The sequence below is a fragment of the Esox lucius genome, chromosome 7, assembly GCF_011004845.1.
Source record: "Esox lucius isolate fEsoLuc1 chromosome 7, fEsoLuc1.pri, whole genome shotgun sequence".
NCBI lineage: Eukaryota > Metazoa > Chordata > Actinopteri > Esociformes > Esocidae > Esox > Esox lucius.
The window spans coordinates 4,049,984-4,174,271 of record NC_047575.1 but is presented as its reverse complement, the minus strand read 5'-3'; the positions used below and the strand labels follow the sequence as shown (position 1 = coordinate 4,174,271).

At 41.7% G+C, this 124,288-nt stretch overlaps 3 protein-coding genes and 1 long non-coding RNA gene across 7 annotated transcripts; 2 read left to right on the top strand and 2 right to left on the bottom strand.

Moving 5' to 3' along the window:
- Positions 1–48,984: 48,984 nt before the first annotated feature.
- LOC105010792 (fission, mitochondrial 1) lies at positions 48,985–58,547 on the bottom strand. The gene is given in 5 exon segments (NM_001303887.1): positions 48,985–50,281; positions 52,692–52,797; positions 53,295–53,371; positions 56,302–56,434; positions 58,482–58,547. Coding segments are annotated over 5 exon segments (468 nt in total). The 5' UTR covers positions 58,527–58,547; the 3' UTR covers positions 48,985–50,174.
- Positions 58,548–58,693: 146 nt separating this feature from the next.
- Positions 58,694–71,923, top strand: LOC105010789. Of its 2 annotated transcripts, none has more exons than XM_010870390.5 (19): positions 58,694–58,711; positions 59,206–59,258; positions 59,351–59,440; positions 59,732–59,856; positions 59,979–60,122; positions 60,284–60,352; positions 61,787–61,987; positions 62,221–62,317; positions 62,501–62,718; positions 63,040–63,193; positions 64,533–64,741; positions 65,187–65,304; positions 65,496–65,701; positions 65,887–66,004; positions 70,272–70,441; positions 70,716–70,813; positions 70,920–71,065; positions 71,474–71,519; positions 71,833–71,923. In XM_010870390.5, the coding sequence occupies exons 2-18, from the start codon at positions 59,249–59,251 to the stop codon at positions 71,506–71,508; spliced, it is 2,208 nt and encodes a 735-aa protein (XP_010868692.4). In that variant the 5' UTR covers positions 58,694–58,711; positions 59,206–59,248; the 3' UTR covers positions 71,509–71,519; positions 71,833–71,923. The 2 variants fall into 2 exon arrangements, with proteins under 2 accessions (XP_010868692.4, XP_010868693.2); XM_010870391.5 differs by lacking the exon at positions 58,694–58,711 and adding an exon at positions 58,859–59,027.
- A 420-nt stretch (positions 71,924–72,343) lies between these two features.
- On the bottom strand, positions 72,344–108,284 carry arhgef15 (Rho guanine nucleotide exchange factor (GEF) 15). Of its 3 annotated transcripts, XM_010870392.4 has the most exons (17): positions 108,201–108,283; positions 107,365–107,951; positions 105,728–106,750; positions 100,808–100,859; positions 99,548–99,612; positions 99,234–99,403; positions 99,004–99,087; positions 98,104–98,264; positions 96,537–96,689; positions 95,067–95,196; positions 94,890–94,964; positions 92,805–92,897; positions 92,112–92,266; positions 84,093–84,275; positions 83,905–83,987; positions 83,545–83,649; positions 72,344–72,489 (listed from the first exon to the last, which is right to left on the bottom strand). In XM_010870392.4, the coding sequence occupies exons 2-17, from the start codon at positions 107,840–107,842 to the stop codon at positions 72,359–72,361; spliced, it is 3,141 nt and encodes a 1,046-aa protein (XP_010868694.2). In that variant the 5' UTR covers positions 107,843–107,951; positions 108,201–108,283; the 3' UTR covers positions 72,344–72,358. The 3 variants fall into 3 exon arrangements, with proteins under 3 accessions (XP_010868694.2, XP_019904060.2, XP_012989766.1); XM_020048501.3 differs by lacking the exon at positions 92,805–92,897 and having other exon boundaries at positions 108,201–108,284; XM_013134312.3 differs by lacking the exons at positions 105,728–106,750; positions 107,365–107,951; positions 108,201–108,283 and adding an exon at positions 104,952–105,010.
- LOC105010791 lies at positions 105,950–118,403 on the top strand. The gene is made up of 3 exons (XR_828035.3): positions 105,950–106,015; positions 117,228–117,289; positions 117,940–118,403. It is a non-coding gene; the product is annotated as an uncharacterized LOC105010791 (long non-coding RNA).
- The last annotated feature ends 5,885 nt before the right edge of the window (positions 118,404–124,288 follow it).

Sequence of the window (124,288 nt, the reverse complement as noted above, 5' to 3'; positions counted from 1 at the left end):
AAAATGTAGTAGGCTGGGACGTTCCTAAGCTTGTACTTCCTTGAAGGTGTGTGAAGTGAAGGCCAATGAAAAGCTTTGTTTGGGTTCATGTAACCTACACTGAACGCTCCAGAAACTAAAATATATGGAAGTAACGCAAGCATAAGACAAACAAGGGTAACATTTTTCATTTGATGGCGAGAGCTGAAATTTGTGTGAGCAGTGGTGCAGAGTTAGCTACCTTTCTACTTGACAAATAGGTTACGTCACCTCATTTAGCTAGTTGGCTAGATAGTCAAGAAATCTATGGTTAAGTTACTATATTGATGTTGATGGAGAACAATTATACATAGGACACTATTTGATGTTCTTATTTTATTCTGTTTGTATGAGCGCAGATATGTTTTAACAAGGGTTTTCCAAAGTTTTGGTCAGAAATAAACTAACAAGCTAAGTTGTGTCTGAGCAGACACTCATTGATTCCATTTCTTGCTGGAAAATAAAGATACCACCTGTTGTTCTCTGCAAAATCTTAAGAACAATGAACATGCATTGTGGTTGTTTGACTAACCCAGTGAGCAATCGATGGCTGCGCGCCAGTGTTTGCTGCTGCGGGCCGCCGGAGGCTATAATGTCCAACAGCCAGCGGGCCACCAGCTTTTGACACTTTTCTCCTGATCTCAATTTGCATGAGCTAATTGCATCTCTGGTGGCTTTCCACCCGACTGCTTTACACTGGCGGCTAGCCAGTGAGTGCGTGCACTGTGATGTGCCTAGCTCGTGTGTAGTCTTGCCATTTTCTTCCAGCAGAGATGCCATTACCCCTCTTATTCTTTTATTTGTATTAACTTTATTATAAAATAGTTTAAATGTTAGTGTACAGAATGTTGGTCAACATTGGTAGTTTAAGTAAAATAGAATCAGAACAAGAATAATACGGGTAATGGCATCTCTGCTGGAAGAAAATGGCAAGGCTACACACAAGCTAGTCTATTGCTTGTGTAAATGACCTTTGTGTAGACATGTACAGTAAACACATTCATGAACCACAATAGCTGGTTTTTGGTTAGTCTAGATGCTTGAAATAATCTCTGTGGTAAACACAAGCTTAAGAGATTTTCACGTTTTGTTCTATGACACACTGTTTAGAAACAGCCGTTTTTTGCCATTGCTTACCAAAAATTATTTCACCTAAACTAATGTCTCTTTCCACTGCATGGTACCAGCTCAACTCTACTTGCCTATCCTCGACTAATTGCATCATGGGGGGATAGTTCTTTACTGTGTTTAAACACTGACGTGTCCGTAGATAGCGCTGTAGAGAATATGAATTGCAAGCAAGTCACAATACAACTTTGCTCACACCGACAAGAATGCTAGCTAGCTAGGAATCCCACGCTTCAAAGTAGTGATGTGAAAACTGGATCATTTTAGTGACTTGGTTCTTTAAGTTTTGTTTGGGAAAATGTAACCCTTTTTCAAAGGGTGTAAGGTATAAGCTATATGCTCTGAATTGGACAATACAACATGTAGATTATGACATTGTTTTACTACAATTTGATGAACTCCAAAAACAGACGAAAATCAAGATCAAATCGACTGAAAATGATTGAACGCAGGGTCACTAACTACAGATGCGTTCTGTCTGCGTTATTACAAATAATTAACGTTAAGTGTTTGTTAGGCTGCTGAGTAAGAATGTCATGTTTTGCATTAAACAATGGACTGTTACAATATTCTATTAAGATTTGAATTCTTTAGTCAAGTCACTAGTAGCTGACCGGACGTTATAAACCAAAGGCGGTAAAAACAAGTAGTAGAAAGTGAGCTTGGTGAATAAAGTGGAGGAAAAAAATGTGTTGGCCTGTGATGAAATACCTAACTCTTGTGTTTCTTCGTTTGTCCACAAGTTTGGTAGCTTACTATTTTGTGTTTCTTTATTTATCCTCAAGTTTGGATGTTTTGGACTTCTTGGCATATCAACAGTTATTGTAATGTTAGCAGGTTTGGTAACGTTAGCTAACTTAGCTAAATATGAAATAATATATGTTTCATGGAGTATCAACAACAGTATCAACAATAATACATGTTTCATAGAGTATCAACAAGTTAGAATATGTTGTGCTTATTCCTCATATGCTATATCAACTGGTACGTAACGTTAGCTAAATTGTGTTTCTTTGTGTAACGTTATCCACATGTGCGATAGCTAACCCTTGGCAGTAACATTGTCTGTTGTTAGCTAGAATAACTAAACCTGCACTTGCTACAATTCCGTTATTGAGGTGTCTTGTGTGTGTGTCCTTGTGTACTCACAGTGCTCCTTTGCTAGCCTGTGTGTTATGCTGCTGTAACACTTTAACTGGCTGTTTTTCTAAAACTCTTTTCTAACATTGCTTTTAGATCATTACGTTTTTCTGTAGTTTTGTTCCCGGGGGAGGACCACTGTATGGCAGTAGTTCCATGCCTGTGGCTGAAAGGGGGACTTTGCTACTGGCCGCCACACAGCATCACCAGCAGGAAGTCCTTCAGCCATGACAAGTTTGCCAGAACTTTAGACACCTGGGAGACTGTCCCTTATTAACTCATAAAAAAATGTAAACATTTGAAACTTGGGATGAAAAGTTCTGTGTACAACAGATGGTCAAAAACCAGTGGGTGGTACATTTCATGTTTTATGATGCCATAGGTGGCTGGCATGGTCTGTGTATTTAAACCACACAGACCCCAGGTGTTGGTCATTCAGACTAGCCTGAGTAAACTGTTGAGAACATGATTTTGGGGTGTCTCATACCCCCTCATTCTTAAAAAAGCCTAATCAATGGGTATGTAATTTCAACATTGTATACCTTGATTGTTGCCCCCGAGCGTTTATGCAAAGCGTCTGGCCAGCGGGCTGCCGGCAGCAGCCGTTTTTTTTTAATAGCGCATGTCGCAGTCGGGCGGTGGGCCACTTTCATGACAATGCCTTCTAACAATACCCTGATCAGCGGGTCTCCAGCGGCCCGACGGCGGCTAGCCGCTTTTATGCAATAAACCCAGTGGGATGCCTCACGCCCCAATATTAGGTTTTATTTAGAATAATCCTTTGTAATAATTTTGGTCATATAACAAATGACAATGAACTGAATAAAATCTAAACAATTTCATTCAAATAGTGCAAGATTCATACAAAAAAACTTGCATTATACAGCAAGCATACAAAATAAACATGTGCAAATGAATTGAAATAAATATTTTACAAAATCAAATAGTGCAAGAAAACGTGTCCAGCAACAGAACCCGAAACAGCCGATCTTTAAGTGGAACTTAATCGTGATTACTGTCATGGTGCGGTGAGCAGCAGCGCCACCGTGCCATAGTTTCTCAGTTCCCATACCTCACAAACACATCCCGGACTGTCACATGTTTCCAATCTTCCACACCAGGTCCCAATTTGTATCGTTTGTATGTGTATATGTTTCCCCTCTGCTCCCCACATTGTGGATCATTGTTGCTGTCGCTGTCATTGTTTTTGCTGTTTGTTTGTTAATCGGTGAGTGTTGTTTAATGTACTGTTTGAATGTTAATTGTTAAGACGCATGTTGCGCACTTTTATTTCATTCAGTCATTAGTATTGTTTCCGTTCGTGTTTGTTTTTTTTGTTGTTTAATAAAACCAACGAACGTGATATCTGCCTGCGCCTGGTTCCCTCCAACACTACACCACGACGAGTCGTTACAATTACACACATTGATTACACACAAGTTCCAACAATCCCCTGATCAGCGGCCCGGCAGTGAATTGAAATAATGAATTATGCAAATTAATTGAAATATATATATTTTTTAAATCAAATAGTGCAGGAAAACATGTCCAACAAAAGATATAGTCAAATTACAGTATTTGAATCAGAAAGTACAAAATAAACATAATACAATAAAAAATAAACAAGGGCTAGAATGGCAGTAATATGACATATGTTTGGCAGCAATGGAAATTGTTATTGAATATCATAGATACATCAGTGCAATAAGCTTATGAATGGTGCCACAACAATACAACTACAGTAAGAATTAAGAACATTCACACAGAGCTATAAATATATTAAAAGGATAATGCAATCATATATATATATAACACTGTACGTAGCAGCAGAAAAAAAAAAGAAGAAATACAGTACTGCAGCTTAGCAGCAATATTGGTTGTGCTGGAGATGTCATTCAAATTCACGGCAGGTCCCTTGTACCGCCGCGACATCTCCCTTTCTCGTACCTGGGGACCTGGTTCTGGACAGCCTCATCAGTGGCATCCCGGTTGGAAAGATTCTTCCTTATCGCTCCTGTAATACAGTAATCAGATATTGTACTTAAATGGTCTGAAATGATTTTGAGAATTGCATGACATTCAAGACAAATGACATGTTTCATGAAGACAACATCCTAGCGCAACTATAGTCTTGTTTTTACCTGATTGTTGAGCCAGCTGTGCCCTCGGCTTGACATTCTTTTCAGTCAGACGTTCATCAGAAGCTAAAAAGCACAATGAAATGTCAATAGCGTAATAGTGAAATAAACCAAACTGCCATATACATGTCATTTCAGAAAGGCTGTACAGTATTGCATTTCAGTAAAGGGCACACGTTCAGACAAATGCAGTTTCATTAAGACAAGATGCTAGCATAACTATAGTCTTGTTTTTACCTGATTGTAGAGCCAGCTGTGCCCTCAGCTCGACCTTCTCTTCAGTCAGCCACTTGATCTTCTCCAAATGTTCTGAAAGTAAAGACAGACAGTTAATTATTCAGTCCTAAATATCTGGTAATTTTACAATCAGAACTCAAATCACAGTGTCTGCCAAAATGTTCATTCTTACCTTCATGTGCAGAGCTAAAACTTCCCCTTACCTCTGCCTTCTTGCCCTTAAAAATAAATAGAAAAATTGGAAGCAACAGGCTTTAATAACAAGTTAAGCATCTGGGTTAAGTGAATGAACCCCACACTTACCTATGTGGCCATCCTCTACATGGTGGTGTGGAGTACCTCTCTTGGTGACGACGAGACCAAGTCGCCAAAATTAATGTTCCTTCTAGTTTTCACGGTACTACAGCGTGGGATCCAAATGGCGATTGTCTGCCTTAACATGTGCAATTCGTTATAGCGCCATCTACGGACACGGCGGTGTATAAACACAGTAAAGAACTGTCCCCCATGAAGCATTAAAGTCGAGGCTATAGACTAGTAGTTGAGCCGGTACTATGCAGTGGAAAATTGCCATTATTTCGGGAAAATATTATGGTAAGCAATGGCGAGATGTGTTTACTGTACATGTCTACACACAAGCAATAGTGCAATAGTCAAAGTCTATTTTATTTATAAACTACCAATGTTGACCAAAATTCTGTACACTAAGATTTAACAATATTAAAATAAATCAAATAATCAGTACAAGAATAAAAGATGTACAGAAGCATCTCTGCTGGAAGAAAATGGCAACACAAGCAGATACAGCAGACTAAAGCGCACGCCCTCTTTTCGGCGGCTAGCCGCCAGCGAAACGCAGTCGAGCCGCTGGTGGAAAGCTGCCTGAGATGCAAATTAGCTTATGCAAATTGAGATCAGGAGAAAAGCGGCATAAGCTGGTGGCCCGCTGGCTGTATGACATTATAGCCGCCACCGGCCCGCCAGCGATTGCTCACTGGGATATTACTTCCTGCAGCACAATACTGTCCATTTATCCTCAGAGTGTGTAATAATACAGTCTGTTCCAATACTACATTTATACAGACAGAGGCTTTGTAAGTAACCAACATATGTTGGGACACCTGTAGGAATTGTTAGCATCAACTTTTAAGGATTTTCTAAATTCCATTGATGCAGAACGGCAGGTAGTTGTTAATATATTACTTGCACCCTGAAAAAGGCCTTGTTTATAACTATGAAATGTGCATTATTTTTAGGTTTTTGATACCCAAAACTTTTTTTAACCTCTGGGAGTTTATTGCTTACCTTTGTAGAATTACAGGTTATTCACTGGACTTAAATTTGAACTGATTACATTTCAATAAAAACTGGAAAAATTGGGGTGTTCTAAAACTTTTGACCTACAGTATAGCACCACAGAACAACTCGGCACAACTGTCTTTGTTACAGCAACAGTCTTATTTGCAAGCGACAACCCTGACACTAGACAAAATGCAGCTAGAAGCTGCCGCTTGAAGAAGTGAAGTGGCCTAAATACTCAGCGGGCCAAAGCACATCCAAAATCATCAACTTCACCAATATTTTGGATATTTACAGACTGTCGCATTTTATGTTGGTGGTAAGCTGTTCTTTCCCTTATTTAGATTATGTGCAGACTCTGAAAATCAAGTGACTGATTGTTCACATACTGATTCAGAGCTTTAACTGGTACCAGGGTTTCTATTGAGCTGGTTAAGGCTGTTGAGAATGGTTATCCCATTGTGAAAATATTTGCCGCTGACCTGGTCAAACAGAGTTATTGTTGATTTAATGTAGACATTTATAGGTTTTATTATATTTTAACTATAAAAAATATCCAAGATGGCAGACATGATAGGTTCTCGATGCAGTTTTGTAAATCCTAGGGAATGAGGCATGTACACAAAGAATCAGCAATCTAGGTCAGTCAGGATGGAAATTGCATATTTGTGGGGAAAATCCATTAAGGCGTGGCCTATGGCACCCCTTGTTGAGGAATTGGGTCAGGTATCTGTGTGGATAATATACCTGGTCTGTATTTTCATTATGCCATAATGTAATGCACACATGAAGTGTATGCATCCATAAGTATTACACTTGTCAGTCATTTTGTCCGTAATAATATATCTCTTTGCCCTTACCACCCTATTTGGAGATATGTATAAGACATTGGTATGTCGTTTGCCAGGTGAATCAGAGTTATTGTTGATTTTAAATACATTTTTATAGGTTTCATAAAATGTTCACTGTACAAAATATCCAAGATGTTCTTGATGCAGTGTTGCAGCTCCTGGGGAATGAGGCATGTAGACAAAGAATCAGCATTCTAGTCCAATCAAGGTGGAAATTGTGTCATTGTGAATTTAATTAATTAGGACGTGGCCTGTGGTGCCCCCTGTGGAGAAATAGGGTCCAGTGTCTTTGTGGTAGGTATACATGGTCTATATTTTAATTGTGCCATAATGTAATACACTCAAATTTTTTGAATGCATTTGTTTTACACTGGTCAGCCATTCTCTCCGCCATCTTGTATTTTTTTCTTAACTGTGAGCACTGTTGAAGTCTAACACTTCCCCGAGTTGGTTTATTGGAAAGGAGAATAACACACCAGGAGTCAGGTCAATTACCGTACCGCATATTCCGTTTATTACAAAAGCTTTTGGAGACAAGTGTCGCCGCACAATGTCTGAAAAGGAACAGTCACATCAGCATTATTTATACTTCAAATACGCCTAAAAAGTGGAGGCGTTAAGTTAGCCAAGCAAGTGTGCCATTGGTCCAATTTATGTTCTATACCTTATATGTGTAAATGCAGCACAAGCGTCATCTTGCCCTTTGTGGTTTCTGTCTATTCTTAATTCCCCCTGCCCAAAATATGTGTGTGTGTTGTTAATCTGTCCCCCTCTGTTTCCTGTAGTCTGACACACAGGCTCAGTCTGCTCTCCTAAGATTTCCTGTTTTCTACTTGCAACATTCAGTTTCAGCTTATGATACAGACATTTAATATGTTGCCTGAATGCTCACAACAGTTTAACAACTTATTCAATCAATATATCCACAGCACTCTATAGGGAGACATGTATAAGACACAAGTTTGCCGATTGTCAGGTAAATCCAAGTTATTTTAGATTTTATGTAGATTTTAATTGGTTTCATGAAATGTTGAGTGTACAAAATATCCAAGATTGCAGACCTGATAAGTCCTTGAGGCATATTTGCATCTCCTGGGGAATGAGGCATGTACATAAAGAATCAGCAATCTAGGGCAATCGGGGTGGAAATGGCATAACTGTGGAAGAAATGCATTATGTGGCCTGTGGAGGAACCGGGTTGGGTGTCTGTGTGGATGTACCTGATCTGTATTTTCATTGTGCCATTATGTAATGCACACATGAAGTGTATGTTTCGATACGTTTTCTACTGGTCAGCCATTATGTCCAACATCATGTAATATATCTCTTATTCCTTACAACCCTATAGGGAGGCACATATGAGACACCTGTTCACCAACAGTCAGGTTAATCGGATTACCGGTTGATATTAAGGAAATGTTCATAGTGGTCATTAGAGTTAGCATAAAGGGCTAACTTCGTGAAGACATTGTTCAGTCGACTTTTGACATAACAACTAGTTTCATTACCAGCCCTGTTCAGAAGTATGGCCTAGAGTCTGAAAATGTACTGGCAAGTAAATCTGATGTATGTTTCAGGAGAAGAAGAGTTGCAAATGCATTTATTAGCATTAGCATTAGCTTGTGTTGAAAACAGTCAGATTTCTGGCAGCTACCGTTTCGCAGTCCTTAGAGATATCAGCAAACAAATTCACTTGGTGTTTTCTGGGGGTGGTGTCAGAAGGCACATTGAATATGAAGTGCATAGGTTATTGTTTCAATAAAGAATTGCACACATACACATTGTGCATACATATATTATACAGTATTCAGCCATTTTGTCCGCCATTTTATCCTGAAAAAAATGAAGGGAGGCACGTATAAGACATGTATGCCAAAGGACAAGTCAATTGGATTTACGGTTCATGAGAAGATTTTTGTAATTCTGGACACATTTTAACTGTACATAAAAATCCATCATGGTGAACTTCATGGGTTCTTGAGGCTTTTTTTGTTCATCGTGAGAATTGAGGCAGGTACACAAAAAAAATCTGCATTGTAGGACAAACGGGGTGGAAATAGCATCATTTAGAAATAAGCAAATGTAATTATGTACTATAGCACCCCTGGTGGAGGAATCAGGGCTGGGGTCTGTATGGTTGTTACATGTGGACTATTTTAACAGTAAGTTTACAACATTTTCTACCGTGGACTTTTTGAGTTGTTAAGCATTTTAGACACCAATAATAATAACAATAATAAAAATACTAACAATAACAACAGGGTTTCTCCTACTGGAGAACCCCTAAGTACAGATCTGGAAGAGTTTAGCCACTACCTTTTTTCCAGTGAAATAGAAGTTAATAAATTCTCTTTCATCTCAGACACAGTTGCGATTGTACAGTGGCGTTGCACAATGCAGACACAAATCAAACCACGTAACGGCAATATTTTTATTGCTACTTTCACAACTGATTATGCTAGACTCAAGTTGTATTCACTCTTGGAGAAGTTGGATAGACGTGTACTCTACATAGACACTGATTCAGTAATCTTTGTCACACGCCATGGAGATTGGGTGCCCCTTCTTGGCCTGTCCTTGGGTGACTTGACAGATGAGTTACCAGATGGTAACAACATCGCACAATGTTTAGTGGTGGCCCAAAGACATACGGTTACAAACCGTTAAAAGTCTGACCTGTCTCAAAGCAGAAGGCATTCCGCTCAACAGCTACCACTTGGGTATTGTAAATTTGGAGATGCTAACAAGACTGGTTGATAACTTTGTACAAGGTAAAGGTGGTGCTGTTAATCATGTCCTTGTTAATGCAGACACAATTGCTAGAGATAAAAGAGCGTTCACATTGAAAAACAGCAGTGTCCAAGCGCTTCAGAACAAGCGTGTACTGCTCCCCAATTAGAGCCCAAGAATTCACGGATACATTCTAGGATGGATAGTGACCATAGCGTGTTTGACCCATGACTACAACACCCATTCAGCTGTATCATTAGCGGACCCAGTAAAACTTATTTTGTGAAGATGTTGCGGGATAATGCAGATGTTGCTTTCTCCAAAGAAATTCAGAATATAGCCTGGATTTATATGTCTTGGCAACTGTTGTATGATGAAATGTTGAAGTTGAGAGAAATCACTTTAATAGGTTTACCAGCATTGTTGTCTGATGACAATCTGTTACCAATTCAGAAAAACAACCTTTAAATTATTGACGATATAATAAAAAGTCAGAGAGTTTGGAGATGGAGAGAGTTTTCACACAATATTTACACCACTGTAATCTGAGTGCCATCTACCTTGTCCAAAACATGTTTGTTAAAGCCAAATCTAGAAGAACTATTAACTTGATAACAAATTCTCATCTTGTTTAAAAACCCATGTGACAATCAGCAGATTAGTATTTTAGGAAGACAAATATACCCCGGCCTCGGTTCTTCGTGGAGAGTTTTAAAGATGGTTAAAGATGGTTATTAACTTAGAGACTTTAAGGCTAAAACACCAGAAGACTATCGTCTGATAATAGGATTGTTTTCCGGGGATTGGCCTGTTGTGTACATTCCTAAGAAAGTTTGATCATGTCTAAACCCATTCGTAGAAATCTACCACTTTCGAAGATACTATTTAAGGCACCGCTGAGTCAACAAAATAAGTTATTTTAGAAACCACTTACACAGACCTCATTCAATCACTCTGTGAAATTGCTCTTAATCTAAGGCACGGAAATATACCCTTGACAGAATCACAGCTGCATAAAGTGAAGAGAGAAAAATCCAACATTATATACAGTGGGGAGAATTTTTTTAATCATAGGTACACTTCAACTGTGAGAGACGGAATCTAAAACAAAAATCCAGAAAATCACATTGTATGATATTTAAATAATTAATTTGCATTTTATTGCATGACATAAGTACTTGAGCACCTACCAACCAGTAAGAATTCTGGCTCTCACAGACCTGTTCTTTTTCTTTAAGAAGCCCTCCTGCTCTCCACTCATTAACTGTATTAACTGAACCTGTTTGAACTCGTTACCTGTATATAAGACACGTGTCCATACACTCATTCAAACAGACTCCAACCTCTCCATAATGGCCAAGACCAGTGAGCTGTGTAAGGACATCAGGGATACAATTGTAGACCTGCACAAGGCTGGGATGGGCTACAGGACAATAGGCAAGCAGCTTGGTGAGAAGGTAACAACTGTTGGCGCAATTATTAGAAAATGGAATAAGTTCAAGATGACGGTCAATCTCCCTCAGTCTGGGGCTCCATGCAAGATCTCACCTCGTGGATGAAGTGAGCTGGGACCACAGTCTCAAAGAAAATCTTTAGTAACACACTACGCCGTCATGGATTAAAATCCTGCAGCACACGCAAGGTCCCCCTGCTCAAGCCAACGCATGTCCAGGCCCGTCTGAAGTTGGCCAATGACCATCTGGATGATCCAGAGGAGGAATGGGAGAAGGTCATGTGTTCTGATGAGACAAAAATAGAGCTTTTTGGTCTAAACTTCACTTGCCGTGTTTGGAGGAAGAAGAAGGATGAGTACAACCCCAAGAACACCATCCCAACCGTGAAGCATGGCGGTGGAAACATCATTCTTTGGGGATTTTTTTCTGCAAATGGGACAGGACGACTGCACCATATTGAGGGGAGGATGGATGGGGCCATGTATCTCGAGATCTTGGCCAACAACCTCCTTCCCTCAGTAAGAGCATTGAAGATGGGTTGTGGCTGGGTTTTCCACCATGACAACGACCTGAAATACACAGCCAGGGCAACTAAGGAGTGGCTCCGTAAAAAGCATCTCAAGGTCCTGGAGTGGCCTAGCCAGTCTCCAGACCTGAACCCAATAGAAAATATTGCCCAGCGACAGCCCCGAAACCTGAAGGATCTGGAGAAGGTCTGTATGGAGGAGTGGGCCAAAATCCCTGCTGCAGTGTGGGCAAACCTGGTCAAGAACTACAGGAAACGTATTATCTCTGTAATTGCAAACAAAGGTTTCTGTACCAAATATTAAGTTCTGCTTTTCTGATGTATCAAATACTTATGTCATGCAATAAAATGCAAATTAATTACTTAAAAATCATACAATGTGATTTTCTGGATTTTTGTTTTAGATTCTGTCACTCAGAGTTGAAGAGTACCTATGTTAAAAATTACAGACCTCTACATGCTTTGTAAGTGGGAAAACCTGCAAAATTGGCAGTGTATCAAATACTTGTTCTCCCCACTGTACATGTTTAGGTACAACACTTCAGTCGCAAAGAAAAGAAAAAACATTGCATGACATAAGTACTTGAGCACCTACCAACCAGTAAGAATTCCGGCTCTCACAGACCTGTTCTTTTTCTTTAAGAAGCCCTCCTGCTCTCCACTCATTACTTTAAAAAAGAAAATGACAAGTCATACAGGTTTAGTATTAAAATAAAACGAACTAACAATGATAATATGGTACAAGAAAACGAATGTGGTGACATCGTTTTTGTAAGTAAAGATTCATTTTGGAATCTGAAAAATCTCTCGGAAACACGAAAGTGTGCTACGTGAACACGCTGGGAAGACAGCAAAAGGTTAGCAAATTGAATACTTGTAACAAAGTTTAAATTAAATATAGTGTAATATTCAAACAAATTCGTTTTGTCATTCAAGTAGGCCTAATTGTTCGTGTTATTTAATTTGTGTCGTCCGTGAATTTGTATTTAATAGAGCGAGTTGAGGAATTCAAAAGTTTCTTCACTGTACGCAAAGGCCCAACAATAACAAAGGAGAGAAAAGGAGAGCTGGATGTAGCATTTTTTAAAAGGGTTGTGGTCTGAGCTAAAAGTGAAATCTACATGTAGATTTTTTCCTTTTTTGGTGCGAGTGGGGGGCGATTTGAGTGGAGCGCGAAGCAAATGCGTTGAGCGCTGAGCGATAATGAGCGGAGTGGCCTGATGTGGCTTTGAGCGGGAGAGCGGAGGGGTGAACAGTTCCGTGAGCGATGAGCTGAGATTCTCACCGCTCCACTCTGCTCATGTGCTCTGATATGTACAGTTCTCAACTCTTTGATAATCAATTATATCTGTGTAGATTTATAGTGTGTTTAAACAGAGGTCTCAAACCGGTTCCACGGAGGGCCATGTGTCTGCAGGTCTTTGGGTTTTCCCAATTGGTTCCCAGTTCACACCTAAACAACCAGGTGGGGGTAGAAACGAACCAATTAGTGACCTAATTAGTCAGTTAAGTACAAGGTGAGAGCGAAAACCTGCAGACACTCAGCCCTCCGTGGAACCGGTTTGAGACCTCTGTGTTAAACCCTGCGGAATATCTGCAGGGAATGGGGCGTACCACGGGGCGTACCATTTGCCTGGTTTTAAGCTAAAAACTAAAATAGGGCTTGCCTTTTAGAAACATTCTATTTTTAAGATTCATCATACCCCGCCCATACGTCATATGGTTTAAAAAATATCTATTATCTCTGCCACTAGTGTTCCTATGCCAATGTTATAACCGGTGGAGAGTTCATATTATACGTTTTGTCGTGTTTCGAATCATGTATATTAAATGCGTTTTCACCCCATGAGAAAAAGTATTGGAATTCTATCAAAGACACTTCGCAATCACCTTTCAAATCTCTACCTTTGGCAAATTTTGCGGTACAATTGAATTTGGATAGATATGCCTCGATGAGTTACTAGAGTTAGGGATTTAGGGTTTTTCCTAGCCACTGAAATTCAACACTACTGTGGTTTGCTCCTTGGGGTTTAAGGCCGTGTGTCTCTGTAAAAGCACTTTGTGACAACTGCTGTTGTAAAAAGGGCTTTATAAATACATTTGATTGATTTGATTGATTGACTAGGCAGTGTTATGTAGAAACCGCCGTCACCCATGCTGATCGCAGTCGCTGTAAATGACGCGGTCCAGCAAATCCTAGTGCTTTTATCCTGTTTGTAGGTCAAGGATTTGCTCCGATGCTATCCAACTGTTGAATTTCTCAGGCCAACCAAGCTATTTCACCAAACAAATGTTTTTCCCTTTCTGTACTTTCTCGTCCAGAACTGCCTCCACTTTAAAAGTTATATCCTTCATCTTAATAGACCGATGGTAGCTATGGTTGTAACCACGAACGAAATCTTGAATCACATCAACATAACGATGTGTGTTGGCTGATACAATTATTTTGTACCCTTCTCCTGACTGATATCTTTAAAAAATGATATCCCTCTGATGCTTTGGAAACTCTGCTGACCATGGCTTTTGCTCTGAGATGCAACTAAGAAAATGTCAGGAAAATCCTACTAGAACAGCTGAACTTTATTTGTGATTAATCAGAGCCAATTTAAATGATGGCAGGTGTGTAAGAACTTTGAATGTTTGAATGTGTTTGAATGTGATTGGTTAAGTTGAGTTTAAATTTTTTATTATTCCCCCTCAAAGATTTCAGTTTGTTTTTCAATTGAATTGTTCACATTATAGGTCACATTAAAGGTGGAAAAAGTTCTGACATGATTTATCTTTGTCACATTCTTTTACATCACAAGAACCTGGCATTTTAACAGGGGTGTGTAGACTTTATATCCACTGTATGTCACACCGGATGTCCAACCCCCGAGCATATGTCCCACCCCCGAGGAAGTCCCACCCCTGCATAAGTCACACAGGAAGACCCACCTACCAAACTGGAAGTCCCACCCCCAAACCGGATGTATACCTGTCAATCAATCATACAAAAGTGACAGAAGCCATCCTATATTAACTACTCACAAGGCCATATCTGGTTATTGTATTACAGGAGAAGTTAGGTAGAATCCTTCCACCTGGAATGCTGCTGATAAAGCTGTCCAGAACCAGATCACCAGGTAGCTGAAAGGAGTAACTGACCGTGAAGGTGGGAGAAGACGTCGGAGGTACAAGGAAGCTGATGTGAATATGAATGACACAGCTCCAGCACAAAGCCACAACATTTGTACCTAATATTGGGGCATGGGGCATCCCGATGAGTTTAGTGCAAAACAAGCAGTTAGCTGCTGTTGTAATGCAAGTGGCCTACCGTTGGCGGCCCGCTGGCCAGACGATTTGCAGAAAAGCTTTGCGGTTGCAGCGTCAAAAAACTAGTGCGCCACTGGTGACCTGCTAGGTGCATTGCTTGCTGGGAAACCTTATGCATAATATTGCTCGGAAGAAACAATTATATTGCCTTTTAGCAATATTTTACCTAGTTCATGTGCACATCGAATATTTCCAGCCAGGGCTAGCTGGAACGATTATGGTTTCATGTTCGCTAGATAGCCATCAACGAGTCTCTGAAATATGGCAATGCATCTAATGCAATAGATAGCCCTGAATACGTTTTGATTGGTTTAGCTGTTTACTTTGCTTATTCTGTGTTCTGTAGTTATGGAAAGAGCCCATAAACTTTAACCCCATTTGAAATGAAAGTCTGTGTTCATTGTACCAGCATCGATATTTGGAGTTGACACTGCTTCAAACCGGTCAGTATGCTCATAGTGAGTAATGACAATGTCAGATCCTAATGTAGTTATAGAACCGATATACAACTCACTGCCGATAGATGGTGTTAAGTTGCATAGGGCACCTTTAAAGTGGAACTGAAACGATTTATGAAGTATGGCCCCTATTATTAATGTAATATGATCACAAAACTTAACCTGGCAACTAAAAGAGCAAAATTGTGCATTTGTAAATAAAAACGTGTTCCATTTACTACTAAACTATAGGGTGCGGCCATCGTAGAAATCGCCACGTCAGTGACGTAACGAGCATGGTTACTTCTCACTGACAGCTAGCAGGCATTATTAAACACAAGATTAAATGATTGATAACCAGTTGTTAAAAATGGCTTCAAACAAAGCGGATAAAAGAGATGCAAAGGGGGATCATATTGTATAGCCCCAGGTTGTACAAATAAATTTTACACAACAGAAGGTGTACACTACCATGTCCTACCTCTCAAGCGGCAACCAGTGTTGCAAAAATGGCTTGTAGCTATGAAGCACCAAAGCCGGCCTGTTGCCCCCGGGTTTGCAGTGAACACTTCATAGCAGAAGATTATATTTATAAACCTGTGTTCAATGCCTCAGGGATGCTAACTAAGTTAAAGACCAACCAGCTTAAAGCCAGATCCTATACCTTCAGCCTTCAACTTCACAGGATACAGTGTGGGAAACACTGACAGACCCGCAACGAAGACGAGCCACTCGTTTCAGCGTGAAGAGAGAGCGCAAAGACACGCTAGATGACTAGAGGAGGTATGGTCTGTAGCTGCTAGGCATAGTGTAGATATGTATATAGTCTAAGATATATAGACTGTAGCAAAATAATTGGTGGTTCCGATACGTATTTTCATGCATACTGCTAATTTCAAAATGATGTAGCTGGCTCATCAAACACAGATGTTCTGCAGTGTGGTACGCAATTAGCTAACATCTGTTTGGCTTAGGCTGGCAATGCTTAGCCCAACTATCCATTATAGCTAGACCATTACTGTAAGGTTTACAGTACTAGCACCCGATCTGTGTTTTAAACCTACATTTCACGACTGCTGTATCCTAGTTGGATTACAAGTAGTTTTAGATCAGTTAGTCAATAAATAATTGTTAAATAATTATTGTACCAACTAGGCAACCACTTTCACACACTCTTTAACCTCACATCACACATCTTCTTCCGCTTCATCCGGGGCCGGGTCGCGGGGGCAGCAGTCTAAGCAGAGATGCCCAGACTTCCCTCTCCCCAGACACTTCCTCCAGCTCTTCCAGGGGGGACACCGAGGCGTTCCCAGGCCAGCCGGGAGACATAGTCCCTCCAGCGTGTCCTAGGTCTTCCCCGGGGTCTCCTCCCGGTGGGACGGGACCGGAATACCTTCCCAGGAAGGGACATCCGAAACAGATGCCCAAGCCACCTCAGCTGACCCCTCTCGATGTGGAGGAGCAGCGGCTCTACTCTGAGCTCCTCCCGGGTGACCGAGCTTCTCACCCTATCTCTAAGGGATCGCCCAGCCACCCTGCAGAGAAAGCTCATTTCGGCTGCCTGTATCCGGGATCTTGTCCTTTCGGTCATGACCCAAAGCTCATGACCATAGGTGAGAGTAGGAACGTAGATTGACCGATAAATTGAGAGCTTCGCCTTGCGGCTCAGTTCTTTCTTCACCACGACAGACCGATACATCGACCGCATTACTGCAGAAGCTGCACCGATCCGTCTGTCAATCTCCCGTTCCATCCTTCCCTCACTGTGAACAAGACCCCTAGATACTTAAACTCCTCCACTTGAGGCAGGCACTCTCCACCAACCTGAAGTGGGCAAGCCACCCTTTTCCGACTGAGGACCATGGCCTCGGATTTGGAGGTACTGATTCTCATCCCCACCGCTTCACACTCGGCTGCAAACCGTCCCAGTGCATGCTGAAGGTCCTGGTTTGAAGGGGCCAACATGACAACATCATCCGCAAAGAGCAGAGACGAAATTGTGTGGTCCCCAAACCTGACACCCTCCGGCCCCTGGCTGCGCCTAGAAATTCTGGGCAGTAAGTTAGACTCTTTAACCTAATTTTGCATAATTTGATCATCACAATTGTTTTGCTGTTGAATAACCCCAATTTCTTTCCCCATACCGCAACTGCCTGAGATACAACATCTGACTGTATGAGGCTTGTGAAGCCACTAACCCAACTTGCTTAGAGCCATCATGATGGTTACAAATGTAACCCGTTACGGCTTTATGCTGAAACATGTTCTGTACTTTATAACTAATAAAGACGGTTTTAAAATTTCCAAATAAGCTTTGTGACTTGACCTTGGATTCCTCAGAGCTTTGTTATTGGGCTCATTTAGCAGTCCTATAAGAACAGTGTAAATTGTTTCCTGAAAGACCTATTTCAAAGCAAATCTGCATTAGGTGAAGTACATTTCATGTTTTTGCTTGTGTTTATGTAAACTTCGTAAAACCTACGAAAGTAACCATTGTTCTATATTGTGAAGCTTTGCCCATAGGGGCTTCGCTCCTATTGGTTTAGGGCAAAGCGAGCGAGCCCAAGATGTACTCCCTGCCTGTCACCCACCTCACCAAAGAGATAAGTGCCAAACAGGACGGCCCAGGCGTGGAAACCACGACACAGAACCACTTCCATCCTGCACACACTAAGCACATACGGTTGCACACTGATCACAGCCCCCAAACGAATGTACACACAGCACCAACCCAACCGGTACCTCCTCAATCAGCCTCGACTGAATCGGAGCGTCCGAGGCCAGCCCATAGAACATGCCGAGACCCGGACTCGGCGCACAAGGAGACGCTCCAGCACACAAAATGCGAGCGTCACACAACAAAGCGCCCAGGTACCCTGGAGCAGCGGACGGACCCACGTCAATGGTGCCATCCCAGCAGCTCAACGGACCTAACTCACACCCCAGACTCAGCCACAATGAGCACAGAGTGAGCCAACGTGCCTGTGGCCATGTCACGCAAGTAAAATCGGACAAACGGCGACGGTGTCCCCCAAGACGCGGCAGCACAAATGTCCCCCACGCCCCTAAACAGTGTGGCTGAGGCCGCCACCCCACGTGTGGAGTGGGCCCCCGAATCCACTAGGCGTAGGAACACCACGTGACGTGTAGGCAAGATCAATCGCCTCACACAACCAGTGAGACAGACGCTGTTTCGACAACGGCTGGCCCACCTTGGGGCCACCGTGACACACAAAGAGCTGGGGCCCGGGCCGCACCGCGGCCGTGCGCTGCACATGCTGTGCCAAAGCGCGGACCGGACACAAACGATGCAACTGCTCCTCCCTCGCACCCGCATGGGGAGGGTGAGAAAACGCCCACAACACCATCTTCATGGAACGAAAAGACACCTTGACCACCTTGGGCAGAAAGGCAGGGTTAGGGAGCAACACGGCCCTGCTGCCATCACCATTAATGGTGAGACAACCAGGCTACATCGACAGCGCACACAGGTCACTGACCCTCTTAGCAGAGGTCAGAGCCAACAAAAGCGCAGTTTTAAGGGACAGCATCCACAACGGTATTTGATCAAGTGGTTCGAACGGCGTGTCACACAGCACCTCCAGAACCAAAGCCAAATCCCACTGAGGCAACGTCCGCCTGGCCACCGGCCGTAAACGGCGGGACCCCAACAGAAACCGTTTAACCAAGGGGTGGCTAAACACAGACACTCCATTGAAACCCTCATGACACGCCGAGATCGCACAAGCGTACACCTTGAGCGTGCCAGGGGACCTTTGCTGCTCAAAAAGACTCTGCAGGAACGACAGGACACTGCCCACGTCGCAACAGAGGGGGTAAACCCCCGTGCCCTCTCACCAGTGGGCAAAGATACCCCAGCGGCTAGAATAGCTAGCCACCGTCGAGGCTGCCCTCACGCCCTGAATGGTTGCGACCACTTCTGCAGTCAGTCCCTGACGCCGCAGCCTGGCCCTCTCAGGAGCCAAGCCCACAGCGGCTGACCCAGTACAGGGAATGCCCCAATCGAGCCGTTCGCCTGCGACAACGCCCTGTGGCGGTATGGGATCGGCCACGGCGTCCCCACCGCCATCTGGGCCGCCTCTGCAAACCACAGGGCACCCGGGCGAAAGGGGGCGATCAGTATGACAGGGACGCGTCCATAAACACGGGGACTCGAACCAACACTCTGCCCATGGGAACCCCACGAAGCAGAGTGCACGGGTTCCTCCAGAAAGTAAAATCCCGCTCCAACGAGACCGGGATCTTGGCTAACCGTCACCGGTGGCCTACCAGATCCAAACGGAGGCGGGCAAACCAGCGTTGAAGGCCTCTCATGTGTAGCAGACCCAGCGGGACCACCGCATGGGCCGACGACATCAGGCCCAGGAGAGACATGACTGCCTACACCGACACCGTGCGTGACAGCCGGACATGAGCCAAGACCCGTAGAGTGGCCTCCCTCCGCACCTCGGATATCCGAGCCCTCATAGAGACTGTGGATAACTGGAGCCCCAGAAATAACCCAGTTGACTGGGCTGGGGGGCACTCTTTTTCCAGTTCACAGCAAAGCCCTGTTTCGCTGAATGCGCCAGAACCAACAGGTCGTCCAGGTAGGCCAGAACCCTGACCCCCTGGCACCTCAGCAGTCCAAACGATGCCTTTACGCACTTGGTGAAAATGAGGGGGGCAAACACGTACCCGAACGGAATTCTCGTGTACTCGTATGCTTGACCCTGAAAGGCAAACCGCAGGAACTTCCTGTGGCGCGGCAGAACAGGAACATGAAAGTAAGCATCCTTCAGATCAATGCTGACGCAAAAATCCCCGGGATGCACACACTCCAGGAGATGCCTCGTCGTGAGCATGCGAAACGGCCGTTTTGACACGCATTTGTTCAAAATGCGCAAATCCAGAATCGGCCGCATGTCCCCCGTCTTTTTGGGCACCAGGAAGTAAGGGGAGTACAGCCCCTTCTCCCTCTTTCCCAACGGGACGAGGGACACAGCCCCCTTTTCCAGAAGGTCCGCAATCTCCCCCTGTAGGGCAGCGACCTTCACAGGAGACGTCATGACGGTCTCCACGACCCCCAAGAACAGTAAATGCATTGTTAGTCACAATGTCTAGTTACTGGGCCAAAAGGAAAATAATATTGAAAAGAGTTGAGAGGGAGAAACAGGACATTCACTTGAATGCTACAGAAGTTGCATCGATTCCAGAAAACCAGGAAAATGTTGAGCCATCTGTAGACTTCAGAGCTGGTATGTAAAATGTATTGCTGTGATGCTTAATTTGTGATCCTGTAACTAAACTCTACACTTTGTTAGATTTTCAAATTTCTGTTCCCTCTTTCTCAGAACCAGGTTTCTCCCCAGTAATCCAGACTCCACTTCACAGAGCCAAGAGTTTGAGTACAAGTAAGTGATGTTAGTTGTGACGTTTTTTGTCTTGGAAACTATCGCTTCTATTTAAAATTAGAAATCCTTTTATCCATAATCTGTTTTTCATTAGGGCACTTGACTTTCTGGATAAAAGGTGTTGAGGTGTGTTGTACATATCATTAGCTTTGCACAGTTCAATTATTGTTTCATTACTGAATATGCAATCTCTGCAGTGAAATTAAAGCTGTTATGTTTGTTCCCCAAGCTCGTCAAGTACTAAGCTTTACACCACCAGCAGCAAATTTACCCTGGCAGCATATGGGTGAAAACGCTGGAGGTATGTAATACGTTGCGCTAAACTAAGTTTTACATTTAAGTCCAATTCATTAAATGTGTGCAATTACTTGAAACATATTTTTACGTCAATGATTATCAATAGGAGAAAGTCATCGCTTTGTTATTGGCCCTTGGCATCTCGTGTACAGCACAAAGTTTTCAGCTATGAAGGTATATTCTAGGCCTATGTCTTATTGTCCAGTGTTTTAACAGTATTGAAAATATTGCCTTTAGTAGTTTTTTTATTTATTTTTATTTATGTAGATTTACAGAGACTCCAGAATGAAAATCAAGCTCTGAGGGAGGAGAACCAAGCCCTGAGGGAATGCAATGCACAAGCAGGTGAGAACGTGCACTGTTTCTTAAATTTTACTTTTTTGTGTGTTATGTAGGTTCAGAATTACCATATGCCTTTCATTTTGTAGCTTCGGATGACAGCGGCTCACTTCAAGAGCAGGTGAAACAAGTAGGGACAATGTTGTAGACGTTTGCTCTAACTGGGCAATCAGGTACAACTTGCAAACAACACCTGTGGTTGTTAATTTAATACCTGTACATGTAGTAGACCTAGATAGAAATGTCGTAGTTTAGTATTTGAGGGACCAGGACTGACTACTTTATTCTTTTATTCTGGGAACCCCTGTAGATGCGTTACCTGAAAGGAGCATCTGACCGTGAAGGCAGAAAAAGGGGCCGCACAGCTGAGAAGGACCCACAGCCGACCCCTTAAACCGTTAGTTACCTATTGTAACTCCGGTTATATGAGTGGAGCGGAGCCCCCTAGAGGGGCTTTAGCTCCTAGTGGTTTACCCGTGCCGAGTTAGCGGCCGTACTGAAAACTCATTATGCAAGATGCCTCAGCCAATCAGGGCACGCCTGCCCCTATATATGACCCGTGAGCCCAGAGAACGTCCTCCCGAGATTTTTCAGCATAACTCAGGGCAACAGGTCTAGGGGGCTCCGCTCCACTCATATAACAGGAGTTACAATAGGTAACTAACGTTAAATGTCGTGGAGCTCCGCCCAATAGAGGGGCTTTAGCTCCTAGTGGTTCACGGCGGAGCGAGCGAGTCAAAAATGTACTCCCTGCCGGAACACCAGTAAGCTCACAGGATCAGTAAAAACCGACCATAATTACTCCAAGACGAAACATCCCCGACAGCTGACAATGTCAGAAAGAGATGCTTGAATGCGTATGAAGGAATCCCCCAGCATAGGCTTATGAACATAAGCCACGCAAGGAGGAGGGATGTTCAACTCAAGCGAGAGGGAAATGTATCCGTTCAGCACAAGCACAACAAAAATGTCCATGCACCACACATCACGAGATGAGGGGCATGAAGATATAGAAAAAAAACGAAATTATAAGTAGGCCCAGAAGGGAGATGAACCCACACCATTCATATTGGTAGGCAGTGACAATACTCATGAGCTAACAAATCTCTGGGTAGACACTGAAAATGAGAGGATAAATCAAGACAAGCGCGTGATTATGTAGTAAGTTCAGAGGTCCCGGGCAGCCGCCCCAAGGAAAGAATGAATGAGGGAAGACGGAGACACGTCTAGCAAATAGAAACGCCGAAGGCGACGACCACGACGGCGCGGCGCAAATGTCATCCACTCTGACCCCGTGGAAAAGGAAAGGAAGAGGCAGCAACACCCCGCGCGGAGTGTGCACGGAGACCCTCCGGAACAACGGAGCCCGACGCTCCATAGTTACAAAGCCAATGGGACAGACGCTGTTTGGAAAGCGGACGACCCCAACAGGAGTCCGAATAGCAAACAAACAACTGGGGAGTCAATCTGATAGACCTGGTGTGTTCCACGAATAGGGCGAGAGCGCGCACCGGGCACAAACAGTGAAGCCCTCTCGTCCTCCTCACGGACGTGCGGAGGAGGGAAGAAGGCCTGTAAATCAATGGTCTCGACCGAAAATAACTTGTGATAATTTTCGGTATGAAGGACGGATTAGGTCTCAACGTAGCACAACCCAAGTCCTCTCTGATGGCCAAGCACCCGGGGCGCACAGAGAGCACGCGGAGATCACTCACCCGTTTCGCAGAGCACAGAGCGATAAGCAGGGCCGTCTTAAGGGAGAGCAACTTGAGAGAGCACTGCTGTAAGGGCTCGAATGGAGGTGCGCAGAGAGCGCCTAGCACCTTAGCAAGGTCCCATTGAGGAGCGCCCAGTCTGGCCGTCGGGAACAGACGGCGCGTCCCTGAAAGCAAACGGCGAAGGAGAGGATGGCTGAAAACCGTGTTTCCAGCAAAACCCTCATGACATGCAGAGATGGCAGATGCGTAACCGCGGATGGTCGAAGGAGATCTATCAATATCGAAGAGATACTGTAGAAATGACAGAATCTCCTCCACAGGACAACACGAAGGGTCCAAGGACCTCTGCGTGCACCACGATACAAACATATTCCAGCAAGAGGAATATAATTTGAATGTAGACGATGCCCTAGCGCCCTGGATGGTGCGCACCACGGCAGCGGACAAACCCCTGTCCAAAGCCTGACCCGCTCAGGTGCCAGACCTTGAGAGCTCCCTGAGAGCACTGGAGGATGTAGAATCAAGCTCTCCGCCTTGGGACAGTGCATCCTGCCTGGGCGGAATCGACCACGGACGGTCCACCAGCAGCTGGATCATTTCCGGATACTAGATAGCTGTGGGGCGGTCGGGTGCTACCAGGATGACCCCGAAGTCCCTCCATCCTGATCTGAGCCAGCAGACGCGCTATGCAGCGTTGTGGAGGGAATCTGCACAAGGGGCCCTGAGGCCAGGGGTGGTTGCGCGAAGCGTTCCACCCCCAGAGGGGGGCGATCTGTCTGGGACAGGGAGAACCACAGGCAACAGTGTGCGTTACGTCTGGACGCAAACAGGTCCACCTGAGCTTCCCCAACCTCAGCCAGATGAGGGAGACGATATCTGGGTGGAGACGCCATTCGTCGTGATGAAGGCCGCTCCGAGTGTTGTGGAAATTTCTTTATACAATGTATTCTCACTGAGTAAAGGACTGAGTCCCACTGTTAAGATAGGTAGAGGAATGTGGGGGATCTGGTATTTGCACAGGGGGCATCTATTGTCTGTCCAGATGCAGATCAATGGGTTTTAGGACGGGATAGGAGAAGATACACAACAGGGGGAGTAAGGTCAGTTGGCCCCTTTGGGTAAACACAACAGTAAACATTATGGCAGGAAGGATAAGGTGGGGGAGGATAGCATTTGACTTGTGTGATAGAACAAAGGGAATGTGTTGATTGGACATGAGACAGATGGCAGCATCTTACCACACCCCTTTTTCCTATGTATAAATACTGTCGAAATGATGTTTTTATTCAGAGACTATCCACTGTTACCTTGTAACCTGTATACTTTCTCCTTGCAAGTAAAATTAAAACTGTTTATTGCGCAATTGATTTCTCCTGTCTTACCTACCATTTTCATAGAACTAGTGTGAGAGCGATAACACCAAATTTAACACACCTGCTCCCTATTTACACCTGAGACCTTGTAACACTAATGAGTCACATGACACCGGGGAGGGAAAATGCGTAATGGGGCCCAATTTGGACATTTTCACTTAGGTGTGTGCTCACTGTTGTTGCCAGCAGTTTAGACATTAATGGCAGTGTGTTGATTTATTTTGAGGGGAAAGCACATGTACACTGTTATACAAGCTGTACACTCATTGTAGCAAAGTGTCATTTCTCAGTGTAGTCACATTATAAAGATATAATCAAATATTTCCTTCTGGTGTATGCCTCGTTGGTCAGAGGTTCATCCTACAGCAAGACAATGACCCAAAACATACCTCTAGACTATGTCAGAACTACCTTAGAAGAAAAGAACAAGATGGTAGGCTTCAAATCAAGGTATGGCCATTGTGAATTTCAATAAAAACTGGAAAATTGAGGTGTCCTAAAACATTTGACCAGTAGTATACGTATGAAAGGTTTGGACACCAACTCATTCAAGGGTGTCTTTATTTTTTAATCTTCATTGACTACAAAACAACATCCGTTGAAGGAACTGGATTTTGATTAGGATTAATTCCAAATAGGATTAAGATTAATTCCAAATAGTCAATTAATTAATGTAACCAATTAATTTAATATATAAAGAGAGTATTACAATTACAGTACACTTATCAAAAACAAAAGTTCTCTGGAGATTGAAGATGCAGGCTGGAGTTAGGAAAATGCAAGAGAGCTTTCCCAAACTCCACTCTGGTTTATATCCCCTAACCAAAGGTGTGGGAGTTGGTTTACTGACCTAAGGATAACAAAAACTAGTCCTGAAGAATAGACCCCTTATCAATTAGGGACACATTATAATCTGAAAAATCTGGAAAGTTTGTTTATGGAGTAAGAATCAGAGATCACCAATGGGATATCATCAAATTGTTACAAAAATTAATTGAAATAGTCAATACAATATGTTGTTACTTGATACACCTATTACGATGCTCTTGCACAACTTATAGAAATTTTAACTGTTGGTAGGAATGGATTGGCTGGTCATTCAGTGCTCGTGTAAACACAGGTAATGAATGTTTTTAGGTCATCCAGTCCTTGTCCAGTCATGCTCCTGATTTCCCTTTTAGTTGAATATTGGCTGAATAGTATTTGGTTACGCTTTCATTCATAGAGCATTATGGAACACTATTCCTAAGAGATTTTGTAGACTCAACATCGACAACAATCGGAAATACAACCTAACTCTTCTATCTTGGAGATGGAAGCATTTGTGAGAACCATGAATAGGCTGGTAATAGAAGAGGACCTGAAAGGTAAACAGGGTGTGGTTCACAACCTGGTTTTGTACACTTCCTTAAATGTTTAATACAACAGTCTGCTGCAATGTTTGCAATAACTAAACTGCATAATAATGATGACTCTCTGACTTAGATCTAGAATAGACACAAAGACACTGGTGTTACACATACCCCAGTATACTAAACAAAAATATAAAGATAGTGGCTTCACAGGACCTCCACATCTGGTTTCTTCACCCGTGGTATTGTTTGAGACCAGCTATCCAGACAACTGATTAAACTGGGTTTGCATAACCCAATAATGTCAGCAAAAACTGTCAGCTTAAAATTTTGGCACATTCTTCTGGGCACATTTACTTCATGTTGTTCGAGTTGTCTGACAATATTTGTGGACAGGAATTTTCAAATAGTGCCATATATTCTCAACACAATTGAGATTGTGCAGTATTCACAAAATATCTTAAGGCTGAAAGTAGCTACTAACTTGCTTATTTAGGAGTAACTCCAAAAAAAATGGGCGTCCTAAATTTAGGACTCCTACATTTTTGGTCTAAGAGTATTTCACAAAGCGTTTTAGCACTAAAACCAGCTCCTGAATCTGGGAAAACTTAATCAGAGTAATCAAGTGGACTGCTAAGTCACTAAGGCCAAGTAACAAACAATCCTAAAAGGGCTGCTTGACGGCTGCCCACCTCATAATCAGGTAGACGTTTTAGAAACATTTATTGATACTGAGCTTATGACAAAGTATCTCCTTAATCGTGAGGGTATTATGGTCATAGTAGAGCTAGCCAGGGATACAGTCACTTCACCAACAAACAGAAACAACCCCATAACATCGTACATCAAGGTTGTGACAACTTTAGGCTACTTGGCCACAGGGAAAATGCAGCTACAAAGTTCAGACGTACTACATAAATCTCAGTCATCTGTCAGTAGAATATTACATCAAACAATAAACGCCCTCCCCAGACCCCATGTCATACGACAAATCATTCGGTTTGTTCATGATGTTCGACAATTTCAAAGAATCAAAGCCGATTTCATGGCCATAGCTCGACCACCCAGTGTAGTTGGTGGTACAGGGGCGGAGCTTAGCTTTCTCTAGCCCCCCCCCTGCCGCTAAAATCTTACTACTGCTATCAGATTTCCCAACTGAAAGATGGAAGCAGATAATATTAATATTGAATACTCCCAAAAATATGTACGTTTCATGTACCATGATGAACAGACTTAATAGGCTACAACAAAACCTACCTGCAGTTACAAAACTTTGGTGCTAGTTGCTGTTGGACCTGGATCATAACTAGCTGCTCCCTTCATTGTAAAGTCAGATCTATCCATCTTCTCATGCATCTGCTGCTCAACAACTTTGCTAAATACTTTTTTCAAGGGCACATATCATTATATTATTATCTTATCATGTAATGCTTTTCTTTTCTCTGAGTGGCAGACATATATCTAAGTTCCATTTTTATGTTTTTTTACTTTAGCAATCTTCTACAGTTCAAATCTTTAGCAAATGAGCCGACAAGTTCCAACGTTACACCTAGGGTTGCCATATATCACTGACATTATGCCCAATCACCCTGTGGATTCCACATAAAAACTGAACAAACGCTATTTCTTCTATGCAACAATCTGGAAACCTCTGCATTTGGCAACACTGGTTACAGCCCCACTGTCACATGTTGGTCATCATACAAATGCATTATGGAATAACAAAAAAAATAGAGATGTTCATCACTTCAGTGTCACCTGAAGTGTATCTAGCAAAAGATCATAATATAATTTTATTTTGCTTGCAATATTTTTTTTAAACCATCATGTAAACTTCTTGTGGGACTTCTTGCCCCAAACCCATCGCACCCATTTAAGCTCCGCCTCTGTGGTGGTGAGACACAATTGCATGAATTATTGCACCCACAAAGATTAACTCGCATTTCGTCATGAGCTGCCAGACATGTAAGAGACTGACAATTAGCTGAACATATCTTAACTAGTCAGTATATCATTCTTGGTTTCATGTTTTATTAGTGACACATTTTCAGTGCCTACATTTTAATTTTAATATCTTTATTTCAATATTATGGCAACATGACACATTCTTCTACAATATTGCTGTGATGAATTCACTGACAAAGACACCTCCCCTCAGCCAATCACTGTGGGCATAGTAACTAAGCTTGCTCGTGGAACACATCCTTAGCAACGGGGTCAACCCCACCCTTTCTTTTAGCTTAAGACTTCTCCCCATTCCTTAGTAAAAGTTGATCTTAGCACCTTTGTGAATAGGAAACTCTTAGCAGGGAACTTTTAGTCCTCCTAGTGGTAAGATAAAATGTTTTGTGAATGCGTCCCCAGGACTTTAGCTGGCCCACTGTTAGAAATTCACCTTTTTTCTTTAGAGACACTACAATTTTGCCTTGGCCTCGTTCTTGGGATCATTCACCTTTTTAGTTTTGAGACACTACAATTTTGCTTTGGCCTTGTGCTTGTGTAAATTTCCTACCAAGCATATTTTTTTTACTGAAGCAGGTTGTCTTGCAGTATTCTCTTGTATTTTGCGCCATCCATTCTTTATTTAGTTTTAACAAGATTCCCAGTCCCTGCTAAGGAGAAGAATACTCTTGACAATAGGGGTGGTTTTGGTTGAGGCGTTTTCCTTCAGATTACCAGTCTGACCAGTCTGGCAACTTTAAGGGCAATGGTAACGTGTCCTCATTAGGACAATTTCTTTCATCTGTGTAAACTAGGTGCTGCAGTAACACATTTCTGTTTTTATTATTATTATTATTAATATATCCCAACATACAGTGCACTGCGAAAGGATTCAGACCCCTTTATCCACACTATATCATGCTACAGCCTTTTTCTAAAATGTATTTCAATGAGTTTTTTCCTCATCAATCTAATCAAAATCAGGTTTTTAGACCGTTTAGCAAATTTATAAAACATACACCCAGAAATATCCCATTTACATAAATATTCAGAACCCTTTACTCAGTACTTGGTATGGAGCACCTTTAGCAGCAATTACAGCCTTGAGTCTTCTTGGGTATGATGCTACAAGTTTGGTACCTTTATTTGGGGAGTTTCTCCTAATTTTTGCAGATCCTTTCAAGCTCTGTCAGGTTGGATTGGGAATGCTGCTGAACATCTGTTTTCAGGTCTCTCCAGATGTGTTTGATCAGTCCAGACCAATCAAGAACATTCACAGGCATATCCTGAAGCCACTCCTGCATTGTCTTGGCTGTGTGGTTAGGGTTGTTTTACTGTAAGGATGGTTTTGGTCAGGTAATGAGCGGTGCCTGTTGCCTGTCATTCAGGCCAAAGAGTCCAATCTTGGTTTCATCAGATCCAGAGATGGTTGTCCTTCTGGAACATTCTCCCATCTCCACACAGGACCTCTGGAGCCAAGGTGACCATCTGGTTCTGGGTTATCTTTTTGACCAGAGCCCTTATCCTCTGATTGCTCTGTTTTGCCAGGCAGCCAGCTCTAGAAAGATGTTTGGAGGTCCTTATCTTTTTCCATTTGAAAATGATGGTGATCACTGTGTTCTTGGGGACCTTCAATGATCCACAAATGTCTTTGTACATGACAAAGATCTATGCCTCGACATAATCCTGTCTCAGATCTCTTCGGACAATTCATTCAACCTCATGGCTTGATACTTTGTCTGACATGCACTGTCAGCTGTGGGAGCTTATTTAGACAGGTGTGAGCCAATCCAAATAATGTCCAATTAACTGAATTTAAGTGGCCTCCAATCAAGTTGTAGAAACATCTCAATGGAAACAGGATGAATGTGAGCTTATTTTTATTTATATCTATTGTAACAATTTGCAGGCTTACAAGTTGTTAGGGTTAGACTAATAATTAACTTCAATTGGGGCCTCCTGTTCTAGTCATTATTTTTCCATGCATTTGTTTATCCGATAAGTGGGACCCAGGTGGAAACATTTGAAAAAGTGGACCCAGGTATTATAGCTTTGTGTTTCTATTCATTCTGGGGATTACCTTCCTGTGTACCTATCACAGCTTAGCATGAAATTCGAGAACATCCGTTGTACAAATTGTGCCTTTGGCAAGTGTTTTGCTCTGCTCCATCTGTACTGCAACTCCTCTAATAGCATGCTTTCTAGCTGTGTTTTTAGGTTGTGATTGTTCGGATAATGGGGGTATTTCAGAAAGCAGGGTTAACATACTTTAAGTTGAAACTACAACTCTAGGTTGACTGACTCTGAGCTGTCAAACTCAGTTGACGGTTTCAGAACAGGTGGTAACAATTAGTTCAGTTAACTCTGAGTTAAGTTAACCCTGAGTAAAGAACGTGCACGAGGAGATAAAGAAGCCCCCATCAATGGAACGCAGATAACGTGATTCATCATGGAAACAGGAGAAAAAGCTCAAGGACCCTGTACTTCTCCCCAGTGGAGTTGGATATATTCATAAATGCACATGCAGAATATGTGTATATATTTAAGAAAAAAGCTATACAGTATCAGTAGCAAAAGAATGTTTGTTAGCGTGAAAGAAAATGAGACAATGCGTGAGTATTAATTGAAAAAAAATAGAAAGTCACATCTTGAGTGTTCTACTCAATAAACCTTTATATAATGTGTGCGTGTGGGTGTAATATCAAGTTCAGAGTTTATTTATCAAATGCACCGAATAACACCGTCATTCTGAACAGTGATGTTTTTGTGACATGGTACACATCTACATACAGTAGTAAGAAATAAGAAATACATAAAGCAAAAATATAGCATTAATATACATTTCATGAGGGAAGAAAACAGTGTCTGGAAGTGCGTGCTCCAATGCTCCGGTAGTGTCAACATCTTTGAGGATGTTCAGTGCTTTCCTAAGGCATACTGTGTGGTAGATGCCTTGCCCGGAGGGTGGATGGCAGCTGATGACGCGCTCCGCAGACTTCACCACCCACTGGAGGGACTTGCGATCGGAGCAGCTGCCGTACCAGGCAGTAATGCAGCCTGATAGGATGCTCTCAAGGGTGCACCTGTAGAAGTTGGTGAAAGTTTTTATAAACATGCCAAACTTCTTGAGTCTCCTCAGGAAGTATATTTGCTTTTGGGCTGTTCTCACTGCGATTTACAGGTGCTGGTCATATAATTATCATCATAAAGTTAATTGATGTCAGTAATTCCATTCAAAAAGTGAAACTTGTATATTATATTCATTCATTACACACAGACTGATATATTTCAAATGTTTATTTATTTTAATTGTGATGATTATAACGGACAACTAATAAAAATCCCAAATTCAGTATCTCAGAAAATTCGAATATTACTTAAGACCAATACAAAAAAATTTTTTTTGAAATGTTGGCCAACTGAAAAGTATGAACATGAAAAGTATGAGCATGTACAGCACTCAATACTTAGTTGGGGCTCCTTTTGCCTGATTTACTGCAGCAATGCGGCGTGGCATGGAGCTGATCAGTCTGTGGCACTGCTCAGGTGTTATGAGAGCCCAGGTTGCTCTGATAGTGGCCTTCAGCTCTTCTGCATTGTTGGGTCTGGCGTATCTGTGGAATGAATGTATACATTATACAAGTTTTACTTTTTGAATGGAATTACTGACATCAATCAACTTTATGATGATATTCTAATTATATGACCAGCATCTGTATATTGAAGGACACCTACTACGGTCGGCCTATAGGGGGCAGTTTGACGTGGTCGTGTTGCGTTGGGACTGTTAATGATCAAAACACCTGCGCGTTCTCATAACTCTTCAAGGAAAAACCATGTCTTTCTCATCATTTATCCTGTTTTCCTGGTCGGTAAAGTACAAAAGTACACTGGACCTTTCGATACATTTTGATAACTTGCCTGTTAAAGTGTATGTAGAGGGTTGGAAAAGTGTGGTAATTGTATAACTATGACAAAGACACTCATGTCTATGTAAAATACCGTGACGGTGGTGCAATCCTTTGAAAAAAACTAATTTATTACTGTACTGTACTGATAAAAAAATAAATAATCTAAAACAACTCTTGACAATATCCCTAGGATTAATATAATTACATTTTGGGACTGTATTGTTTAGGAACTTTGCAATCGTTGCACTGTAAGAGTGATTATATTATGAACAGTTTATATTACTTAGGCTATTGTTCATGCAAAGAACTAGGTACCGTACATTAATGGATGTCCTGTATCAACCTTAACAAATTACAGTATTAACTGTGTTCTTGCAAAAAACGACATGAGTTTACATCCTGTGTCAACATGAACAAATCACACTACACTCTGTTAATGCATTTGTAAATCATTAATAAAGTAAGGGTTATCATTGTTAATCGTTTGTTCATGTCTTGTTCGTCATTGTTCATCAATGTTCGTTCAAGGTAACTACTGCATTTGTTAATGGTTGTTGAAGTACCCTTATCGGAAAGTGTTACCAAAGTAGGATTGTTGAAAGTAGTTTTTTTTTTTAGGAAACATTTGTTGTGCAAAAACAATAAACTAAATGTATTGCTTTTGTTATGGTATTTAAAAGCATTTGACAGTCTTAATTACATCTTTTTGACAGTAATTGACAAACTTAATGACATCTTTATGACAAGTGCAAATTAAACCACTGTACTTGAGGTCAAGAAAAATATTCATGACACTGTTATGAATGCATTTGACAGTGTTACAACATGTCATGACAACTTTATGACAAGACCAAATTGTACCACTGTACTTGAGGTCATGAAAAATATTCATGACACTGTTATGAATGCATTTGACAGTGTTACAACATGTCATGACAACTTTATGACAAGACCAAATTGTACCACTGTACTTGAGGTCATGAAAAATGTTCATGACACTGTTATGAATGCATTGACAGTGTTACAACATGTCATGACAACTTTATGACAAGACCAAATTGTACCACTGTACTTGAGGTCATGAAAAATGTTCATGACACTGTTATGAATGCATTTGACAGTGTTACAACATGTCATACAACTTTATGACAAGACCAAATTGTACCACTGTCCTTGAGGTCATGAAAAATATTCATGACACTTTTATGAATGCATTTGACAGTGTTATAACACGTCAATACATCTTAATGACAAGTCCAAATTAGGCCACTTTACTTGAGGTCAACAAAAATATTAATGACACAATTATAAGGGTCTCATGACAACCAATGTTAAAACCATCCACATATGACAGTTGCTATGACATGTTTATGACAAACTGTGCCACAGCATGGTTTGGCGTGTGCTCCGTAGCCAACTAGAAGGCCCTGCAATGGCTGGTGGAAACCGCCCAGCACATCACTGGTACCCAGCTCCCAGCCATCGTAGACCTCCAGCACAAGTAGTGTCTGCACAAGGTGTGTGGCATCATCAGGGACCCTTCACATCCATGCCACAAACTTCCCTCCTTCAATCAGGCAGGTGGTACAGGTCTCTTTGTTCCCGCACCAGCAGGCTCAGGATCACTTTCTTTTCATCTGCTGTATCCCTGCTGAACACTGTGACCCAACACTAACCATATCCACCCTTTGTACTACTGGACTCTGACACTGCCTTGCAAAGTCTGACGTTTTCAGTTGTTACAGGAACATGTCTACCTCTGGAACCTCATTGCTGCTGTCCCTGCATTTCAGTTGCACATGCTACCCTACTTCTTCAATTTCATTGTACTGTACTTCAAATACAATAAAGTTGAATCTAATCTAATGTTGTCGTGGTTAATGTCAAGTTGTCATAAAAAAGAAGTATGGTGACCAGACTGCTCTCTTTACTTCAAGCTGCAGTATATTTTCAGAACTAAGTGTTAGCTTCTGTTCACTTTTGATCCATGAGCAGAATCGTAAAACAAACAAGCCAGGGGAGAATCTTTATTTATTTGCATGAGTCAAAGATCAGTGGTCAGTGTTCAAAGCCAACCATTACACAGATTATTATGAGAAAGGTTTATCCTACAAAATACCCTTGTATGGCCCTCCTATTCCGACCTATGACCCAAGGGTCTATTCATAGAGTCCTATGACAGTCACATACACAGTTCCTAGCAGGTGGTATGGACATTAATGGGGCATCATATGTCCTACCTAGTGTCCTTCATACAGAGATAGTTAGTACTCTCAAACATTGTGTCAAGATTAATTCAATTACTTTCCATGCCCATTATCGCTCATAAGAGATAAAACAAGATATCAGGGGTTGGTTGCATCCTCTTCAAATTGTTAAAGTTGCTCCACATACCCAGGAGCATTGTAAAACAGACTGATGGCATTACTGCCATTCTTAAACCTACACTTTTTTCTCCAGAAGACTGAGCTATAGCTATGTGCCCCAGCCTTTCACATCTTCCACTAACATTTTGCCACTGGAGACCAAACAGTGCAAATATAATTTTTTGGAATATAGGACCATCCTGAAAGTCTTAAATAAAAAAAAGAAAAGACAACTAAAAAAACATCAGTGTGTCGTAGTCGGGTTTGGGTTTTGGTTGCTGGGGTTCAGCCATGACTGCTGCAGCTGAATGTGTGACATCACAGGCTTTGGCTTTCTCTTTATAGACCAGATCCCATTGACAGGCAACTCACAACACAGAGGACCCCCAAATCCCTAGTTGAGGCAGGATGAGACCATAGAAATAGAATCTGTAGATGGGAAATAGCCCCTCAGACTACAGCAATTGTACTGTTCCCTCATGCATGTCAGGAATTATATCTATAGAGACCCCTTGCTGCCTGCTGAAAAAAAGACGTGTGCAGCACTTACAAGGTGCTTCCAAAATACAGAGGGAAGAAGGTCAGCTGTATCAGGAAATGAGGACTGATGGATGCTTAGGATGATAAAAAAAATACAGTATTTGGAGACAATGTTTTGGTTTTAGTTTTAAATTACATTTTTTGTTTTGTTTTTTTATCAAATATAATATTACTATTGGTTTAAATTGCAGACTGAAAGCTTTTTTAAAGGGATTTTTTGTAATCAGAATCAGATGATAGCTTATGATCAGCTTATAGCTCCCCAGCTCTGCTGCCATGTGTTGGAGTTTACCCCGGTGAATGAGAGGGTCGTTTCCCTGCGCCTACGGGTCGGGGATAGGTCTCTCACTGTTGTTTGTGCCTACGGGCCGAACGGCAGTGCAGAGTACCCGACCTTCTTGGAGTCTCTGGGAGGGGTGCTGGAAAGTGCTCCAACTGGGGACTCTATCGTTCTACTGGGGGACTTCAACGCCCACGTGGGCAACGACAGTGACACCTGGAGGGGTGTGATTGGGAGGACCGGCCCCCCTGATCTGAACCCGAGTGGTGTTCAGTTATTGGACTTCTGTGCTAGTCACAGTTTGTCCATAACGAACACCATGTTCAAGCATAAGGGTGTCCATCAGTGCACATGGCACCAGGACACCCTAGGCCGCAGGTCGATGATCGACTTTGTTGTCGTTTCATCTGACCTGCGGCCGTATGTCTTGGACACTCGGGTGAAGAGAGGGGCGGAGCTGTCAGCTGATCACCACCTGGTGGTGAGTTGGATCCGATGGCGGGGGAGGAAGCTGGACAGACTAAGCGTACTGTAAGGGTCTGCTGGGAACGTCTGGCCGAGTCTCCTGTCAGAGAGATCTTTAACTCCCACCTCCGGCAGAGCTTCGACTGGATCCCGAGGGAGGCTGGAGATATTGAGTCCGAGTGGACCATGTTCTCCACCGCCATTGTCGAAACGGCCGTTCGGAGCTGTGGCCGTAAGGTCTCCGGTGCCTGTCGAGGCGGCAATCCCCGAACCCGGTGGTGGACATCGGAAGTAAGGGATGCCGTCAAGCTGAAGAAGGAGTCCTATCAGGCCTGGTTGGCTTGTGGGACTCCTGAGGCAGCTGACGGGTACCGACAGGCCAAGCGGACTGCAGCCCGGGTGGTTGTGGAGGCAAAAACTCGGGCCTGGGAGGAGTTCGGTGAGGCCATAGAGAAGGACTTTCGGCTTGCCTCGAAGAGATTCTGGCAAACCATCCGGCGCCTCAGGAGAGGGAAACAGTGACCTACCAACGCTGTTTACAGTAGAGGTGGGCAGCTGTTGACCTCAACTGGGGATGTCGTCGGGCGGTGGAAGGAGTACTTCAAGGATCTCCTCAATCCCGCCGTCACGTCTTCCATTGAGGAAGCAGAGGATGAGGGCTCAGAGGTGGACTCGTCCATCACCCGGACTGAAGTCACTGAGGTGGTCAAGAAACTCCTCGGTGGCAAGGCACAGGGGGTGGATGAGATCCACCCTGAGTACCTCAAGTCTCTGGATGTTGTGGGGCTGTCTTGGTTGACATGCCTGTGCAACATCGCGTGGCGGTCGGGGACAGTGCCTTTGGGATGGCAGACCGGGGTGGTGGTCCCTCTTTTTAAGAAGGGGGACCGGAGGGTGTGTTCCAACTATAGGGGGATCACACTTCTCAGTCTCCTCGGGAAAGTCTATGCCAGGGTTCTGGAGAGGAGAATACAACCGATAGTAGAACCTCAGATTCAGGAGGAACAGTGTGGTTTTCGTCCGGGCCGTGGAACACTGGACCAGCTCTATACCCTCTACAGGGTGTTGGAGGGTTCATGGGAGTTTGCCCAACCAATCCACATGTGTTTTGTGGATTTGGAGAAGGCATTCGACTATGTCCCTCGTGGCATCCTGTGGAGAGTGCTTCGGGAATATGGGGTCCTGGGTCCTTTGCTAAGGGCTGTCGGGTCCCTGTACAACCGAAGCAGGAGCTTGGTCCGCATTGCCGGCAGTAAGTCAGACTTGTTCCCAGTGCATGTTGGACTCCGGCAGGGCTGCCCTTTGTCGCCGGTTCTGTTCATAATTTTTATGGACAGAATTTCTAGGCGCAGCCAGGGGCCGGAGGGTGTCAGGTTTGGGGACCACACGATTTCGTCTCTGCTCTTTGCGGATGATGTTGTCGTGTTGGCCCCTTCAAACCAGTACCTTCAGCATGCACTGGGACGGTTTGCAGCCGAGTGTGAAGCGGTGGGGATGAGAATCAGTACCTCCAAATCTGAGGCCATGGTCCTCAGTCGGAAAAGGGTGGCTTGCCCACTTCAGGTTGGTGGAGAGTGCCTGCCTCAAGTGGAGGAGTTTAAGTATCTAGGGGTCTTGTTCACGAGTGAGGAAAGGATGGAACGGGAGATTGACAGACGGATCGGTGCAGCTTCTGCAGTAATGCGGTCGATGTATCGGTCTGTCGTGGTGAAATGAGCTTTCTCCGCAGGGTGGCTGGGCGTTCCCTTAGAGATAGGGTGAGAAGCTCGGTCACCCGGGAGGAGCTCAGAGTAGAGCCGCTGCTCCTCCACATCGAGAGGGGTCAGCTGAGGTGGCTTGGGCATCTGTTTCGGATGCCTCCGGAACGCCTTCCTGGGAAGGTGTTCCGGTCCCGTCCCACCGGGAGGAGACCCCGGGGAAGACCTAGGACACGCTGGAGGGACTATGTCTCCCGGCTGGCCTGGGAACGCCTCGGTGTCCCCCCGGAAGAGCTGGAGGAAGTGTCTGGGGAGAGGGAAGTCTGGGCATCTCTGCTTAAACTGCTGCCCCCGCGACCCGACCCCGGATGAAGCGGAAGAAGATGTGATGTGATGTGAGAATCAGATGAAAGATTAAAGCATGATTTTTATAGCACTCAATCCTGGCTGCAGGATAAAGTGTTTGAGGTGGCAGTTGAAATCAGCAACAGGGCTAATTTTCTTTCAGTGGTGGCTCCTGATTGGCTGTGTACTAGGGGCGATGTCAATGGTGGTGGAAGGCCAGGTGGTTAGTCTAAGTATGATTACACAAGAAAGCAAAAAAAACGTCAGCATACTTAGTATTTTCCACCTTCCCTATATGCCCAAGGCTATAAATGCCTAGCGCCAGTGGTGGACTCACATTTGCGACCAAAGAAGCTATTTTCTTCGGTCGCAAATATTTTTATTTCTCTACAGAATTAGCTTTTGATTTAAATGATTAAGCATAAAAAATAATTTAAGGGGTGTTCAATGCAGGCATACATTCAATTAAAACGTTTTACGTTAGAGTCTGGCTTTGTACAAAATTTGTTAATTATTTTGTACTTTGTCTGTAAGTGGCCCACTACCTGAAAATATAAAACTCAAATATGCATTATAATTACTATACATAAAATGTAACAATAAAGGCTACCCTCTGGTTATTGACTTATTTACAATATATAATCAAGACAGTGTTTAAAAAAAATCTATGCCACTGAATTAATATTACCTCTTGATAAAAGAGTTCACAATAATCCACAAAAAAAGGATAAATCTGTAGAACAGGGTCAAAATTATGACAAAATTAGTGGCTACTGTCAGACTGTGCTATAACAAAGGGGAGAGACAAGTATGCTATTCCAAGAATTATCAGAATAAATGTAATACTCAAACAAAAAGGCACCCATCCTAGTGGGAGGTTGATGTCCGGCTGACCAAGAAGTAAATCAGCCTTGATCAAGCAGATATTATTTATCTGTGAACAATCTATATTATCATATTTTTCTTTATGCATGACTTATTAGGCAGATTTCTTATGGAGTATGCACATAGGTGTACAGAGGCCTATGATCAGCAACCATCACACCTGTGTTCCAATGACATGTTGTGTTTGCCAAGTTTATCATTTTACAAGGCTAATTGATCATTAGAAAACCCTTTTGTGATTATGTTAGCACAGCTGAAAACTGTCCTTTAGACTAGTATCTTCAGCATCAGCGTTTGTGGATTCAATTACAGGCTCAACATTCTTATTCTGAGAAATTAAGGCTTTTCCATGAGAGAAATTGCCAAGAAACTAAAGATCTCGTACAATGATGTGTGTTTCTCCCTTCACAGTATAGCGCAAACTGGCTCTAACTAGAATTGAAAGGAGTGGGAGGCCCCAGTGTACAAATGAGCAAGAAGACAAATACATTTTAGTGTCTAGTTTGAGAATGTCAACAGTGAAGGGAGGCCACTTCCGGGATGCTAGCCTTTTAGGCCAGAGTGGCATATCTCAGACTGGCCAATAAAAGTAAAAGATTAAGATGGGCAAAATAACACAGACAATGGACAGAGGAAAAACTCTTCCTATAAGGCCAGCATCCTGGAGTTGCCTCTTCACTGTTGACATTGAGACTGGTGTTTTGCGGGTACTATTAATGAAGCTACCAGTTTCTCAAATTAGACACTCACTAGACACCTGCTGGCCACTTCAGCTATAGTCAATTGAGCAATATAATTTCAAATAAGATAATGATTTGGGCTATTAATGGTGACATTAATGAAATATGAAAAAAATATCAATTGATGAAGTGGGATTGGAACAACCAGAAAACTCACACTGGATGGTTCAAAATAATATACGTTTATATATCTTCCCTCCTGCAACAATGGTAAGAAAAAAAGCTAAATGCTTTCCAAACTATTTGTTTCCTGAAAAGCGAATAGGTTATTTCATAGTATAAACTTGTGAAATTGCTCTCTCAAACCGCTATGCAAAGTCCCCGATGTTTTCTGCCAAATGTCACACATGCGAAATGCCTTGTGCAAGTAAAATTACACATCAGTTAGAATCGTGATTAAGGAACTCGACTCACAAACCAAGATCCTTATCAAATCAGTCAGAAGGCAGATGTTGATCCCCAATGATGTGAACAAAAAATATAAAAAAGAAAATTTGAGATATTGTAATACATATTATTTCAGAATGATGACATTACGTACAGTGATATAATTGTCTATCTGAAGTCTGCTTCCATCTGACAAATCCCACCTTACAAAAACAATAGTTGGTTTTCAAGACAAAAACCAATGCTACTTGATTGAAAGCAGTGCATCCCCCTCCCAAAACATGCTGCACAACTTGAGCTAATTTTGTGAATGGAGGTGAAGCTGTACATTTGAGACAGGGAGAGGTTACTTTGGAACATGTTGAGGTCCCGTTTTAAGAACAGTTTGCTAATGGAAAATGCTTGGCCATTTGACAAGGGAGATCAGGTGACTGACTGTTTTTGCCCTTCAAAGTATTTCTGATACTTGTTTGAAGACAATGATCCCTATTGTTAAAGTGGAAACTTTAAGATCTGGTCACCATTTTGCTGTATATGGGTGTCTCCAACAGGGCCAAAAGGCAAATAATTGTGAATTGATCTGGGCTTGGCAACAGTAACAAAAGGTGATGTGTAATGACACTATATTGTACGTTGCTGGGATTACTAACAACCAGAAATAAGCTAGGGACTTTAGGTGACCAAATGTTGACAATGTACTAAAAAGATGCTAATATTACATCACATGTTTTGTCATTTCTAATGTTCAGTTGTACAGAATGCCATTTTTAATAGTTAAAAGTGAATTTTAAACACATATTTATGTAGATAGAGGTCTCAGTTATCAAACCATGTAAAGGAACAGATTGTTTATTTCAACACTTTTTATGAAAACCAACATTATTCACATATAACTTGATTCATGTCAACTCTGTCAGCCAGTTTAAAAATAATTGTATTTTAATTTGTTCTGTGCAACATGTCTAAAAATTATTAGGTATTTCAACATGATATTTGGTTACTCAAATATGTTATTTAATGATCCATACACATTTTTATTTAAATTAAATACTATTAATACTATTCTGAAAAAATATAGTTGGAGTAAATTATTATTATTAAACTTTGTTTTTTCATATTTAAAATAATATGGGGAGAACAAGTATTTGATACACTGCGATTGTGCAGGTTTTCCCACTTACAAAGTATCTAGAAGTCTGTAATTTTTATCATAGGTACTCTTCAACTGTGAGTGACGGGAATCTAAAACAGAAATCCAGAAAATCACATTGTATGATTTTTAAGTAAATTGATTAGCATTTTATTGCATGACATAAGTATTTGATACATCAGAAAAGCAGAACTTAATATTTGGTACAGAAACCTTTGTCTTGCAATTACAGAGATCATACTTTCCTGTAGTTCTAGACCAGGTTTGCACACACTGCAGCTGGGATTTTGGCCCACCTCCTCCATACAGACCTTCTCCAGATCCTTCAGGTTTCGGGGGTCTCGCTGGGCAATACGGACTTTCAGCTCCCTCCAAAGATTTTCTATTGGGTTCAGGTCTGGAGACTGGCTAAGCCACTCCAGGACCTTGAGATGCTTCTTATGAAGCCACTCCTTAGTTGCCCTGGCTGTGTGTTTTGGGTCGTTGTCATGCTGGAAGACCCAGCCACACCCATTCTTCAATGCTCTTACTGAGGGAGGAGGTTGTTGGCCAAGATCTCGCGATACATGGCCCCATCCATCCTCCCCTCAATAACGTGCAGTTGTCCTGTCCCCTTTGCAGAAAAGCATCCCCAAAGAATGATGTTTCCACCTCCATGCTTCAGGGTTGGGATGATGTTCTTGGGGTTGTACTCATCCTTCTTCCTCCAAACACGGTGATTGGAGTTTAGACCAAAAAGCTCTATTTTTGTCTCATCAGACCACATGACCTTCTCCCATTCCTCCTCTGGATCATCCAGATGGTCATTGCAAACTTCAGACGGGCCTGGCTTGAGCAGGGGGGACCTTGCGTGTGCTGCAGGATTTTAAATCATGACAGCGTAGAGTGTTACTAATGGTTTTCTTTGAGACTGTGGTCCCAGCTCTCTTCAGGTCATTGACCAGGTCCTGCCGTGTAGTTCTGGGCTGAGCCCTCACATTCCTCATGACCTTTGATGCCCCAAGAGGTGAGATCTTGCATGGAGCCCCAGACCGATGGAGATTGACCATCATCTTGAACATCTTCCATTTTCTAATAATTGCGGCAACAGTTGTTGCCTTCTCACCAAGCTGCTTGCCTATTGTCCTGTAGCCCATCCCAGCCTTGTGCAGGTCTACAATTATAATCCCTGATGTCCTTACATAAGCTCTATGGTCTTGGCCATTGTGGAGAGGTTGGAGTCTGTTTGACTGAGTGTGATTTTTGTTTAGATTCCATCTCTCACAGTTGAAGAGTACCTATGATAAAAATTACAGACCTCTACATGCTTTGTAAGTAGGAAAACCTGCAAAATTGGCAGTGTGTCTAATACTTGTTTTCCCCACTGTATATACCAGGGGAAACTATAGTTATTTCTAAAAAAATATATTATTTACTATGTGTCCCTGAAGTTATCTTCTACCCTGTTAGGTTGTAGTTTTCTAAAAAAAAAATATAGATATATAATTCCAGTTGAGACCATTTTCAGGAACTTACTTATTATTTTGGCGGGAATTCAAAGGAGCAAAGTGAGGTGAGCGGAAACTTTCATATTTTTTTCCCTAGTTTTATGATTTTAACCAAGAGTTGAGTTGATATCAAGAGGATGGATTGCTGTGGATATTTCTCTAACCAATGTATTCTCACTTATTAAAGAACTGAGTCCCCTTGTTCAAATTAGAAAAGGAATGTGGGAGAGTGGGGATCTGGTATTTGCCTAGGAGGCATCATTGACTGCTATCAGCAGATGAAATGGTTACTCTTTTATCTGCACATCTGTATAACTCATCAAGGCATCTATTGTCTGTCCGGGTGCTGTAAGAGCTCTTTAGAGTTCAAGAGGTTACCCATAGGTGGGGGGACAGCCTGGCCTTTGGGTAAAACCTATGTGACACAAGACAGATGGCCAGCAAATTACCAACACCCCTTTATTTCCACTATAAATACGAACTGTTCATGTATTAAGTTAGAGACTCCTCGGATGATTATGTTTAAATGTGTTTGACGTGTCTCTCTATTTGCAAATAAACTATTAAACTGTGCCAAGGGAATTTTGTCTCTGTACTTCCTTCTTTAAAAGTTCTGATCGATGAAATTGCCATCACACTTGTCACACTCTTAAAGTTCCACCCTGTTAGGCTAAGTTGTTTAAAAAACAACAACATATTTGATATAGTTATAAAAGTTTTATTTTATGTGTTAAAGGTTAGCTGGCTAAATCTGGATCACTCATAGAGCTGTGGCTAATGGAAATTCTAATGTTCAGTTGTACAGAATGCCTTGATGCTGGACTACCTCCTATAAATCACAATGGCTGAACATTTTGAAAATAAATGATTTACACAGGGATGCATTTATATGAAAACCACATTAATTACATACTGTGTTGTGTTACTGTGTTTTAGGCAGTGACAAAAAGGTCAACGTCAGAAAAAAGAAATAAGAGAAGGCTCCACAGAGAAATTGAAAAGCTCAAGGTGGCCTTGGCTAATGAACAAATGTAACCTGCAAAAGTTCCCACATCTGAAACCCAGCGACCAGAGGTAATTACCATCAACCATGTTGGCAGTTGGTGTCTGGTGATATACAGTTGTGCTCATAAGTTTGCATACCCTTGCAGAAATTGTTACATTTTGGCATTGATTTTGAAAATATCAAAAAAATATCAAATATTCAAAAAATCTGTCTTTTACTTAAGGATAGTGATCATATGAAGCCATTTATTATCACATAGTTGTTTGGCTCCTTTTTAAATCATAATGATAACAGAAATCTCCCAAGTGCCCCTGATGAAAAGTTTACATACCCTTGAATGTTTGGCCTTGTTACAGAGAAGGTGACACACAAAGGTGAATTTCCCACACCCGTGGCTTTAGTGTCTGTGTATAAATAGTCAATCAGTTTGTTAGCTCTCATGTGGATGCACTGAGCAGGCTAGATACTGATCCATGGGGCGCAGAAAACAACTGTCAAAAGACCTGCGTAACAAGGTAATGGAACTTTATAAAGGATGGAAAAGGAAATGCCAGACTGTACTGGTGTGTGAGCTCTAATTTCAAAAACAACTAAAATATAGCAATAATATACATGACAATGTGAACTAGCGGCAATTTTAAAAAGAGTAGGGAGGGGAATATGAACAATATGGGTAGAAGCATTGAATATTTGAGATGTAGCAAATAATATACATAATATTAACTAGCAGCAATTTAAAAAAATAGATAAGGTAGAGGAATATGAATGATATGGGTATAATTATTGAATATTATAGATATAGCAAGTATAGCAATAATATACATAATGTAACTAGAAGCAATGTTAAAAATAGAGTAGGATGTAAACTATATGTTACAATATACATAACAATGTAAACTAGCAACAACTTTAAAAATAGAGTAGGATGTAAACTGTATGTAACAATATACATAACAATGTAAGACTAGCAACAACTTTAAAAATAGAGAAGGATGGGTAATATGAACAATATGGTCTATTTTTGTATCTATAAATAAAGCTGAACTTGTTCTGTTTTGCAAGCATTGGTTCACTGATTTTACTAAGACAATTTCCCCAAACAGACATCTTAGTCCACCAAATTATTTTTTGTGGACTAATATGATCATGGCGCAGCCGGGGCCCCACCCTGGAGCCAGGCCCGGGGTTGGGCTCGTTCGCGAGCGCCTAGTGGCCGGCCTTCCCCCATGGGGCCCGGCCGGGCCCAGCCCGAACGAGCGACATGGGGCCGCCCTCCCGTGGGCTCACCACCCACAGGAGGGACCATAAGGGGCCGGGGCAGAGAGGATCGGGGCGGGCAGTCGAAGGCGGGGGCCTAGACAACTCGATCCCCGGACACGGAAACTAGCTCTAGGGACGTGGAGAGTGTCACCTCGCTGGCGGGGAAGGAGCCTGAGTTAGTGCGTGAGGTTGAGAGGTTCCGACTAGAGGTAGTCGGGTATCACCTCTACGCACGGCTTGGCTCTGGAACCACACTCCTTGAGAGAGTTTACCCCGGTGAACGAGAGGGTCCGTTTTCCCTGCGCCTACGGGTCGGGGATAGGTCTCTCACTGTTGTTTGTGCCTATGGGTCCGAACGGCAGTGCAGAGTACCCGACCTTCTTGGAGTCTCTGGGAGGGGTGCTGGAAAGTGCTCCGACTGGGGACTCTATCGTTCTACTGGGGGACTTCAACGCCCCACGTGGGCAAGGACAGTGACACCTGGAGGGGCCGTGATTGGGAGGAACGGCCCCCCTGATCTGAACCCGAGCGGTGTTCAGTTATTGGACTTCTGTGCTAGTCACAGTTTGTCCATTACGAACACCATGTTCAAGCATAAGGGTGTCCATCAGTGCACGTGGCACCAGGACACCCTAGGCCGCAGGTCGATGATCGACTTTGTTGTCGTTTCATCTGACCTGCGGCCACATGTCTTGGACACTCGGGTGAAGAGAGGGGCGGAGCTGTCAACTGATCACCACCTGGTTGTGAGTTGGATCCGATGGCGGGGGAGGAAGCTGGACAGACTCGGCAGGCCCAAGCGTACTGTAAGGGTCTGCTGGGAACGTCTGGCCGAGTCTCCTGTCAGAGAGATCTTTAACTCCCACCTCCGGCAGAGCTTTGACTGGATCCCGAGGGAGGCTGGAGATATTGAGTCCGAGTGGACCATGTTCTCCACCGCCATTGTCGAAGCGGCCGCTCGGAGCTGTGGCCGTAAGGTCTCCGGTGCCTGTCGAGGCGGCAATCCCCGAACCCGGTGGTGGACACCGGAAGTAAGGGATGCTATCAAGCTGAAGAAGGAGTCCTATCAGGCCTGGTTGGCTTGTGGGACTCCAGAGGCAGCTGACGGGTACCGACAGGCCAAGCGGACTGCAGCCCGGGTGGTTGTGGAGGCAAAAAACTCGGGCCTGGGAGGAGTTCGGTGAGGCCATGGAGAAGGACTATCGGCTGGCCTCGAAGAGATTCTGGCAAACCATCCGGCGCCTCAGGAGAGGGAAACAGTGCCCTACCAACGCAGTTTACAGTAGAGGTGGGCAGCTGTTGAACTCAACTGGGGATGTCGTCGGGCGGTGGAAGGAGTACTTCGAGGATCTCCTCAATCCCGCCGTCACGTCTTCCATTGAGGAAGCAGAGGATGAGGGGCTCAGAGGTGGACTCGTCCATCACCCGGGCTGAAGTCACCGAGGTGGTTAAGAAACTCCTCGGTGGCAAGGCACCGGGGGTGGATGAGATCCGCCAAGTCTCTGGAGTACCTCAAGTCTCTGGATGTTGTGGGGCTGTCTTGGTTGACACGCCTGTGCAACATCGCGTGGCAGTCGGGGACAGTGCCTCTGGGATGGCAGACCGGGGTGGTGGTCCCTCTTTTTAAGAAGGGGGACCGGAGGGTGTGTTCCAACTATAGGGGGATCACACTTCTCAGCCTCCCCGGGAAAGTCTATGCCATGGTTCTGGAGAGGAGAATACGGCCGATAGTAGAACCTCGGATTCAGGAGGAACAGTGTGGTTTTCGTCCAGGCCGTGGAACACTGGACCAGCTCTATACCCTCTACAGGGTGATGGAGGGTTCATGGGAGTTTGCCCAACCAGTCCACATGTGTTTTGTGGATTTGGAGAAGGCATTCGACTGTGTCCCACGCGGCATCCTGTGGAGAGTGCTTCGGGAATATGGGGTCCTGGGTCCTTTGCTAAGGGCTGTCAGGTCCCTGTACGACCGAAGCAGGAGCTTGGTCCGCATTGCCGGCAGTAAGTCAGACTTGTTCCCTGTGCATGTTGGACTCCGGCAGGGCTGCCCTTTGTCACCGGTTCTGTTCGTAATTTTTATGGACAGAATTTCTAGGCGCAGCCAGGGGCCGGAGGGTGTCAGGTTTGGGGACCACACGATTTCGTCTCTGCTCTTTGCGGATGATGTTGTCGTGTTGGCCCCTTCAAGCCAGGACCTTCAGCATGCACTTGGACGGTCAATCTACGTTCCTACTCTCACCTATGGTCATGAGCTTTGGGTCATGACCGAAAGGACAAGATCTCGGATACAGGCGGCCGAAATGAGCTTTCTCCGCAGGGTGGCTGGGCGATCCCTTAGAGATAGGGTGAGAAGCTCGGTCACCCGGGAGGAGCTCAGAGTAGAGCCGCTGCTCCTCCACATCGAGAGGGGTCAGCTGAGGTGGCTTGGGCATCTGTTTCGGATGCCTCCGGAACGCCTTCCTGGGAAGGTGTTCCGGTCCCGTCCCACCGGGAAGAGACCCCGGGGAAGACCTAGGACACGCTGGAGGGACTATGTCTCCCGGCTGGCCTGGGAACGCCTCGGTGTCCCCCCGGAAGAGCTGGAGGAAGTGTCGGGGAGAGGGAAGTCTGGGCATCCCTGCTTAGACTGCTGCCCCCGCGACCCGGCCCCGGATAGGCGGAAGATGATGCTATGCTATGCTATGCTAATATGATTTTTTTTCAGATGCATTATGACCTCAGTTTGTTATTTTAAACTGGTTTTGTATCACCCATATATGCTAATTCATAGAATTGTAAGAGATTAACAAAGCATTTACAATCAAGACATAATAAAGTTACAAAATAAAGCATCCAAGACGCACCCATCTTAAGAGGCTTAGCTAAATGTATTGTTATACAATCTTATTCCCAGGAAAGTAGCAGTGAAAAAGCAAACCAGCCAGCAATTCCTATAAAAGGGCTCACCACTGTCTCATGCCCTAGGCATAGACTGAGCAGAAGAAATAATGCCTAAGTTACCTTGACCAGATAAAATGTACCACATTAATCATGCATTTATATATACAGTCAAAAGTTTGGAGGTACTTGCTCATTCAAGAATATTTCTTAATTCCTTACTAATTTCCACATTGTAGAATAATACTGAAGAATCAAAACTATGAAATAACACATAGTGGCCTCTTTCAGCAGGATAAGGCTCCCTGCCACACTGCACACATTGTTTGGGAATGGGAATACCATGGGAATACAATTCCATCAGGGAATACCATTACCATGAAGGAGTGTAACTGGTCTGCAACAATGTTTAGGTAGGTGGTGTTAGAAATCAGCCGTTTTGTATAGTGGTTGAAATAATTATCGCATACCCGGTTGTCAAGGGAGAGAGAAATTCAATTATTTTTTGCAGCATTAGATTGTCTTGTTCATGAGGTTACAGACCTGACCTTCCTTACACAACCTCAATCTCATTGGTTACAAGCTGATATTAACATTGAACAGTGTGTTTACCTAGCAAAGATCAGGTTTCCAAGAAAGTAACCCCCCTGCCAAACGGTCAAAGTAAACATTCCTGAGGTTATCAGAGCACAACCTACAGAAAGATAATCTAAACAGAGGTTTCTGTTGTTGTCATTATCTAGGCACATTCACTTCCAATGAAACATACATTCATATTGTAATTATTAATGCCCAGATTCCACAGTGGCATGTGTCAAATTTACATCCAGAGCATCACACTCCCTCCACGGGCTTGTCGTCTTCCCACAGTGCATCCTGGTGCCATCAATTCCCCAGGGAAACAGCGCACACGTACAGACATCCACCTGATGTAAAACAAAACGGGAATCATCGGACCAGGCAACCTTCTTCCCCTGCTCCAAGGTCCAGTTCTGACACACACTTGTGAGTGCTTTCTACCATACAGGGATCCTCATGGACACTCTGACAGGTCCGCGACTATGCAGCCCCAGACACAGCAAGGTGATGCACTGTGTTGCAACACATTCCTCCCGTAACAGGCATTAGCATTTTCTGTGACTTGTGCCATAGTATATCATTGTCTTCACACATCGATGTGTCACCAGTTTGTGGTTTGTTCCTCCTTGGGCCACTGTAGGAGGTACTCACTACTGCTGACGGAGCACCCACAAGCCTTGCAATTTCAGAGATGCTCTGACCTAGATGTCTGGCCATAATTTGGTCCTTGTCCCCCAGACCTTGACATTTGACCTTATTAGATGATCAACATTATTTACTTACCATCCCCCCAGACCTTGACATTTGACCTTATTAGCTGATCAACATTATTCACTTACCAACCCCCCAGACCTTGACATTTGACCTTGTTAGGAGATGATCAACATTATTCACTTCACCTTTGAGTGGTCATAATGTTTTGGCTTATCAATGTATACATTGTTTGCTAGTTTACTCAGGACTGTTAGGGTTTTCATCTTTCCCACTGAAGTATTCTTCTATAATGGACTTCCTTGGGCTACCAGTTTCTCATGTACCAAACCGTAAACTTGGACAAATCAACTGTTTTCGCTGCGTCTTTAAGCAATTTACATTTATCCACCTGAATTTTGAGCTTGGTTTGCATGGACATGTTTGGAAATTAGCAACAGACTACAAATGCAAAGCCTAGAATAAAGACTATACATTAACATCTCCTGTGCATGCACTAAAGACAAATAAAAAAAACATGGCTTTCACTGGAGAGGTTAAGATGAGATATTTCCAAGAATAAAGACCAACAAAGGAAAACACTATTGTAAAAAGTAATTTAATATAACATGTTTTCATTATGAATTGAATTCCATCATGGTGAAGGATTAATTTATAATAACCACATCTCGTTAGCATTTGAATTCTCCTTCGGCATTACAATGTGTCATTGTAATCACTACTATTAAGTGCAAAAAAAATAATAAATGCAACTGGTTCCACACACAGTTAATTTAACCAGCAATAATTCTAGTGTCACATTCATTTTATATCAACAGCTCTGCACTCAGCAGACTCCTGGCTACATACTGGTCTTTGGGTGTGTAAAACAAACACTTACTGCTGTTTGAACATTTTACCCAGTTATTGAAATATTTTTTCAGCTTTTTACATCCAAGCTGCCTTCTAGTTCAAACCCACTGCCAAGAAAGTGCCCACACTTTAATGGGTGACAGTGTGTACAAACTTGTCACTGGTACTGTACATCCAAGTGCATGTATCTCAAGACAAAGCCTCTAGAATTTGCAAGAGAAACCAGAGTAGGGAAAGCTTTCAGGACGTTTTGCCCAGAACTGTTCTTGAAATCCTAAACCAGATATTGCCCTCTTGTGGTTGAGCAGCACAACTACAACATACCAGTCTTTCCACAAACTTCTGAACAAACTATGAGATACTCATGCATATACTTTTGGTTTATGCATTTTTCACATCTTAATATTTCCCCCTATTAGAAGTAGAGATCAACATCTCAAAGCATCTAATGTGGCAATTAAAATAATTGGGACAATTAGCCCCAGAAATGCATTTGAAACCTTTCTAGATTTTATGTAAGATGAATTGCTTAGTTGACTCACGCGTGTGTTATGGTAACTGAAATAGAATGAATTAATATGTTTGATTAATATAGATTATATTTTTACCATGTGTACAGGTTCAGTTAAGCCACTGCATCACTAAAACACTAAAAGTGGTTGCAGTTCAAACTAGGTTGTCTCTATGCAGCAATACTAAAAATGTCTTATGTAACAAAAACAGCTGTGACCCAACATTTGACTTTAATGTTCCCTTTTATAAGCTATAATTGCACTTCTGGTTAGATTACAAAGAGATAATTATTGGTATTTATATTGAAGAGATGGATTATGTTTTTAAAGGAAAGGATTGTTATACTGTACTCCGCTGCATTGCATTGAGGCATTCTGAGTATATGTGGAAGGGCTTGGTGGTAGGGTTGATTTTTAGAGCTTCTTTGACACAGCCATTCCAATGAGTGCAGCCAATCCAGCAACGCCAAGGCCCACTCCTCCAACTATTCCTCCCACTATAGCCATGCCGACCAAACCATCTGAGGAGACCAAAGACATAATGCCGTTATGTAACACATTCAAAACAAGCCAATCCCATGGTAAATCCCAAATGAACCCCTTCATCATCCAGTCCACCCTCAGCCCTACTTTTGCACATCTCTGCCATATGCAGAAGTGTCCTAAAGCTGAGGGAATTAAAATGACCAAGGAAGTATGGGTAAATTACACTCTCAAGTGGCCCGTGCGTGTGCAACAGGGCTTCTGCAATACATTGGACTGTCAAAAGGCCCATTGTTATTTTTGAGCTTGCGCAATTTCACAAACAATAATGGATGGGTGTGCCTAATGATGACAAGGTGCATTTGTTTTCATCCGATTAATGAGATTGACACAAACAAAATGAAATGTCTAGAAATAATTATTCACCCAATTTTCTTATTAGAGAATAATAGGGATTTGTAAATTAGTATTTAAAATCTTGTTTAATTAGTTGACACTGAATTGCATCATTCTAGCCACAAGTGTGTCAGGAAGTTGATGAGTTTATAAAACCCTAGCTACTCTGGAAACACCCTAGTTTCGCAAGCAACATGTGAACATAGAGTAGACTCCGTGCATTGGGCCTCAGTTTTGAGCATAGGCCTCAGTTTGAGCATGGGCCTCAGTTTGAGCATGGGCCTCAGTTTGAGCATGGGCCTCAGTTTGAGCATGGGCCTCAGTTTGAGCATGGGCCTCAGTTTGAGCATGGGCCTCAGTTTGAGCATGGGCCTCAGTTTGAAATTCACCGCCGGCAGGGTCAAATTATTTTCAAAGCATTCCATTCATGTAAAACTGCACCTGGTGTTCAAACTCACCTGCTAACTGCATATAGACTAAGCATGTCACAATACAAGAATATACAGTGAGGGAAACAATTATTTGATCCCCTGCTGATTTTGTACGTTTGCCCACTGAAAAAGAAATTATAATTCTATAATTTTAATGGTAGGTTTATTTGAACAGTGAGAGACAGAACTACGTTTCTTCTAGTTGGCCACCAAGGTTTGCACACATCTCAGGAGGGATTTTGTCCCACTTTTTTGTCCCACAAGTCATTAAGGTTTTGAGGCTGACGTTTGACAACTCGAACCTTCAGCTCCCTCAACAGATTTTCTATGGGATTAAGGTCTGGAGACTGGCTAGGCCAATTCTTCTTGAGCCACTCCTTTGTTGCCTTGGCCGTGTGTTTTGAGTCATTGTCATGCTGGAATATCCATCCACGACCCATTTTCAATGGTTCTCACCCAAGATTTGACGGTACATGGCCCCGTCCATCGTCCCTTTGATGCGGTGAAGTTGTCCTGTCCCCTTAGCAGAAAAACAGCCCCAAAGCATAATGTTTCCACCTCCATGTTGAAACATGGTGGGGATGGTGTTCTTGGGGTCATAGGCAGCGTTCCTCCTCCACCTGTACATGTGCTTTCTTCAGCAGGGGGACCTTGCAGGCCCTGCAGGATTTCAACTACACGGCGTAGTGTGTTACCAATTGTTTTCTTGGTGACTATGGTCCTAGCTGCCGTGTAGTTCTGGGCTGATTCCTCACCGTTCTCATGATCATCGCAACTCTACGAGGTGAGATCTTGCATGGAGCCCCAGACTGGGGGAGATTGACAGTTCTTTTGGGTTTTTTCCATTTGCAAATAATCGCACCAACTGTTGTCACCTTCTCACCAAGCTGCTTGGCGATGGTCTTGTAGCCCATTCCAGCCTTGTGTAGGTCTACAATCTTGTCCCTGACATCCTTGGACAGCTCTTTGTTCTTGGCCATGGTGGAGAGTTATGGAATCTGATTGATTGCTTCAGTGGAGAGGTGTCTTTTATACAGGCAACAAACTGAGATTAGGAGCACTCCCTTTAAGTGTGCGCTCCTAATCTCAGCTCATTACCTGTATAAAAGACACCTGGAAGCCAGAAATCTTTCTGATTGAGAGGGGAGCAAATACTTATTTCAGTCATTAAAAGGCAAATCAATTTATAAAATTTTTGACATGCGACTTTATGGATGTTTTTGTTTTTTTGTTATTCTGTCTCTCACTGTTCAAATAAACATACCATTAAAATTACAGACTGATAATTTCTTTGTCAGTGGGCAAACATACAAAATCAGCAGGGGATCAAATACTTTTCCCCCTCACTATAGAACTTTGGTACAATAACAATGAAATTACACAATTCTCAAAATCTACTTCGATACCAATAAAAAGGTAAAATAAATCAGGTGTACCTTTTATGAACAATCATCTTTAAAGCGTAATTTATTTTAAGGAACATCAGAGTTGTGAAGTTATTAAATGCCAATATATTCAGTCTTGACCATCTTGGGTTGCAAATGAATCCAGATGCTCTGAACTGCTATCTCGCAGAATGGGCATGACAACTCACTAGTGTTCAAGATAGACCAGGCCTCACCTTTCCTCAAGGCCTTCACTATGAGCTGCTCCAGGTCCAGAGCCTGAGTGTTTCCTGGTTCATTCTTCAGGAGAATCCGGATGTACTTCAGGCCCCGCTCATACTCCTGTGAGAATACATTATCAAATGAAGGTAGTGAATGTGGGTGGCTCTCTGTGTAAGGAAGAGGTCAACCATGAACAAAATACAATTCTTGACACCTGTACAGTTTATCTCCCAGTGCAGTGGCCCTCACCAACTTGTCGTTGGTTCCAAACACTGCTCATTCCATCAAGCCACCTCCCAAGAGTTAACTAACGATATGAATTATACTGCAATCAAAATCATGCAAATTTTTCTCCATCTAGAAATACTACATGGAAACTGGAAATGCATAAAGCTGGAAATTCATGCAAATTTACTTATCACATATCCCATGAACTTACAGTTCATACTTAATAACTTAGTCAACTTTGTTTAGATTATGTATTCTGTCCCTATAGGTTGTCTGCAACACTACCATGAAAACAGACCCAATAGTGGGTGTCACCAAGTGTCACCCAGACCTATAAAATCAACCAGCCAAGACCACTCCAATAGTATGCAGAAAAAAAAAACATTCACCTTCAATTTGTAGTTCCCAATAGCCAGGTAAAACAAGTAGTCCCTCTGGTCATCCTTTGTCCCCTTGTGAACAAGCTCTTTCAGGGCAGAAAATATAATTAACATCCATTTATACTTAGACAATTAGCTACAAAAAGGCTCTATAGTGAAACAATTCCACTTCAAGTGTAATTTATTGACAGCATACAAAGTACATGCAGTGTTCATATGTACCGCCACAAAATATCCAATACTAATGTCATGCAATAAAATGCTAATTAATTATTTAAAAATCATACAATGTGATTTTCTGGATTTTTTTGATTCTGTCTCTCACAGTTGAAGTGTACCTATGATAAAAATTACAGACCTCTACATGCTTTGTAAGTAGGAAAACCTGCAAAATCGGCAGTGTATCAAATACTTGTTCTCCCCACTGTATATTGTGGATTGTGACCAGATGCACAACTGTGCCTGTCTTAGGTTGTCCTGACATCACAGTTGGGTTCTTACCAGTCATTGGGTAACTAGCCTTCTTCACTAGCGACACTTATTGGGGAGGATTGGAGGATGTAATATGTCACAATAATTATTTGCGAGCAGCCCGTAGCACACAGCAGTTTTATCATGTGTTACAATAAAAGAAAGTACACCACCCACATGCGTGCCCATCTGAAGTCCCCCAGAGTGCACGTAAATTGCCATGACAGCATACCTTAGGGTAAAACATATTCACCTTTTGTAGTACGGGTTAATCAGGAAGTTACAACTGACATCACAAGTTACCTGAATAAGCCAGTTACCTCACTTCAAAGTATACACCTCTGGTACACAGAAAAAAAACAATGCTTTTTCTTGTACAATAAGGATCAAGGAAAAAGTTGCAGTGGAGAGAAAAATTAAAAACTTATTAGCTTGTAACAAAATTCAATAGTAGCTCTCATGTGGAAAGGTTGGGGACTGCAATATAAATCGATGCATGTTCAGCTATTTGTAATGGTCAATAATTGTTTATTTTTAGGACTAGACAAAATTAAAAGACAACCTGTACAAATTCATTGTGCTCCTAAATATATTTGTTTGCACCTAGATTTTTCTGCGCAAGTGCATATTTGTTCCTTGCAAAACAAATGTCATCATAAAGCCTAGAACCAGAAAATACTTTCACTAGAAATGTTTACAGGGTTGCCTGCTCCCAGACCAGTTTGGAGCACCTACAGTCGACAACTTGCATTAATGTTAATACATTTGATGAGCAATCAATTTCAGTAAACAAACAAAACTGAGTTTTGGAGGAGAACAAGTATTTGATACACTGCCGATTTTGCAGGTTTTCCCACTTACAAAGCATGTAGAAGTCTGTAAATTGTATCAAGTCCGTAAGATTTTAACAAAAATCTAGAAAATCACATTGTATGATCTTTAAATAATTAATTTGCATTTTATTGCATGACATAAGTATTTGATACATCAGAAAAGCAGAACTTAATATTTGGTAGAGAAACCTTTGTTTGCAATTACAGAGATTATACGTTTCCTGTAGTTCTTGACCAGGTTTGCACACACTGCAGCAGGGACTTTGGCCCACTCCTCCATTCAGACCTTCCCCAGATCCTTAAGGTTTCAAGGGCTGTCGCTGGGCAATATGGACTTTCAGCTCCCTGCAAAGAATTTCTATTGGGTTCAGGTCTGGAGACTGGCTAGTCCACTCCAGGACCTTGAGATTCTTACGGAGCCACTCCTTAGTAGCCCTGGCTGTGTGTTTTGGGTCGTTGTCATGCTGGAAGACCCAGCCATGACCCATCTTCAATGCTCTTACTGAGGGAAGGAGGTTGTCGGCCATGATCTCGCGATACATGGCCCCATCCATCCTCCCCTCAATACGGTGCTGTCATCCTGTCCCCTTTGCAGAAAAGCATCCCCAAAGAATTATGTTTCCACCTCCATGCTTCACGGTTGGGATGGTGTTCTTGGGGTTGAACTCATCCTTCTTCCTCCAAACACGGCGAGTGGAGTTCAGACCAAAAAGCTACATTTTTGTCTCATCAGATCACATGACCTTCCCCCATTCCTCCTCTGGATCATCCAGATGGTCATTGGCAAACTTCAGATGGGCCTGGACATGCGCTGGCTTGAGCAGGGGGACCTTGCGTGCGCTGCAAGATTTTAATCCATGACGGCGTAGAGTGTTACTAATGGTTTTCTTTGAGACTGTGGTCTCTTCAGGTCATTGACCAGGTCCTGCTGTGTAGTTCTGGGCTGATCCCTCACCTTCCTCATGATCATTGATGCCCCAAGAGGTGAGATCTTGCATGGAGCCCCAGACCGAGGGAGATTGACCGTCAACTTGAACTTCTTCCATTTTCTGATAATTGCGCCAACAGTTGTTGCCTTCTCACCAAGCTGCTTGCCTATTGTACTGTAGCCCATCCCAGCCTTGTGCAGGTCTACAATTTTATCCCTGATGTCCTTACACAGCTCTCTGGTCTTGGCCATTGTGGAGAGGTTGGAGTCTGTTTGACTGAGTGTGTGGACAGGTGTCTTTTATACAGGTAACGAGTTCAAACAGGGGCAGTTAATACAGGTAATGAGTGGAGAACAGGAGGGCTTCTTCAAGAAAAACTAACAGGTCTGTGAGAGGCGGAATTCTTACTGGTTGGTAGGTGATCAAAAACATATATCATGCAATAAAATGCAAGCTAATTTTTTTTTTTAATCATACAATGTGATTTTCTGTATTTTTGTTTTAGATTCCGTCTCTCACAGTTGAAGTGTAATTATGATAAAAATATGACCTCTACATACTTTGTAATTAGGAAAACCTGCAAAATCGGCAGTGTATCAAATACTTGTTCTCCCCACTGTATTTCTGTATTCCACCGTACACATCAAAGCTGTATTCTCTGTTGAAAATGTCCTATTAGGCAAATTCAGGTTGGTCCGTTTGTTTTGTTAGGCAAAGCATTTATGGACTTCAGTGTTTTGTCTCATGGAATGAAGGTTAGTGTGGGTAATGAATTTGACGTACCGTCTAGCAGAACAATACCCTTCTTGATGTCCTCGGGGAACTGGCTCCGGATCAGACACCAGGCATACTCAAACTTTGTCTCCTTAGTCACACTCCCTTTCGCCAACTCGGCAGAGTACTTGTCCTTAAATATCTGGGGGAAAAAGGACCAACAATGAAATCTGAACCAGGTGAATAATAGAAAGACGGCCAGCAATGTCTCCTCCTCAGCATCCTTTACTGAACATGAACGGAATAGTATTAGTTAGCAGGGTTTTCACTGAATAAAAATTAGGCAAAGGTGGTACCCTAACCCCCACTACCCAGCACTCCACAGGATGTCCATCTGGTTGGATATTTTTATAGGTATTTACCCTCATGTTTTCTCGTTCTCCTCTTCCTGTCCAGGACTAGTAGAAATTTTATTGGATTTAAGTGCATCCAGCCAATAGTTTTCCCTTGGCTCTTTTACGAAGCCCCCAAACACATTGGCACCACAATGCGTCTGACATACAATGCATATCCTTCTCTCGTCAATATGTCTGAGCCACCCAAAAACATTTTACCATCCAGCTTCAAAACCTTGTTTATTAGAAGATCTAATAATCACATACACTTCGCTCTTTATAATAAATCAGTCAATATCAATTATCATTTTGTTATACTACGTTCTTGTTAATTTGACTTGCATTGATAACGCTTCAGTGCTGTATATTACAGCCTTGTCCAGTTGTTTTTCCCCCTTCTTCCTTGCCTTGACATCACATCACCTTTGGGAACAGTACATACCAATCTAATCCTAATGTAATAGTTTTTTCACAAGTCATCAGTCTAATCTTTTGAAAAAATAAATAATAATAATTACTAGAAGTAATCTGAATGGTAAAAAATATGTGGATTGGATGTAGTTTAGGCATTATTGCTTCCTTTTAAATATTTTTTCAAGCTTGGTTGCAGGGATCTTGCTAGGCTTATTTTAGAGGAGGCTTCAATAGCAATTGACTATTATTTTAAATCAATTGCTATTTTTCCCCTGTCATTTTTTTGTCAACCGTACAATTGCGTATGACAATGAATTCACAATATACATCGATAAGCAGATGCTAGGACCTGGGGGAGGCTGCTGCTGCCATAACATTAATAAAGCATTTCTTTTAGATGCTAATAGAAGTATTTTACACTTGGCAAGTGTAAAATAAACTGCCGTTAAGCATAGTGACAGGTTTCTGTGGCTGTTTCTAACAGGATTACATTTTTGGTAAGTTACGGCAGAGAGATTATTTACAGAATGTATTTAAAAATGTAAAGGTAATTAACAATTACTCTTTTATTAGTCTGTAAGCCAGCTATTAAGTTCATATTATTTGCTTGTTAGCTAATGTTAGTTTACTTTAGGTCTAACCTACATGAGGTAAAGAAACTCCACTGACTGTTAGAATGTAGGCTACATGAGACATATTACCTTATTGACATCTCAAACAAAACCATCATATCACAGTTCATCTTTTTGAAAACAATGTTAGTGATGATCATAAAACAATTGTATATCTCTGAATTCCTCTGTAGCAATGCTACTGTATGAATAAGAATGTTCTTCAAGGGAGGCCGTGCTGGCAGCTCTGCCAAAGGTCAGTCAGGTGAGAAACAAAGATTTTACCAGTTCAAACAGCCAGATACAGTATTTGAATGGATTGATCAGTCATTAAACCTCGGGTTATTATACATTTTAGTTTAATAAGAATAACAAGGTAAAACAGGAAAGAAATTCGAGAAAACATTTTGGGGCCATTAAAAAAATATATAATCCTGTGGGATCCCCTAGACCCCCCCCCCCCAACAATCCCAACATGAATAAAGATTTCACCACGCCCACACAGTGGGTATTAGCGAGATTTCGTGAAGGCTTACATATTACATACATCTTACATATCTTACTGTCTCTTAAAGTTCACTTCGAATTACACTCTTATTACAGAACTCATTATCTCCAAAAATCAAGACAAACTACATTAAGTTATTTATAATGCAATATCAAACTACGTCATAACTAAAAGCAACTATGCTACTTTGGTTTAAAAGCCGGACCACAGTTGTACTGAAATGGCCAAATTATTTCTAATAAATTATATCCCCGATAAATCGCCATTAAACGTTCTATGTAAGCTATATCATAAAACAAGAACAAGACAATGCACGTTTACCAAGAGATCTTCTGGCGAAACAAAATCACGAACAACAGCCTCCATCTTTCTGGATGGAGTGACAACATTTAGCGTCCTCCTACGGAAGTCTTACACGTCGTGATCCATTTAGTTATAGGTTCCGGTGGAAATCAGCGCGCCTTCAGATGTTAATTATTTTCACGTATGCCTTACAATCGTTGTATGGAATTACTATAGCAACGTTGTTGCGACCGTCATAGGTTACAAAGGTATCGATATATACTTTTGTTTGTATATATATATATATATATATATATATATATATATATATATATATATATATATATATATATATATATATATATATATATATGAATCAACAATTAGGCTAATTGTTGATTCAGCTGCAGGTGTGTGGTCCCCACTCAGTCAAAATGGCTCCTGATACGACAGAATTCCTGATTCATGTGTACGACGAATCAGAAAGAAAAAAAGGATTTTGGAAATATAATTATATTTTTCAAATACAATAACACATTGAATTGTTTATACAGTCAGCATTATGGCTGATAGAAAAGTAATTTGGTACGCTGCTTTTTGCTTACGTAAAAATAACACGTTAATATTTTTGTAATTGTAGATTAGTCCTATCAATAGAGTGCGGTTGATGCATTCATATTGGACTGTTGTGCATTAGATGTGTTGCAGATGTCATGGCCAAGAAATTGTGTGTGTGTTGTAACTTGCTTATTTAATTTTTTAGTGTACTTTTGCTTTGCTTGCTTCCCAACTGCGCTACTGATACCATGCCTATCGGTAAGTTGGACTCAGATGTTCATCTATCAAGGGAATATCTTTTTTCTCATTTAATGAACAAGTATATTACATCCTTTTTTTATTTGATAAAGGAATGTTCAGAACTGAGTGTCAGGATCGCCACTTCTGGCTGTCAGTTAAATCGATCTTCCTTGGTCAGAGCTTTCGGTTTGATGTTCAAGGTGAGTGATATAATGCCTAGAATTAGTGTATCAATATTTGTCTGGTTTACAGAACTGAATTCCTTTACCTTACAGCTCTTATTCTTGTTTTGTCTATGTAACATAAGCTGCATTTAAATCGGCAGTTTGTGTTTTGCAATAGTTAGCCTGTCTAACAGCCAAAATAGAATAACAGTTTGACATGAATTTGGACAAATCTACCCATTGTTTCTCTTCCCCTCTCAAATTTCTTGCATCTTGGTCTTTCTATTCATGGCCTGCTCACGCTTTATTCCTTCTTTTTGTCACTAGATGTCAGTGGTGTACACACCCTGTCAGGCCAGGCTGCAGCAGAGTGTGGTTATAACATGGGGCTGGACTCGTGGGGGAACCTGGTCCTCCGGGCCTCTTACCTGGCTTGTTATGTGGCCAATGAGGTGATTAATATGTCCAGAATCTAGAAGCAAGGGACTTTCTTCTGGGGCTTTTAATGATTCAATTATTTACAGCTTCCAGTATGTATAGGTTTTGCATTTCACTGCCTCTATTTTCATTTCAGAAAGACTCTGCATTCCAACTGCTGGTTTTGTTGGTGAACAGAGATATTGTTGGTGAGGAGACCTCCTACCCTCTCCAGCTGACCTGTCCTCTACACCACCCCTGGAAGCCCAGGGAAATTGTCTGTGAGGAGAACTACATGGAGGTCATGGGAACATTTATCGTACAATTAGCTACTGTATCTATAACTGACTTGCAATTCTTTGCAGTAGCCTGACTCTCACACTATTCTGGCTACTGAATTGAATCAGATTGAAATTAATGTCTTTGTATTACATCGTTAAATTATCTTTATTTCATTGGTAGGTGTCAGCCATGAAGCAGGTCCCACCTGCAAACCAGATGGGCATGGAATGGATGCCAACACCACCAGTGGTATGTGCACATTTCCATTCACGCAGAGGCAGGTGCGGACTGGGATTGGATATTGGCAAATCGCCTGGGAGACCACAGGTGTCTAACCGATATCACAGAAAGCCTATTGCAACTCTGGTCTCCAAATACCCCCAACAGCACAATTTCTGTCTTGTAACCCTGGACAGGCACACCATAGGTGGAAATCACGGGGGGACATGACCCCCATAGATCACTGTAAGCATAACTATGTAATTTCAATTATATTAATATGATGCCATGAAAGAACCTACCGACAATTATCAACATTTAATGTTGCGTTTTTAAGTTTCAAAAGATTGAGTCCCATGTTCTTTTACATGACGTGGAGGTCCATGTTTGTGTACCATTTGCCTGGGGATGTGATGGCACCAGGATGCACTGTGGCAAGTCTTTGGAGGGTGTGTGATGTTTTGGCCAATGTTCTTCTGGGAAACCCTGGGTCCAGGCATACATGTGGACGTCAATTTGCCACATGCGCCCTGGCACGCTGCACACATTGTTTGGTAATGGATCCAGGAACATGAAATGTTTATGGTGTTGCCCTGGCCTCCAAATTCCCCAGAACTCAATTTGATTGAGCATCTGTAGGATGTGCTGGACCAACAAGTCCAATCCATGGTGGCTTCACCTCGCAGCTTACAGGACTCTAAATATCTCCTACTAATTTCTTGGTGCCAGATACTGCAGAACACCTTTGAGGGTCTTGTAGAGTTCATGCCTCAGCGGGTTGGCACTGTTTTGGTGCCACTGGAACAGCATTACATGTCTTCATTGATGTTATTGCTGGAGGCCGCAGTGGATATTGGGGGGCACTTTGTAGCAGGACAATGACCCCAAGTTTACTGTTAATGCAACCAAGGAGTTTTTTTGATGGGCTGGAAGGAATCTTGACTGGCCAAGTCATTAACTGACCTGAATCCATTTGTGCATGCATTTCAGTTGCTGAAGACAAGACTGAAGTTATGAATGGCTTAAAACAAACTGGTTATGGCTGCAGTAGAGGCCAAGTACTGGTCAAGCATCGCCAGTGAAGAGAACCCAACATCTGATGATGTAAATGGGTTGCAGATTTTAGGCAGTCAATGAGTGCAAAACATTTGCAACAGAGTATAACCGCTTAATTTAAGATGTTGATCTGTCCAATTACTTTTGTTCCACAAAATGGGCTGTAATTCCTACATGTTCACTGTTTATGGATTTAAATCCCCTCAAATTAAAACTGACGGTCTGCACTTTCGTCATTGCTTCATTTCAATTGTAATGTGCTGGAGTAAAAACATTAAAACTTGTCACTGGTCAAACACTTACGGACTATACTGTGTATGTTAGCCCATAGCTATGTAAATTAGTCTTTTTGGTTCCCATATCCTTTTTAATGCTTAATGAGTTCTTTAATTACCTTGTAATCTCTAGATGTCGGAGGAAGGCTTTAGGGAGTGGCGTGTGGTGTTTCATGTGCCAAGCAATCAGCAAGGGGATGTGGCAACACCATCTATGAGGGAGCAGACCCTGCCTGTGGAGATTGCCCATCTGCTGGGCTACCGCATTGGCACCACAGACAACCGTGTTCTGCTGCGCTGTTCCTATGGATCCCGCCTCTCCTACAAGCTACAGGTCAGACTGCAGGGATTTCTATTTCTATTGGTTTATCCATAGTGTTTAAATTCTGTTTGCCATGCTCTGTTTCCTATGGACTACTGCTTTTATTCAATGATACAGTCTTCACTGTTGACCTGAATGCTGTTTAATTTAAACAATTTCCTGTAGATGCCCAGGAACTATTGAGTATTGGACAACTTGGTTTAGGTTGACTAAATAATGGGAAAAACTATTTCTAACTATTCTAGGAGAAGGACATTGAGGTGGAGGCGGTCAGTGCCACCATTCTTTTCAAACACCACTGGACACTTCTAAGAGCAGATGTCTCTCTGGCTTGTACCATAAGTATGTCTTGCAAAAATTGCTATTGTAACCAAATTAATAATATATATGGACATAATACCATTTATATTAAAACATTGGTCTCTGTTGAGCTTGACCTTAGCTGTTGGACTGCTAAGACTGCGTGAACCAATCTAGGACCATGTTAATTGGCAGTACCTTTTCCCTCCCCTCCCCTTTAACCAGATAAGGCCTCCATGGACGGTAATAACATTCTTCTGAGGTTTCCCAAGGTTCTGGCCCCCCTCATACTGCCCCCACTTAGAAATGAAAGATTGAGGCTGGGTGTGGAGGGAGTGGTCCTGAGTGACTGTATGATTCGCCAGAGAGGATATGACATACAGGAACAGGATGGAGCTGTAGAAATCAGAATTCCCTTTGGTGCAGAAGGGGGTTCTATCAAGGTACAGATTCGTTTTTAATTCTATGGTTGGTTTTTGGTATTTATCCCAGTTTTATTGAGTAGCATGTTTATTGAGTAGCATTTCCTTACAGGTAATTTATAGAAATAATCTATATTTTGCATTTTTGTCAGCAATTTTTGGTGACATTTCTTAATAGGTGAAATGCGCACCTCACTAAGGCTTCTGTGAAGTCCAACCTTTGTGAATGTGTTACCAGGAATTAAATATTTAGTAGCAACCTGGTGTGCAGTGCCTCTTCATTTGAGTTCTCTTCTTGACCCAGCATTAAAAAAGGTGTCTGTCAATGATTTTCTCCTCCAGAGTCAGGTGGTGGAAGGCCAATACTCCCAGTCCTTTTTCTTAGACCTGTTCTACATTCGCCTGTGGCAAGATTCTCAGTGGGCATTGACGGAGTACCGCTCCTTCAGACCGCTCTCCATCCTTTATTTGCCTAAAACACCGATCCTCATCAATGGCAAGTTGTCCTCATGCAATGCAAATTCAAAATGAGACAGGTGTACCATGCCTTCACAAAGTACACTTTATTATCGATTTTCTTTTATTTTTTTAAATCCATCAATTTAAACACAATACTCAATAATGACACGGTGAAAACACATTAGAAACACATTCTGTCAGATTGAATGGGAAGAATTGGTGAACTTTGGGTATCTTCACTCCAGTATGAGGTCCTGTGCACTGTGGATCAGGTTTTCTTCCAGGACCTGTCTTTATTTTTGCTCCATTCATCTTTCCCACAATCCTGACAATCTCTCAGTGCCTATTGCTGAGACACATCCCCATAACATGCAGCTCCCACCAGCATGCTTCACTGTAGGGATAGTATTAGCCAAATGATGAGTACCTTGTTTTTGTGCTTTGCATTCAGGCTTTTGATTATGGTCTCATCACAGAATATTTTTCCTTATGCTCTGAGTCCTTCAGGCATTATATCATATGCCTTTTACTCAGTAGGGGCTTTCGCCTAGCACTTTACCAAGAGGGACTGATTAGATGGAGTGCTGCAGAGATGGTTGTCCTGCTAGATTCTCTTTTCCCTGCAGAGAAACTCTGAAGCTCTTTTAGAGCAGCCATTGCGTTCTTGGTCGCCTCTCAGACCAAAGCACTTCTTGCCTTTTTACTTAGTTTAGCCGGATGACCAGCTCCAGGAAGTGTCTTGGAGGTTCCAAAATTCTTCTGTTTCACAATGTAGCCCACAGTGCTCCTGGGGATATTCAATGCTTATGCATGTCTTTTTCATAAATAACCTTCCTCAGATAAGTGCCTCAACACAATTCTATCTTCGAGATCTACAGAGTTCCTTGGATTTCATTGCTTGGTTTTTGCACTGACATGCACTATGATGTGTGGGAACTTATATAGATAGGTGCCATTCTACATGATGTCCAATCAACTGAATTTGCCACACCAAGCAAGTTCTAGAGACATCGCTTGATCGGAACCCAGGATGCATCTTGGCTTAATTTGGTGTGTCATTGCAAAGGGTTTGAGTACTTAGGTAAATTATATATTTTAGTCATTTGAAGAAATAGTTTTTGCTTTTTCTTCATGGCCTTTTAAAATGTGGGTAAAGTGAAGGGGTCTGAATAATTTCTGAAGGCACTGTCTCCTTTCCATGCATTTATTTGACTTAGGTTTTGTATGAAGAACACTCACTGATGCTCAAAGTCTATTTCAATTGTCTTTACCTGACAAAAACAATCTTTTATGTTTTTGACATTGCTAACTTCCTTCGCATATATATATATATATATAATTATTTATTTTTTAATTAGTTGTCCTTCCTCCCACAGAAACCAATGTCTCAGAGGGTCTGTTCTCTGTCATTCTGGGCTCGTTCCCTCGTGATGTGTTTTTGTCCAACATCACTGTGGCGTCGAAATCCATGGCCTGGGGGGAAGCAGAACAGATGGGGGTTCACCTTGCACAGGTTCCCTTCCCAAACGGGAGCCACGCTTACCTATTGCAGACCCACTTCTCACACCCCCTGGTCTCCCAGAAGGTGAGAGGACAAGAAGTAAGGTCATTAATTAGACTGAACATTACTCCAAAGCCGGCATGTCCGCACAGGTTGCTGTGTGTTTAACACTACCACATGTCTGAATTATGTATGGCTTAGAGGCACAGTACTCTAGGTACAGCAATAAAGAAAACCGACAAATAAATGAAGGAAATCCATCCAAGTGAACAATATATTGTGAAGGTAACTTAATAAACATTTGAATTGCATTATTGTCATAGGTACATCTAGTTTAAGTTTACTCTAAAAGACAATACATGACCAACCAGTCTTGTGCACGTTTCATCTGCAACTGCATATTTTCCTGTTTATTTTTTTTGGTAAGCTGGTATGAAGTTAAACAATGTTGGCCGTTCAACTTCTGGTGTGTTTAGTTGGCCTTAGATGTTTGACACTATATGGCTGCTAATCTCTCTGTCTCTTGTAGTATCTTGGGCAGGGCTACAGGAGGTACACTCTGGCGTTGACATTTACCCTATCAGTCTCCCCCCAATCTGACCTTTACCACTACCCTGCCACCTTGGAGGCTGACGTGCAGGATGTCGGTATGTACAATACACACATTCCAACAGAACAAAACACTATCAAATGGGGCTAAAGTCTTGAATTGTTATTAATTGAGAGTACAAAGACACTTTACACTGTCTGTTATTCTGTGTAATTAATATTGTCTATGGGGAGTCCTACAAAGGCTTGCCTTTTTTTCCAAATACATTTCTTATGCTTTCCCTTCCAGTCCTGCCCAGGGTGAAGGGGAGTTGCTCTGGCAAGGGGGTGCGTCTGCAGCTCCACTACGGCACCATGGACAGCCAATGGGAAGTGTACTTGGGGGGCCACAGGCTAGACTGGGAGTTGGTGGAACTCGGGGGCTATGCCTTGGAGACCAGGTCGGACTACTTCAGTATGGTGGTCCCTCTTTATGGCCTGGGCATGGCCTATGAGGTGGGAGGACTGGCTCCTTTTAGCCAGAGTTTTGTAATCACAGAATGTTCAGCCCTATGTATGGTGATGGTTTGCACTGCTGTCCGATGAATTGTTCCTATGGCGAGACAAGCGTTCTCCCTTGTTTTGCTGTGATCTTTATTCATTTTTCTCTCTTCTGTTATTTGTCCATGACTCTGTTTTAGGGTCTGAGTCTGCAGGGGTTGGTGGTGACTGTGAGTATGACATTTGAGGACAGGGAGACTTCCAGAAAGGAGCTATCCTTTACACAGCGTTGTGTCTTTGCTGTGAAGGAACTGCTAGGTAAAGGAACTGTTGATGGCACTATCATAAACCCTATCCTACACAGAGTTGCTTTGGGGAGTAACAGATTAAGTAATTACAAACAGATTACAAAAAAACAGTAACTGTAATCCTTTACGTTTCCAACTAAAATATTATCTGAATAGAAAAAAGGTATAATTACTTCTTGGATTACTATAATAGATGGTCAAAATAATGACATGTTGCATGTGTTTATACATATTTTTTTTTTATATTGAATATTTTCAAAACATCCTTATTTGAACCCAAGTAATGTGTGCGTGTGCGGGCACGCATGACCAGATTAGTGACTGATGAAGCACTACTTTACTTTTCTCTGGTTTTGGTTGAATGGCTGGTAAAAACAGAGTATATACAATAATATTAGCCAACCCATATAAAATATGATTGATCTACTGTCGACGCATCTTTTTCAGAACAATGATAGGCATACCTTTTTCAGACAGGAATTCTTTAGAAGATTTGGCAACTATTTGTTAGATGGCTGTAACATGGCGCTGCCTTCAAGATACAACATTAGGCTATATGGAAATCACAATGAGGAGAAAAGGTTTCTCGGGAAGCATTCTGGCAAAGTATGATTATTTGCATGTGATGCAGCAACTTCCGCTCCATACAGGTAGGCCATGTGATTCTGCTTGCTTTGCATCTCAGAAAATGTAGTTCATTGGTTAGCATTGGCAGCTGATGACACTGACTTTAAGCTAAGAGTACAGGTGTGTAATCAAAGTTTATTTCTTTAATTTGTGAAAATCTGTCGCTGGTGGCCCTAATAACAGCAGGTTAAAAATAATTTGTATGCGGGTATTCCTGATCGCGAACGTGCATTCACGTGCCTGGGGTTTCTGCAACGTTTGGACAATTTTGGGAAATTGTACATTTCTAACGATTTTTTTGAAGCAACAAAAAACATGAATAAAACGCATAACAGAATAGGTTAACACATGCTTAGATTTTGGGTTATGTTCAGATAAAATTTAAGATTCTGGAAGAGCAAGGGTTTTTGGATTTATTGGAATGACTGAATATCTAACAGATCTTTAGCGTGTAATGTAGAGATGTAGCCCAATCGTACTGGAGTAGAAAGCAATGGTTTAGAAACCCTTTTCAAAGGCTCTGTACATAACCCATAAGGTAAATTGCAACTTCTGTTTTAGCCCAGCTATGTAAACCGTAACATTGATACATCCAGCAAAATGTGGTAAATTGGTTATAGGCTATTCCTATTTGTCTTCTAATGCCTCTTAATATGAAAGTAATCAAGTTACGTTACTGAGTTTGAGGAATCAATAAATTAAGATAAAGATTACACATTTGTAAACTTGTAACTAGCAGATTACATTTTAAAAAGTAACCTACCCTACCCTGATTCTACATATTATAAATTGTGTAGTCATACAGTACCAAATAATTCTGTGACCCCTAAATGACTACTTGGACACAGACCCACAAATGTGAACTTCACTGACTTTGTTAGCACTGTAGGGGGGGAAAAAAACTATTGATGAAATCAAAATAGTATCAGAACCCTTTTCAATGCAACAAACCATACCAACAGATATGACTTTGGAAGATAGGTCTGTGATTTTTGTTGGTGGTGGTATGGAAACCCTTGCAGACTTGTCGATAATAAGCTAAAAACTGCTAGGTAGAGGAACAAGATTGTCCTGAGTGTACTCTAAATATGTCAGTCCCTCAGGAACCCTCCTACATTTGGAAACATTTAAGTCCTGATCAAACAACTATTCAGGTAGGCTCTCTCTCCCTATTTAAGCCACATCAACCTACAGAACACTATACAAGGACATAAACAAACCAGAGCAGTTACCTAAAATTTGAGAGAAAAGTAAATCTAAACTTTTTCACTAGCAACGAACCTGATCATAATGCACATAGAATAACAGGAACGTGCCTGGCACACATTTCATCAATGCCAATTCATTTGATTAACTCCAATGAGATGCTAACTGTGGGTGGCATGATAAGACCAGTGTGGACAAGTTAGGGTCTAAGTCTGTAACCCTCCGTGTTCGCTGTAATTGCATTTCATTCACAGGACAAATCAAAGTGCTTTTCATTATAAAAAATAATAGAAATAAGGCATAAGAAAACAAGTTTTTAGCTAAGTGGTTAGTGTTGGTGCACATTTAAGATTTCCTGGCAGTTTGTTCCAACTCTGAGCAGCATTATGATTAAACACCATCTCACTAGCCTTTGTTCTTACTCTGGGTTTGGTTAGCAGAATCTTAAAAGCAATTGTATGAGAGACAAAAAGCCTGTGCAGAGACCTAAGAATTGGTATAATGGGTTCAGCTTTCTAAGTTTTTGTTACAACTCGAGAAACAGCATTCTGAATGAGCTGCAATTTTCTGAGGGCTTTTTTTAGAGACCTGAAAGCCGTCCATTGGTGTAGTTCAACCTACTGGAAATAAAAGCATCGATACGTTTTTCTATATCTTGTCTGGACATGGATCCTCTTATTCTAGCTATGTTTTTAAGATGATTACTTGGCTTTTACTTTTAAGGGACCGTGTGTCAAGGTAATAACTGACTGTCAGTCTGCAGTCTTTGGCACCAAAGACAATTATTTCAGTTTTATGTTTATTTAGATGTAGCATTTTCTAGCACATCCAATCATTGATTTTTCTTTTTTTCAAGGCAAATGCTAAGTCACTAAAGTAGAGAGCTATATACATTTAGGTGACATCTGCAAAATAATAAGCAATTATTTTGCTTTGCATGATTTTGGGCTAATGGTAGCAAATAAATGTTTAATAAAAATGGCACCAAGGCCATCTCAGTGCTGTGGTGGCTCCAAATCCTGATAGTGTGGGTCAAAGTTACCATTTTATTTTAAGAAATTGCTTATTTGTTTGAACAATAACTTTCCATGATTTTACCCCTGAAGGCTACATTTGATATAGGTCTGCAGTTGCTGTCTACACAAGAGTCTAGGCTAGGCAAAGGTTTAAGGACTGTTGCCTTTAGGGATTTTTCCAGATAGGCAGGAGCTGTTAACTTTTTGCAGTAGAAGGTTTGTAGGCAGAGCATCAGTGCAGCAGCTTAAAATGTGGTACAGTATATCAATATCAGTATATATGTGTTGTGTCGTCAGTTGCGTTAAACTGTCATGGTTACCAAATGTATTCTATGTGAATAGAGGGATGGAGAGCCTGGTGCTGATATTGAGGCTGTTGTGTAGGTGAAAGGTTATCCAAGCTCTCAAGTGTCAAGGTGGTTAACCTGACCCTGAGGCCATGTATAAGAGTGGTGGGGTGAGGAAGGGGTGACTGAGTGAATAGAGAAAATTGTCCAACAGTAGTCTGTATTGGGATGCAGGCCATCGGCTCAAGAAACATGTCTGCGCCCCCAGAACAGATTAAAGTTGTCAATGAAGTTCTGCAAGGAATTTTCACAACTTCTGTTCTGAAGTTTCTGTTCAGGGGAACAGAATTTGCTCAGTAAGCCCCCCCCCAAAATTGGCTCTCACATGTGTTTATCAGCTCCAGTTTATATTTAGAATTGTGCTTGCCATGTCAAGGTTGTGGAATCACATGCAAATCTTTAAGGGACAATGTTGGCATTAGTTATATAAAGAATCACTAGTTAGTATACACCCTCATTGCACATTGCCTGTACACTTAAATTGCATCTAAAAAAGGATTACAATAGATATATATTTTCCTACAGATCTTCACAACCTATTTTCCTTTTAAAAGTGAAAGAACATTATCCAAATCTTTAATAACCAAATTAGGTTTTTGTTTTTCACATCCCCAAAGTAATACTTGCTGAAAACTCCTTTTGATAGTAATTCCAGTTATGTATAATTTGGAAGGCAATTACACAATAACAATCAACATTAAGTATGTTAAATACTTAAACACCTGTAATAGCTGCCAAAGGTGTTTCCATCAAGTATTGAGATCCTTTTTATACAGTATCTCACAAAAGTGAGTACACCCTTTATATTTTTGCAAATATTTGATTATATCTTTTCATGTGACAACACTGAAGAAATGACACTTTGCTACAGTGTTGTCACATGAAAATATATAATCAAGTGTGTGTGTGTGTGTGTGTGTGTGTGTGTGTGTGTGTGTGTGTGTGTGTGTGTGGCAGCAAAATGTGATGAATTTTTGCTTTTTCTGCAGTGTGTTTACGGCAGCAAAATGTGATGAATTTTTGCTTTTTCTGCAGTGTGTTTACGGCAGCAAAATGTGATGAATTTTTGCTTTTTCTGCAGTGTGTTTACCAGACAATACTGTATTGGTAATGGTGGATAGCTCCAGTGTTTCTCCACCTGTGGAACCCGAACTAACATCTCTGCTGGATCCTACCTGTGTTCCCATTGAGACAGAGGGAACCAGGTCTCTGTATAGTTTTTCTCTAGACACCTGTGGCACAGTTGCAACAGTAAGTGAACCATATCTCAACTGTACTACATAGAAAATATTTAGCTGACACTTAGACCGGTACGGGTGGTCCTGGGAGCTGAACCCTCTCCTGGGTTTGCTGTTCAGAAACACCATTTGCTTTTGTCTGTATTTTATTGTTGTTGTGAGTTTTCACCAAGCAGGAATTGGACTTGATAGGTATGGTGAGAATAGGTTACGGTTTGATGGGGAGGAGTCTGCTATTGTAAAGTACTGTTGTTATTCTATTTTGTCTATGGCACCTTTCTACCCAGTTGGAGGAGGATCATATTGTTTACACCAATAAGGTCCAGTTTTGGCCTAATGCCCCCTTTGGTATGAAGACCCTTAACTCCCCAAATCCCCAGTTCAGGTGAAAACCAAAATGACTTATTTCAATTGTATTTCCTTCAATATTTTCACTCTCAATTGGGTTTTTGTTTTGAGAGCATGGATTGACACAATCGTTTTGTCCATAGCATTCCAGTTGGTTGCATCCACCCAGTGAATGGGACCCGTACATTGACCATTTACCAGCCCCGGGCTCTCCAAGCATGGCCCTACATCCGAGCCTTTCACTCCCACCACCAACACCCAGGGACCCAGGCAAACCCATTCATCCAAGGTGAGCATTTTCTCCATTTAAGACTGGATTAAGGAAGGGTGTCAGCTCTATTCCTGACTTATTTTTTTTATTTTTACTGAAAACTGTGTAAAAACAAATCACAAAATATTTAGAAAAATAATCTAATCTCTTTTTTTTTTTTATGAGATGGTAGAAAAGAAACAGGACATTGGCTGGAAATAATACAAAATTGACTACAATATTGAATTCCATAATTCGGATAAGACTCCGTGGCCTTCATCAAAGCTCTGATGAAGGCCACTGATACTGTAGCATAGGCATGGTCTATCCTGCCAATAAATATCAGGTTGTCAATGTAGCACAGGAAGCTCTATTTTCTTGAAGTGTCCGGAATGGTTGCTTGGCTAAGATTGTTTTCCAACCACTTATCCTCTTGTGTCTCTGTAGGACAGAAACGTAATGGGCTACCAGCTGGAGGTTGATAATGTAGCAGGTTTGTAAATGTTTCACAGTTTAGTCTTCTTCCATTATAAAAACACTTCATAATCAAGAATTATTTCGATGTGTATAATGATTAAAAATTGTCATTTCATACTAATGATTATTGGTACCAAATGTTGCTAGAACACCCAATGTAATTTTATTCATTACTTGTCTAATGTTATTATCTAATGTTCTGTCAAATATTTAATGATGACTTTAAATGCATTTCCCATCTCATAATTAGTCCAACTGCTACTATAAACAGTGTTAATAGTTTGAAGGAATTACTATTCAGTGAGTGACTCGTGTTACTGTATTTACAGGGCACCCTGTCCTCTGATGTGGACCTGTACCTACAGTAAAATCATCCCGATCTCCATGATGCTGGGGGGTCCTGGCATCATAGTCGTACACTGGGCTGGCCCAGAGTCACATTCTGGCCTTTTTACATCATCACAAATGTATTATCGGTCAAATAAAAATAATGGTTTACATGTAAACATGTTCCCTGAATCATTTTGTATAAGCAATATTACCATCAATACATTCAGTGGGCAGGAGGTGTAAATAAGTGTAGTATGGTCCACTTAGTGTAAAGTCTAACAATTACAGCTGCACCTACTTACAATTACTCAAGTTCATGTTCTGAGGGTAAAATAAATATTTGTAAAACATACAACATCAAAGAAGTTTTAAAGAAAGCCTTTGTTTTAGAGAGGCTGTGCCTGAATATAATGCATTACTTTTGACAAGGGCCCTCTGGATTGGGTTCAAACTAGTTCAATATTTTGAATAGGGTGCAGTTTTTGGGATAATCACATATGCAGACTAGCAGTGTGTAACTTTGGTTTATGCTTGAGTGATGCGGTACTGCTCCCGAAGGTTCCGCCTTCTCAGATGCTCATTTGTTATCTCCGTTACGTTGTTACTAGGGAACCAGCCCTTCACCCTGTCAGACAGACGCATCCCCTCGAACCAACCTGGCAAACAAAATTCAGATTGTCATGAAGGGCAAAAAGAAAACGTTAATATTTTGCGCTGGTGAGCAAATACAGTACCGTTGAAAAAGTTTGGGGTCATTTAGAAATGTCCTTGTTTTCTTAAGAAAAGCACTTGACCGTATGGTATGTAAGAAGGGTACGGCAGCTGCTCCGCAAGTCCCTCCAGAGGTTGGTGAAGTCTGTGGAGCATGTCATCGGTTGCACTTCATATTCAAATCTTTGTATTAACTGTGCAAATCTAGATACCACCCATATATAAGATCATATGCATTTGTTGGTTAGCTAATGCTAATGCTAATAAATGCCTTAAAGAAAAAAAATCCTGAACCGTACATCGGATTTACTCGCCAGTAGATTTCCATACTTCTGAACAGGGCTGACAATTAAACTTCTGAACAGGGCAGACAAATCTACTGAACTATGACTTCACAAATTTAGCCCTTTATGCTAAGTCTAATGACCACTAGTGTTAATTAACTATGATGCTGTATCTTTTGAATCGTTTAAGCTACAGACATGAAACCAACGTTGTTTCACCAGTTTAGGATATCCCTACTTCAAATTAGGAAACCTTTATTAATTTTACGTATGCTAATTAGCGTTACTAGGCTGTATCTTTTGAACAGGCCTGGACTGTTAATCTGGCATACTGGGCAAATGCCCTGGGTAGTGATGGCCAAATGAGGCTTCATTAGCATTATTTTAGCGGCAGGATATTCACAATAAGATCCATCATTAAAATATATAAGGCAATAAAGTTAGCAATCTAGTCTGTACATTTTATGTTTAATGTCCATTCCAATATTGTTCCGGTCTGTTCCTTTTTACAGACTAGATTAACTATATTGCCTTATACATTTCAATGGCTTTTATTGTGAATTTTTTTTTCTCAGTTAGCATAATATCCTGCTACTAAAAGAACAGTAATGAAGCCTTGTATGGCCAACAATAGCACGGGGGGCTGAGGCACTTGTGGGGCCAGTATAACTTGTATTTAATGTTTATAAAATGTTTGCCAATGATCGGCCCATAAAGCAGAGACTGTAGCCCATTGGTTTATTTTCTATACTGACACTGGGCTGACCCAATCCCATCTCTTACTAGGCCCCACCCCTCCCCTACTGTCAACTGTGTCGCGTGTCAGATGCAGTGGCTCAGAGCCAAAAATCTGTGGATGAGGGTGTCGAAATGGATTCACAAAAGTGCGATGGCAAGGGGGTGCGGAGAAGTTGCGGGCCAAAAGAAGTAAAACTCAGAGGGATAGTGTGAGTAGTAGTTGTAGCGGTAAGCATGGAGTAACTAGCAGGGAGGGGGCAGGAGGAGGAGGCAGTGTGTGTGCCCATGATGGCGATGATTAAATAAATTACTGTAGATGATAATAAGATTATCATAGCGTCAATGTCAAATAGCGCAGCATACACTATTTGCATTGCTTCTGTAGCTAGCATAGTTCCCTTTCGCAGTCACAACTATTCTAACGTTAACCCTTTCCAGCCAGAGCCTTCTAATTTCAGAATATTAATTCCAATGGTTTTTCATTTATTATCGCTGCTGTCAAATCACATATTTGAAATCTGAAAACTGACATAAATACTAGACAACATTAGGTACGGACTTAAATAGTTAATTAGGTAAGCGGCGGGATTTTTTTTTTTTTATTATGCGCCTAATGTCATGGAGAAATCCCCATTTTCCTGTGGCAATTTTAGACCACGGTCAGAAAAATGCATCTGGAGTCTTACTTTCACAGGTTTGATGAACAAACAAAGTCCATCATTTGAGGTAAGGAAGATGTAAAATGGCTTACTGCAATGTTTTTCTTATATGGTAACTTGATAGATTATTTTGTTAAAAAGTACTCTAGTAGCCAAGCATCATTCTGCCATAATATGTACTGTCATGTATGTGTGTGTTAAGCTTCATTCTGCCATAATATGTATTGTCATGTATGTGTGTTAAGCTTCATTCTGCCATAATATATACTGTGATGTATGTGTGTGTTAAGCTTCATTCTGCCATAATATATACTGTGATGTATGTGTGTGTTAAGCTTCATTCTGCCATAATATATACTGTCATGTATGTGTGTGTTAAGCTTCATTCTGCCATAGTATATACTTTCATGTATGTGTGTGTTAAGCTTCATTCTGCCATAATATATACTGTCATGTATGTGTGTGTTAAGCTTCATTCTGCCATAATATATACTGTCATGTATGTGTGTGTTAAGCTTCATTCTGCCATAATATATACTGTCATGTATGTGTGTGTTAAGTTTCATTCTGCCATAGTATATACTGTCATGTATGTGTGTTAAGCTTCATTCTGCCATAGTATATACTGTCATGTATGTGTGTGTTAAGCTTCATTCTGCCATAGTATATACTGTCATGTATGTGTGTGTTAAGCTTCATTCTGCCATAGTATATACTGTCATGTATGTGTGTGTTAAGCTTCATTCTGCCATAATATATACTGTCATGTATGTGTGTTAAGCTTCATTCTGCCATAGTATATACTGTCATGTCTGTGTGTGTTAAGCTTCATTCTGCCATAATATATACTGTGATGTATGTGTGTGTTAAGCTTCATTCTGCCATAGTATATACTGTGATGTATGTGTGTTAAGCTTCATTCTGCCATAGTATATACTGTCATGTATGTGTGTGTTAAGCTTCATTCTGCCATAATATATACTGTCATGTATGTGTGTGTTAAGCTTCATTCTGCCATAGTATATACTGTCATGTATGTGTGTGTTAAGCTTCATTCTGCCATAATATATATACTGTCATGTATGTGTGTGTTAAGCTTCATTCTGCCATAGTATATACTGCCGTGTATAGTGTGTTTTGTGTAATGTTATATATAATATCTATATTTTATTAGTCCTTAGGTTACTGTGCATGGTTGAACTCCATTAGGATCATTGTGTATTTACTTGGTAAATAAGGGAACTGGCACTTAGAGAAAATAGGTCTTGTGCCATTGTTATTGTTTTAAGTTGGGGTTTTGCCACTGCCAGTTACAGATAAGGTCTTAGCTTGGGAGCAATAAGGTTTTCTTACCGTAGTGCATGGTGTCGTTTTAGTGCAACTTAATTTAAAATTAACTTCTGTTGATAAGAGTAATTACAAAGTAGGAATTTTGGTATGTACAAAAATAAGTGGAATAAATTATTCTTAGTTTTTTACCCTTTTTAACAACTAAGTCCTGTGCAAGGTTGTCTGAATAGCTCACGCACACAAGTTTCCATACCAGCTCTAGCTACATATCTTGTCAGCCATGACATAGTAAGAAATCCAGGTTCCGTTTGTATTATGGACATAATAGCTACGTTTCAAGATTTAAACACATCAGAAGGACGGACACCAATTTATGGAGATGAACAGTTTCTCTTTGTCATGGGAATGGAAGCCTGCTACAAATAATTGGCCTCAGCATGCAGCTATGTGCTAGCTAATTAGCTGGCTGCCCCTCTTGTTCCTCACGAAAGAAATGGTGGAAATTTGCAGGAACTTTTGCCTCTGACAATTTAAGTTCAACAACTAAGATATTAAATTGTTTTTCATTTTTTACATATCTAGTCCACGTTACCTACTTCTCAAGTAAACATGGAAAGGAGAGGTGATGATTGTGCTATGCTGACTCAGGCTAGAACAGTGAAAAATTGCATCGTGCTGTCAGTTCACGGAGATCTAAGTTGGGCGAGCTGACAGGCAAAATGAATAGAATGTGTCAATTGATGGAGGATGGTAACGATCTTAGCTTGTCTGTCATTCAGACAAAGTTGATGGTAGAATTCAACAAGCTGTTTGGTAAATTCTGTGAGTTGAATGTCTCAGTTAAAGGGATGTTTCACCAGATTTCAGAATTAATTAGTTTAAAAGGTTTGAGCCCAAGGCAAAAGCTTTTAAGAGATTTTGTGGAAAACACTGAAGCATGGATGGAAGAAGCTAGAAGATGCAATGAAGAGTTTCAGCCTTCAGACAGTGCATTATCTGTGAATTCAGCCACAGAAAAGCGGAAGTCAAGGTCTGGTTCCGAGCAATCTACTCACGTTTCATCCGCCTCATCTGCTAGATTAAAGGCGGAAACTGAAAAGGCAACTCTGCTAGCCCAAGCAGCTGCTTTGTAGCATAGGCAGGATTTAGACAGAGGAAGCTCCGCTTAAGACACAGAGGGAAGAGCTGGATTTACAAACTGCTCTGTCTGCTTCAAATGCTAGCATTAAGGTGGTAGAATAGTTTGAGGGTCTTCAAGTTTCATCTAGACCATCAAGTCATAACAGCATGAACTCCTACTTGGAATCATCTAAGACTGTAGATCTGCAAGTGCGTGGACAGGCAAAGATTTTTCTCCCATGGCTGTGAAGAGCGAACACGATGTTAAAGGGACTTTGCAATGCATCACAGAATTAATGGTGAAGCAACAAAGATTTTCCACTCTGCCTCCTCAGAACATTCCTGTTTTAAGGGAGACCCGCTGCAATACCGACCATTCATCAGGGCCTTTGAACATGGAGTGGAGGATAAGACAGAGAGAAGTAAGGACCGGCTTTACTTTATGGAACAGTATACCAATGGACAAGCTAGGGAGCTGATTCAGAGCAGTCTTCCCATGGAGCCAGATCATGGCTATTGTGAAGCGAAGAAGCTTCTAAAGGAGCATTAATTAAAGATTTCCATAGCATATATAGACAAGGCGCTGAACTGACCTAACATCAAGAACGAAGATGGAGAGGCTCTCTACTCATATGGCCTCTATCTAACAGGGAGTTGTAATGCTTTGACGGCTGTGGAATACATGGAGGATCATGACAATGCAGCAAACATGCGCGCCATCCTTGCCAAGCTTCCGTATTAACTGAGGGAAGCTATGCATCCATTGTTTGGCAGCATAAAGGATGAAGCCACCAAAAGTCAAGCTAAAGGTCAGGCGGACGGAGGGCCACACAGAAAGGCTTTGAGATTAGGCAAGGGAAGAAAGTCTCTAGTGGTCATGTTTGTGCCTTTTCCAGACCTTGCCTCTTCTGCCAAGCTGAACAGCATGCCATTGAACACTGCAATAAGATGAAGTCTCTTCACAAAGTGAAAATAGACTTCTTGAGAGGCAAAAGTTTGCGTTTTGGCTGCCTGAAACAGGGGCATATGAGTAAAGCTTGTAAGGCAAAGCTGAAATGCGAAGCCTGTTCACTGTCACATCCCACAGTGTTACATATGAAGGCCAAGGACAAAGCTACGTACAAGGAAGAGAAGCCATAAGGGAAACCATCGGACGACGCCGAAACCCAATTACTCGTCAGCGGTTTAATCAACACTGAGATGCAGACGTGGAGCCACGTGGGCCGACGATACAGAGAGCATTCTGGCAATCGTTCCGGTTCAGGTCAAGAAGGGCAACATGGTAGTGTGGAATCTGAGCATTAACAATTTCAATGAATGAACGTTTCATTGTAGGTGAATGTGCCTAGATAATGAGAAAAACAGAAACCTATCTTTTTAGATTCTCTCTCTGTAGGTTGCGCTCTACTAACCCCAGGAATGTTTCACATTGACCATTTGGCATGGGGGTTACTGTCTTGGAAACCTGATCTTTGCTAGGTAGACATACCCTTCAATATACACTCACCTAAAGGATTATTAGGAACACCATACTAATACTTAACCCCCTTTCGCCTTCAGAACTGCCTTAATTCTATGTGGCATTGATTCAACAAGGTGCTGAAAGCATTCTTTAGAAATGTTGGCCCATATTGATAGAATAGCATCTTGCAGTTGATGGAGATTTGTGGAATGCACATCCAGGGCACGAAGTTCCCCCTCCACCACATCCCAAAGATGCTCTATTGGGTTGAGATCTGGTGACTGTGGGGGCCATTCCAGTACAGTGAACTCATTGTCATGTTCAAGAAACCAATTTGAAATGATTCGAGCTTTGTGACATGGTGCATTATCCTGCTGGAAGTAGCCATCAGAGGATGGGTATATGGTGGTCATAAAGGGATGGACATGGTCAGAAACAATGCTCAGGTAGGCCGTGGCATTTAAACAATGCCCAATTGGCACTAAGGGGCCTAAAGTGTGCCAAGAAAACATCCCCCACACCATTACACCTCCACCACCAGCCTGCACAGTGGTAACAAGGCATGATGGATCCATGTTCTCATTCTGTTTATGCCAAATTCTGACTCTACCATCTGAATGTCTCAACAGAAATCGAGACTCATCAGACCAGGCAAAATTCTTCCAGTCTAGGCAACTGTCCAATTTTGGTGAACTTGTGCAAATTGTAGCCTCTTTTTCCTATTTTTAGTGGAGATGAGTGGTACCCGGTGGGGTCTACTGCTGTTGTAGCCCATCCGCCTCAAGGTTGTGTGTGTTGTGGCTTCACAAATGCTTTGCTGCATACCTCGGTTGTAACAAGTGGTTATTTCAGTCAAAGTTGCTCTTCTATCAGATTGAATCAGTCGGCCCATTCTCCTCTGACCTCTAGCATCAACAAGGCATTTTCGCCGACAGGACTGCCGCATACTGGATGTTTTTCCCCTTTCACACCATTCTTTGTAAACCCTAGAAATGGTTGTGCGTGAAAATCCCAGTAACTGAGCAGATTGTGAAATACTCAGACCGGCCCGTCTGGCACCAACAACCATGCCACGCTCAAAATTGCTTAAATCACCGTTCTTTCCCATTCTGACATTCAGTTTGGAGTTCAGGAGATTGTCTTGACCAGGACCACACCCCTAAATGCATTGAAGCAACTGCCATGTGATTTCTTTGTTTTGATTTTGTTTTTAAACCTTTATTTAACCAGGAAAATACTCGTTGAGATTAAAAATCTATTTTTCAAGAGTGTCCTGGCCAAGACAGGCAGCAGTACAACCATACATACAACACAGAATACACAAGAACATAAAACAACTAAATTAACAAATCCATCAACTACAAATACTTAAAATATCATGCAGAACAACTACAGCCAGATGTGGCTTCTTCCAAGTCAATTAATATCCTCTTAAAAGCAACAAATGGGACAAGCTTATTAAGTTTAAAATGTTTCTGTAACTTGTTCCATGCAGAGGGAGCAGAAAACTTAAAACGCGTTTTTTCCCAGCTCAGTTCTAACATTTGGTACAGACAGAAGGGAAAGATCCTGGGAACGAAGATTGTAAGTCTCAATATTATTTGCACTGATGTAGGTCAGAAGGTAGGATGGAAGAAGACCTAAAATAGCCTTATATATAAAAACATACCAGTGTTGAAGTCTCCGTGTTGATAGAGAAGACCATCCAACACGTTCATACAGTTCACAGTGGTGAGTGAGAACTTTAAGACCAGTGATGAACCTCAGAGCTCCATGGTATACAGTGTCCAGTGCATGTAAACTTTGAGACGAAGCATGCATATATAAAACATCACCATAGTCAAGAATATACATAAAAGTACCAGCAACTAACCTCTTTTTAGATTCGAATGAGAGACAGGATTTGATTCTAAAATAAAACCTAGTTTAAGTTTTAATCTATTTGCCAGCTGCTGAATATGAGAAGTAAAAGAAAGAGATTCATCTATTAAAATACCGAGATATCTTTATTAAAAACACATTCAATCTTCTTACCCTGAGAAGTGATGATCGAAGGCAGATTTAATTTGGATTTTGAATTTGAAAAAAGCATGACTTTTGTTTTTTCAGCATTTAAAACAAGTTTTAGATCATAAATGTTCTGTTGAAGCATATTAAAATCTAATTGTAATTGGGAGAGGGCCTGGACTGCTGTAGGTGCTGGGCAATACAGTACAGCATCATCTGCATAAAAAATAAAATTTTCCTTTCGATACGTTATGATTTATGTTATTTATATAAAGGATGAAAAGGAGTGGACCCAGCACTGATCCCTGTGGCACACCTTTTGTTATTTTGAGATAGCGAGAGGGGTTGCCCTCCACCTGCAAACACTGAGTTCTGTCTGTAAGGTAATTAACAAACCAACTTACAGTTTGTTCAGAAAGTCCAGCCCTCCACAATCTGTGCTTAAGCACTGTGTGGTCCACTGTATCAAATGCCTTAGAAAGGTCAATAAAAAGGGCTACACATTGCTGCTTGTTGTCTATGGATTCAATAAAGTCATTTAAAACCTTAAGAGCTGCAGCTGTTGTACTATGCCTTTTTCTAAAACCGGATTGAAAATCAGATAGAACATTTTTACTGTCTAAGAAAATCTTTAATTGATCACTGACAAGAGACTCTAAAACCTTGACCAGGACAGACAATTTAGAGATCGGTCTGTAGTTATTTAAGATAGCAGGGTCACAACCTTTTAACAGGGGAACCACAAAAGCTGATTTCCAAATGATTGGTTGATTAGATTAATGAGAAATTGAACAGGTGTTCCTAATAATCCTTTAGGTGAGTGTATATATCAGCTTGTAACCGACATTACAGTGAGAAGAGATTTAGGTTGTGTAAGGAAGACCAGGTCCGTAACCTCATGAACAAGACTTTCTAATGCTGCAATAAATAATATACTTTCTCTCTCCCTTGACAAACGGGTTTGCGATAATTATTACAACCACTATACGAAACGGCTGATTTCTAACAGTAGTGACAACCTATGCCTTCCTTGACCCAGCCAGTACGGCCACCTTCTGTACGGAAAAGCTAATGAAGCCGCTCAACCTCACTGGCAGACGTGCAAGCATTCTGTTGAAGACCATAGGGGAGGAGAGGATCGTGAGTAGTTACGCGGTGTTCAGCCTTGAAGTGAGCAGTCTGGAGGACAACGACTTCTTGGAGCTGCCCGATGTCTTTTCACAGACAAAGATCCCAGCTAGCAAAGGGAACATTCCCTGACAAGAAGATGTGGACAAGTGGCCTTACCTTGACCAGGTGTGTCTCCCAAAGATCTCCTCATCGGGACCAACGTACCCAAGGCTATGGAACCCTGGCATGTCATTGCCAGCGTGAATGACAGACTGAACGCTGTGAAGACTAGGCTCTGTTGAATCATTAATGGACCCCCCCTACCACACCATTGAGTATACCATCCCAAAAAGAAGATCATAGTTGTATTTTATTGTGGAGCATCGTACCATGGCACTACTTTGGACGACCAGCTGCTGCAGGGGCCGGATCTCACCAGCACCCTCTTGGGTGTCATCACCCAGATTGAGACATGAAACAGGTACGACCATGGCTGACATGGAGGCCCACCAAGTAAGGGTGCCAAATGAAGACTCATGGGCTAAGTACTAGCAACCTCTGGCCTCAGGTAATTGAGTAAGTTCAGCTGTCAAAGCTTAATTACTTACATCCACTTCACCATTTGTTACTCTGCAGATGCCCTGTTTATTCTTCCTGTTGTTTTTTTTGCCCTTAGTTTTTGCACTGACTTCTCAATTCCAATTTGCTTCTTACACTATTTGTTTCTTCTAAATGGTGTGTAGTATATTTCTATTCCTGTTGTTTTGTTTCATCCATAGATTTATATTCTTTCATACAGTTTGTACTGTGTTCTACTTCCTGTTGTTTTTATTCTGTTTCATTATTTCATACACATTTTTACTATTTTTGAACAGTTTCTATGGTGTTCTATGTCCTGTTGTTTTTATTATTTCATCCATCCATCCATCCATCATCTTCCGCTTATCCGGGGCCGGGTCGCGGGGGCAGCAGTCTAAGCAGGGATGCCCAGACTTCCCTCTCCCCAGACACTTCCTCTAGCTCTTCCGGGGGGACACCGAGGCGTTCCCAGGCCAGCCGGGAGACATAGTCCCTCCAGCGTGTCCTAGGTCTTCCCCGGGGTCTCCTCCCGGTGGGACGGGATCGGAACACCTTCCCAGGAAGGCGTTCCGGAGGCATCCAAAACAGATGCCCAAGCCACCTCAGCTGACCCCTCTCGATGTGGAGGAGCAGCGGCTCTAATCTGAGCTCCTCCCGGGTGACCGAGCTTCTCACCCTATCTCTAAGGGATCGCCCGGCCACCCTGCGGAGAAAGCTCATTTCGGCCGCCTGTATCCGGGATCTTGTCCTTTCGGTCATGACCCAAAGCTCATGACCATAGATGAGAGTAGGAACGTAGATTGACTGTTAAATCGAGAGCTTCGCCTTGCGGCTCAGCTCTTTCTTCACCACGACAGACCGATACATCGACTGCATTACTGCAGAAGCTGCACCGATCCGTCTGTCAATCTCCCGTTCCATCCTTCCCTCACTCGTGAACAAGACCCCTAGATACTTAAACTCCTCCACTTGAGGCAGGCACTCTCCACCAACCTGAAGTGGGCAAGCCACCCTTTTCCGACTGAGGACCATGGCCTCGGATTTGGAGGTACTGATTTTCATCCCCATCGCTTCACACTCGGCTGCAAACCGTCCCAGTGCATGCTGAAGGTCCTGGTTATTATTTCATTGTTTTGTAAATATCTGTTTCCCTCTATGTTCATTGTCCTTTGCCTCATATATCACCCCATATAGTGTGATCCGGAAGAATATGTTGAACAATGACATCTACGCCCTCAAAATATCTTGCCCTCAATGTATATCTGACACAGTGTCATTCTGTTAGTTTACCCCACCAGACCATTTTCCTATACATACCATATTGGAGGACCTCGTCCATTGTTGCTATGCTATATTTAAATTGATATATTTTTGCTTTATATATTTCTTACTTCTTACTACGTAGATGTTGTGTGGCATGTCACAATAATTTAATTGTTCAGAATGAGGATGGAGGATTCTTTGACGAAAGCAAAGTTTGAAGGACACAAATATTATTTCAATTAAAAATCATTATTTTTAACCTTGTCAATGACTATATTTCCTATTCATTTAGCAATATTTCCTATTCAAACTAATTTCATGTATGCTTTCATGGAAAACAAGGACATTTCTAAGTGACCCCAAAGGTAGCATATACTAAACAGATTTTGAGTCACGGAAATAAAGGTTTTTACATTAAGTTGTTGAATAAAGCATCTTGATTATACAGTTGGAATTTCATATTTAAATGTCCTAATTTTTTCCACCTACCTTCATGGGTTTTACGTATCACATTGATGATGTCAGCAGGCTCCAGGGTGAGCTCATCAGCCTGTTGAGCAACATATCTTTCCACACACTGTACCTGGGGACAATCTGAAACAACACGTTTTAGTGTACAGTTTCACCTCCGGTCTAAATAGGAATGATAATGTTTTTATGGAAATGGTATGACAAAGTTCAACTAAGATTTGGATTTGTTTTTTTGACTTAACCCCTGAAATTGGAGAAGGTGTGAGAGCTTTCATTATGGCCACCCTGGGAACAATTAGGGTTTAGACAATTGTACACTTTATTTGACAGGAAAGATTGAGAGATTCTCCTGAAACTTTTTTCTGTCTTTTCACTCACCCCAGTCTTCATAAATCACATCGTTCTCTCTGTGTGGGTCATCAAGTGAAGGGAATGCTGCCATCCACCGATGCATATCTGATCTATAAAGAGAGAGAGTGAGCAAAAAATGGGTACAACACTGTTAGGCTTTTCTCTTGAGAACAACACTGTTAGGCTGCTCTGGTTGGTTGGGGGAATGCTCTTACTCTGAGGGGGCCTTCAGCAGATATTCAATGGCCAAACCCTGGTGGTTCTCCAGAAGTAGCAGACAAAAGGAATGTTGCAACGCTGGGCCTGTATCTCCTGGTTCAGAACCAGCACCAAACATTACCGGTCGGACCTGCACCAGGGAGCGGTGGGTGTGGTCTGTCACCACATAACGCTCTGAGCTGTAAATAAGAATTAAAAAGAGTTGTATTGCAAAGTAAGTTTCACAAGAAACAATTAATTTGTTCCGGCTGTTGGTGCAACAATTTACACAAAAGGAGTAAGAGAAATAAAAACAAATAAAAACAGTGGACTGAGCATAAAAATAGTAGACCATACGTTAATAAATTACTAAAGAATAACTAAAAACTATAGTATATGTAAGGTGCAAGGTTTTGTCCAGATGAGGGTTTTGTACGTGGGGAGTGGTAATAAATGTGTCTAGTTGAGGGCGGTGTGTGTATGTGGGAAAGGGTTATATATATCATATGTCCAGTTGAGGGTTGTGTGTGAACAGTATGTGGGGAGTGGGCTATAGTCAATGTGGTTCCGGTAGGCATGTTCATGAGGCTTACTGCTGTAGGAAAGTAACTGTTTTTGTGGCGAGAGGTTTTGGTCCTGATAGACCTTAGCCTTCTGCCAGAGGGGAGAGCTATGAATGTCCATTTCCAGGGTGAGAAGGATCAGCCCCAATCATTACCCCTCACCTCCACGTCCTGGTGGTGTGTAGGTCGTATAGAGACGGCAGATTGCTGCCAATCACCCTCTCCGCAGTGCCCGTCTTTGGCAGTGGCTGCAGCGCACCAGATGGTGATGGAGGAGGTCAGGGTGGACTGAAATGCATCATAATAGTCGTTGGCAGGTTTACATTTTTTAGCTGCCTCAGGAAGTACATCCTCTGCTATGCTTTCTTTGTAAGACAGGTGATGTTCAGCTCCCACTTGAGTTCTTGGACGATGGTGGTGCCCAGAAAGCTAATGGACTCCACATAGTTGACTGGGGAGCCACCCAGGGCGATGGAGGAAGGGCAGCTCGGCTTCTCCTGAAGTCCACTATAATCTCCACTGTCTTTAGAGCGTTGTGCTCCAAGTTGTTCTGACTGCACCAGGACAACAGATGGTCAATCTACCACTTGTAGGTGGACTTGTCTCTATTAGAAATAAGTCACATGAGGGTGGTGTCATCTGCAAACTTCAGGAGCTTGACAGAGTGATGACTGGAGGTGCAGCTGTTGGTGTACAGGGAGAAGAGTAGGGGGGACAGGACACAGCATTCAGGGGAGCCGGTTCTTATGGTCACTTCCCCAGCCTCATTAACTCCTATTGGACAGGAAAGCTGTGAGCCACCTGCATGTGGACTTGGGCACTCCCAGTTGGGAGAGCTTGTCTTGAAGCAAAGCGGGAATTATGGTGTTGAATGCGGAACTGAAGTCCACAAACAGGATTCTGGTGTAGGTGCCAGGGGAGTGAGGATGAAGTGAAGAGCCATGTTTACCGCGTTGTCCACAGACCTGTTGGCTCTGTAAACAAACTGCAGTGGGTCTAGTAGAGGGTCGGTGATGCTCTTGAGGGTAGGAGAGCACAAGGCGCTCAAATGACTTCATAACCACAGAGGTCAGGGCGACTGGTCTATAGTCATTAAGTCCTGTGATCCTTAGCTTCTTGGGGACTGGGATGGTGATGGAGAATTTGAATTTGAAAGAATGTCTCCAGTGAAGCGTTAAAGATGTCCATAAACACAGCAGAAAGCTGATCTGCTCAGTGCTTTAGGGTGGATGGGGAGACACCATCAGGCCCTGCTGCTCTCCAAGGGTTCTGTCTCTTGAATAGACAGTTAATGACCCCCTCCAGGATTGAAGATTCCATTGTAGTGGCAGAGGTGGGGATGATTGGTATGGGTGATTGTGAATGGACAGGGGGTTGGCAGAGAAAATCTTTTTTTAATCTTCAGTCTTCACCAAGAATTGAAATGGTCAACAGTGACATAAAGAGGAATAAATCCGATAACACTTTATATGATAGATGGCGTCATGCATTATGATGATCTTATAGCCATGTTAAAACATGCAATAACTTGTCATAATCTGTTATAATATTGTCGAAACATGGCAGTCACTACTTGATACATACAAGTTTGCAAAATAGAACTCTAATGGCACAGGAGTATAACTGTAATGCATTAAAAGAGAGAACATGTTGTAGCCTTGATGACAGAAGATGAAGAGGGCTCAGCACAATAAGTTAATATAATACATATTTGTCATTAATTTTAGTATGTATTCATGGAGTTTAGTTTTTAATTGATAAATAGTTAATGTTGAATGCATGGCTGAGTGATTGTTAACGTCAAGTTTTTCACAACTGATCTATTTTAGTACGGTGAGTTGTGTATAGTTGAGAAGTACCTCTGACTGCAGTGTGAATTTCAAACCTTTGTTTCTGCCCACGATTGTCCCCACCCACCGTTTTTTTTGTCCATCTGTGGTTTGACAGACACTCACTGAAAACAAACACAAACTTTTGTGCAAGGCAGACATTGAATATAAACCTATTTCATTTGTGAAGATTGTATAATAATTCTTACAAATTGATACCAGCATGTGTTCTTATATTTGAGTCAAGCTTTTGATATCGTTGCAATGAACAACAGACTTGATATGTATGTGATGTACTGATAAAATTGTGTTGAACAAGAACATGGAGCGATATGCCTTCATATCTCACATTGCACAGGGCCTGAGCAAGAGCAGCAAGGATTAGGAATGGAAGAGAGGCCATCCAAGTGGTGGGCTCTCCCAAGACTTTGCAGAGAAGTAGAAAAGAAAGGGACTGCCTCAAACCCAGTCTCAGATTTCAGATTAGATTAGATTGGATTCAATTTTGTCATTAAACAAGTACAAGTAAAGTACACTAAAATGCAGTCTTTAACCAGAAGTGCAAATAGAAGAGGGCAGAAAATGTACAAGTATTAAGTATATGCAGGTTACAAGTGGAATGTATAGATGTGCAATGAAGGCAAATAGGAGGGCATAAACATTTACAAGTATTAAGTATAGTGATGTTACAAGTGGGATAAATATTTATGCGGGTACAAATGGCAATTCTGAAAGGCATTCTAAATGTGCAAACGAGGGAAATGTGCAGATGTCCACTTGGACGTCACATCACACTGGCTGGTCATGAGAGACAACAAAGGTGCAGAGTACCTGGGCGCATAGGCACACCGAAGGTTTTGTGCAAGAAATGTAATGCACATCTTTGTTTCACCAGCCAAACCAACTGCTCTTTAAAGTTTTACAGGAAAAAGTTATATGAAATAGACTTAACGCTGCTGATTACACTTTGAGTACTTGGTTCACATTGTTGTGTGATCTTTATTGTTATGTTACAGGTTAGTTATGTGTCATATTGTGATATGAAAGTGTTTTTTCTGCCTTTTCTCATTAAATATATTTTCAGGAAATGATAAGTGTTCCTAGATAACCCAAGAAAACAACTGGAATAATTTTCCCAATCTAAAACCTAAATGTGTGTAGTAGAGGGTTATGGCTGATCAGTGTTTATACATTCACTACTTGACCTATTCTGATTTATAATGCTCTTTACATTCCTCATGAGAATGGAGACAGACTATAGCACATACAGTTGTGCTCATAGGTTTGCATACCCTGGCAGAAATGTGAAATTCTGGCATTCATTTTGAAAATATGACTGATCATGACTTTTATTTAAAGATAATGATCATATGAAGCAGATTATTATCACATAGTCGTTTGGCTCCTTTTTAAATCATAATGATAACAGAAATCACCCAAATGGCCCTGATCAAAAGTTTACATACCCTTGAATATTTGGCCTTGTTACAGACACACAAGGTGACACACACAGGTAAAAATGGCAATTAAAGGTGAATTTGCCACACCTGTAGCTATGTAAATTGCAATTAGTGTTTGTGTATACATAGCCAATGAGTTTGTTAGCACTCACGTGGATGCACTGAGCAAGCTAGATACTGAGCCATGGGGAGCAGAAAAGAACTGTCAAAAGACCTGCGTAACAAGGTAATGGAACTTTATAAAGATGGAAAAGGACATAAAAAGATACACAAAGCCTGGCAAATGCCAGTCAGTACTGTTCAATCACTTATTAAGAAGTGGAAAATTCAGGGATCTCTTGATACCAAGTCAAGCTCAGGTAGACCAAGAAAGATTTCAGCCAAAACTGCCAGAAGAATTGTTTGGGATACAAAGAAAAACCCACGGGTAAGAAGAGGAGAAATACAGGCTGCTCTGGAAAAAGACGGTGTGGTTGTTTCAAGGAGCACAATATGACGTTACTTGAACAAAACTTGAGCTGCATGGTCAAGTTGACAAAATGCCTGACAACACCTTGACACGCCTCACAGCTCCTGCACACTGTAATTTGGAGTGACGAGACCAAAATAGTGCTTTATGGTCACAACCATAAGCGCTATGTTAGGAGAGGGGTCAACAAGGCCTATAGTGAACAGAATACCATCCCCACTGTGAAGCATGGTGGTGGCTCAGTGATGTTTGGGGGGGGGGGGGTGAGCTCTAAAGGCATGGATAATCTTGTGAAAATTTATGGCAAGATTTGCATTCTTCTGCACAAAAGCTGCGCATGGAGCGCTCTTGGACTTTCCATCATGACAATAACCCTAAGCACAAGGCCAAGTTGACACTCCAGTGGTTACAGAAGAAAAAGGTGGAAAGGGTTCTGGAGTGGCCATCACAGTCTCCTGACCTTAATATCATCGAGCCACTCTGGGGAGATCTCAAACATGCGGTTCATGCAAGACAACCAAAGACTTTGCATTACCTGGAGGCATTTTGCGAAGACGAATGGGCAGCTATAGCAACTGCAAAAATTTGGGGCCTCATAGACAACTGTTACAAAAGACTGCATGCGGTCATTGATGCTAAAGGGGGCAATACACAGTATTATGAACTAAGGGTATGCAGACTTTTGAACAGGGTTAATTTTTTTTCTTTGTTGCCATGTTCTGTTTTATGATTGTGCCATTCTGTTATGACTTATAGTTGAATGTGAATCCCATAAGAAATAAAATAATGTGAATGTGCTTTGTACAATAAAGTATTTTTTTTATCCATGTAGGTTTGGTTGGATTAGGTTTTGCTTTCATTGACATTGATACCTTCGACATTAACCTCAACTTGGGTGACCTTGAAGAAGACAGGAAGGGGTCGGGTTAAACACGTTTGACTCTGCCCACATTGAGCCAGGCCCCGAATGGCACACTGCAGTCAGTGGCTTCTTGCTAGCTGAGCATTCACAATGTTATAGATGAATTAATCCTTTAGTGTCAAATTTGGTCAGTTCTATATTTTTCCCAGGGGTGATAGTAGAAAAAAATCCTGAGCCTGAACTTTTTCTCCCTGGGAGGTAAGCGGGCCTCTAAGCCCTGATCAACATAACTGTCAAGCGGGATCCAGGGGTGTGCTCCCCTGGAAGAACATTTTGATAAATAGTGCCTTAAATTATTATTAAATATTATAGATTCTGGTGACTTTTGTGGATATAAATGGACATCATTCAGACATGAGATGAACAAACCCAATACAAGCCTATATTACAGTAGCATCTTTTTGTAGAGCACCAGAGCTCCTGGGACCCTGGGCCTGTTCATTAATCCATCCCTGCTTTTACTTATCTTACTTATTTATACAGTCACTTACCTGCATACTTATTGCTTGTATAGCATACTGAGACTACAGATACTACAGCCATATTAAGAAAGGTCAGTGGGTGGCAATTATAATACTTATAATTATAATATCCATGCTTTTGTCCGTGGCCTCAATGTTAAGTGAAAACATGTTATTCTTAAGCTTGTCGGACAGATTTCTTTTAACTTCTGGCGAGATGCCGTGTGTAATAAGATAGCCAAGGGCGTAAATCTGATTTAACAGTAGGGGGGACAATAAACATAACATTTCTGAAGAGCAATTTTTGAAGGGGACACAAATAATACAGCCACAATTATACTTGTAGAGGACGTGCACACAGAGGAAAGCCTTAATACTATCATTAGTGTGGGCTAGCATGGTACCATCATCCTTCTTTTCAATGTTTCTCTTGATTCAATGAAAAAGCTGACTAAATTAACCATATGACGACTTACTGTACTTACTTTGCGTTTTGGTGTACTGAAAAAGGATCTTATGTCCGTTTTTCTCTTCTCCGTCATTTTATCTGGGCAGCAACACAAATCTTTAACGTCAGATGTCTAAGTATAGGCCTACATTAGGTTCACCACGCGGTCCTATTATAATTATAAAATGATCTTGCTTCAACCACATAAATATTAGGTTTCGTCTGGGACAGAGGATATATATTTAACAGCAGCAAACCCACTGATCAGCCACTTAACATCATATTGAGCAGAACACAACCTGTAGATCTTCAATATTAACCCTAATATCAGTTCACAGATAACGTGGTAACGTTAGTTGCAGTGGCCAGGTGCATTTCTATCCAACAAGCTATTAAACAAGCTAGGTAACGTTACATAATATTACACTAAACATAGCGAACTTTTATGTCATGACTAATTTATTAATTACTCAGCATCATTTCTATTTGAGAAAAGAAAACATTCATCCGATGTTTAATGTGAATAAAATAGCTTTGAAGGGACAACCCTTAGATGGGGGGGGGGGTCCTGACCCCCCTGACCCCCCTGGGATTTCCGCCCTTGAAGATAGCCCGCATGCTGCCTCGAGACAGACAGATGCGTGAGAGCGAGTTTATCCTCCGCTAATTTCTGACAGAAAGTGACAGGTGGACGAGCGATTGTAAACGACAGATCAAACTCGGCAATGAAGGAGCACAAGCAAATTTTTAAATCAGCCACGCGATCGGTCATCGAGGCTCGGATATCTGCTGTGGCTGTTGCCCCCGGCAAACGTGAGGTGTGTTGAATTGCTCGGACAGCTGCTTGATGACTAGGGTCTAACTCGTGCGGTGGCAGCACTTTTTTCCCACTAGTACCATATAATATTTTCCTTGCGCACAAAGTGCAGAAACATGCTCCTGCTTGCCGGAGTTTTTGACACCAGCTTCCAAAGGGCTTTTCGTCTCTACCCACCTCCTCTATCCAAGACCAGCGCCATTTATTCTTTATGCCTTTATCGACGAGTTTGGTGTCTTCCCCTGGCTTCATAAAGTTGCGCTCCATGACTTTTCGCGTTTCGCGCTGCCAGTGTGGGAAACAAAACAAATTCGCACGCGGAGTGACAGCTGAATCAATCTGATTGGCCAAAACCCAAGACCAGCCCCTACCCTATTACCGATTGGCTGAAGTAGGCTTACTGGTGTGGTTTAGTGAAAGCGCCACTCAGATCTTGGGAATTGTCAGATCACGCGAACGCGAAACTGATTTTTTTTTCGCAGTCACATCTGTACGCCGGAAATCCGGCGTGGCGCCGGAGCGCTATCAGCCATGTTTTCCACAATAGAAACATTGAGGTATTTTAATTCATTACAATTTGCATTAACATTTACAATATATGTGAAGTCTCTCAACCAGCTTCATGTAGTACCCTGGAATGCTTTTCCAACAGTCTTGAAAATGATACTGTGATAACCCATTAGTTTCTGCATGTTTTTATTTGTTTTATTACTACCCCCTACAGCATTGTAAAAGGATGAGGAAAAACACTGAAGACTTTAATATATTTTTAATAATTCACTTGCTTTTAATTGCGGGAATTATGTATTTTTCTATGTGATTAATCAGAGTAGTAATGGACAGATTAATCAGTTATAAAAAATAGTTGCAGACCTACTGTATTTCAACAACTTGGTTTTGGACTATGGAGTTTGGTGACTTTCTGGTAAGTTTGGTAAACAGGACTGATTTCAGCCTATGTATGCAGAATCCTTGGGTCTGTTCAAAGACCTTCATGCGGCTTGCTAACACTGGGCAACTTCCTGCCTTACATCCTTGCGCCAAAGTTAGGGTATTACATAACTTACCTCTTTCTGTATGTGACTAAGAGTAGGTCGTTGAAGAGAAAGAGGTAGATGGGAGTGAGTTTGAGACGGATGCTGAACAGGGAAGCCCCCTTGGAAAGCTGATGTAGCTCTCCTCTCTTCTCCAGGTAGCGAGACTTTGAGACGATTGGAAGAGCCTGCATGGGAACAAGTCTGAGGGATTAGACAGAAACATCTTATGTAGAACAGTAATGTTTGATATTGGGTTGCATGTAAAATAGGTAATCATGTCAGTTCTATAATTCTTACATCTGCAATGTTCTACATGTTTCACATCAGTTAATACATGGCTAAGGCTTAAAGGACAATTTCCTATTATTTACCACTTGATGTTGAATGGTTCCTACCCTGAAAGTAGTCTATGGGAAACATTAATCTCTGGTTTAGTTTTCTAACTTCAGTAAACTTGATGCACAGAAAATAGTTGGGGCATATGAACTTTGTTAAATCTCCTTAATCCAAATGTATAGTTTATTTCTCATCTTATTTAGAGTTTTTGTACAACATGCCCACATGGCCTAATTGTTTAATTAGCTGACATTTGCAATGGCTTTTTTAAATAACATAACCACTGATTTTTATTTGTAGGGTTAGAAAACCATCTAAAAAAAGTGAAATTATCATTGATGTCCGAACCTAATTGGTCTGAGTATAAGGTGGATTTGTGACATGCACCTTGAGTTTTTGGAACTCCAGAGTATTGCTGACTTGTATGAGTTCTTCTATCTGCTTCATGCGGCCAACCTGGGTGTTGGACTCTTTGATTATCTAAAAGTGAGAAATAAAAAACCACACCATTATTTAATACTAATGTCATTATTAAGAAAAACATTTTGTTGAACAAGTAATAAAAACTGGTTTGACTTTATTTATCCCAATGTCCATCTGAAAATTCAGATACTCAAATATTTTGTTGTAAATAATTAACTGCTTACTAAGGATGGAGTTAAGAATTAGGTTCCAATTAAGGTTTGGGTAAGGGTTAACTTTCGGTTTAGGATGAGGGTTAAGGTGAGGTTTAGGATAAGGGTTGAGGTGAGGTTTAGGATAAGGGTTGAGGTGAGGTTTAGGATAAGGGTTGAGGTGAGGTTTAGGATAAGGGTTGAGGTGAGGTTTAGGATAAGGGTTGAGGTGAGGTTTAGGATAAGGGTTGAGGTGAGGTTTAGAATAAGGGTTAACTTTCGGTTTAGGATGAGGGTTAAGATGAGGTTTAGTAGATAGTTGAAATGTCACTGATAGTTAGTACAGCACTGACATATACCCTATGGTGAAACTCCAAATAAAAATATGCTCCAAAATGATAGGCCCCTGTATTCAATACCTTATGCACCCTCCCCTTGCAAGGATAATGACACTGGGCTTTTTCCATATGGTTTATTACTAGGGTGCTCAATACTTTTTAATCGAGTGACCCAGAGGTGGAGCTTAAATGGGTGCGCACCCAGTTTATTATCTTAAGGTTTATCTTACGGTTAAAAATGATATTGCAAACAAAATAAAAATGTGATTATGATTTTTTTGCAATATATTGTTCAGTTGACACTGAAGTGTTAAACATCTGTACTTGTTTTGTTATTCCATAATGCATTTGTATGATGACCAATATGTGACAGTGGGGCTGTAACCAGTGTTGCCAGATGCAGAGGTTTCCAGATTGTTGTATAGAAGAAATAGCGTTTGTTCAGTTTTTATGTGGAGTCCACAGGGTAATTGGGCATAATGTCAGTGATATATGGCAACCCTAGGTGTAACGTTGGAACTTGTCGGCTCATTTGCTAAAGAATTGAAATGTGGAAGATTGCTTGCTTAAGTAACAAAACATAAAAATGGAACCACTCTGAGAAAAAAATATATAGTGATATGTGCCCTTGAGAAACGTATTTTTGTAAAGTTGTTGAGCAGCAAGATGCATGAGAAGATGGATAGATTTGACTTTACAATGAAGGGAGCAGCTAGTTATGATCCAGGTACAACAGCAGCTTGCACCAAAGTTTTGTAACTGCAGGTAGGTTTTGTTGTAGCATAATAATAATTGTCTGTTCATCATTTACAAGATTTTAGTGGTGGAGTGGGGGGGGGGGGGGGGGTCTCCACGGCTTGGTTCGCAGCCATGTGAGAGAAAGATAAGCTCCGCCCCTGGAGTGACCCCCAGCCTAGCCTTTAGTCAATCATTTGATCTCTCTTATAGCTAACTTTGTTGGTTTGGGTCCTACAGTGCCCCTTAGAGATCATGGTAAAAAAAAAAAATAGCCTGACTAATCCGTTCCTTTTTTTGAAAAGATGAAGGATTGTCCTGGAACCATGGGGGTCCTGTGTGAAAATATATGCAATTATGCAAATGTATGCACTTACTACAGGAAGTTGCTCTTTCACAATTATGGTAATTAATAATACTTTAACAATTACATCGTTTGACTTACATATTTTTATTATAATAACCCCTCCCCACACGGGCTGTTCCACTTGAGATTCCCAGGCCGACATTCTACCCTAGTCCTCATTTTGTTTAGCCAATATCGCATACTACAGTATATACTTTTAAATGGGTATAAGGATTCCTTTTTTAGGGCAAATTCACCACTGCTGTACAACATTTTGTGTCTAATTTTACCATAGCACCACCACCTGATGTGAAAGTGAGGTATAAACATAAAACAAAAATCACAATACTGCATTAAAATATATATTTTAATGGAGATGTTTATCAAGTGTGGCAATCATTTGTGTATCAAATTGGGGTTGATGTGATGTGGTTGTTACCTCAGACACTGAAGCCAAAGCTCTAGAAGCAGTGTTCTCCTCCTCGGTTCCCTGCTTTGTCCTCTTCAGGATGTTCTGTGTGGAAACGCGGACTTAGGCACCCAACGACATAATTAAGACAAACAATAGGGAGCTGTGACCTGGAGATGTGACTTAGAGATGCAACAAGTGTCTGACCTGTAGGAGGATCTTGAGACGTGTAATCCTCTGGAAAGGGACGAGCAGAAAAGAGGAGAAAGGGAGACGGCGACACAGAGGAGACTCCTCCAACCTCCGCATGACCAACATGAACGGCTTGTTGCATTGGCTGCAAGGCGGACAGTTTCATGAGTCAGGCTCACCACATGGAACTCAGTTTGGAAGTCAATGCAATGTGAAAAAGATGGAACTAAGACTGCATAGCACATTTTATCAGCAACAACTATGGTGACAATTTTCACAAAAGAGCCTGCACAGCCAACAATTAAACTTGATTATTATTATTATTAATATTATTACTTACACATAGTAAATAAGCAAGGCCTTCTCTGAAAAATACATTTTCTGGATGGCAGCATACAGTGGGGAGAATAAGTATTTGATACACTGCCAATTTTGCAGGTTTTCCCACTTACAAATCATGTAGAAGTCTGTAATTTTTATCATAAGTACTCATCAACTGTAAACTGTAAATAAAAATCCATAAAATGACATTGTATTACTTTTAAGTAATTAATTTGCATTTTATTGCATGACATTAGTATTTGATACATTAGAAAAGCAGAACTTAATATTTGGTACCGAAACGGCGAGTGGAGTTTAGACCAAAAAGCTCTATTTTTGTTTCATCAGACCACATGACCTTCTCCCATTCTTCCTCTGGATCATCCAGATGGTCATTGGCAAACTTCAGACGGGCCTGGACATGCGCTGGCTTGAGCAGGGGGACCTTGCGTGCGCTGCATGATTTTAATCCATGACAGTGTAGTGTGTTACTAATGGTTTTCTTTGAGTCTGTGGTCCCAGCTCTCTTCAGGTCATTGACCAGGTCCTGCCGTGTAGTTCTGGGCTGAGCCCTCACCTTCCTCATGATCATTGATGCCCCACGAGGTGAGATCTTGCATGGAGCCCCAGACCAAGGGAGATTGACCGTCATCTTGAACTTCTTCCAATTTCTAATAATTGCGCCAACAGTTGTTGCTTTTTCACCAAGCTGCTTGCGTATTGTCCTGTAGCCCATCCCAGCCTTGTACAAGTCTACAATTTTATCCCTGATGTCTTTACACAGCTATCTGGTCTTGGCCATTGTGGAGATGTTGGAGTCTGTTTGATTGAGTGTGTGGACAGGTGTCTTTTATACAGGTAACGAGATCAAACAGGTGCAGTTAATACAGGTAATGAAGGGCTTCTTAAAGAAAAACTAACAGGTCTGTGAGAGACGGAATTCTTACTGGTTGGTAGGTTATCAAATACTTATGCAAATTAATTATTTAAAAATCATACAATGTGATTTTCTGGATTTTAGATTCCATCTCTCACAGTTGAAGAGTACCTATGATAGAAATTACAGACCTCTACATGCTTTGTAAGTAGGAAAAACTGCAAAATCGGCAGTGTATCAAATACATGTTCTCCCCACTGTATGTACTACAAAGTATAAATACTTACATGAGAGAGCTATAGGCCTTCTCTTGGTAAGTCTGGTTACGGATGTAATCAGTGTAGACAGAGAAGTGATGTAGGGCATATTGGTGGATAATGTCACAAACATCAGTTATGAGAATGTTCTCATCGATCCTGTTGAGAAGATCCTTCAAGAACCTGTGAGAATGTTTTTAGAATAAACAGTGTTTCTAATACCACCCTGTTTCCAAAAAAGTGAAGATGATGCGTAAAATGCAAATAAAAACTGAGTGCAAATCCTTTAACCCTATATTTAATTGAAAATAGTACCAAAACCATGTTTACCACTGTGTGGCATTCACCTCTTCTTATAATAATACTCTATAAGTATTTGGGAACTAATGACACCAATTGCTGTAGTTCTGAAAGTGAAATGTATTCCCATTCTTGCTTGATATAGGATTTCAGCTGCTCAACAGTTCAAGGTCTCCTTTGTCATATTTTTCGTTTCGTAATGGGAAAAATGTTTTCAATGGGTGACAGGTCTGGACAGCAGGCAGGTCTGGACAGTTTAGCACCCATATTATTTTACTACAGAGCCATGCTGTTGTAATACGTGCAGAATGTGGTTTGGGATTTTCTTGCGGAAATAAGCAAGGCCTTCCATGAAAAATATGTAGTCTGGATGGCAGCATATGTCGCTCCAAAACCTGTATATATTGTTCACCATAAATGGTGCCTTCCATTCCATGTGCACAAATGCACTCCCATACCATCATGAATGCTAGCTTTTGAACTGTGAGCTGGTAACAATCCGGATGGTCCCTCTCCTCTTTAGTCCAGAGGATTCGGTGTTCATGATTCCAAAAAATAATTTCACATTTCAAGTTGCCAGACCACAGGACAATTTTCCACTTTGCCTCAATCCATCTTAAATGAGCTCGGGCCCAGAGAAGGCATCAGCATTTCTGAATCTTGTTAATATATGGTTTCTTATTTGCATGGTCGAGTTTTAACTTTTAAGTTTAAGTTAGTTTTAAGATAATGAAATCTCCAAACTCTTTGCAATTTTATGTTGAGAAAAGTTTTTTCTTCACTATTTGCCTGCAGTCTTTCACAGAGTGTTGAACCCCTCCCCGTCTTTACTTCTGAAAAACTCATCCGCACTGGGAAGATCTTATTATACCCAATCATGGGGAACTTTTGCTAATTAACATAATTAGTTGTGTGATATTCCAGCATTTTTTTTTAGCATTACACAACTTTTCCAGTCTTTTGTTGCCCCTGTCTCAGCTTTATTGAAAAGTGATGCCGGCATCAAATTCAAAGTGGGCATATATTTTTCAAGTAACAATAAAATATTTTAGTTTCAACATTTGGTATGTTGTCTTTGTATTCTTTTCTATTGAATATAGGGTTTAAATTATTTGCACATCATTCTATTCTGTTAAACTTTACATTTTACATTTCTGGGAAACAGGGTTGTACAATAAGGTTAATTGAAGCTGTTTCTCATCTATTCTGTCTCCATCCTCTCTGTCTCTCCACTCCCTCCATCACACCCTCCATCCACTTCTTCCATCTGTCTGTCCATTTGCTGGACCACATTTACCTCTGGCTGACCTCGTATACGTGGACTATGTTTGAGTAGAGTGTCTTCTTGTCGTGGATCACCAGTGTTTCGTCAAGTTCCCGACACATTAGGAAGTGATTGATGAGAACTTCCAGCGAGTGGATGTACGAGGCTTCCGATGTCAACACCTCAAACATGCTCTGCCACAAAAACACACAAATAAAATGTGAAAGGAAATGTTTCTGATAGAAATTGGTTATGACACTGCCTCAAGATAAGCTTTAAAATCCTGCTTGCGGTTTAGCCCAGGCTTCCCTTGGAGGGCAGTGCAGTTGACGAACACATGATGGGCCTTGCCTCATCATGCTGTAGCAATTCCTTGTGGCTGCTATGGTGCAATTAATGTGAAGAATTACACTTGCGATTGAGAACAGACAGGAAGATAACAGTTTCTGGTTCCCACTCAAGGATTCTATTTTTTCCCCCAGAGAAACTTTCTATTTTGGATCTGTTTAGTTATGTTTCCTGGCTAAGTGCACCCCATAACACACATTTTACACTCATCCATGCACCTCTGTAACACTCCTCATATGCTTACATACCTTAGTTTATGTTTCTTTGTTTTGATCTTTGTTAGTGTTTTAATAAATGACTTTGTTATTCCTTAAACATCCATGTGTGAATGCCCTTGTTTGTCACAGTCTACGAGCCGGGTTGTGACAAGACTTTCTGCTGGAGGGGAAGTGTAGCGGGTTAAGAAACAGAACGGCTTCGGATGTGCTTCAGACTAAACATATCTCAACATTGACTGTCCTGAGTCCACTGGAAGTTGTATTGACAAGGCAGGGCCTTAATCCCAAATTCGATATCACAAACTGGGTGACACATTTCTGGCATAATCCCCTTCATATGAATCGCCCATCCCATCCTCCATTTTACCTCTTGTCTCTGCAGCTCCTGTGGACTGAGACTCTCCAATATCCCACTGTCTCTGACCACCGGCAGATCCTGCCACAGCATGACCTCATTGGATTAGAAGAACAGAAAACATAAGCATCAAATACACACCAGATATAAGTGCTAGACTAATGAATTGTTATAGATTGCTGCTTCCATGCACCCGTTGAGCTTGGTTTTACAGAAGAGGTTTTAGAGGTTCAGAGACTGACCTCAGTGGGGCCCTTCTCGGTCTTGGCGGAATGATCTTTACCCCCTAAGGAACCACCACTGCCCAGCCTCAAATGGAGGTCCACGGTGGCCCTGCTGGCACTGCGGCTGATGCTCTGGATCCGGATTGCTTCCTCTGTGGTTTTAGCCTGGTAGATCTGGTACAGAGGTTCTGGGCAGAGGGAGAAAGTCAGGAAGAAAAAAGTTAGGGGGGCAGAAGAGTGAGAAAGGGAGGAAGAGAGAAAGATAGGGAGATATACAATATAAATATGGACTCTAATATTGTCAAAGATTAAACAGAATATTTCCTCTTCACCATTTAATCTCCCGGCTTCCCAGTCTGAAGAGATTCTCCTAGGACTCTTTGTCCTGTCCTTTGGCCTGCGAAGATAGGAACAAAGGCTGTAACTCTCCCAAACGTTTGTCTTATGATAAAATATATAGGCATGAATGGTTCTGGAAGTCAGTAATTGCCAGTCATTATTCCCATACACATTTCAACAAATATTCAGGAACTTATGCTTCTAAATGCTAAATAGGTACAAAGATTGCAGGTGTGAACCATTAATTAAAAACACAACATTTTAAAGGGATATTCTATGCTTTGTAAAAGTATAGTTTCAAATTTTATAGATATAAAGATAATATAAGCCTTTCAAATGTATAGTTAAAACTCAATATGCATTATTGTAAGGTGACATTGGTTTTATTTTAAGTATTTTCAAGAAAGAAAAAAAAGAAAAAATATGTTGCTTGTCTAAGTTTTAATCCCCGGTGCTATAAAAGCTCCAAGTTTACACAGATGAAAGAAATGTCCTTAACAAGGACACCATTACCATGCCATTGGCCACCACATTTGCCATTCTCAACCCTTTTGCCTCAGTGCCCCTTGCCCCCTTGGTCAAATCTTCCCTGATTTTCTTTTGCAAAAATATTTTTTATAGTGTTTGATTTCATTTTGTTCATTAAAATGAAATAAACTGTTAATGGAAAAGCTGCTCATTCAAAGTGAGGACTGCTGCTGGCTTTGTAAAATAATCTGGTCAATTTGTGGAGTGATCTTTGACAAGGCAACAATGCATGTCATCCTCAATGGTTAATCTGACTCTGCATTTAGTTTGCATTCACCTTGCTATAGTTGTATTTCAATGTAAAATACAAACGGAACTAAATGTCAATGTACCATTTGTAATTATTTAATATTGGAGAACTGGTCAGGGGCCTTTTTTAAGGCACTCAATACAGAAATAGTAAGTTTACAAAACAATCATATAAATGTTTTTTCTCCATACAGTAAGTAGAAAAGTTAATTAAACAGTATTGTTTTTGAAAGACTTGTTTATCACAGACATTTTTGTACACATTTAAAAGCACTACAACAAGCAACAATGTTATTGAAATGTGTGTGGTAAAACTGGTGTCCATTTTACTACCTGAACCATTATTTTGGCATGATCGGGTAAAACGTGTGAGTCCTATATGGTAATATGACTGAGATGAGAAATGACAGAGGAGTGAATACATGAATTATGTTTATGATTCATTTTGAGGGTTGCCACTGGCAGAACAGACTTACTCCTCTTCTTTCTCCTTGACTGCATAAACCCAGTAATCCCCGGCATCAGTGTCTGGGAAAGGAACAGAAATTATTCATCTTTTTTTTTTTTACTGAATGCTTATTGGCTGTGGTATAAGCCATTTACGACTGGTGTGGAAGAATGTATACATAACAGACAAACCCTTAAACATGATTTATAGTTTGTATACCACACCGTGTGTTAAAGTGGCACACTGGTGCACAACACGACAACATTAACACACAACACGACAACATTAGCACACAACACGACAACATTAGCACACAACACGACAACATTAACACTCAACACCACAACATTAACACACAACACGACAACATTAACACCCAACACAACAACATTAGCACACAACACGACAACATTAGCACACAACACGACAACATTAATACTCAACACCACAACATTAACACTCAACATGACAACATTAACACTCAACACAACAACATTAGTTATTGTGTAGCTCACAGCACTTTGTCTCACAGCCAAACATTAACAACATTAACACTCAACACGACAACATTAGCACACAACACGACAACATTAACACTCAACACGACAACATTAAAACACAACACGACAACATTAACACTCAACACGACAACATTAGCACACAACACGACAACATTAGCACACAACACGACAACATTAACACTCAACACCACAACATTAAAACTCAACACCACAACATTAACACACAACACGACAACATTAACACACAACACGACAACATTAACACCCAACACGACAACATTAGCACACAACATGACAAAATTAGCACACAACACGACAACATTAACACTCAACATGACAACATTAACACTCAACACCACAACATTAACACTCAACACGACAACATTAACACACAACACGACAACATTAACACTCAACACGACAACATTAGCACGCAACACGACAACATTAACACTCAACACGACAACATTAGCACGCAACACGACAACATTAGCACACAACACGACAACATTAACACTCAACACCACAACATTAACACACAACACGACAACATTAACACTCAACACGACAACATTAGCACGCAACACAACAACATTAACACTCAACACCACAACATTAACACTCAACACGACAACATTAACACTCAACACGACAACATTAGCACGCAACACAACAACATTAACACTCAACACCACAACATTAACACTCAACACGACAACATTAACACTCAACACAACAAAATTAGTTGTTGTGTAGCTCACAGCACTTTGTCTCACAGCCAAACATTAACAACATTAACACTCAACACGACAACATTAGCACACAACACGACAACATTAACACTCAACACGACAACATTAAAACACAACACGACAACATTAACACTCAACACGACAACATTAGCACACAACACGACAACATTAGCACACAACACCACAACATTAACACTCAACACCACAACATTAAAACTCAACACCACAACATTAACACACAACACGACAACATTAACACACAACACGACAACATTAACACCCAACACGACAACATTAGCACACAACATGACAAAATTAGCACACAACACGACAACATTAACACTCAACATGACAACATTAACACTCAACACCACAACATTAACACTCAACACGACAACATTAACACACAACACGACAACATTAACACTCAACACGACAACATTAGCACGCAACACGACAACATTAGCACACAACCCGACAACATTAACACTCAACACGACAACATTAACACTCAACACGACAACATTAGCACACAACACAACAACATTAGTTGTCGTGTAGCTCACAGCACTTTGGCTCACAGCCAAAGTGCTCCAGACCACTAGGGGCAGTGCCAAGTGGAATTAGTTGGGTTTCCAACAAAATATACATTTAACCTAATACCGGGGGACTAACTTTGGGTGCGACAGCTTCATGCTGGCAACATTAGAGATTCCGTAGAAACAACAAGACATCCGGTTTTCGGATTTTGCCTTCAAAATGAATATCTGCGGGAAATTAATTAATCAAAAATTCTATATTCTTTCCTTAGTGTATATTGTAAAGATATAGATAATAAAAGGAATATCTACATATTACAAAGAAAAATTATGTTTAAATAGTACTTCACAAAGGGTGAATAATAATCTAAGGGGGAGCACACTGAGAAATGGAGAGGGTGTGAACTATTGTAAAAATGTCTTATTTTAAAAATGTATTAGATTTTGAGAGAATCCTTGATGATTATTTTGCGGTTGATAATTAGTTACACAGCTCCAGAAAAAATTAAGAGACCACAGCACCTTTTTCTTTCCTTTCCAAAAAAGTTGAAAAGGAAAGTTTTGATTGAAGAACAGAAGCGTTCAATTTGCAGTGGACTCTTAATTTTAACCCTTCTGTTCCTCACTCAAAACCTTCCGTTTCGACTTTTTTGGAAAGGAAAGAAAAAGGTGCAGTGGCCTCTCTTAATTTTTTCTGGAGCTGTATTTGGGCTTGTTGTGCAAAATACAGCAACAGTATACTTTCCACCTTTCCCCCCATTGCAACACATTATAATATACTGTACACAAGATATATATTGCATCATAGGCAAAAATTATTCCATACCCTGCAGTGAATGTCTTGTAGGAAATGTTCAGAAGAGTGTCAACTAACCAAATAAAATGAGTTTTTGATGGGAACTGTGTGCTACATCCAGCAACACAATACGTATTTGAAATAGTTGCCGGCATTTAACTCTGTCCATACCACTGGCCACAATGTAACTCGGTGGATATGAAATACATATTGCCCTATACAGAAAAAAAATAATCTATACGCTGCAGTGAATGTATTGTAGGAAATGTTCAGACGTGTCTGTAGATTCAACGTATGCTGGAAAATCTAAATGCCAGCAACAATTGCAAATACACAGTGCCCCTTGATTTTTATCCACTCTCCTGAACATTTCCTACAATACATTCACTGTGGTGTATAGAATTGTTTTTTTGTATAGGGAAATGTATATTTAATATCCATTGAGTTACGTTGTGGCCAATGGAAAGGTTGGAGTAAACTGCCAGCAACAACTGTAAATACACAGTGCCCCTTGATTTTTTTGCATATAGTCTCTCTATAGAGTCTCCTGAACATTTCCTACAGCACATTCACTGCAGCATATAGCACAGTTTTTTCTGTATGAGTCAATATTTATTTCATATCCATTAAGTTACATTGTGTCCAATGGTAATGGGTAGAGTAAATTGCTACCAACAATTGCAAATACACAGAGCCCCTTGATTTCTTTACATGTAGTCACTCTATAGTCTCCTGAACATTTCCTACAATACATTTTTACAATATACAGTAAGCAAAGTGGCAAAATAGATTAAATTAATATTATTAATATCGCGTTTTATGGACTTTTATTTTGAAGACAAAATCCGAAAACCGGAAATCTTATTGTTGCTACGGAATCTCTAATGATGCCAGCGTGACGATACTGGTTTTGCATAGCATAATACATAAAATTACTGTACTTTTCAGAATATTAACAAACAAATCTATCTGAAATAGTTTTCAATAATTTATTAATTTAAGAGTACAAAATGGCTATGGTCTAATGTAGAAAGATACAGGATAGTACTTTAAATACAGTGCAAATGTATATTTCCAAAGATGACAATTAACTGTGGTTTTAAATTATAAATACATGTATGTATTGTATATACATGTAAATAGTATTTAATTTCATTGTAGAAAACTTTTAGTAACAATACGCTAAATGGAGCAAGCTACCTCACTGAATTTGCTATGCTAACAGCAGCATTGTAATCGAAGGACGGAAATAAAAATGCTACTAACAAGGCTACTTTTTTCGTGGACAAAGGCTACCCAACATCGCCATCTGCTGATTATATAATTACGTTTTTTCAACGAAACGCGTTTTTTCAGCATGTGTAACATGCTGCAGCAAGCTAGCTGAGAACGTTATAATAAAAAATATATATATATAATAATTCTGAGACTGTAAAGTTACGTAGCCCACAGCTAAGGTCAGGCTGGATTAGCTTTCTTGTTCATTGATTAAAAACATGGTATGTACGGTTAAGTATGTTATCATACATTTCTACACTACTGCTGATGCATTAACGTTTCCCACCTCCTTTGTATCGTTCATCCTTTTTCTGGACCGAATTACTGCACCACAAAATACCACCATAACTATTGTTAAGTGGCTTGACTTGGTCCTAAGTAAGATGAAAGAGCTATTGAGACGTCAGTATGTCCCATCTATGTTTTATATCTATGGTGCATAAGGCCTATTTAAAAATAATCCTAAGAACGCGATTTAAATTTACCAATGTAATTTTATTTTATTGTAATGTAATTATAATCTTAGTTGAGTGACTTCACTTGATTTATCGAACAAAGGTAAAACACAAAAAAGACCCCTTTGAACTGCCCCTAGTGGTCTGGAGCACTTACGTTGTTAGCAACTTGAAATGCAGTGTTTCTCCAAATGTTGTGTTTTGGGCTAATGCTGTTGTGGTGTAAACCAAAGTTGTTGTGTTGTGGGTTAATTTTGTAGTGTTATGACTAGTTGATTGTTTTCTGAAATGTAGCGATTTTATAAATGTTTTATTTTATTTAAGGGTGTTGTGTTTTCAACTTTTATTTGCATCGCTAATGTTGTTGTGTTTCAATTGTGTTAATGTTGTTGTGTTGTGTGTTAATGTTGTTGTGATTTCAACATTTGCATCGCTAATGTTGTTGTGTTGTGCAGTCGTGGGCCACCGTAGTACATACCTTTTTGCTTAATTACTTTATATAAACCACGATTGATTAATTGCAGAATGCTGCATTTTCCCCCACCCAAGAAAAAAACACCTTATCAAATCAATCATAGATTCAATTGTGTTTTGTCCCTCAACCCACCTGTGGGTGAGCACCGGCTGAGGCAGGAAGCTCCACTGGTATCAGGGTTGGGTAGAAAAGACTTTATAGGAGTCTGAGGGCGGGGTGGAGGAGGGCGGAGTGGGATGGGGCTGGGGAAACGTTGGAGATTGGATGAAACAGGAATTGGAGGTAGAGGCCGAAGGATTGGTTGGTGGGGGTTGTTTAGGGAGGGAGGAGTTCGAGTTGGTCCCTTGTCTGACCCCAAAATGGAGTTTAAGTGGTCAGAGACAGAGGGAGTTGACTTGCTTTGGAGGTGAACATTCTGAGGTGAGGAATTCTGTGTCTTCTGTCTCAGATGTTGCTTTGGGTGTGGTGGTGTGGGCGGTGCCTCTCTGTCAGGGGCAGACAGAACCTCGTATGTAACATCCCCCTCATGCCCAGGGTGTTTTTGAGGGCTGCTGGTCTCCTTGGCGGGCAAGGTGCGCTGGTGTGATTTGGGCTTTTTTAAGCAGGGCTTTGTCTGAGGCTGCAATGCTGTGTTCGATCCGGCCTTTGAGGCCACGGTGAAGTCTATGTCGGTTGATACAAAATGCTGTGACGGGATGGCTCTCTGGCTGACCTTGTGCACTCTGACCTCTTTGAGCTTACTGAACGCAGCTGCTTTCACTCTCTGCCAACCTGCGTGACCATTGCTTGGTTGTCCTTCCATACCTAATGATCTGCACACATTTTCCTCTCTCTTCTGGTGTTCAATGTCTTGTCCCCCCCCCCCTTCATCCGCTATCACTTCTACGTAATAATTTTCCTCTTCTTTTTCTCCCTCTTTCACCTCTCTTTTCAGTTGTTCTTTTGCCCATTTAGTTTGTATTTTGCCCTCGTCCACCTCTTGCTCTAGAGGAACCCAGACCAGCTTCATGCCAGGTCTCGTCAAGTAACAGATGCACTGGCAGCAGTGTGCTCCGTTTCTGTGGTGACAACCAGGGAGCATTGTCGTGTATGGGCTTTGGCTACTTTCCATGGTAGAAAACATAGGCGCTTCATCCACCTCACTACCATCAGGAGCTGGAAGAAAATGTGTGACATTGTCTACATGTGAAACAGACTAGTGTCTGTTTATATAGAGACTAAACATGAACAGAAAACCTGCCCACAGTGGTTTCAGGTTCTTAGAAGTGACGTTTTTTTTTATGTCTCTATTCCTCATAGACATACAGTAAATAACCCCAATGAAATTTTACATTATTTTCTGTTCCTTCACAAGATTCCACTAACCTGTTTTCCTCTAACGGTTGATCAGGAAGTAACACTCTTTGGTACCACTTTATTTTGAGAGTCCCAAAAGTGTGCCTGTGTATGCTCTACATATTACCTACTGACTATCTGTAACATTTTAACTAATTAATTATCTTTAGTTAACCCAAACCTGTATCTATATCTTAACCCAAAGCTTCATTCTATCCCTAAACTTAAACCTTCCTCTAAACTTAATTCTGAACCTAACCTTTGCAAGCAGTTGTTTATCAACCGATAGTTTTTTTTAAGTTTGCTGATAGTATTACTATCTATAGAACATCTACAGATGGAAATTGTGACTCTCAAAATAAAGTGTTACCCACTCTTTTCTAATCATCAATTTTAAGGGGGTCTTACTTTTGCGGGCCATTGACTTAGCTTACCGGATCGTCTTCCTGGTCCAGGTATTCCGAGGGTACCATGGCAGTGGTCTTTCTTTGGCTCCATGGGCGAGGCATCTCTCTGTGCTGTATACTTATGCTGTGTCTGGCGGCACCAACATGGTTTTCTCAACGGTACCGGAGGTGGTGTTGGGTCTACCTGCTGCTTTCTCTCTGCCTCTGTCTGCCCCACCAACCCCCGTCCTCCCCATTTAAACCCTGACTCTAGTCCTGTCCCTAAACCTGTTTTGCTCATAACATCCTGATTGCTGAACCGATGGACAATGTCCTTCACCTTTCCCTCCGGGTTTTGATCATGCTTTCTTCCTTGGCTTCTGTCATCTGATGGCTGTTGGTTGTGATACAGGTTTGCTGTGTTGGGATCCTTGGTAATGTTTTGCCCCAAGGCTTTGTGAATTAAAGGCTTTGGGGGTATGACAGGTCGGGGTCGAAATCTTGATTCCATTAAGGACATCGACATAAGTCAAATTAAAATGTTCTTTCAATGTTCCGGTACTTGTTCTTATTAGCTCCTAGCAGAGCATACAGAGCATAAAGACTCTGTTATTCTTTTTTAGGTTTTTGCGATTCTAGATCAGAAAGGAAACAGCACCAAATATCACCAAAAAAGGGTTGATAATATTAGCACTACCTTTAAAGATGAAAGAATACAGGAGAACATTGTCCCTTTCATAGAACAATTCTTCAGCAGACAGGTACACCCAAAACAACTTTACATTCTGTAAACTTTTTCAGTGTGTGAAGTTGAACCATGAAGTTGAATCGGGAAGTCAGAATTGGTTGAATATATTTTGTAGATATTATTAATATTTACATACCACGATCATGATGTCTCCTGCATGAAGTCCTCTGTTTGACTACAAGCAGTGTCGAAGGGAATGCACTACTTTACTTTCACAGTTGGCCAGAGAAGGGGCCACTTCTGCATTTTGTCTTTTGTTAGTTACTCAGTGCTACCTATGTTGTGAGGGATGTCCTTAATAATCCTTTATGTTTGTTTCACTTTTGTATGCTGTTAATTCGAGGTATGGGTATATTGTGTCAAACAGGATGTGTTTTCTTGCTACAAGCTGTACTGCGTTTGCCTATCACTTTTAATTGTCTCAAAACTCTGAATGTAACACAATGTTACTTTTAAAGCAGTTTTTTGTATTTTCAGTAATGTTGTTGCTATGGTGGCTGGGGTTTTCCAGCAGTCTGAGGTTCTGCCTCCAGTGGATATGAACTGATGCATCATGGGTTTCAAACTGGGCCAAAGCTCTTTATTAAGCAAAAGCTGTCCTCTATTTTTCATATCATCATATCTATAAACTGTGAAAATGCCTGAAAAAATACTTCTTTGGATTTATTTATTATTATATTATAGTGACACCTTTCTTAACTTTAGTTTTCTGTACAACATTATTCATGTCATTTAATTTATACCATGTGTTTCATGACAATCAAGGAGAACTTGGTATCGTTAATTGTTGGCTGAGATGTTTGATAGGATAAGACATCCTGTAGTAGAGTTTAATCAGTGGGGGTTTGAGGAAGGTGTAAAAGCAGGAAGTATGGAAATGGTTTAAAGGGTGTGGAACTACTTCAACACTCATTTCAATTGAATGTTTCAAAGAGGAAAATTTGTAGTAAATTACTTCAGAAAAGGGCTCCAGTATTTCTCTGTCTATGTACACTAGCGTTAAAAGGTTTGGGGTCATTTAGAAATGTCCTTGTTTTTGAAAAGAAAAGCAATTTTTTGTCCATTAAAATATCATCACATTGATCAGCAATGTAGTGCAGACATTGTTAATGTTGTGTATGACTTTTGTAGCTGGAAATGGTTGATTCTTAATGGAATATCTACATAGGTGTACAGAGGTCCATTATCAGAAGCAATCACTCCTGTGTTTCAATGTTTTTGATAATCCCTTTTGCAATTATGTTAGCATAGCAAAACTGATAGTTGAGTAACTGCGGAATCAGCAATTTAAGTTTGATTACAGGCTCAAAATGGCCAGAAACAAATTACTTTCTTCTGAAATTTGTCAGTCCATTCTTGTACTGAGGAATTTAGGTTATTCCATGCGAGAAATTCCCAAGAAACTGAAGATCTCGCACAAGACTGTGTACTCCTCCTTTCACAGAACAGCGCAAACTAGCACCAACCAGAAGAGAGAGTTGTGGGAGGTCCCGGTGCACCACTGAGCAACAGGACAAATACATTAGTATCTAGTGTGAGAAACAGATGCCTCACAGGGCCTCAACTGGCAGCATCATTAAATAGTACCCGCAAAATACCAGTGTCAATGTCGACAGTTATGAGGTGACTGATCTTCTATGCAGAGTTGCAAAGAAAAAGACATATCTCAGAAGGGCCAGTAGAATGGAATGATTAAATGGGCAAAAATATACAGACACTGGACAGAGAAAGATTGGAAAAAAGTGTTATGGACAGACAAATCTAAATTTGAATTTGTTAGATGCAGACCAAATAAAATTATGCTGGAGGAGCATATGGTGGAGGCAATGTAATGGCCTGGGTGTGCTTTGGTGGTGGTAAAATGTGAGATTTGTACAGAGTAAAAGGGACATTGAAGAAAGAAGAATGCCACTTAATTTTACAATGTCATGCCATGCCCTGTGGACAGCGCTTGATTGGAGCAAATTTCATCCTACAGCAGGACAATGACCCAAACCACAGCTCAAACTATGCAAGAACTATTGAGGAAAGAAGTAATCAGCTGATATTCTGTCTGTAACGTAGTTGCCAGCACAGTCACTGGATCTCACACCTATTGAGCTGTTGTGGGAACAGCTTGACCATATGCAGGGCTTGACATTGGCACCCAAAAGATCCTGGAGGGGGCCTGGGAATATGCCCATCCAGTCTACATGTGTTTTGTGGATTTGGAGAAGGCATATGACCGGGTCCCCCGGGAGATACTGTGGGAGGTGCTGCGGGAGTATGGGGTGAGGAGGTCCCTTTTGAGGGCTATCCAATCCTTGTATGTCCAACGTGAGAGCTGTGTTCGGGTTCTCGATAGTAAGTCGGACTCGTTCCAGGTGGTGGTTGGCCTCCGCCAGGGCTGCCCTTTGTCACCAATCCTGTTTGTAACTTTTATGGACAGGATATTGAGGCGTAGTCGGGGTGGAGAGGGGTTGCAGTTCGGTGGGCTGGGGATCTCATCGCTGCTTTTTGCGGATCAATCAATCAATCAATCAAATTTATTTATAAAGCCCTTTTCACAACAGCAATTGTCACAAAGTGCTTTACAGGGACACCCGGCCTTAAACCCCAAGGAGCAAACAACAGTAGTGTTGGATTTCAGTGGCTAGGAAAAACTCCTTAAGAACGCTGAATTGTAGGAATAAACCTAGAGAGGACCCAGGCTCAGAGGGGTGACCAGTCCTCTTCTGGCTGTGCCGGGTGAGATATTAAGAGTCCAATTAGAATAATAAATACATTTCTCTGGGCTAAATCCAGAGTCTATTTGATTCTAGACTAGGTCAAAAGTATGACCAGGTGGACAAGGACAGGGACAGCAACTGGCCCCCCAAACCAGGTACTCCGCAGTTGTGGACCAGGACCTCATCTCCTCCTAAAATGTAAAACTGGAGGAGACTGAGAAAAGTTAAGTGCATTCCTCACATTCCAGCACAATAATATAGCAGCGTAACACTTTATAACTGAGACGGGGGGGGTCCGGCGACACTGTGGCCCTACCCGGGGGAGGCCCCGGACAGGGCCCAACAGGCAGGAAATCAATCGACCCACATTGCCAGGCATCAACAAAAGGGACACCCACCAACCGCAACCCCCCTGAAAGAGGGCAGAGTATTGCCAGCAGCGTACAGCCCAACAGAGAGACAACAACAAGCCAGTGACTCTTCCCCCGAAAGGCATTGGAGGGAGGGCATCCCAGTGACGAGAGTCCATCTGGCAAGACAGCAAGGGTGGACAGTATCAAGCCTACTGGTCACCTTCACGCTCCCGGGCCAGGCTACACCTAATCATAAACCGTGCTGTAGAGATGAGTTTTTAGTAGACCGCCTCAGTGTGTTGGAATGGTAAAACATGATTTTGAGCGGGAGAATAGCCGTACTGTCAATGAAATCTGGCAACCTTGCATACAGGACCACAAAGGTCCTGACATCGCGGAGATTAGTAACGTCAGAAATACAAGTGGGTCTTCTTTTACACCCAAGCATGTCAAAATATTTCAATAAAACATAACCTCAAATTACATCCAAGCCACATACATTTTTTTTTACTTTTCAGGTGACTTCTAGTACAGCCTACAATTACAGATTTATTCAAACAAAGATCGCGAGACAAATGAAGATGACTGAATAGGGAAAAGTTAATCAGATTAGGGTGTGTACTGTCACCAAAAACATTGGGCTACATATGCAACATACAGTGAAAAATCTATACAATTAACATATTTAAGTCACTACGAATATAAATATATAAACGTGAAGAAGACTTTGGATCAGCCACAGCAGCAGAGCCTAGTACAGATGAAGGAGGTCGAGAGACGAAGATTAACGATATGGCGTCAAGGCAAGGATGGAGGAAAAAATAACGTGACAAGGCTGTAATATATACAATTCTGTTTTGTTTTTATGCAAGTCTATATTAACAAGAATAAAGCATAACTAAGAAAATAGACAACAACAATATTGGCTGCTATATAGCAGATGAGTGATTTAATTTTTCTATTAATATAAATATATTTCTTATATATTTTGGTTGATATTAGGGAGGACATTAGCTGCTCACGTGGACATGGACAACAGGGCAGATTTAACACAAGGCAGATTTAATAGTTGTAAAGTGTGTAGCCACATATTATATAAAGTATTTTGGTAGAGTGCGAGGGTTGGGGTACCACCTTTGCCTAATTTTGAGCCAGGAAAACCCCTGTGTGTGTGTGTATATATGTGTGTGTGTGTGTGTATTGTGGCAAGCCCGGGGGTGTGGGCTTCCACGTCACCAGCACAATAACACAAGCCGGCACCAGGAGTACAGTTGAACACAGTTGGAAAGTTTATTAAGGACAATTCACAGCGTAGGAGGGGATTTTGCCACTACTTCACCGTCCACTGCTTCACGGTCCACACTCTGTTCTCATAGTCTTCTATCCACAGGGAGTCCACCAACAGGTCCTCATCCAAATCAGTTCGTTACACAGGGGGTTAGTCAGCCAGTCCAGGTCACACCAAGTAGTCACACAGTTCTATATTCTCGCCACTTCTCTCTTCACGCTGTCCCACCTTCTTCTATCCTCCCTCTCTCTCTCTCTCTCTCTCTCTCTAAAACCAGCTGCTTCCCTTTTACCCTCCAATACCTAATTACCCAATTAATCCCAGCCTGTCTGTGTTGGAAGAGGAAGTCCATATAAGGCTCGGGGGTGGAGCCTACGAGCCGCAAGATACCTTCCTTCAATTACCACTCCCCTCACCTCTCCTTGTAATCCGCCACAGTATATATATATATATATATATATATATATACAAACCCGATTCTAAAAAAGTTGGGACACTGTACAAATTGTGAGTAAAAAAGGAATGGAATAATTACAAATCTCATAAACTTATACTTTATTCACAATAGAATATAGATAACATATTGAATGTTGAAAGTGAGACATTTTGTAATGTCATGCCAAATATTGGCTCATTTTGGATTTCATGAGAGCTGCACATTCCAAAAAAGTTGTGAGAGGTAATAAGAGGCCGGAAAAGTTAAATGTACAGATAAGGAACAGCTGGAGGACCAATTTGCAACTTATTATGTCAGTTGGCAACATGATTGGGTATAAAAAGAGCCTCTCAGAATGGCAGTGTCTCTCAGAAGTCAAGATGGGCAGAGGATCACCAATTCCCCAATTGCTGCGACGAAAAATAGTGCTCATTTAAAATGGACTGTGGCAAAGTGGAAAATTGTTCTGTGTTCAGACTAATCAAAATTTGAAGTTGTCATGTCATGTCATCTTCTTCCGCTTATCCGGGGCCGGGTCGCGGGGGCAGCAGTCTAAGCAGGGATGCCCAGACTTCCCTCTCCCCAGACACTTCCTCTAGCTCTTCCGGGGGGACACCGAGGCGTTCCCAGGCCAGCCGGGAGACATAGTCCCTCCAGCGAGTCCTAGGTCTTCCCCGGGGTCTCCTCCCGGTGGGACGGGACCGGAACACCTTCCCAGGAAGGCGTTCCGGAGGCATCCGAAAAAGATGCCCAAGCCACCTCAGCTGACCCCTCTCGATGTGGAGGAGCAGCGGCTCTACTCTGAGCTCCTCCCGGGTGACCAAGCTTCTCACCCTATCTCTAAGGGATCGCCCGGCCACCCTGCGGAGAAAGCTCATTTCGGCCGCCTGTATCCGGGATCTTGTCCTTTCGGTCATGACCCAAAGCTCATGACCATAGGTGAGAGTAGGAACGTAGATTGACTGGTAAATCGAGAGCTTCGCCTTGCGGCTCAGCTCTTTCTTCACCACGACAGACCGATACATCGACTGCATTACTGCAGAATTTGAAGTTCATTTTGGAAAACTGGGACGCCATGTCACCCGGACTAAAGAGGACAAGGACAACCCAAGTTGTTATCAGCGCTCAGTTCAGAAGCCTGCATCTCTGATGGTATGGGGTTGCATGAGTGCATGTGGCATGGGCAGCCTACACATCTGGAAAGCCACCATCAATGCTGACAGTAATATCCAAGTTCTAGAACAACATATGCTCCCATCCAGGCGTCGTCTCTTTCAGGGAAGACCTTGCATTTTCCAACATGACAATGCCAGACCACATACTGCATCAATTACAAGTCATGGCTGCATAGAAGAAGGATCCGGGTACTGAAATGGCCAGCCTGCAGTCCAGATTTTTCACCCATAGAAAACATTTGGCGCATCATAAAGAGGAAGGTGCGACAAAGAAGACCTAAGACAGTTGAGCAACTAGAAGCCTGTATTAGACAAGAATGGAACAACATTCCTATTCATAAACTTGAGCAACTTGTCTCCTCAGTCCCCAGACGTTTGCAGTCTGTTATAAAAAGAAGAGGGGATGACCACACAGTGGTAAACATGGCCTTGTCCCAACTTTTTTGTGATGTGTTGAAATTTAAAATCAACTTATTTTTCCCTTAAAGTGATACATTTTCTCAGTTTAAACATTTGATATGTCATCTATGTTGTATTTTGAATAAAATATTGAAATTTGAAACTTCCACATCATTGCATTCTGTTTTTATTCACAATTGTACAGTGTCCCAACTTTTTTGGAATCGGGTTTGTACATACATGGTCCATTTGTGTTAGGCCTATTGACTTGCACGCCAGTGACCAACAGTGTGAACTAGACAGGCTACGATGTAGCACTGATAAACAAATAAAACATAATTTCCAAACAAAATGGTGACTAGTGAAAATGCTCAGTGGCTAGTAACTTTGGAAAACCACTAGCCACAATGGCTGGTGATACAAAAAGTGAATGTCAAGCGCTCACCGTATGGTATGTAAGAAGTGCCCATCAAGCCAATTCAACTTGTGGGAGGTCTTTCAGGAAGCATTGGGTGAAATCTATTCAGATTAACTAAACAAATTGACAACTAGAATGCCATTGGTCTGCAAAGCTGTAATGGCTGCAAATGGAGGATTCTTTGACGAAAGCAACATTAGAAGAAAATGTATTATTAAATAAAAATGTAATTAATTCTATCCTCAATGACCTCAATGATTTATTTTGCTATATTTCTTACTCAAACTTATTTCATGTCTGTTTTCATGGAAAACAAGTACATTTCTAAGTGACCCCAAGCTTTTGAATGGTTGTGTACATGCAGAAAAGGGTGTACATTGTGTGCATGCAAAAAAGTGTGTACACAATCAATGATATTTTCCCAGCATGTCATAATTTTTTGCAGACAAACGGCCGGGTCAAAGCCGTTGTGACAAACCATTGTGTCAAAACCTTGTACTCAGTGGTGCAGTTAAACTGATGTAGAGCTATACAAGGCTATTTACAGAAGTAAATGTGGTGTGCATGCTAGTTTTGAGGTATTCATATTTATGAAATAACAATGCGCTGTGTTAAAGATAGTGATGGCAGTGGTAATGAAGGTTTATGTAGGCTGGGTTATTTAGAGAACCTTCAAGGTAGTTTGTAAAGTATGTGTGGTGTTATAATAGTGAATAACAGTGGCTTTTTTCAGTAGGCTAGAAAAGCTACAATGTGTTTTATGTTTCAGTTGTAACTTGTTGTTCAGTTGGTTTGTGCCATTATTCAGCCATTAAATTGAATACAACATGTTTCATTAGATTTGTCTCCTGTGGCTTATCCAGTCTCATATAGTGAATCTCTTTGGACCCAGATGTGCAAGTAGAATGAGTTGTTTGTTCTGATGTCAGACTATTACAATGTTTCCTGTTCCTCACACTGTAAGATGTGTGCCTAATTAAACACACACTCTGTGATCATCAGTATGGCTCTTTGATTAGGTTAAAAAGGACTCAGGGACAGTGAGGGGTAAGTGCGTCCACTACTGATTGACAACATTGTACAAGTATCTTATTGGTTAACTATCAGATCACCACATCTTCTCCAGCCTTGGCGTCTGTGTTTATCAGTAGAGTGGCAGGCAGCAGAACTAACATTGCAATGGGGAAGACCTAACACCTACAAAGATAAGAACAGCTGGTAAGAACTGCTGCTTTCCTTCCTGTTGATAGGCTCTTACGTCATTTTCTGGATCCTGCTGCAATAGGAGATGGTGCACATCCATGTGTGGCTAGCCTTTGTGTTCCACACAGGAAAGCAGCATCTCTATATTTACTGTTCCCTTTTCTGCAAGTTCACGGGGTGTGTGTGCAAGAAGCCTGTCCCCATGGAAGGCTCCACAGGTTTCTGAGGTGAGCCTGGGAAGACTTGGGGTCTGCTAGAGAAATGTATTTAGACATTGTCTACTCTTTCACGAGAGTGTAAACTGGGATGACTGCCAGTAGTATCCTAGATAATTCCAATTAAATTAAATTTGTCACATGCTTTGTTAACAACAAGTACAGACAATCACTCAAATGCTTACTCAAGAATAAAACTGGCAAGTTCAAATTAAAATATTCAAAAGCTGCTCCAAATACATTTTATTGTCCCTTACCATTGTTTATGAATCTGCAACCTCAGTTGTTGTGAACAGTTTTGTTGGAATGTTGCTCCATTCTTCCCCTGGCCCAAGCCTCCCTCTTCCACCCAGAAGCCAGATGCTTCTTGCTAATTAGGATGGTAAGAACCCTGGGGCTAGGCTGCAGCAAGAGCACCTGGGTTTAAGATTGAGGCTTCTCCACGTCCAGTGTGCAAAGGACTCCCAGCCAATTCTTACACTTCTGTAACCATGTACCACAAATAAACAAAAACAAGTGAAATAATGACCATAATGATCACATTGTGCAGTCTCTGTAAATGTGGTGTATATAAAGTCTTGTCCAATGTTATTTTAGCAGCCTTTGGAGAAGTGTGCATTATATCCCACTAGATGGCGATGTCTCCTCAATAAAAAACATTGACTGCAGTTACTCAGAAGCAAACAGCAACACTAGCGCAGTTCAGTCTGAGGAATAAAGTGAAACAGTCAGAAATTCAACATATAACACATTGAACTAACAAAAAACTAATGATTCGGGCCGTTTGACAGAGAAACGATTGAATATGCCGTTAAATCTTGATGGAAATGTAAGCTGCCAGTCCACCGCCGGGGAGGCTACTTGACTTCAGAGCAAATATTGCGTACATTTATCATCTGTCATGACAGTTTGCAGCATGCAGGCCATGTGTAGACTTAATGGGTTTTTAATCTCACTCTTTGTTCCAGGCATTAAAAATGAACAATATAGGTGCCCTCCACCACCTGACTAATCAGCAGAGCCGAGAAAGGTAATTACGTGTACTAACAGTAAGGATGCTACCAACCCACTCATTCCTAATGGAGTATATGACAAGGTCAAAGTGTCACGTTTGTTAATAACTCCGGTACTGAACATGTAGGTGTATGTTTTCTGTCTGTCTGTCACACTGCGCCTGACAGCACACTTAGCAATGCCGTGACAATTCGCAGGCGAAACTAGACATCTGCTAAATTCTCCAGAATTTCAGAAATCACCTTGAAAACCTACCACCAGGGCATACAGTGAACTTTAAAACTGTCAAGTGGATGGATGGACTTTGCTGATAGCTATTTCCTTGAATAGGGTGTACTTACTACTACTAAGTTTGGTGGTTGTTCCACCTAGCTGCCCTAACTATAAGTCGCTCTGGTTGAAACGCTCAGCTAAAAGGTAAAATGCGAAAAGTAAATGGATGGCGAATCGATAAATAATGCAGGTTATGACTCAGCCTTTCCCAAACCGTAGCCCTAAACCAATTAGAATTTGTTTTGGATAGTCAGTCGGATTGTAACAATATACTATGCTGAAACGCACAGGATTAAACACATTCCTTACTGTAGTAATAAGTGAAACAGTATAAGCGTATAAACTAGGCAAATGCTTGTGTGATCATGTTTCTGTATGTGTGTTCTTTGGCAGTCAGTGAACCCAGCAGCTCAGCTGTTGCTGGGAGGTTTATGACCTCTGACCTCTATACGATTCATCACTGAACCTGAACCCGGGCAGGAGGATTCCTTACCATCACCTGTGTCCTGCAAGGCTACTGTTCACACTCACACACCCCATCACTTGACAGCATGTGTGCGTGGAATGATGGAATCCCTGCCTGACACACCAGTGGCATGTTCGCACGGCTCTGGAGTGACAATTAGGTGTCAATCAAGGGCCTAAACCAACCAGGCAGCTGCCCTGGTCCGGTCCGGAGGTGTCTGATGTCACCAGGCGTTGCTCTGAATCTGCCATGGCGTGTCCTCACAGGTCATCATCAGCCAAGGCCGCGGTTGGCCCAGGGGGAGGTCAAAGGTCTTCTGAGTGGTTCAATGGGATTAGCTCAAATGCCAGGCCTATCACATGCCTCTTTTCAGAATGTCAGTTGAGTTGTCTTAATTCCTCTCTCTTTGCTCATCAAACACACAGGAGGAGATGCAAAAGATCCTCAGATGTTTCAACGTGTTTTGTGAAGATAAGGGTAGAAATTTAGGAAGTAATATGTTGATTTACTCTTAGTGTTTAATAATGTAGCCAAATACAGCAATAAAGTTGTATATATTTAACTCACAACCTCAGACCATGTGTAATTTGAGAAATCAGGCTGCCATTACATTACAAACTTTCTTTGTTTCAATTCTTTCTAATGGCAGTCAGTTTTTTCCAAGGGAAACAACATATCTTATGGTGCCGCTGAAGGTGATGAGGTCAAGGGGAGTGATAAAAACATTGTCCACCAGTTTATTTGTCTTTCAGTAGAATCCACATACCATTCTGACATTCTGTTTTCTACTTTTGCATGTTGTGGAAACCTTGAGCTTGTCATTTTCCAGGTGTCATCTCACGCTATGGCCCCAGGAATAAGGACAGTTCACCCAAACGTCAACAGTGATGCTACATAAACACAGCCCCTGCAATTGTCAGACTTAGTACACATTTCATGAGGTGTGTGTGTAGTGTATTTGTTTACAGAGTGCGTGAAGGTCACTGACGTGGCATTTTGTAACTTGAGAGGCCTATCCTTTTCTATGGCAAGTTCTGGATATGAGGATACACACTAGTACACCGAAATGGGACCCACACACATAAACGCACTCTCCAGGAAAACATTCCAGTAATAGTTCAACCTGCGATCAAAACACAATGGGTATTGTGTACCCCATTTTGAAAGACCTAATCAGAGCATTGCTTCGTTTCCCGTGTTCGCCTCAAGCGTACAGGAAACTGTCACAATGGCTAATAAATTGCCCAGGGCGATCAATGGAAGGAGCCGTGGGGGCGGTGGGAGGGGACGTACTTGTTTATTTAGGAACAGGGCATTCCACACATATGAATAAACCGGTACAGAATATTGTCTAAAACAAATAAACACATGCACATGCCCACCCAAATGCATACACAAACCCAGGTATGCACGTATATGTACTTATTTGCTACGTACATGCTGCATAACTAAAATGTCACTTTGAGTAATGGTGGTGCTGCAACATATAGGGACGAAATACCAAAACATACAGCTCCAGAAAAAATTAAGAGACCACTGCACCTTTTTCTTTCCTTTCCAAAAAAGGCGAAAAGGAAGGTTTTGAGTGAGGAACAGAAGGGTTAAAATTAAGAGACCACTGCTAATTGAATGCTTTTGTTCCTCACTCAAAACTTTCCTTTTCAAAAAAAAAAAAGTGCAGTGGTCTCTTAATTGTTTCCAGAGCTGTATATGCCAAGTTGACACATTTCACCACAATAGTTTGCTGAACACATAACAGGGAAATATGAGCAGTGGTAGCACATGTTGACGGCAGTAATCATTAAGGCAATAAGGTTTCTGTAAGGATGCGTTTGCTTATTTTGAGATCATTTGTATGAGTTTGGTCATTATTGTGTTGTTTGTGTACAATATACATGGATTTACAGTTGATATGCAGATCTACATTGTCGGTATAGTATTCACACGCATGCACACACAAATACACAAGCACACACGAAAACAAATACGCAATAGTGTCAATTTGGCATCAAACATTAAACTGCTCAGATTACTTTGTTCTCATACAACTTCAAGAAAAGTATACATTTATTTCCATTCTATTTTTCAACATTCTGCTTCAACATATTTGCTATTATATAAACTGTATACCATTCCTATGATGCGCTGAACTCCCAGAAACCAGTATTACATTATTTTATGGCTAATAGCTTGTGCAACACTAAGTTCAAACTGAGCTGGACTATGTAACATTTCCACAGAAATCCTCACCCATCATAATGGAAGTGAGAGGGCCCTGGTTGATAAGGCACATTGCCACAGTTTTGGGATGTTATGGCGTCCTCCCTCTCTCCCTTATCATCCACCAGCTGGTGAGGGTGACATCATTGAGGGAGCTCTGCGTCCTCCCTCCACCCATTGCTTGTGCTGATGGATTTCTGACACCTTCCTTCATATGCCTACGTGGTTACATCATTTTCGCCCTTCCTTAGAACTCTGTGTGTGTGCACGCGTACATGCGCCTGAGTTCAAGTGTTCAGTATAATCCAGCATGTTTATTTCCCTCAAATGTAATACCATTTTCAGAATCCCTGTAAGCACAGCTGAGTTTTAGCCTGGATATCCTTCTCAAGTCACATATAGCATCTGTAAAATAGCATATTTAGTCTATAACAAAATTTCAGTGCTGATCAGTCATATTTTCAGACACACCATTTAATTTTTTGTATGTACATACATATATTTTTAAAGAGACCAAAAAAATAAATGTATTTCCTTTCCATAAAAGTTGAAAAGGAAAGTTTTGAGTGAGGAACAGAAGCGTTCAATTTGCAGTGGTCTCTTAATTTTAACCCTTCTGTTCCTCACTCAAAACCTTCCTTTACGACTATTTTGGAAAGGAAATACATTAATTTTTTTCCCCGGAGCTGTATATATTTATATCACATTTTGCTGCTTTAAAATTTTGATTAAGAATGTTAGAATGTTCTACAAATGAATATACTATTTTATATATATACAGTATCTCACAAAAGTGAGTACACCCCTCACATTTTTGTAAATATTTGATGATATGTGTTCATGTGACAACACTGAAGAAATGACACTTTGCTACAATGTAAAGTAGTGAGTGTACATCTTGTATAACAGTGTAAATTTGCTGTCCCCTCAAAATAACACAACGCACCAATAATGTCTAAACCGCTGGCAACAAAAGTGAGTACACCCCTAGATGAAAATGTCATCATTGGGCCCAACATGTCAATATTTTGTGTGGCTACCATCATTTTCCAGCACTGCCTTAACCCTCTTGGACATGGAGTTCACCAGAGCTTCACAGGTTGCCACTGGAGTCCTCTTCCACTACTCCATGACAACATCACGGAGCTGGTGGATGTTAGAGATCTTGCACTCCACCTTCCATTTGAGGATGTCCCATAAATGTTTAATAGGGTTTAGGTCTGGAGACATGCTTGGCCAGTCCATCACCTTTACCCTCAGCTTCATTAGCAAGGCAGTGGTCGTCTTGGAGGTGTGTTTGGGGTCGTTATCATGTTAGAACACTGCCCTGCGGCCCAGTCTCCGAAGGGAGGGGATCATGCTCTGCTTCTGTATGTCACAGTTCATGGTTCCCTCAATGAACTGTAGCTTCCCAGTACCGGCAGCACTCATACAGCCCCAGACCATGACACTCCCACCACCATGCTTTACTGTAGGCAAGACACACTTGTCTTTGTACTCCTCACCTGGTTGCCGCGACACACGCTTGACACCAACTGAACTAAATAAGTTTATCTTGGTCTCATCAGACCACAGGACATGGTTCCAGTAATCCATGTCCTTAGTCTGCTTGTTTTCAGCAAACTGTTTGCGGGCTTTCTTGTGCATCATCTTTAGAAGAGGCTTCCTTCTGAGATGACAGCCATGCAGACCAATTTGATGCAGTGTGCGGCATATGGTCTGAGCACTGACAGGCTGACCCCCCCCACCCCTTCAACCTCTGCAGCAATGCTGGCAGCACTCATATGTCTATTTACCGAAGACAACCTCTGGATAGGATGCTGAGCATGTGCACTTAACTTCTTTGGTCGACCATGGCGAGGCCTGTTCTGAGTAGAACCAGTCCTATTAAAACGGTGTATGGTCTTGGCCACCGTGCGGCAGGGTCTTGGCAATCTTCTTATAGTATAGGCCATCTTTATGTAGAGCAACAATTATTTTTTTCAGATCCTCAGAGAGGTCTTTGCTTTCAGTGACCAGTATGAGGGAGTCTGAGAGCGATTACACCAAATTTAACACACCTGCTCCCCATTCAGACCTGAGACCTTGTAACACTAACGAGTCACATGACACAGAAGAGGGAAAATGGCTAATTGGGCTCACTTAAGAGGGGAATCACTTTTGTTGCCATCAGTTTAGACATTAATGGCTATGTGTTGATTTATTTTGAAGGGACAGCAAATTATACAAGCTGTACACTCACTACTTTACATTGTAGGAAAGTGTCATTTCTTCAGTTTTGTCACATGAAAAGATGTAATCAAATATTTACAAAAGTGTGAGGGATGTACTCACTTTTGTGAGATGTTATATATATATATATAGTTTTACTTTTTAATTAAAATGTTGGACATTTTGGACGTTCTTGTAATGTCTTGTCCCTAATTGTTCTGTACTCTGTGACAGGTTTTGATGATTTTTGTGGAACCACAAGAGAGAGCAGCTGCTGCATGAGAAATAGCTGATGGAGACCGTCTTAAAGTCAGAGAGAAGACAAACTGTTAGGACTGCAGAGGCTCAGGTGGAGTTGGTGTGCGTAAGCGCTTCCATGCCACTAGACGCCTACATCGCAGCGACCATTGCCATTGGCGGGTAGCTTTGGGACCGGGACAGTTTGACGCACTGCGCCCATCCCTCTCCCTCTTCCGTTGAGCTGGAACCTGAGTTCATGGAAATGGGGATTATGAGGCTCACCACATAGGAGAGAGCGATGGAGTCAGTGGGGTCTGTGTCTGTGGTGAGAAGGAGCACTTCTGGAAAGGGTGTGTCTCGGACCAGGCGCAGAGCAGGAAGGAGGTGAATAGCCAGGCTGGCTTGCGCTTACATAATATTGCTGGCCCTTGCTGGCCCTTTCTGTTGCTCTGTGGTGGTCTGTTTGCTTTACCTCTCATACATCCACAGCCCTGATTAAATCTGGAGCTGCGGGGAGCTTCATTGACTTTTCCCTGGTATCTGCTCTCAGGCAGCCTTTCCATGTCTCTCTCCTCAGGCCGGTGGTTCCTGGTCTGCTGGGGGTATCGGGTCCTGCAGTGGAGCCTCAACCTCTGGTGGAGGTAGCTAGGGGTCAGGCGTACAGGGTCGAGGCGATTCTCGACTCTCGGCTACGGCAGGGCCGGGTACAGTACCTTGAGGACTGGGTGGGATACAGTACCTGGTGGACTGGGTGGGATACAGTACCTGGTGGACTGGGTGGGATACAGTACCTGGTGGACTGGGTGGGATACAGTACCTGGTGGACTGGGTGGGATACAGTACCTGGTGGACTGGGTGGGATACAGTACCTGGTGGACTGGGTGGGATACAGTACCTGGTGGACTGGGTGGGATACAGTACCTGGTGGACTGGGTGGGATACAGTACCTGGTGGACTGGGTGGGATACAGTACCTGGTGGACTGGGTGGGATACAGTACCTGGTGGACTGGGTGGGATACAGTACCTGGTGGACTGGGTGGGATACAGTACCTGGTGGACTGGGTGGGATACAGTACCTGGTGGACTGGGTGGGATACAGTACCTGGTGGACTGGGTGGGATACAGTACCTGGTGGACTGGGTGGGATACAGTCCCGAGGAGTGGAACTGGGACATTTGTGATCCCTCCCTGACAGCCGAATTCCATGCCTGCCGTCCGGATCGGCCAGCCCGCGCCCTCTGGGTCACCGGGGTTATCGGCAGCTGGCGTCATCAGGACCTCACAGTATTTCCTAACCCCTCTGTTTTATTTCTGGTTGTTTAGTACAGAAACTGCTAGGGTCAACTGGACGCTTAACTGAATAGAGCTACAAGGGTCTGCCCTTTACTGCACCACATTGCCATTATCTCCTCCTACAGTTATCATCAGCATGTGTCTCAAACTGTGTTAGTCAGTTCAACCTTGAGGAACCCCCCCCCCATCCTACGTCAAAAGAGAGAGTAAGGGACCACCCTACATTTTCCAGCCTGCCACACAGACTCACACACACAAACAAATACACTCTACAGCCATTTGTTGTTGAAGCCGGTGTCGGGCCGTCTAGG

What these genes read in the sequence shown, in the direction of transcription:
- arhgef15 (XM_010870392.4), bottom strand. Translation starts at nt 107,842, where the DNA reads ATGTCGATGTCCTTAATGGAATCAAGATTTCGACCCCGACCTGTCATA. An exon ending in TGGACCAGGAAGACGATCCG is followed by an intron (nt 106,751 to 107,364) that starts GTAAGCTAAGTC and finishes ATTTTCTTCCAG; the next exon opens with CTCCTGATGGTAGTGAGGTG. An exon ending in AGGAGCTGCAGAGACAAGAG is followed by an intron (nt 98,265 to 99,003) that starts GTAAAATGGAGG and finishes TTTTTGTGGCAG; the next exon opens with AGCATGTTTGAGGTGTTGAC.
- LOC105010789 (XM_010870391.5), top strand. Translation starts at nt 59,005, where the DNA reads ATGGCTGATAGAAAAGTAATTTG. An exon ending in TACTGATACCATGCCTATCG is followed by an intron (nt 59,259 to 59,350) that starts GTAAGTTGGACT and finishes TATTTGATAAAG; the next exon opens with GAATGTTCAGAACTGAGTGT. An exon ending in CAGAAGGGGGTTCTATCAAG is followed by an intron (nt 62,719 to 63,039) that starts GTACAGATTCGT and finishes TTTCTCCTCCAG; the next exon opens with AGTCAGGTGGTGGAAGGCCA.